This window comes from Peromyscus californicus, unplaced genomic scaffold (assembly GCF_007827085.1).
Source record: "Peromyscus californicus insignis strain IS unplaced genomic scaffold, ASM782708v3 Scaffold_5__1_contigs__length_169319896, whole genome shotgun sequence".
In the NCBI taxonomy this organism is placed as follows: Eukaryota; Metazoa; Chordata; class Mammalia; order Rodentia; family Cricetidae; genus Peromyscus; species Peromyscus californicus.
Genome location: NW_026294573.1, coordinates 27,351,998 through 27,494,003, shown reverse-complemented (window position 1 = coordinate 27,494,003; position 142,006 = coordinate 27,351,998). Strand labels below are relative to the sequence as shown.

The 142,006-nt window shown below is 48.6% G+C and overlaps 3 protein-coding genes and 1 non-coding gene across 8 annotated transcripts in view; 3 read left to right on the top strand and 1 right to left on the bottom strand.

Annotated features, from left to right (window-relative positions):
• Tmem35b (transmembrane protein 35B) overlaps window positions 1-7,098 on the top strand; it is a 13,376-nt gene extending 6,278 nt beyond the window's left edge. Inside the window, exons 4-5 of the mRNA XM_052715043.1 lie at window positions 73-622; window positions 2,347-7,098. The gene's annotated coding sequence lies outside the window, so the exon portion shown is untranslated. The remainder of the gene's footprint in view (window positions 1-72; window positions 623-2,346) is intronic.
• A 28,914-nt stretch (window positions 7,099-36,012) lies between these two features.
• On the bottom strand, window positions 36,013-36,098 carry LOC128098067 (small nucleolar RNA SNORA3/SNORA45 family). The gene has a single exon (XR_008214099.1). It is a non-coding gene; the product is annotated as a small nucleolar RNA SNORA3/SNORA45 family (small nucleolar RNA).
• An 8,064-nt stretch (window positions 36,099-44,162) lies between these two features.
• Window positions 44,163-111,597, top strand: Dlgap3 (DLG associated protein 3). Of its 5 annotated transcripts, none has more exons than XM_052718770.1 (12): window positions 44,163-44,286; window positions 69,241-69,323; window positions 70,733-71,893; window positions 75,771-75,976; window positions 76,219-76,291; window positions 89,841-90,054; window positions 90,282-90,595; window positions 90,957-91,042; window positions 108,146-108,630; window positions 109,602-109,693; window positions 110,037-110,180; window positions 110,716-111,597. In XM_052718770.1, exons 3-12 carry the CDS (start codon window positions 70,784-70,786, stop codon window positions 110,932-110,934), a joined length of 2,943 nt encoding a protein of 980 aa, XP_052574730.1. In that variant the 5' UTR covers window positions 44,163-44,286; window positions 69,241-69,323; window positions 70,733-70,783; the 3' UTR covers window positions 110,935-111,597. The 5 variants fall into 5 exon arrangements, with proteins under 5 accessions (XP_052574730.1, XP_052574731.1, XP_052574727.1 ...); XM_052718771.1 differs by lacking the exon at window positions 44,163-44,286 and adding an exon at window positions 45,083-45,205 and having other exon boundaries at window positions 110,070-110,180; XM_052718767.1 differs by lacking the exon at window positions 44,163-44,286 and adding an exon at window positions 45,085-45,205.
• A 7,207-nt stretch (window positions 111,598-118,804) lies between these two features.
• Smim12 (small integral membrane protein 12) lies at window positions 118,805-122,555 on the top strand. Its single transcript, XM_052717943.1, has 2 exons — window positions 118,805-118,936; window positions 121,642-122,555. Exon 2 carries the CDS (start codon window positions 121,647-121,649, stop codon window positions 121,923-121,925), a length of 279 nt encoding a protein of 92 aa, XP_052573903.1. The 5' UTR covers window positions 118,805-118,936; window positions 121,642-121,646; the 3' UTR covers window positions 121,926-122,555.
• Window positions 122,556-142,006: the final 19,451 nt, after the last annotated feature.

Sequence of the window (142,006 nt, the reverse complement as noted above, 5' to 3'; positions counted from 1 at the left end):
CTCAGGCCTGATTGAGTGCAGAACTCAGAACTCAGGTTTTTTTTTTTTTTTTTTTTTTTTTTTTTTTTCCAGTGCTTCAGCTGCCAAGATGAAAATTTACAGGCACAAGACCTGGGATGACCTACCCAGCGTGATCAACTCTTCCTTACTTTCCAGAACCAGCAGTGTGCATGTAGAGCCCATGAAAGCGGATACACCAGGAGCTCCAGCCTCATGCATTACCTGACCTTCCAGGATACCCAGCCTGTCTCCAGCCAGGACGTCGAGTAAAACCTCTTGCAGCTGGCATTGAGGGATCCTGTTTTCCAAGGCGGGTTAGTAATTATGGACTCCAAAGCATGGCTGTGGGGCTGGCCCAGCACCTGTGGGAGAGGCAGGGGGTGCTGGAAGAATGGATAAGCCACCTGGTGTCGAGAAGCAGTTTGATTGACAGCAGCTGAAGCATCTTAAGCCCCAGCAGTGCCTTGAGGAGCCCAGGGAGCCAAGCTCCAGGAAGCCATAGCAGAAGTGTAAGAGCTCAGCACAACTTCCAGCCATTTGGCCTCCTCTCGTCCCCAGAAGACACTCCCAGATCCTGGGGTCCTGGCAGTGCCCCTACAAACCCAGCATGCAGCTACCACATGTGAGTCCTTGTCTGGCTAGCTGTTGGGCCCGTCCTGTACGTCACATTGTGGGACTGACTTGGGAGAGTCTGGTGTATGTGAGTGAGGGGATCTGGCTCAGCTTCAGGTTCCTAAAGCCAGGATCCCAGAGCAAGCTGGAGCAACGAGAACAGTGGCAAAAAGGAATAATACGGCACGATAGCGAGAGGTTTGGGGCGGGGGCTGGGGGTGGGGGACTTCTAGGGACCAGAGCCACGGCAGATAGGCTCAAAGGCAGACATGCAGATTTTGATACTAAAAGAGATTGAGTTCAGGAGCTGAGAGGATATGTATGTGTCAGAAACAGCAAGAGGACCTTGGCTTGTGTGCACACCCCTTAGGGAGAGGGTGAGGCTCCACCTAGATATTTTTGTGCTGTGTGTGGAGTGCTTGTGTGGGTGTGTGCATTTATCTGTGTATTGCCTCGAAGGGACAGAGGGTGAGGTATGAAATCTCTTCCCAGTGTCAGCCACAAGACTCAGAGTTTTACTTGTTCTCTCCTCAAATATCCCCATGGGGTAGTTAAACCTCCATTTTACAGCAGCAAAGACAGTCACTGCCAGGCTGAGAAATTAGCCCAGGACCTCACAGCAAATAAATGTGTGTGATTCCCAGACCTGTGCCCTTCTTGCTTCTTATCCGAAGTTCTGAGTCTGACACAGAACTTCCTTGGAGGTCTGAAGGCTGTGAAGCCTTTTCAGTCCTCCCAAAGGTGCTTCAGGTAGCTCTGGAGCACACCCAGAGAAGATCTCACCAAAGCAGACCAAGGTCAGCGCGCATAGGCCTGTCCAGAGTCCCTACAGCACAGGACCATTCTTCCACCTCTGCCTTACCCCGTTGCCACTGATCTTCTGGGAAGGGTTGAAAGGCTTATATCAGAGTGGTCTTACATCACATGGCTGTGCCTCTACATGTCTGACCTGTAGTCTCCCTGTGAGGGACCTCCCTCCTCCCAGTCAGTCACCAAGGTTGGAACTAGCCACGTTCTCTGGGACTCCGGCCTCTTTCTCATTTCCCACAGCTTGTCACCAAGAACTCTGGAACCCACCCTGTCCTTCATGTCCTCAGCAGCAGGTGCCCTCTCTTAAGGATGGCCTTGCCTCCAGAGTTCTTTCCTAGAAAGGACAGAGGGAGAGGGTACTGACGTGGGAAGGGATGTGAGGGAGGACTTTTGGTAGCTAGGCCTCCTGTGACCTCTTCCTCAGTTTAAGGGATGTTGGTGTTGGCCGCTGCCCCTGGGATGAACTGGCTCACATTGGTCGGTGTTCCTCCATAGCTCAGTAGCCTGTGCTGCTTCGGCTCCACGGCAGATGTCCTGCAGATGCTCAGCCCACACGTGGTCAATCTATGGCTTCTTGGTGCTACTGGTTGGAGACCTGGGCCACCTCCACCTCCTCAGTCTCCTAGCTAGGAAAGCCCTGGCGTACTGCCTGCCACACCCTACTACCATTATCCTGCTAGGATTCAGGGTTGAAGGACATAGATTCCAACTCTTTGTTTTTGTTTGTTTGTCTTATTTTGTTGTTTTATTTTCATTTTTGGAAGACTGGGTTTTTCTACATAGCCCCGGCTGTCCTGGAACTCACTCTGTAGACCAGGCTGGTTTCGAACTCACAGAGATCCACCTGCCTCTGCCTCCCAAATGCTGGGGTTAAAGGTATGCACCACCATTCCCTGCTTAAATGTCAATTCTTAACATTTTCAGGTGAGTGAATGACATCTGGATATCATTAATTTAAAACTTAAGGACTCAGATATCCTGGTGTCTCGTAACTTCTCCTCAAGTATTCCGGGATTCTACAAGCTTGTCCTTTCCTGGTGCATTCCTGACGCAGAGTTAGGATTGCCTCCTCCCACTCTAGCAGGATGCCTGCAACTCTGCCATCACCTCCACTGTTCCAGGACTCCTGTGCCAGGACTTGGTGGAAATCAAGCTAGAGCTCCATCCTGCCATTAGCCGGACGGAGATTGGTGAGGCTAACTGCACTCCGTTTCAGCTGATCGGAGACTCTCAGTGCACATACCTGCCCGTGGCTCTGGCTATAATGCATTTCCTCCGTCTGTGCTTGGACAGCTGAGCCATCTGCTCTTAGTGGGGAAGGAAACCACTCTCTGCTCTTCGCCATGTTGCTGGAAGTCCTACAACAGAACTGTTTGAGTCCCAGGGAGTTCCACTTTAGCAGGCGAGAACAGCAAGCCCATGTTGCCAAAGTCTGTCAGCTCCTCCCGACTCCCTACACCCTCCTGGCCCTCTCACTGAGTTTGCCTCCTAGTGATAAAGTCAGTAAATTCCCTCTCCCCTTTTGATAAATTGCCCCGCGTTGGTCCCTTATTCCTTCTTTAACTTGTTTCTTTATGTTTTAAAAGTAACACATGTTCATGAAAGTAATTCAGAGCAACAGAGAAAAATGTAAAAAATACAGAGTGAAGGTCCCTCAGCGGTAGCCAGGGTTTGTAGTTTATGTGTGTGCATGCATCATTCCAGATGTTTGCCGTTTCGATCAAAGGCACAGGAGCAATTTTTATCAGAAAGCCACAAAGGGGATCGTGCCACAAGACTCTGTAATTTGCTTTCAGTTTATCTTGTGCCGCTCCCCATGTCTACACGGGCAGGGCTCGTTCTTTTTATCACGTTATCCATATTTTACTCAGTGGGCCCCCTAGATGGACATTTGTTTCCACGAGTTTATGCCACAAACAGTGCTGCGTGAATGCCCTTGCTCACAAACCTCTGCATGTTTGTGAATTTGTAGAGCGAATTCCTGGCAGTGAAATTGCTCCGTCACAGAGGATGTGTGTGCAGTTTAGTTGTTTAATAACATCTAAATATTATTAATATCTAATCTACTGTCTCCAAAAACAATGCACTCACAATCACAACCCCACCAACAGTAGGTGGCACTCCCTGCTTTGCCACGCCCTCACGAGCACGAGGTGATGTCACCTGTCTTCTCCAATCTGTACTTTTGTCCTGCTGTGCTAACTTTCTGTTCCTACATCAGATACCCGGGGCTGGAGATAGAACTGAGTGGTAGAGCACACTTGCCTAGGATGCACAAGGGTCTAGGTTCCACCCCTGGGACAGCAAACAAAACAAAAAGAAATAAACAAACATCTCAAGTATTCGAGATAATTGACTCACAAAGAGAAAACACTTAACTTCGTCCTGTGACTGATCTGGCTCCCTTGCACTTGGTGCTGTGGTCAGGCAGCGAGCGTTTATCATGGAGGAGGAGCATATCACGGAGTAAAATCACTCACTTCATGGCCAGGAAGCCAAACAGAAACAGGAAGACAGACATCAGGGGATCTTATGCTCCCCTTCAAGGGCATGTTGCCAACAACCTCAAGACCTTCCATCAGGCCCCATCTCTTAAAACTCACACAGACCCCATCTTCTGTGTGAGTCAGCTTCCCTTTCCTGGATCAAAATCCTTGAGTGACTCGACTTACAAATGGAAAGGTTTCTTTTGGCTCACAGTTTGGAGATTTTGGTCCATGGCTTGGTGGGCCTCTTGCTTGTGGATCTGTGGCAAGACAGCATGTAATGATGGGCAGGTCTATGGCAGGAAAAGCAGAGCTAGGGGAAACCCTTCCCCCATGCACAGTTCACAAGGGAGGATGGGGTGGAACCCCACGATCCTCTTTGAAGGGATCCCCGACATCATGAACCTCTGACTCGGCCCCACCTCTTACGGTTTCCATCATTTCCCAAGGGCACTATGCTGGAGCGCTCATCTTTAAAACGTGAGCCCTTGGGAGAGGTCTTAGATACAAACCACAGTCCCTCCCAGTGTTGCCACATGGGGCAGCAAACCTTCAACACAGGGCTGATCTAGTTTACTTTCCATTGCTGGGACAAATGCCATGACCAGAAGGAACTTAAGGAACAAAGAGTTTATTTCAGCTTACAGGTTAGAATCCATCGTCAAGGGATGGTTTCTAAAGCAGGGACATGGAGGAAGGCTGCTCAATGGCTCGAAGTCCTAGGCTCTTTCTGCTAGCTTTCTTTTATATTTTTAAGACTTATTTGATACATATGAGTGTTTTGCCTGCATGTACAACAACTGCGTGCCTGGTGCCCACAAAGCCCTTGGATTGCCAGGACCTAGAGTTAGAGATGATTGTGAGTCATACATGCTCTTAACTGCTTAGTCAACTCTCCATCCCTTTAAAAGAATTATTTGTGTGTGTGTGTGTGTGTGTGTGTGTGTGTGTGTGTGTACCATGTGTGTAGGAGCTTGAAGACATGAGAAGAGGGGATCAGATCCTGTGGAGTGACTGTGTGGGTGTCCTGAGAGAGCGATGAGCACATTTAGCTACTGAGCTATCTCTGCTGCCCTCTGCTGGCCATCTTGTATAGCCCAGGCCCACCTGCCTAGGGATAGTGCTGCCTACAGTGGGCAAGGCTCTCCACGCTAGATAGCAATGGACAAAATGCTCATAGAATTGTGCCTACAGGCCAATCTGATATTGGTAATTCCTCAACTGAGGTTCCTTCTTCCTAGGTGTGTCAAGTTAACCACCAAGATTAGCCATTGCTGGGGTCTTGGAGGGACATTTCAGGTCCAAACTGTAGCAGTGCCTCATTCTTCTACACAGATCTGAACACATCTGCCTCCCAGCTATGAACAGAGTTAACTGGCTTTCTGTTTTTGGATTTTCAAGACAGGGTTTCTGTGTGTATCCTTGGCTGTCCTGGAACTCACTCTGTAGACCAGGCTGGCATCGAACCACAGAGATCTGCCTGCCTCTGCCTCCCAAGTGCTGGGATTAAAGGTGTGTGCCCCCACTGCCCGGCGAGTTAACTTTTTATTTCTCTTTCCTTGAGGATGTCTCAGACTCTTTGATATATATTTGGAACCTGGTGAGTGGGAAGAGGAAAGATCTCATCTGTGCCCCTCACATCAGTCAACACTTAGCCCATCCTGCTTGTTGGGAGAATTAAATGAGAGTCCAAAAGCATACCACTAGACCAAATTAGTATCGTCAGTTCTCAACCCTTCCTTGGGAATCAAGCTGGCTCATGCCAGCATCTCAGCCCAAGGCCAAGAGACAGCTGAGGCCCCCAACATCCTGAATTCATTTGCTCACGCCCCGATGAATTGCTCAGCCCCACAGGCCACGCAAGGCTGGCTCTTTGAGAAATGACCTGGCATCCACACCAGGGCCAGCTGAATCTCCTGAGGCTGAATTCAATTCTGTCCGAATAAAAGATGATTCCCGTTGGCCTCATCCATCCCTGTGGTCTTGTACTCTCATGCTTTTGATGTAACATTTCCCCCAGCAATGTAGTCAGTTTCCGTTGGGAAATGTCCAAGTTACGCTTCTGTGTCTGGCCTGCGGAGGAAAAAGAACTTGAGAGTCAGTTGCCTCTGGGAGGTCAGACACAATGGAAAGAAATCCTCTGGCTAGAATTACCGTGTGTGTGGATCCCCTCCTCCCTCCAGGTCAGCTCAGGAAAGAGGGAATGGGATGGATACCCAGAGGCAAGCACCCGAGAGAGGATGACAGACTGGACCACGGTGCACTGTCAGTCCTTTGGGACTTAGTCCCCAGACTTTACCCAAACTTTCAAAAATTTGACCCAAGACCCTCCTTCGGTTAAAGGAGAAGAATGGAGTCAAAGTTGCTGTTTGATTTGAGGCTGGACACTCCTTCCCCCAGAATTCAGGGGAAAACTCACCTGCCCACATCTTCAGTAGCTGCCGGTTAGATCTCCTGCTCCTTTGAAGAGCCAGGAATGTTCAGTCCCTCCCTTTGCCTACCCAGGATGCTCTCCACCGTAGGAGTGGACATGGTGTGGATATAAGCTGCTCCTGGCATAGAGAGTGTTAGGCACCAAAGAAACCTGGAACAAGTGGCTGACTGAGGTGCCTATTAACCATATCAAAGTGGAGCTGGGTGTGGTGGCGCATGTTTTTAATCCCAGCACTCAGGAGGCAGAGGCAGGAGGATCTCTGCGTTTGAGGCCAGACTGGTTTACCAAGAGTGAGTTCCAGGACAGCCAGGGCTGCACAGAGAAACCCTGTCTCAGAAAACAAAAAAACAAACAAATAAGCAACAACAACAAAAAACCAAAGCCAAAACAAACCACAACAAACACATCAAAGCATTGTCCGGCTCTCTCAGCATTGCAAGTACCTGTCACAGAGTTCTGGCTCCTCTTCGCACTTCTCACACATACCGCACCCCCCCTGTTTCCTATCCTAAACCTCTCCAGACCCCGAGCTTTGCTTCTTTCCCCTCAGCTTCTGATTCCTATATAACCCAGCCATTTTGGCCGTCCGCTCGTTTGTTCCTCTCTGTCCCCTCTCTTGTCCCTCTCCTCTTCTTCTCCCCGCTCCCCCACAACCCCCATGACCTGGTCTGTTCTGCTGGCCATGTTCAGTCTGGACTCTTCCTGATGCCTCTGGCTGTTGTCTCCTATCTACAATAAAGACCTTCTCCTCAACCATCCCTAGGAGCAGCCATGTCCTCATTTCATTCAGAGAGAATGAGATCCTCCTGTCTACTGACCTGCTCTCCTTCAGCTCAACCACAGCCCAAGTGTCTGAAACCCAGCCCGACACTATTCCTTCTTTAAATAAAAAAAATTACGTCTGGGTAGGATGTGTGCGAGCAGGTGCCCACATCACAGCACACAGGCGGAGGTAAATCAAGTACTTTATCCACTGAGCCATCCTACCAGTCCCCAACACCACTCTTGCCCTTTGCCAGCACCTGCTTACATATGACCCCTTGGGCCTGTGTGCCAGTGAGGCATCCTCTGTGACCCTGCCTGCCCCTTTTTGAGTCTCGCCTCTCCAGCTCAGGTTCCACCTACTTCTTTGGCCTCTGTAGAGACCTGCTTGGTCGACTCCCTTTGTCATTAGGCCCCACAGCTCTCCCCTTGCAGCTTGTTCTATTTTATTTTATCGAGACAGGTCTCTCTATTATGTGGCCTTGGCCTTCCTGGAACTTTACCATATAGTGGCCTTGAAACTCCGGAGATCTGCTTGCCTCTGCATCCTGAGTTCTAGCATTAAAGGTGGGCGCTCGCGCGTGTGCTGCAGCTGATTTGTTGACACACCCATCTCCCTCTTTTCTGGCCTGAGGAATGGGAGTGTCTCCCCCTCTGAATCCTGCAAACCTGTAACTACAACTGTCCTTTACTGACCCCGAGGCCACCTCCTGGGACTACATCCCAGGCCTGGGGGTTATGACCTCCTATCCAGAACACTCGTTCCTAGCACTCACCCTAGCTGGCTGTCCTGTAGCATCTGTGTCCATCACCCAGTTCTAACAGGCTACTGTCGTTGAACCTTGCTTCCTTGTGGACAGTTCTTAGCAGATGCTTGGTTCTGGAATGTACCTGTGGCTGGGTGCTGCCCTCAGGTTAGTCCTTAGTGCTCATGGGCCCTTGGCGAGAGTACAAATGGAGGCTCACACCCTAGTGTGTAAGCACTTAAAAGCTATGAATTAAGCTGACACGTTGTTAGTTAAAATGTATGCCATATTCCTGCCTTGACAAATACACCTGAGTAATAACAAAATACAACAATATGGGTAAAGCTGTGGTTTTCAGGCTGAAAGACAGCAAATTATCAAAGATGACTGAATTCAATTTTACATGTTGCGTTTAAGCGTTGTATGTGGGTCACATGATAAATTATTATCACAGAAAGTATAACATATTTTAATTTCATTATGTAATTCACCATCATTCATAATGTGAGTTTTTTTTAAACCACTCTTTCAAGCCACATTTATATTCATACAAAAATGTCTCAGATCATTCTTTTAAATTTTAACAATGAACTCTTTATATATATATCAGCAAATGACAGTTAACTGCTAAATTGTTCAGATCTCTCTTTAATCAAGATTACACCTCAATCTATAGTCTCTATAGAAATCAGTTTGAGGGTTGGGGATGTTTAGTTGGTAGAGTGTGTGAAGCCACGGCTTCTATCCTGGGCACACACCAAATAAGCTTGGTGTGGCAGCATTTTCCTGTGATCTCAATGCTGGAGTGTTGGAAGCAGGAGGAACAGGAATTTGAAGTTGTTATCGGCTGGATTGTGAGTTTGAGGTCAATAGATAGAACCTTGTCTTTAAAAAGAAAAAATTAATATGAGATCATCTGCCTGTGAGTTTGCTGTTTCCCACTTTTTTGTCTTTTGAGACTAGGTCTCACCATGCAATCCTGGCTGGCCTTGAACTCACAGACATCTACTTGCTCCCGCTTCCCAAGTGCTAGGATTAATGGCCTGTGCTGCCAAGCCTGACCTACTTGTGAGTTTTACTCATTGTCATATAAATATTTTCCCTTTGTTCTAATTGCCTTATAGTTTATTAAAGTTACAATTTGGTTGTATATTCTTTTCTTTTAAAAATTTTTGGTGTGTACGTTTTCAAATATTCACCCATGAATACATCTTGGTGAGTTCAAGCACACACATGTGCCATGAAGCACATGTACAGGTCAGAGGGCAGCATCCAGCGTAGGTTCTCACCTTCCTCTTCATTTGAGACAGGGTCTGTTTGTTGTTTGTAGCTGCGTCTGTATGCCGAGCTCACTGGCTCCCAAGCTTCGGGCATCCAAACATTGGGAGAGGACTTGGTAGAATACTTGTCTAGCAAGGATAAAGGTCTGGGCTTGATCTCCAGCTGTGTGGTTGTGAGCCTTGCACTTTTGAGGTAGAGCCAGAAAGATCTGAAGTTTGTGGTCATCCTTGAGTGCATAGTTCATGGCCATCCTGGGCTACATGAGACCCTGTTTCAAATGAAAAAAAGAAAGCAATTGGGCTGGAGAAATAGCTCAGAGGTGAAGAGCACTGACTGCTCTTCCAGAGGTCCTGAGTTCAATTCCCAGCAAACACATGGTGGCTCACAACCATCTGTAATGAGATCTGGTGCCCTCTTCTGGCCTGTAGGCATATATGCTGTATACATAATAAATAAAAAAAATTTAAAAAAAAAGAGCCGGGCGATGGTGGCGCAGACTTTAATCCCAGCACTCGGGAGGCAGAGCCAGGCGGATCTTTGTGAGTTCGAGGCCAGCCTGGACTACCACGTGAGTTCCAGGAAAGGCGGAAAGCTACACAGAGAAACCCTGTCTCGAAAGACCAAAAAAAAAAAAAAGAAGAGAAAAGAAAAGAAAAAAGAAAACAAAAGGTAATACAAAACAGCCAAAACAACAAAAAGCAGGTGGAGATCTTCTGAAGCCGTTAGATGCTTAGACACAGTGGGATGAAATGAGGCCTGATGGAAAGACGGAATCGCCTCAAGATATCTGCCAGTCTGAAGCTGCAGTCAAAGGAGAGATGGGGAAAGCTCAAGTATTTTTGCTTTGTTTGGAGACAGGGTTTCTCTGTGTAGCCCTGGCTGTCCTGGATCTCGCTCTGTAGACCCACCTGCCTCTGCCTCCCGAGTGCTGGAATTCAAGGCGTGTGCCACCACTGCCGGCCACACTTGGCTTTCTTTATAGGTGCTGGGGATCTGAACTCAGGGCTTCTTGCTTGCAGAGCCAGCCCTGCATTGAGTGATCTCTTCAGTCCCTGAATGTCTTTTATATAGAGATGTGTATGGATTTTTAAATTTATTCTACAAGTGTTTATGCTATAGAACAGAGATCAGAGTCTCTAGGTGTAGGGAAATGGTGCTGATGATCAAGGGAATAAAGAGACAATATAAATGGACCTAGCAATGATGCTGTTATTGGAGTAATAAGACAGGGCTCTAAATAACTATAATTAATTTAAATGATCAAAGAAAATATGGACAAATGAATGAAAATAAATACTTTTAACAATGAATTCACAAAAGGGATTCAAATGACCTGAGAACTACAGAGAATGTAAGTTTGGCAGGATTCTTTTACAGCAGGGCAATAGGCAATAAATAGAATTAACTCTTTCATAATTTCTCCTAGTCCAAACCCTATGTATCGAAATTAGCAAGTGCGAGGATGCAGCTCAGTGACAGAGCACTTGCCTAGCATGTGCAAAGCCTGCAGTCAGTCCCCAGTGAGAGGAGGGGAGGAAGGAAGGGAGGGAGGAGGGAGGGAGGGAAGAGGGAGGAGGAAGGGAGGGGAGGGAGGGGAGGGAGGGAGAGAGGGAGGGAGGGAAGGAGAAAGAAAGAATGAGCAAATGAATCAATAAACTTTTCTGGGATAGAGACGCAGGTCCACACCCTGGCTCTTAGGAGCTGGAAGCAGGAGCATCAGAAGTTCAATGTCATCGTTGGTTACTTAAACAAAGGGTTTGAAGACTGGTGGGAGCCAGGCTGATCCAAGGCTTCCCCTGAGGCCCTGATGTATGGAGAAGGAACAAAGCTCCTTGTCCAAAGCCAGGAGCATACTTGACAGGGCCAGTAATGGCCTGGGGCCAGGGCCTTGGGGGAGCTGGGACTTCACATCTGTTAACCCAACTCCCCTCCCCAAAGGGCTGTCTATGGTTCTCAGTCTGTGACACATTTGAGATATCTGTGCTCCCTTGTTCAACACTGCTTGATTAGCTTCCTGCTGACCTTGTCCCTTTGTATGGTAGCTTTCTGCTGATCCTGTCCCGTTTCCCCTGAAAATTGTATATAAGATGCTGTACTTCTTGATAAACTTGCACGACCCATCAGCTTGTGCAAGCCCTCCTGGTCCTAAACTTTCCTGTCTTTACTTCTTAACCCCTGGTTCTCCTTCTCAGGTACCTGTCACTGCAGAAAAACCTGCTGGTTCAGGTCAGAGGACAGCCTGGGCTTCAAGAGACCCTGTCTCAAAAGACCAAAATAGGGCTGACAAGATGGCTCAGCAGGTAAAAGCACGTGCTATCAAGCCTGATGACCTGAGTTTGATCTCTGCGATCCACATAGTAAAAGGAAAGAACGGATTCCTCTAAGGTGTCCTCTGCCCTTGTGCATGTATGGGCGTGAGCACACACACACACACACACACACACACACACACACACACACACACACTCTCATTCTCTCTCTCTCACACACACAAATAATGTAAAAATAAAATTTAAAAACCAAAATAATAATAATAATAAATAATTTATAACAAATTAACTAACCTCTTGCTAGAGGCAAATCTATCAATCAGCAAACATGGATACTTTGTGTTTCATTATAAAAATTTATTTTATTTTTATTTATTTATTTATTTTTTAAAAAGATTTATTTATTATGTATACAGTGTTTTGTCTGCATGTATGACTGCAGGCCGGAAGAGGGCACCAGATCTTGTTACAGATGGTTGTAAGCCACCATGTGGTTGCTGGGACTTGAACTCAGAACCTCTGGAAGAACAGTCAGTGCTCTTAACCTCTGGGCCATCTCTCCAGCCCTATTTTTATTTTTTTAATTTTGTGTGCATTGGTGTTTTACCTGCATGTGTGTCTGTGTGAGGGTGTTGGATTCTGGAGTTACAGACAGTTGTGAACTGCCATGTGGGTGCTGGGAATTGAACCCAGGTTCTCTGGAAGAGCAGTCAGTGCTCTTAACCACTGAGCCATCTCTCCAGCCCTCATTATAAAAATTTTAAAATTGGCCGGGCGGTGGTGGTGCATGCCTTTAATCCCAGCACTCGGGAGGCAGAGTCAGGCGGATCTCTGTGAGTTCGAGGCCAGCCTGGGCTACCAAGTGAGTTCCAGGAAAGGCGCAAAGCTACACAGAGAAACCCTGTCTCGAAAAACCAAAAAAAAAAAAAAAAAAAAAAATTTAAAATTGTTTTTTAGAGATAGGGTCTCTCTATGTTGTCCTAGCTGCCCTGGAACTGACTGTGTAGACTGGGCTGGCCTCAGATTCACAGAGATCCTCCTGCTTCTGCCTCCCGAGTGCTGGGATTAAATGTATGTACTACCATGCTTGGTTTTATTATAAATTTTTACCTAAGGTATCTGGGAAGAAGGAATCATTAGTATTCAACACTGATAAAAACAAAAAAAAATTAAGTCTCAGGTATTTTACTAGCCTCAGCAACCAGCAGTCTGGGTGGTTAAATATCTTCCTCAGCTGTATGGTAGATTGCCAGTGTTCTGTCCTGGAGTGTTTGAGAAAAATCAGAGCTAGAATAGACTCCCTTAAAATTCAATTCAAAGAACAGTTGCTGTTTCATAGGTCAGGAGCAAGCCATGGCAGAAAAATAACTGTAAAACTTCAGCTAAGGAGAAAAAAAAATTATATATATATATATATATATATATATATATATATATATATATATATATATATCTCAATACGATTAGAAAAAAATACAAAGTCTAATATTCTATTTAGTTTTTTTTTTTTTTGGTTTAGATTGCCAAGTTCTTTTGGGAAATTAAATCATGGTAAAAGCCTGGAACACATATGGAAAAAAGTACATCATCCAGAAGTAAGAGACCTGGGGTGAAACTCACAGCTCCACCGTGTCCCCATGGAGCCCTTTAGAAAGCTTGCCCCATGACAAGTCCAGCTTTCTTAGCTGCAGGAGAGAGAGCATCCATCAGGCCTCTCAAATAGTGCGTGGGTGTATCAGGGCATCTACTGGGGAAACCCTGACAGCTGTGATGCGACTGATGTTTGAAGGTCAAATGCTCATTATCCTGAAGATCTGCTTTTAATTTTTAATCTCCTGGAAGATTTGTTACTACAGTGATGTAAGAATAAAATGCATGATGACAAGGTATAGAATATGACAGCTAAGCCCTGGTTACAGGCTCAAGACAGGCATGAGATTATACATCAGGATACTGACATGGGAATCTGGGTAGGGAAGATGTATTTACATTTATATATATATATTTTCCCCCAAGCGAAACAGAGACAATGGAATGTAACAAAAAGGAGAAACTAATTATCAGCACAAATGTCAGAAGTGGAGACGTTTGAGATTCTGCACTGTAATTTATCTTGTGCATTGTGAATTTTAACTAAAACAAAAGGCTGTGCTAAAAAAAAAAAAATATCTTCCTCAAGCCGCTTCAGGGGAATGGCCGTTCTGAAAAGCCTGTTGTCAACACACGATGAGACAGGTCCAAACAAACAGGACCACCAGATGATATTCTTCCCTAACAGGAGTGTCTGGATTTCCATGGGAAGAACAGAATATTTTTAAAAGGAGGGTCCAGGATATGTTGTTCGGTGGTAGAGTACTCTCTGAGCATGTACAAGACCCTGAATTTGATCCTCAACATGAAAAAAAAAGGGGGGGGGGATGCTGGAAAGATGACCCCTTCATCTCAGTACCTTGCAAGCACAGGGCCCTGAGTTGTTAGATCACCAGAACCCATGTTAAAAAGCCAGGTTTGACCGAGCAGTGGTAGCACACGCCTATAATCCCAGCACTCAGGAGGTAGAGGCCAGAGGATCTCTAATTTTGAGGCCAGCCTGGTCTGCAGAGTGAGTTCCAGGAAGGTTCCAAAGCTACACAGAGAAACCTGTCTCAAAAAAACCAAAAACCAAAACAAGACAAAAATACCCTCCAACTACTTGGGAGTTTTCTTTCCTCTTTCTGCTTCCTTTTCTCAGAAAGAAGAATTGTTCAGGATTTTTACTTCAAGCTGGGTTTTAGCTGAAATGTAGATATGCAAGAGTTAATAATTAGACTGATTTAGAACTAAGGAAATTAAAAGATTCTGAAGAGACATTTTAAAATCCAATTGGTGCCGGGTGGTGGTGGTGCATGCCTTTAATCCCAGCACTCGGGAGGCAGAGGCAGGTGGATCTCTGTGAGTTCAAGGCCAGCCTGGGCTACAGAGTGAGATCCAGGACAGGCACTAAAACTACACAGAAAAACCCTGTCTTGAAAAACAAACAAACAAAAATTCAGTTGGCAATAGAACTCACTAGGAAAAGTAATAAAAAAAGTTTGAAAAAAATATAGCTTAGATGCGTATGGTGACAGAGGCTGTCTATAACACTGGTACTCAGGAGACAGAGGTGGAAGAATCGTTGCAAGTTCAAGGCTAGTCTTGTCTACATAGTGAGACTCTTTCTCAAAAAGAACACACATCTTTTTAAAAATTAATTAATTAATTAATTTTTCTATTATCAGCTTGATACAGTATAAATTCTTATCTTAATAGTGAAATGTTTCATTGAGGCTTGCTCAGTAATTGAGTAAAACCAAAACTTACTATAAGCCACAGTCATCCTAGGGTCCCCCCTTCTATATGTAAGAACACACACCTTTACTCCTGGCACTTGGGAGGCAGAGGCAGGTGGATCTCTGTAAGTTTGAGAGTTCAAGGCCAGCCTGGTCTACAGCTAGTGTTCCAGGACAGCCAGGGCTACACAGAGAAACCCTGTCTCGAAAAATAACAAAATCACACAACAGCAACAACAACAATAATAAACAAACAATAAAACTTGACACAGGAGTCATTTGTCCTTTGGTCTTCCTTTATCAAAGTGCCCCCAACTTATTTAAGGCACTGAGATGGATGTCTGCTAACTCTCCATTGAGTTATTACAAGTGCTTTTCCATGTCACTGTAATTCAAGAAATCCACGGAGTCTGCATTTTATTTTGTTTTTTTTTTGAGACAGGGTTTCTCTGTGTAGCTTTGGTGCCTGTCCTGGATCTCGCTCTGTAGCCCAGGCTGGCCTTGAAATCACAGGGATCCGCCTGGCTCTGCCGACCGAGTGCTGGGGTTAAAGGCGAGTGCCACCACCGCCTGGCACGGAGTCTGCTTTAAGGGCAAAGGAATTTATTTGGGAAAGAAAACTCACAGGACAAAATAGAGGAATTTGTCATAGGATCCTGGAAGGGTGAGGCATGGTCCCGCGCTGTTCTTCTGCCTGGGATCTGCCTGGTCCGTCCCAAGCATCCAAAACCACGAGGAAGTGGAGAAGGGGCATCCCAGATCTTAAGGGTCCCCAGTGGCCACGCCCCAGGGACAGGTACTTCAAGGTCATAGGCAGGTATAGCAGTTGCCTGCTACCTCACTAGGGGCGGTGCTTCAGGGTCACAGCTGGAACAGCTACACCCTGCATCACTGGTTTTGAGAGTTTGGCTCTCATCATCTATCCCACAGCCAGACAGACCCAGAAGCCACCTGTAGGGACAGAAAAGGGGAACAGACCTCGAGTGAAGGTATAAAAAGCAAATGAAGGGCTGGAGAGATGGCTCAGAGGTTAAGAGCACTGACTGCTCTTCCAGAGGTCCTGAGTTCAACTCCCAGCAACCACATGGTAGCTCACCACCATCTGTAATGAGATCTGGTGCCCTCTTCTGGTCATACATGCTGTATACAAAATAAATAAATAAATCTTTAAAAAAAAAAAAAAAAAAAAAAAAGCAAATGAAGTCCTGAGTGCACGCGCATTGTCTGACATGGCCATGTCAAGGATCAAGGCTCCAGGTGACATATCCTTCCTCTTGTCCAAGTGGGAATATGGGAAGTGTCTTCGAGAACCATAGCTGTCCCCCACCCCCGAATGTTTACAGCCTGAGACTGCTCCTTCCAGAGCCCTCCTATCCACACTAGCCAACTCCTCCTCTGTTGTACATAATAAAGATGCTGAGGTGCTGACTGGGTTGTTGTGGGAGTAGGTGGGGCTCCATCAGAGCGTACACAGCCTGTCTGAGTCCAGCTTTTCTTCGCATGTGTCTGTTTGTCTGTCTTTTCATCATTCGCCCATAGCACCTAGTCAGGTTTCCAGGACCAAGCTGTGTGGGATGGGACAAAGGTGTAACAAAACTTCCTCTAAATTCAGAGAGAGAGAGAGAGAGAGAGAGAGAGAGAGAGAGAGAGAGAGAGAGAGAAGAGTAGATGAGGAGAAGAGAAAGAAGAAGCAAGCAGCAGCAGCAGCAGAGCACGGCTGTACAAGACTGTCATCTCAGCAACTGAGAGGCTGAGGCAGGAGGATCCAAAGTTTGAAGCCAGCCTGGGTTATGCTGCAAATTCTATTTCTTTCTTTCTTTTTTTAAAAAATGATTTATTTATTTTATGTGCACTGGCATTTTCCCTGCTTGTATGTCTGTGTCGGGGTATCGGGTCCCCTGGAACTGGGGTTACAGACAGTTATGAGCAGCCCTATGGGTGCTGGGAATTAAACCCAGGTTCTCTGGAAGAGCAGCCAGTGCTCTTAACCGCTGAGCCATCTCTCCAGCCTTGCAAATTCTATTTCAAAAAAATCAAAATAAAATAAAATAAATGCATACTGATTTCTCAGATAAACATAGAAATAATTATGAAAGAACATATAACAAAAAAGTTAGAAGTACAAAATGTAAGACTGTGTGGTTAATTCTGCCCAGTCCAACTCTCATCACAGAGGCATCATCTAGTAATTGATGGAAACAGATGCAGACCCACAGCCGAACATTAGGCGGAGTTCGGGAATCCTGCAGAAGAGGGGGAGAAAGGATTGTAAGATCAGAGAGGTCAAGGACATCATAAGAAAACTCACAGAATCAACTAACCTGGGCTCACAGGGACTCACAGAGACTGAACCTACAACCAGGGAGCCTGCATGGGACTGATCTAGGCCCTCTGCATGTATGTGACAGTTGATAGCTTGGTCCTCTTGTGGGAGTCCTAACAGTGGGAGCAGGGCCATCTCTGACTCTTTTACAGGCTTTTGGGACACTTTTCTCAAGCTGGGTTGCCTTTCCTAGCCTTAGTACATGGGAAGGTGCTTAGTCTTACTGAGACTTGATATGTCATGTTTTGTTAATATCCATGGGAAGTCTGCGCTTTCCAGAACAGACACAGAGGAGTGGGTTTGGGGGGGGGGCAGAAAGGAGAATGGGGTGGGGGAAGGACTGGGAGGAGGGGAGGGAGGGGAATTGTGGCTGGGATATTAAAAAAAAAAAGATTACCTAGTTAATTCAAATACTACCAAGTAATAGACATGAAAATGGGGAGGTGGTAGCACATGCCTTTAATCCCAGGACACTAGAGGCAGAGCAGGTGGATCTCTGTGAGTTTGAGGCCAGCCTGGTCTACAGAGTGAGTTCTAGGTCAGCCAAGGCCTTGTAGTGAGACTTTGTCTCAAAAAAAAATTGAGTAGGGGCTCCTAAAACAAAGGAATAGAAAGCAAAAGCAAGGGGAGCTAGAGAGATGTTCCAGTGGTTAAGTGCATTTGCTGCTCTTACAGAGGACTAAGTTCAGTTCACAGCACCCACATAGTGGCTCACAACCATCTAACTCCAGTTCCTGGGGTGCTGGTATCCTCTTCTAGTGCCTACTTCCACAAAGTACATTTACATAGATTTAGGCAAAACACTCATACACATAAAATAAAAATAAATAAATCTTTTTTTTTAAAGAAAACAAATAGCAAGATGGTAGATTTAAGCTAAAGTATACCAGCATTTAGAGCAAGGAAAAATGAACTCAACAGTCTAATTAAAGAGACAATGTTAGGGGCTGGTCAGATGGCTCAGTGGGGTAGAGGAATTTGCCACCAGGCCTGATAACCTGAGTTTGATACTTGGAACCCATGTGATGGAAGGAGAGAACTGATTGGAGCAAGCTGTTCTTTGTCATCCTCATGAACACTGTAGCATGTGCAAAACCTCTGCCTCTTCTGCTCTCTCTCTCACACACATATACTCTAAAAATAAATATTTTATTTTATTTTAATTAAAGAGGAGGAGGATGCAGAGATGGCTCAGAGGTTAAGAGCACTGGCAGCTCTTACAGAGGACCTGGGCTAGATTCCCAGCACCACATGGTGGCTCACAACCATGTGTAAGTCCAGTTCCAGGGAATCTGATGCCCACTTCTGGCTTCTGTGGGCACCAGGTACATGCATAGTACACAGACTATGTACATGCAGACAAAATACTCATACACATAAAAGTAAATAAATTTTTAAAAAATACTTTTTTTTCTTATTTTATGTCTATGAGTGTTTTGCTTGCATGTACCACATACACATGCCTGGTGCCCACAGAGGCCAGAAGAGGGCATTGGATCCCCTGGAATTGGAGTTATAGACATTTGTGAGCCATGATGTGGGTGCTGGGAATTGAACCCTCTGAAAGAGCAGCCAGTGCTTGTAACCACTGAGCCATCTCTCCAGCCCCTAAAAATAAATTAAAAAAAAAATAAAGAAAGATACAACATTGATCTGATCACATTTAAAAAAAACTACTTTTGTTTTCATCAATAATTAGTATATACCTTTCAACAATAACCTTGTCTGGAATTGGGTCATAATTCTGCAATTAAAACTTGCTAACTCAATAACTAGATTTAAACACAAAGTGCAACTGTTCACTGCCTGCAAGAAACTCACCTCACCAGAAAAGGATGGAAAATATTCTACACAAACAGAATCTGAATGGAAGCAAGAATAGCTGTGTTTGTATCTAACAAAAAAGGCTCAAGCCAAAATTAACCAGGAGAAACAAAGAAGGTCACTATGTATTGACATAGGGAACAATCCATCAAGAATATAAAACAATTATAAATACACATACAATATTGCCACACACAATTTCAAAAACTAAACACCACAAGGACATAAAGGAAGAGACAAACCCAACTCAAACAATGCTAGATGGTGACTACAATACACCTCTCTTACCAACAGACATTATCCGGAAAAGAAAAATAAAAGAATATCAGAGTCAGCTACACTGGCTGGACAGTGGTGCCACACACCTTTAATCCCAGCACTCGGGAGGCAGAGGCAGGGAAATCTCTGTGAATTTGAGTCCAGCCTGGTCTACACAGTGAGTTCCAGATCACCCAGAGCTGTTACACAGAGAAACCCTGTCTCGAAAAGCCAAAACAAAACAAAAAAACCCCACCACCAATAAAAATACAAACCAAACAATTAGACTCCAGATCAGAGGGACAAAATAGACATCTACAGAATATTCCATCCTTTATTAGCTCATAAAAGAATACAATTAAAAACTGACAGCATTTGTATGTCTTTCTAAAAAACATTCTAGATTCCATGTGTGAGAGGGAACATGTGATATGTGCCTTTCCAGGTCTGTCTTATTTCACTTATTATGGGGATCTGAAGTGCATCTTTTGCCTTGCAAACCACATACTAAATTTTTTTTAAAAATTTAAGATTTGTTTATTTATTTATTTGTGTGTGTGTGTGTGTGTGTGTGTGTGTGTGTGTGTGTGTGTGTGTGTCTGCCATGTGTGTGAGGATACCCCTGGAGGCTAGAAGAGGACATCCAGTACCCTAGAAGTGGAGTTACAGACAGAACTGTTACCCAGTTTGGGTGCTGGGAACCAAATCCAGGTCCTCTTGAGAAGCTTAGTCAGTACCCTTGACCACAGTGTCTTCCCACCCAAATGACTAAATTTCATTTTTCTTATAGGTGAGTAATACTCCACTTCATATATTTAACATATTTTCTTTGTTTATTCCTCTGTCAATGGGCATCTATGCTGATTCATGGCAGCTATTGTGAACAGTGCAGTGGTATACATATTGTAGAGGTATCTCTAGTGTATGTGGACTTTCATTCCTTCGGGTACATACCCAGGAGTGGTATAGCTGGATCATATGCTAAGTTTAGTTTATATCCTAAAGAATCCCCATATTGATTCCCATAGTGTCTGGAGTAATTTACAACTTGTCTTAGTTAGGGTTTCTATAGCTATGACAAAATATCATGACCAAAAAGTAAGTTGAGGAGGAAAGGGTTTATTTGGTTTACACTTCCACATTGCTATCCATTATCAAAGGAAGTCAGGACAGGAACTCAAACAGGGTGGGATCCTGGAGGCAGGAGCTGATGTAGAGGCTGTGGAGTAGTGCTGCTTATTGGCTTGCTCAGCCTACTTTCATATAGACCCCAGGACCACCAGCTTAGGGATGGCACCATCCACAATGGGCTGGGCCCGCCCCATTTATTACTAATTGAGAAATTAGAGCATTTTCTGATGACACTAGCTTGTGTCAAGTTGACACAAAACCAGCCAGCACACAACTCTACCAACAATGTATCATTGTCAGCATTTATCACTGTTCGTGATGATTGGTTCGTTGATGATTGCCATTCTGACTGGGGTGAATTGGAATCTTAGAGTAGTTTTCGTTTCTTCTTGTTTTCATATTTACTTCTTTATTTGTGTGTATGTGTGCTCTTGCACAGATGCCATGCTAGCTGTGTGCATGCCACAGTTCAACTTTCAGAAGTTGGTTCTTTCTACCCTCTGGGTCCCAGAACTCAGATTCAGGTTGGCAGGTTTGGATACAGGCATCTAAGATAATGTTTCATCCAAATTCACTACGTAGCCAAGGCTGGCCTTGCACTCATGATCTAGCCTCCACTTTCCTGGTCCTGTGGGAACCAATGTGCCACAATGTAGACATGTCTATACATATATGCACAGACAGTGAAACTGCAATTCAGTAAATTGTTTTAATTTAATTGAAAATTTAAAGTTATCTTTAGGAACAAAAATGTAGTTTTATATGTATTTATTTCTAAAGCTGCTTTTGGGTGAAATAAATATAACAGAAAGACATGGTTAGGCACAAATTCGGACTCAGGTTTTTCTGAGAGAAGTTAGGTGACTCCTCCTTCCTTTGGATTCATTTATAGTTAGGATTTATCCAGGGCTTGAAGAGAAGTTCTGAGCTCTTCTTTAGCCATAGATGTATCAGGGTAACGCCAGGGAAGGATTCCAGGAACCATTTAGGAGAACTCAGCTATGCCTGAAAGGATTGGGACTCATGGACCAACTCTATCAGTTCCCAGACAAAGAGAGGAGCATGGATTCTGGGTACAAAACACAGGGATGAGCCTGAGGCTAACTCCATTCTCACTCCTTCTGGCAGGTGTATATCCTGAGAGACTTGGGTTATGAGTTTGCATTGGATGAGTTGAAAGACAGGTCTGAAAACATCATGGGGCCTCTGTCAGCCTCTCTATGATTCCTTTCTTCCACTAAGCATCCATCAAGAGTCACTCTCTTATTTCCAAGGACTTTCTGCAGTGAAGTCTCCAAGTTCTGTGGCCTTCAGGCTATTGCTGAATTGCAGCTCCACCAGCATGTAGCGCAGCTGAGTTCTTGCTTCGCTGGTTCCTGGTGGTAGCAGCGATGATAACATCAGCAGGAATGGACTTTCAGCAGGAGGATGACTCTCCGGAATCATTAGGGCCTGAGGTTATGGAGTCCCTGCCCAGACGTCCATGGCAATGAGCAAAAGAACAATGTAACTAATGGATCAAGCAATTTCACTCTGGGACCTCTCCGACTGAGCATAGCACAGCAAAAGTGTCCTCTCCATTTCATAAGAGATAACTTTAATCTCAGGCATCAAACCAAAGCAGCAGCATTTCAAGTCCACTAACAATGGCATATGGCAACAATAGGAGGCAGCTGCCAGGGCTGAGCAGTTTCCCTTCCCTGAGCTACCGAGTCCTCAGCCTGCACATCTCTGGCTTGGCTAACGATGCCCTACACTCTCCCCATTTTTCTTGCTTGCAAAAATTCAGCGTCTCAAGTTTCTGAGATGTAGTCAAATTCAAGCGGATGACAGTTGGCTTCACTCATCAGTAACATCTGAGGTTTCCGGTTCACTTTAGAGATTTTATAAACTGTTTCTCAGAGTGAAGGTCTGTGGCTGGGCACAGCAGTACACACCTGTAACCCTAGCGCTTGAGAAGTGGAGGCAGGAGGATCGGGAGTGCGAGGCCATTATTAGCTATATATCAAGTCTAAGGACAGCCCAGGCTGCAAGAGGCCCTGCCTCAAACAATAATAACTACCACCACCACCAAAAGGAAGACTGAAGGTCCATGGTCAGAAAGTAAGAAAAACGGGACAAATGTGTTAGGACGGGCCTGTAATTCTACAATTAGGGAGGCTGAGGCAGGAGGATCTTTTCCAGTGTGAGGACAGCCAAGGTTACATAATGAGAACCCCGACTGAAGCAAAAACAAAAGCAAAGCAAGACAAATGATACAGAAGCAATGAAAATGGAGGATCTGGCCGGGCGGTGGTGGCGCACGCCTTTAATCCCAGCACTTGGGAGGCAGAGCCAGGCGGATCTCTGTAAGTTCGAGGCCAGCCTGGACTACCAAGTGAGTTCCAGGAAAGGCGCAAAGCTACACAGAGAAACCCTGTCTCGAAAAACCAAAAAAAAAAAAAGAAAATGGAGGATCTGTGGATAAATATAAATACAAATTATTGTGCAAAAGAATATGTTTGGTGGCTTTTTCCATATTACAACTATAACACACAATCACACACACACAATCACACACACACAATCACACACACACATGCACACTTCTGCTGTGGGAGGTTCTGTATGGCAAATGTGTTGCTGATTAGTCAATAAATAAAACACTGATTGGCCATTGGCTAGGCAGGAAGTGTAGGCGGGACAAGGAGGAGAATAAAGCTGGGAAGTGGAAGGCTGAGTCAGAGAGACACTGCCAGCCGCCATGATGACAAACAGCATGTGAAGATGCCGGTAAGCCACGAGCCATGTGGCAAGGTATAGATTAATGGAAATGGATTAATTTAAGCTGTAGGAACAGTTAGCAAGAAGCCTGCCACGGCCATACAGTTTGTAACCAATATAAGTCTCTGTGTTTACTTGGTTGGGTCTGACGGCTGTGGGACTGGCAGGTGATAGAGATCTGTCCTGACTGTGGGCCAGGCAGGAAAACTCTAGCTACACACTTCTACTCCCTTCTGAATTCCATTGCTGCTATATTAAGCCAGTTTTCAGGTTTTCAAAGTTCTTCCTCTTCCACCTCTTGTTAATTTTTATTTTTTTTTTTGAGACAGAGTTTCTCTACGTGACGCTGGAACTCGTTCTGTAGACCAGGCTGGCCTCAAACTCATAGAGAGCTGTCTGCCTCTGCCTCTGAGTGCTGTGATTAAAGGTTTGTAACACCATGCCTGCCTTCCATTCTTGAAAGACCCATTTATTCTCTAGCTTGGTTTTTGTGGCACAGGAGAGTTAAGCTATTTAGCTATACTCCGTAGTCACTCTGGATACTTTTTTTTTTTTTGAGACAGGGTCTCAGTCTGTAAACCAGCCTGGCCTCAAACTCACAGAGATCTGCCTCCCGAGTGCTGGGATTAAAGGCTTGTGCCACTGGTTATGTTTTTTAAAAAGCTTTCTTTCTTTCTTTCTTTCTTTCTTTCTTTCTTTCTTTCTTTCTTTCTTTCTTTCTTTCTTTCTTCCTTCCTTCCTTCCTTCCTTCCTTCCTTCCTTTCCTTCCTTCCTTCCTTCCTTCCTTCCTTCCTTCCTTCCTTCCTTCCTTCCTTCCTTCCCTCCCTCCCTCCCTCCCTCCCTCCCTCCCTTCCTTCCTTCCTTTCCTTTCTTTCTTTCTTTCCTGTGTATATGTGTGTATCTGCTGGTGTCAGCAGGGACCAGAAGAGGGCTTTAGATCATCTGACACTGGAATTACAGGCAGTTGTGAGGTGCCTGGCATGGGTGTTGGAATTTGAACTCAAATCTTCGGGAAGAACAAAAAGTGCTCTTAACTGCTGAGCTGACTTTCCAGCCCATAGAGACTTCTAAGTGACTCTTTCTGCCTTTGATTTTGCAGTTACAATGTTATCATGTTGAAGTGCAAACAGACATTAATAATAATTTTAAAAATTAAAAAATAATTGTTCTAATTTACACCTTTACCAGAAATATATACAAGATCCAGATTCACACTTTGTCTAACACTTAGAATTTTCAGATAAAAAAATTTTTGCCAGTCCAGGGCTAGAAATATGGCTTGTCAGTTCAGAGTGTTCCTTGCTCTTCCAGAGGACCAGAGTTCTGTTCTCCGCATCTATGTGGGGCAGCTCACAACTACCTGGAACTCCAGGGAATCAGATGCCCTCTTCTGGACTCTGCAGGTACCACACACATTGCAAAAACACACAGGTGCACATACATACAGGTAATGAAAAATACAAATACAATTTTTAAACTTTTATATCTCTCTAGTAGGTAAACAAGGTGCCCTGGCTCTGTCTTCATGGGCATGGGAACTCATCTTCATGTGTATCCATTCAAACATGCTGGCTGTAAGATTCCCACTATCTTTATTCATGCAATATATATATATATATATATATATTTACTTGGTTGCATTAAAATTGACTTTAATGAGCTCATGTAGAGGGATAAAAATACTTAATACCAATTGTTAGCTGGTTATATGTGTGGCAAATATCTCCTAATTTAAAGCTTGTGTTTTTCTTTCCTTCCTTTCTACCTTCCTTCCTTCCTTCCTTCCTTCCTTCCTTCCTTCCTTCCTTCCTTCCTTCCTTCTTTCTTTTTCTTTTTGTAGACAGGATTTCTCTGTGTAGCCCTGACTGTCTTGGAACTCACCATATAGACCAGGTGGCCCCAAACTCACAGAGATCCGCCTGCCTCTGCCTCCTGAGTGCTGGGATTAAAGGCGTGCACCACCACACCCCATGGTATTCCTTTCTTTAAGATGCTTTATGACTAGTTTTTAAATTTACATAGCCAAATGCATCATTTTTATTTTCCTAGATTTTGGTTTTTTTTGGGGGGAGTGCGTTTTCCATTAAAAGAAATCTGTAGCTAGAGTTTTCCTGCCTGGCCCACAGTCAGGACAAATCTCTCTCACCTGCCAGTCCCACAGCCGCTCAGACCCGACCAAGTAAACACAGAGACTTATATTGCTTACAAACTGTATGGCCGTGGCAGGCTTCTTGCTAACTGTTCCTACAGCTTAAATGAATCCATTTCTATAAATCTATACCTTGCCACATGGCTCATGGCTTACCGAAATCTTCACATGCTGCTGGTCATGGTGGCGGCTGACAGTGTCTCTGACTCAGCCTTCCACTTCCCAGCTTTATTCTCCTCCTTGTCCCGCCTACACTTCCTGCCTAGCCAATGGCCAATCAGTGATTTATTTATTGACCAATCAGCAACACATTTGACATACAGACCATCCCACAGCAGAAATCTTTCTAATCCAGGGTTGAAAAGACATTTAAGTAGTGTGGTGGCTTATACCTGTGGTCCATCTACAGGAGCTGAGCCAGGAGACTGCTTCAGCCTAGGAGTTCGAGGCTATCCTGAAAAGCAGAGAAAGATCTCAGTTCTCTCTCTCTCTCTCTCTCTCTCTCTCTCTCTCTCTCTCTCTCTCTCTCTTTCTCTCTGTCTCTGTGTATGCGTGTGTGTGTGTGTGTGTGTGTGTGTGTGTGTGTGTGTGTGTGTGTAAGTGTAATTGTATGGAGGCTAGAGCAATGTTGAATTCGGTTGTCTTCCTCTTCCTCAATTGCTCTCCCCCGCACTGGCCTTTTTTTTTTTTCCAAGACAGGGTTTCTCTGTGTGGTTTTGGTGCCTGTCCTGGAACTCACTCTGTAGACCAGGCTGGCCTCGAACTCAGAGATCAGCCTGCCTCTGCCCTCTGAGTGCTGGGATTAAAGGTGTGTGCGCCACCACCACCTGGCTTCCATCTTATTTTTTGAGACAGGGTCTCTCATTGAGTTTAGAACTCGCCAGGCAGTGGTGGCGCACACCTTTAATCCCAGCACTCGGGAGGCAGAGGCAGGTGCATCTCTGTGAGTTCGAGGCCAGCCTGGTCTCCAAAGCGAGTTCCAGGAAAGGCGCAAAGCTACACAGAGAAACCCTGTCTCGAAAAACAAAACAAAACAAAACAAAACAAAACAAAACAAATAGAACTCACTGATTTGCCTAGACTGGCCATTGGGCCCCAGGGAACTCGCTTGTGTCTGCCTGACCAGCACTGGGATTCCAGGTGCAGCACATCTGGTTCTCACAGGTGTTGGGGAGCGAACTCAGGACATCACGCTTGAGTGTCCAACACTTCACTGGCTGAACCATCTCCCCAGTCCCAAGGCCTCAATTCTTAAAAAAAAAAAAAATGACTTAACAGTTCTGTGACGGCTAGATTTGTGTCAACTTGCCACCAGCCACAGTCAATTTAGAAGAGGGAACTTCAGCTGAGAAAACGCCCCCATCAGATCAGCCTTTGGGTGCATCTTCTTGAGTGGTAATTGATGGGCCGGGGCCGGCTCAGTGTTAGCAGGTGCTGCCTCTAGGCAGGTGGTCCTGGGTTCTAGAAGAAAACAGCCTGAATAAGGCACGAGGGGCAAGCCAGTAAGCAGCACTCCTCCACGGCATCTGCATCAGCTCCTGGTTCCAGGTCTCTGCCCTGTCTGAGCTCCTGCCCTGACGTCTCTCAGCGATGAACTGTGATGTAGAACTGTGAGCTGAAAATACACCCTAGGCTCACCCCTCATTGCTTTGGGTCATGGTATTTTATCACCATAGAAACCCTAACTAAGACAGATGGTTAATGGTATGTGCCAACGTAACTAGGCCTCAGAGTGCCCAAATGTTTTGGTGGGCCAGTATTTCTGGGTGTGTCTATGAGAGTGTTTCTCATGAGGTTAACGTTTAAATCATAGATTGGAAGGTTGCTCTCCGCCTGTGGATGGTCTCATCCAATCTGTTGAAAGCTGAGTAGATGTGGAGGTCAGGGTACACGCCATTTCAGTGACTCCACATTGTAGAGAATGGTGAGTAGCTCTTAGGCTGTGCCTTGTACCGACTATTTATAAAGCATCGGTTTGCTCCATGTTAGGTATGAATGCTGAGGCAGACTCCACCTCTTTGTGCAAGTAACACGGAGCATCTGCCCAGCACAAACCATAAGGCACAGGTGGATACAGAATTGACTTACATAAATAAAATACTACCATCTATGAATTTACCAGATTAAACCAGGAACACACAGGCACATGGGCATGGAAAAACCATATAAAAACAAAAAATAAAAAAACAAAAAACAAAAAAACAAAACAGGCCTGTGAACTTGCCAAACATACTAGACCAACAAATGGTTTTTATACAAAAGGAGATTTATTATAAGTAGTGGCATATGGCACTACTCTGGCTTGTAACAATTTTGTGGTATGGTGGTATTTTATTTGTACTGAAATGTGATTTTAATTGTATGTTAATAAATAAAGTTGCCAGGGGGTCAGAGCTATTAGAGCCATAGCAAAAGCTGGGCGGTGGTGGTGCACACCTTTAATCCCAGCACTTGGTAGGCAGAGCTAGGTAGATCTCTGTGTGTTCAAGGATACAGCCAACAGACAGTGACGAGGCAGTCATGTGGTTGGTTTTACAACCAATGAGAAGGCAGGACAGAAAGTCTATATAAAGAGAAACAGACAGGAAGTAGCTCTCTTTTGGAGAGGTCTCTTGGCGGAAGAGGATAGTTGCAGCAGGCAGGTAAGGCTCTTAGTTCTGACCTCTTGGCTTTCGTCTTTGCATTGGCTCTGTGTTTCTTATTTAATGAGACGGTTGGTTACATCTACATTGTGGTGCATGTGTGTGTATTTGTGTGAACTGCAATGTGTAACTTGAGAATTAACATTAAGAATTAAGGTTGGGGGCCAGCAAAGTGGCTCAGTGGGTAGGTGGGAGTGCTTGCCATACAACTGGATGACCTGATTTCAATTCCTGGGACCCACACTGTAGAAGAAGAAAACTGACTCTCACAAGTTGTCTGTGACAATCCACACATCCACACACACAAATAAATAAATACATAAATGTATTTTTTTTTGGGGGGGTGGTTTCAAGACAGGATTTTTCTGCATAGCACTGGCTGTCCTGGAACTCACTCCAGGCTGGCCTCTGCTTCCCAAGTGCTGGGATTAAAGGTGTGTGCCAGCATCACCCGACCATAAATATAATTAAAAAAATAAAAACTAAGGTTAGCATGAAGGACCTGTGGTTGCCAGTGGTCTCAAGTATCAAGTGAACATGAATGATGAAATTCACTTGCTGAATCTGAGTCGATGAAATTGCATTTTCTGTTAGTCAATGACTTCTGACATTGCAGAAAGAGACAGGCATGTCTGCCTGTTTCTGGTGTAGCTTTCTCATGACAGTAAGAAAGAATTCTTTCCTCTCTGCTCGACTGCCTTGGAGTAGGGACTTTGTCTCTTGGTTTGGGTCTCAGTTCGGAAAGAGGTCATTAGCTCTCCTGGCCTCCAGCTAGCCTACCTTAGACCCTCCGGCTTCTAGCTTCCATAATCATGAGAGCCAACCACTTATAATAAATCTATCTTCTTCCTCTCCCTCTCCGGTCTGTTTCTCTGCAGAACCCAGATTAATGTAACTTCTATTAATAGCTTCATACTTGCCATTTAATTCATTAATCCAGTCCAAGTGAAGTTGAGTTGCACATGATGTGTGTGAAGTTGGGATTCAATTAATTATTTTTCCAAATCAGTAGTCATTTTTCTCCTTGTTCTTCTTATCTGCTATGCCCTCTCTGTCGATCCAATTTCCATATATAAATCTGTTTATGATCTCTAGTCTATTGTAGTAACCGATTTGTCTCTCCAAGCTGGTCTTTGTATGGGTTTGTGCCTGTGGCTCCAGTACCAGCAGAGACCAGAAGAGGGCATCAGGTCTCTTGGAGCTTTAGTTATAGGTGGTTGTGAGTCCCTGGACACATGCTAGGAACTGAGCTTTGGTCCTCTGGTCCATCTTCTCTCCAGCCCCATACACCGTACACAGGGTCTTTATGCTGTATGTTCTTCATAAGTTCTGATATGTGATAGGGAACAGCATATCTCTTTGGCTTTACTAAAAAGTGTTAGTAATTAATAAGATTTCCCAATCTCCCCATTTGAAGACTTTAAGACCATTTCAAATTAATGGCATCTTGGATCATTGAAAAAAAAAAATGCTCTTTTCAGATCTAGTACAAAATGAATTGAGTCAGGCGGTGGTGGTGCATGTCTTTAATCTCAGCACTCAGGAGGCAGAGCCAGGCGGATCTCTGTGAGTTCAAGGCCAGCCTGGTCTACAGAGCGAGATCCAGGAAAGGCGCAAAGCTACACAGAGAAACTCTGTCTTGAAAAACCAAAACCAAAACTAAAAAACAAAAAACCAACAAAATGAATTGAAATACTTTCTTATATTCTAAGGCAAAGAAAGCTCCAAATACCTTGACATCTGTGGAGGACCCAGAAACCAACTTAAAGAGGCCACCTTCAAACAAACAAACAAATAAACAAACAAACAAACAAACGAACAATAATATGTACCAAGCCATTTCTTTTGGGCCACCAACCTGCTCCCAAATCATGACACAGAGACTTAATATTAGTTATGAATGCTTGGCCTAGCTTAGGCTCACTTCTGACTAGCTCTTTTAACTTAATTTAACCTATATTATCTCCTTTTTGCCTCAGGGCTTTTTACCTTTCTTCTGTATATCTTACTTTCACTGGTTCTCATGTCTGTCTGGCGGGTGGCTGCTTGGCTGGCCCTGGGCATGGCTCTCTCTTTCTCCTCATTCTCCCCTTTCTTCTTCTCCTCCTATTTATTTTCTCTGCCTGCAGCCCTGCCTATCCTTTCTCTGCCTAGCTCTTGGCCATTCAGCTCTTTATCAGACCAATCAAGTGCCTTAGGGAGGCAAGGTGAAACAAATGCAACACATCTTTTTGTTTGTTTGTTTTTGTTTTGGTTTTTCCAGACAGGGTTTCTCTTTGTAGGTTTGTGCCTTTCCTGGAACTCACTATGTAGCCCAGGCTGGCCTTGAACTCACAGAGATCCACCTGGCTCTGCCTCCCAAGTGCTGGGATTAAAGGCATGCGCTGCCACCGCCGCCACCACCTGGTTTGCAACACATCTTTATATAATTAAACACACATCCTTACACTGTTAAACAAATGCAGCATAAACAAATGTAACACACCTTTACACAGTTAAAGTAATATTCTACAACATTTCCCCATTTTTGTCTAAATAAAAAGGAAGGATTTTAACTTTAACATAGTAAAGCTATACACAACAATTATCAAGTAGGGATTATATTCACAATATCCAGTCCATTTGTATTTGGCAAATTCAGAGAAAATACTCCATTATCTATTCTATCTTGATGAGTCCAAAGTTTTGTACCTAATTTACCTTCTATCATAACTAGAGAAAACCGTAACTATAACTATCTAGACTTCAACTCTATCAATGATCCCAGAAGGATATAATGTTACCTGAGCAAACAGGAAGTGCAGTGCAAGCCACTTCCAAAATGACAGAAACAGCTGGCTGCCTGGACAGTCACCCAAAGTTCCTCTGCAACGTTGGGCATCCAATCTTTGGCCTATGGGCCTGGAATATCTGGGGACCTTTCTGTGAAGCAGGGATTTTGAAGGACTATCTGCCTTGTTTTGGCGAAGTTCAACGGTCTTTAAACTTTGTGTCTTGCTTGTCCAGTCTGTAGAGGATACTGTCAGCAGTCAAGGCAAAAGCAGTTTCTTGCCTTAATGGCTAGCTTTGCCACAACGAAAGCAAACTCCATATGGAGTTTCTTCAATGCCCATCATCTTCTCTGAAGTAAATTGGTGTTGCCAGGAACAGATGTGTCTCACTGTCCTGTAAAGCCTTAGGTTTTAAAATGTCATATTCTGTAGGTCTTTGAAGCATTTGAAAACCACCTATCTATCTAAATATATCTATTTAACCTTGAAAATACACCTAACACGAATACATGTTTGATTATGATAGATAACTAACTACTCACCTGCATTTCTTAATTATATATTACATTTTTAAATGAACTGCATAAGCACAATACCCCCAAACAAGAGTAGAAATATACATACAGTATAACAAAAATAACTTTAAATTTGTATCAATATACCAAAATCCATATCAATATTTGAGGTTAATAGTTGTCTTTTTATCCTATATTCCTATATACCCACTGAATGAAGACAAACATCCACAACCCACTAAATGACCAAAAACCATCCATCCTACCCCTTGGGAATATGGGTGTTGTGTTCTCTAGACTTCTTCCTGTTGTTTGGGGATGATGGCATCTTGGAGGAACCTGAGAAAATTGAGATAATGGTCAAGTCCTGGGAAAACTAGTCATAATATTTGTGCCCAGTCTCTGTGCAATGGGAAAGTGCAAGGCTTATCTGCAGTCCTGACAAGAATAGTCTGAGAGGTTGGACCATCTCATCCAGCAGCCTTGAAGCTGTTCTGGATGCAGAACTCTGAAGAAACTGCAACAGAGGCACTGTGAGAAGCTGGATCACCCAGGCACCCATTTTCATTTGTATCTGGTCCCCTTGCTCTGAAAACATACAAACTTTCAAAGGTAACATACAAATCTGCATTAACACCAGTATGGACTGTGCATTGTACACAAGCCAGTCAAAGATGATTTTTTTTTGTCTTATATTTGAGCAGGTAGAATGTACATCACCTGTCTTGTAGTCTTTCTAGGTTTATTTCTTTATGTCTGTAGCCAGGATTTTCAGGATGTCTTCCCTGATCAAACCTGATCTCCATTAACCTTGAATGAATCCACAGCCTTTCTTGTGTCCTACGGAAACAAAAGCATACCACTTCCCCAATGCAATACATTTTTATTTACTTCCACTTTAAAGTTAAGGCATTCTTAAAGTATCTAGGCTGGCTTAATTTACCAGTCCCTCTTACAGTCCCATGTCTCTCAGCAGCTGCCATTGGCTAATCAGCATTCACAAAATTCAAAGTCAACATAACAACATACAGGATCTAGACTCCTTGTGTATTTCCCATCTCTATGTGGCTTATTTTTTTTGTTATTTATAAACTATTTACTTTGTTCTATGACTATCTATACCAATTTTCTTTTCTTTCTTAAACCTACACACATTTTTTTTTTTTCGAGACAGGGTTTCTCTGTGTAGTTTTGGTGCCTGTTCTGGATTTTGTTCTGTAGACCTGGCTGGCCTCAAACTCACAGAGATCTGTCTTGCTCTGCTTTCAGAGTGCTGGGATTAAAGGACTGTGCCACCACCGCCCAGCTACCTACACACATTTTAAAACACATTGTAACCTGTTTAGAGGCTTTTTTTTTTCAATCTAAACTTGCTTTACTGTGTATCTCTAGCCTTTTCTGTTTGCATGAACAAAACCTTAAACTGCTAAGCTACTGCTGGGTCCTCTGCCTGGGCTTTGGTGGCTGGCTCTGCCCTCTCCTTGGGTCTGTGAGCCCCTAGCTTTAAGTTGTAGGCCAGTCCAGAGGTGTGTTTGACCAGGGACTGCATTCAACCACCCCCAGCTCTAGAACATTGGTGCCCTGCACTGTGCACATGTTTTTACTTAGCTTTTTGTTTCTACTTAGTGTACCATTATGGCAGAGCCTCTTAAAGGAATTATATTCCCCCTCTTTTTTTCAGATTTCTCAAGCCCTATGTGGAAATTCGGGCCCCACATTGGGCCCAAATATACTAAGTTTTTTTCTTTTGGGCTACTAACCAGCTCCCAAATCATGACATGGAGACTTATTATTAGCTATGAATGCTTGGCCTAGCTTAAGCTCACTTCTAGCTTGCTCTTTTAACTTACATTAACCTGTTTCTTTTTATCTACCTTTTGCCTCAGGACTTTTTATCTTTCTTCCTTCTGTATATTTTACTTTCACTGGTTCTCATGTCTGTCTGTCTGGTGGCTGCTTGGCTGGCCCTGGGCATGGCCCTCTCTTTCTCTTCATTCTCTTCTTTCTTCTTGTCCTTCTTCTTTCTCAAGCCTCAATTTTTTTCTCCTACCTATTCTTTCTCTGCCTAGCTATTGGCCACTCAGCTCTTTATTAGACCAATCCGGTGCCTTAGGGAGGCAAGGTGAAACAAATGCAACACATCTTTACACAGTTAAAGTAAAATTCCACAGCATAAACAAATGTAACACATCTTTGCCTAGTTAAAGAAATACTCCACAACACTTTCTTATATTATAAGGCAAAGAAAGCCCTAAATACCCTGACATCTGTGGAGGACCCAGAAGCCAACTTAGAGGCCACCTTTACGAACAAACAAATAAACAAAAAATCTAGGCATGGTGGCATACACCTTTAATCCCAGTACTCGGGAGGCAGAGGCAGGCAGATCTCTGAGTTCCAGCCATGTCTACAAAGTAAGTTCCAGGACAGCCAGGGCTCTGTGACATAGAGAAACCCTGCCTCAAAAAAACAAATCAAAGAGGGGGGCCCTTTGGCCCCTTTGGGAAAAGAGCACATAGGCCAAATTGAAGGTGAAAGTGAAGATACTCTCTCTCGTGTAAGTATGGCAATCAGCAAGAGGTTCTCGGGCAGCTACCCCCTCTCCAGCCTGATCATAGTGTCACATGTCACAGACAGCACGTGAGCAAATCAATCAGTGGTCAGAAGAGTCTTCAGAAATAGCGATGTTTGTTTTGGAGATTTACAGAATTGAAGCACATCTCATGTCTGAGTTGTTAGGATCAGAGAGGTGTATCTTCTAGCCCACTCCCTGTAACAGGGATTCCACCAGCCTGTGGCTACCCTTAAGCTGGGTGTGGTGGCACATCCCTTTAATCCCAGTGCTCGGGAGGTAGAGGGAAGTATGCCTGTTCTACAGAGTGAGTTCCAGGACAGCTAGGGCTACACAGGGAAACCCTGTCTCAAAAGACCAAAAGCCAAACCACTCTTACGTCAGCTCTCTGGCAAGGCAGACACCATGACAAGAGGCTCCCATCTTCTCGTCTAGCTGACTTTGTTAATTAACTTGCCTTACTTGCCTTAGTTTAATTGGCCTGTTTTGTGATGAGCAGCTGGATTTCCATCCAGTGTCTGAAGATAGTTTCAATAGACTGAAATATGCCAAATTTTTGTCTATTTGGCTTTAGAGATGACTCAGAGGTTAAGAGCGCTTGCTGTTGTAGAGTTTGGTTCTTAGCACCCATGTTAGGCAATTTACAATTGCCTGTAACTCCAGCTCAAGAGGATATAATATCCTCTTCTGGACTGATCAGGGACCCACATTCACATATCCACACATAATAAAAATAAAATAAATATAAAGAAAAATATTTTTTTTTTTTAAAGATGGAGGGCACTGGAGTGATGCCTCAGTAGTTAAGAGCACTTCCTGCTCTTGCGGAGGACTGGAGACTGTGTTTCAGCACCTATGTCAGGTGACTCACAATTGTCTGTAACTCCATGTCTTGGTTACTTTCCTAGTGTTGTGAAGAGACACCATGATTAATGCAACTTATGGGAGAAACAGTGTTCCAGAAGGTTAGGGTTCATGACCATCATGGCGGAGAACATGGCAGCTTGACAGGCAGACAGGGTGATACACTTCCTCCAACAAGGTCACGCCTCCTAATTCTTCCCAAACAGTTCTACTGACTGGGAACCAAGCACTCTGATTTATGAGCCATTCTCATTCAAACCAGCACACTCCAGCTTCAGGAAATCCAATGCCCTCTTCTCCTGGCTTCTGGCACACATCCACACAGAGACAACACAACCACATTAATAAAAATAAAAACAAGCTGGGCGGTAGTGGTACACGCCTTTAATCCCAGCACTCGGGAGGCAGAGCCAGGCGAATCTCTGTGAGTTCGAGGCCAGCCTGGTCTACAGAGTGAGATCCAGGACAGGCACCAAAACTACACAGAGAAACCCTGTCTCGAAAAAACCAAAACATGAAAAATAAAAACAATAAAAAAATAAAAACAAGGCTTTAAGAATAATAAGATAAAATAAAACATGTCAAATATATTAATTATGATACTAAGTAGCCTTTATCAGTCACCTTTGGCACACACTAGAGAACCAAGGTTTTTTTTTTCCGTTTTTTGAGACAGGGTTTCTGTGTAGACCTGGTTGTCCTGGAACTCACTCTGTAGACCAGGATGGCCTTGAATTTACAGAGATCCACCTGCCTCTGCCTCTGGAGAGCTGGGATTAAAGGTGTGCAACACTATCACCTGGCTGTAGCATGCTTTTTGTATCTTTGCTTTTTTTTTTTTTTTTGAGATTGTCTCACTTACCAGCCCAAGGTGGCCTGCAACTGTCTATGTAGTCCAGGTTGACCTCAAGATCCTGTTACTCCCTCATGCCTCCGCCTTCCCAGTGCTGGGAGTACAGCAATGAGGCACCAGGCCTGGTCTGTGGTAATATTTTCACAAGTGTTCTCTCTTTTTAAAATTTTTATTGCTGCATGATTTTTCAAATTTCATTCTATCTCATAATTTAGTACTTTTTTTTTTTTTCCGTTGAAGGACATTTTTGTTGTTTCTAGTTTGGGTTTCTGATGGCCCATCTCCTTGTCAATTTGACTGCATCTGTAATCAACAAAAACCCAAAAATGCTGGGCATGCCTGTGAGGGATTTTCTTGGAAAATGTTAGCATTTAATTAACCTCCCTGGGTGGCTTCAGGCCAGCAGGACACAGGCACCTCCAACACCCTTTATCTTCTCTTCAGCTCTTCTGCTGAAACATGTGGCTTTCACGATGACAGGCTGCTTAGGGAGCTGTCCCTTCCCCAGAAGTTTGTAGTAGCCCTAGGTGAAGACAAAAAGATTCTTAATACACTACAATGGCCTCATAGAGATCCACCAACACATTTCCATAATGCTGGAATTAAAACATGCATTAGCATGCGTGGCCCCTGGTAGGACATGTTTCTGATCTGGGCACTAACAGGGACACTGAAGACCCCTACCAGTGAATCAAGACCAGCAGATTCTCTTCGAGAACTCTAGTACAGGTATTTTCTTTTCTTTTCCTTTCCTTTTTCTTTTCTTTTCTTTCCTTTCCTTTTCTTTCTTTCTTTTTGAAATTTTTTAAAAGATTGAATGTAATTTCTTTATTGAATCCCTGGGAATCCCACATCATGCACCCTAATTCTGCTCACCTCCCAGTCCCTCTACATCCTCCCTTCACCCCTGCAGCATCTCCTAAAAGAAAATTAAAAAAAAAAAAATCAAACCAAACCAAAACAAGCAAGCAAACAAAACCAAAATCAAACCAAAACAACAACAACAACGACACCCCTCTTTGCTCCTCCATCTTTCCCACCTCTCCGACTGTGAGGGATTTTCTTAATCCAATTGTTTGATGCTGGAAAGACCCACGCTGAATTTGGGCTACACCTTGTGGCAGCCAAATAAAGGGTCATGGGAGAAGGAAGCTTTGATTTTTGCCTGCTTGTTCGTATTCTCACTGGCAAATCCGTCTGTTCTTTTGCGGCAGCATCCCTCCACCACTGTTAGGAACAATGGCTTGGGGCTTCTGACATATGCTGAAGACCAACAACTCTGCAGGAATCCTCCATGCCTTCAGTGCCAGTTTGAATAGGCTGAGACATCAAGCCTCGCAGACTGAATGACGACCATATCCTCAGTCTCTCCAGTGTGAGGGAGCCCTTGGTGGACTACCTATACTTCAACCTCTAAAGCCAATGTAATAAATCCCCCTTTAATATATGGACATATTTCTCATTTTAATGTATGTTATTAACACAGGGGCCATTGTGAAATAAGTTGCTGTGGACATTTTTTTAAGATGGGGTCTCTCTGTGTAGCCCTGACTGTCCTGGAAGTCACTCTGTAGACCAGGCTGGCCTTGACTTACAGAGATCCTCCTGCCTCTGCCTCCTGAGTGCTGGGATTAAAGGTGTGAGTCATCACTCCTTTCTTCCAGTTGGCTGCAACCCGGGACTGCTCCCCTCTAGGGAACGCCTACCTGATTACCTAACCTGCCTCCTGGTTGGGGCTGTAGATAATAAACACACTGATATTCTGGGCTGCTGCTGGTGCATCCCCATCACAGCCCACAGCCCACCCATTCACAGCTTGTGTTTGTGTCTGTTACTACTTCATTTCTTCATCCCCTCTTCCACCCCCCACCTCCCAGTTAGGTCAATCTCTAATCTGGGCAGTCTCGAGAAGACAAGGTCTTAGGTATGTCAGGCTGGCCTTGAAGTCCCTATGACCTCACAGATGACCTTGAACTTCCAGTTCTCCTCCCTCCATCTTCCAAGTACTGATATTACAGATGTGAGCCTCTGTACCAGTTTGTGGGGTGCTGGGGATTGACCCCAAGGCTTCATGCATGCTAGGCAAACACTCTCCTAGCAAGCTACATCCCCAGCCTGACTTGCTGTTTCCACTGGTTGTATTAGTTAGAGCTCTCCAGAGAAACAGAACTAGCTGTGTAGATATACAGGGGTAGGTCTATCAGAAGGATGCATTGCCACAGCTGTGGAAGCTTTGAGATTTCCCGACACGCTCTCTGAGACTGGGAAGCAAGGAAAGGTGATGTACGTTGGAACTATTGGGACAAACCTCAGTCTGAGCCCCAGGATCCAAAGGCAATAGAAGATGGATGTCTCAAGTCAAGAAAAAAGAAAGATGACATCTCTTCCACCTTTTTGCTCCTACTGGACTCTCAGTGAATTGGATCATGCCTGCCAACATAGATAAGAGTAGATCTTACCCAGATTGCTAATGTCTTTTGGAAATAAACTTATAGACCTTCTCAGAAATAACATTCATGTGTTTTGTTGTTGTTGTTTACCAGTTAGCTGCATATCCCTTAATTTGGTCAAGTTGACACATGAAATTAACCCTCACTACAGTTCTTTTGCATGATGCCATATTTCTTTCTTTCTTTCTTTTTTTTCTGTGTAGTTTTATTAAACTGCCTGGAGCACCACCACCCGGGAATCATTTTTAGCTAACGTCTGCATTGAGTTTTTTCTAGTTCCTCTACATAAGAGTGAGCTAGATTGTGATGTTACGATTCTCAGGAAGTGATTATTTCTCTCACACTCATTGCCTTTTGTAAATTTAAGTTTAAGACACATGTTTTTCTTGAAGTTTTCTTCATGTGACGAGGAAGTGAGTTCCTTCAATTCCTGTACATTCCAACTACAGCCCTTCGGACTCTTACGTTTATTTGTAAGAGTTATTTGACCCCTCTGGGCAGACTCTCAGTTTTGCTATTTTGTCATCCTCTCCCCACCTCTCCCCCCTCCCCCACCCCCAGCTGAGGACCGAACCCAGGACCTTGTGCTTGCTAGGCAAGTACTCTATTACTGAACTAAATCCCCAACCCCCAGACTCTGGGTTTTATCTTCATTCTCTTGTGCCTCAAAAGATCATGGACACTGATTAAATTTCATCTTTCAGCAAATATTCCTGTGTTGATTATTTCTTGCTTGGCTGCTGTGGTATAGTGCACCAACCCAAAACTCAGTAAGTGAAGTTGGTAAGCCTTTGCTCTTGCTTGTGAGTTCCTCCTGACCCCGTGGTTCCTCCTACTCCTGTGGACTTATTGATGTGCTTGCAGTACCCAGTGGCTCAATCAGCATCTCCACTGCTCCTGGCAGTGACCACACATTTGGAAGTCAGTTTGGCTATAGGTTGATCTATCACGGTCTTGGCTGGAACAGTTAATGTGGAGCTTAGAATGATAACTATGCCCAATGGGCTCATGTATTTGAATACCCGGTTCCCAGTGGGTTGGTGTTGTTTGAGGAAGGAACTTTAGAGCTTTATTGGAGGAGGCACATCACTGTGGGAGGGCTCGGAGAGTTTACAGCCTTGTCCCATTTCCGGTTAGATCTCTGCTTCATGTTGACAGCTGAAGATCTAACCTCTCAGCCTCCTGCTCCAATCACCCGTTGCCATGCCTCTTCCGTGGACTCCCCCTCTCGAGCTGTAATCCAAGACAGACTCTTTCTTCTGTAAGTTGCTTTTAGCTCGTGGTGTTTTATCACAGCAACAGAAAAGTAACCGATGCAGTGGGACGGCACGGCTCTCTGTCATCTTGCCGCTCGTTCTCCAGTGCGCTATCTCAGGCCTGTGGAGGCTGAAGACCAAGAGAAAGAGTTGAGTTCCACACTGCAGACTGCCAAGGCTGGTTAAAAGTCCCAGACCCGCCCAGGTGAAAGGGAAGAGAAAGCAGAGTCTGTGTCTTGGTCAGAGAGTTTAAAGTCACATAGCAAAAAATGTCACTCAGAGACAGTGGAAGAATTGGCCATCCTCTTTTTATCAACTTAAAGTACTTCATTGAGGGAGATAAATGGAGGAGGTAAGGTTTGTTGACAGTTTACAGTGCGGGGCTCAACAAATACCCAGAATCTAGGTTTTCCTATTTCTCTGTTCTTCCTGGGCTACTTTCCATTTAAAAGATTCTGGAGGCCGAAAGTCTACCAATTCACAGTCACCAAGGTTTTCTGTTAACCAAGACATCCGGTGGAAAACACACCGTCTTCCTCAGATCCCTCTGGAAGATGGACATGTGCTTTGCATCTCCCAGCCGCTGATCTCTTTCTCCGTGGATTCATTATTCAAGCGTTTCCTTATCTTCCAATCAAGAGCACCTCAGTGCCCAAAATATTTTAGAGTGTTGTGCAGTGCTCAGTTATATGGGAGAGGTTGAAGCCAGAGTCACTGAAGAAGTCCATGATCAGGTCAACTACTGTGTGTCAAGAACTGGCTGTTCTACAGAACACAAATTCTTGGGTACCCAGCTCAGCCAGCATCAGATGACACCCTTTTTGCAACAGATCTAACTAGACCTTAGTGCTAAAGTTGGCTTCATGCTCCATTCTTTTTCGGTTCTGCCTTCATTTATATTTGGGACTTAGTTTTCTTGCTAGCACATTGATATATTTAAGAATATTTTTAAAAACCAGGTGTTGCTGTGGAATAGCCCTTCTGTACACTGTGTGAATACATGTCACTATGTTGGTTTAATAAACAAGCTGACTGGCCAGCAGCTGAACAGGATAAAGTTAGGTGGGAAAGCCACACTGGGAATGATGGGATGAGGAAGGGCAGAGGCAGAGAGTCGCCAGCAGATGCAGAGTGAGCAAGATGGGCACACCGTACTGAGGAAAGCCCGTGGCAAAGCATAGCAAAATATATGAGTTAATTTAAGTGCAAGAGTTAGCTAGGAACAAGCCTGAGCTATTGCCTGAGCACTTGTAATTAATATTGAGTCTCTGTGTTCATTATTTGGGGAGTGGCCACGGCACAGGGGAACACCACCTACAAGGTGTGGTGGTACACACTTTAATCCCAGCACCTGGGAAGCAGAGGCAGGCAGATCTCTGTGAGTTCAAGGCCAGCCTGATCTACAGAGCAAGTTCCAGGACAGCCAGGGCTGTTACACAGAGAAACCCTTTCTTGAAAAAAACCAAAAGAAAAAAAAAAGAATATTAAAAAAAAACTTACTTATAATTTTACTTGTTTTTATGTCTTCTTTGTTTAAATAAGACAGGATCTCATGTATCCCAGGATGGTCCCAAACTCACTTTTTAGCCACGGAAGACCTTGAACTTCTGATCTTACCTCTACTCCCCAGGTTTGGGGATTGCAGGTGTTCACCACCATGCCTAGTTTTATGTGTTGCCTTTAAAGATCAAACTCAGGGCCTCATGCATGCTAAGCAAGCACCATACCACCTGAGACACAGCCACCCACCCTTTACCTATGGCTTTCAAGGTTTCTTTGCTTTTATTTTATGTATATGAGTATTTGTCTGCATGTATATATGTGTTGAGCCCTCAGAGGCCAGAAGAGGGCATCAGATCCCTTGCAACTGGTGGTTGAGAGCCACCATGTGGGTGCCAGGAACTGAATCCTGGTCATCTGCAAGAGCAGCAAGTGGTCTTAATAGCAATCTCCCCTGCCCCCAAGATTTTTAAAATTTCTCTTTATTTATGTGTATGTATGAGTGTCAGTGTGTGCGTACACACATGCACATGGGAGGACAGAAGAGAGTATGAATCCCCTGGAGTTGGGGTTACAGGTGTTTGTGAGCCACCCAGTGTGGATTCTGGGAACAGAACTTCAGTCTGCAAGAACAGCAAGAGCTCTTAATAACTGAGCCATCTTTCTAGCCATATACCTACAATTTTAAATCATTTATCATATTTTCTTTTTTCTTTCTGCCTTTTTTTTTTTTGAGACAGGGTTCCTCTATCTGTTTAGCCTTCTCCTCCTATTTATTTTCTCTGCCTGCCAGCCCTGCCTATCCTTTCTCTGCCTAGCTATTGGCCATTCAGCTCTTTATCAGACCAATCAAGTGCCTTAGGGAGGCAAGGTGAAACAAATGCAACACATCTTTTTGTTTGTTTGTTTGTTTGTTTGTTTTTGTTTTGTTTTTTCCAGACAGGGTTTCTCTTTGTAGCTTTGTGCCTTTCCTGGAACTCACTATGTAGCCCAGGCTGGCCTTAAACTCACCGAGATCCACCTGCCTCTGCCTTCCAAGTGCTGGGATTAAAGGCATGTGCCACCACCACCTGACTCATTTATCATATTTTCAATGGAAGGGTCAACCAAGGAATTAAGGTACCTCATCTGCTATCCTACTTGATGGATTTTTTCCCTTTAGATGCTTTGACATGGTATGTGTACCAGGATGGCTTTGAAATAATGAACCTAAGCTGGGTGGTGGTAGTACATGCCTTAAATCCCAGAACTTGGGAGGTAGAGCAGGGGGATCTTTGTGAGTTTGAGGTCAGCCTGGTCTACAGAGTGAGTTCCAGGACAGCCAGGGCTACACAGAGAAACCCTGTCTCAAAAAACAAACAAACAAAGAAGTGAGAAAGAAATAATGAACCTCCTTCCTCAGTTTGGAGGGCTGAGATAACATGTGACAACAAGCCTTGCTTGATTGACAGTTGGCTAGATGTCTTTACACACGTTTCTACCTGAAACTCTCCCAGTCTTTATGGGTCTACTCAAATGCTTTCTTTATGCATTCTTGTCTGCCTTTCTTCACCTAGACAGAGCTGGCTATTGCATATAGACTTTAAAATTTCATTAATTTATGTGTGGGTGTTTTGTCTGTACGCATGTCTGTGTACCACATGTGTGCAGTACCCCTAGAAGCCAGAAGAGGGCATCAATCCTTTGGTACTGTGTTTTCCGACTGTTGTGAGCCACTGTGTGGGTGCTGGGAATTGAATCTGGGTGGCCTGGAAGAGTAGCCAACGCTCTTAACTGCAGAGCCATCTCTTCAGGCCCTGCTTCCTGACTTTGAAATACTTTTGTGTCCCTCTCTGCTAGGCATGGAATTTCTAATTTAGGAGTCATAATTTACAGAGTGTGAAGCCCTTTGTTAAAAATTATTTAAATTTTCAAGGTGGTCTGGGAAGATAGCTCAGTTGGTTAAATGCTTGCTTTACATGTGGACCCGAGTTTGGTCCCCAGAACCCATGTTGAAAAACAAAACAAAACAAACAAAATAAAAATCTAATAACAAAACTAGCCATGGTGGTGGGTGCTTGTAATTCCAAGTATGACGTGGCAGAAGCAGGTGGATCCCTCGGGTTCACTGGCCGGCCAGCCAAACCCACTTGTTGACCGCCAGGCCAGTGAGAGACACTTCTCCCTCAAAAAAAAAGCACACCCATACACACGTTCTCACACACTCAATTTGAAGACAGTGACAACAGAGTAAGAGTGAGGTCCTTTTGTGTGTGGAGCTCCGAATGACTCCAGTTCCCAGGACGCTGGCTTGGAGACTCATTATCACTGGTTTAAAGAGCCACTGTCCTCACTGATCACTGGAGATGGGTGTTCTCTATCTGCAGTAAACCTATCTGATTAACCAGTAAGTTCCAGGACAGTAGCAAGGTGCCAGATGTAGTTAGTAAATAGCTGTTGAATGAACACATGAAAACTCCATCATGTTCTTAATATTTTATTTTTGTTTGAAAAAATTTAAACTTTAACAATGTATTTAGTGTGTACGAGGGCGGGAGACAGTGCACACAGGTGCCACCATGTGGAGGTCAGGGGACAACTTGGGAAAGTCATTCTCTCCTACCAGGTGGGTCTTGGGGATCCAACTCAAGTCATCAGACACCTTTACCTGCTGAGCCATCTCACCAGCCCCTAGAGCGTCGATTTTAAAACACAGTTCTTTGACAACAGCTTTACCAGAAAAGAAGAGAAACTGTATCCTAAATGTCCCTGTTCATCCTAAGATGCCTTCGGGTTTACAAAATACGTCTTGGAACTGACAGAGCATGGAGGTACCTTTTAGCATCCGACATGATGGCTGTTCTTATGCTCCACGGGAAATGAGACATTTCTCTCAGTTCTACAAAGTGTTCCTGGACCAACTTTCTTTCTTACTTTCCCTGACATCTGCTCTTGGCTGAATGAACGCCGGGCATGAATTATCTGCAGTCTCAGCACACGATTGAAGGGACAATGAAGTGGCCTCGTGGGCGGCAAGAGAGCTGGCCAGTCTGTTCGCCTGCCACTCGACTACTCGGTTTCCCACGGGAGAAGGGCTCTCCAGGCCCCTTTATGTCATTTATGTAGTGTGGCACCTTAAAGCATCTCCCTGGGGAATGGGTGTGGGCTTGGCTCCAGATTCTTGCTCGTTAGGGCCGGCGACTTCTACTTTTCGTGCCTCAGTTTGCCCGGTTACTCACGGAGGAAAGCCAGTGACCCCCCAAGAGATACAAGGAGAGAGGAGTCAGTTGCTGGGGGACATGGACTCAAAACAGCTCCCAAGGTCTGTCTCTAGGGTGGTGGACTGTCTCTCACGCCTCCCAAGCCCACACCTTAAGTTTTCAGTACCAGACGAGGCGGAGGGTATAGATCGCCCTCTACCCCAACTTAGAGCTCCCTGGGCAGCGTGCCCTCGCACCCACCGGGAGAGTCGGGATCCAGAGCCCGCCCTTCCCCCACCTCCTCAGCCCCTCCTCCTGCGGCTTCCCCACGCGGCCCCCTCCCCCCCATTACAGCATCGCTCTGGGCGCCAAGACGGATTCCAGCCAGGGACTGCTGCAGTCAGCTCGCCGCGCTTCTGCAGCCTTGTGTCTTGGTTTCCGCAGCTTCGCGCTGTGCTCCGGACAGTCCCCTTTCCCTCCTCTGCCCCACCCCCGCCATGGCACAGCCCCTGGCTCGGGGCCCAGAGGTGGGCGGGCACAGTGGGTACGGGTGGGGCCCCCAGCTCAGACGGCAGGTATAGCGGGGTTCTCCCGGCACACTGGGGATTGCCTCCACTGGCCGACTGTGGGTGAGGGACGCCTGTCAGTGACTCGGAGGCCGGGCACAGCGCCCCGCCCTGGCAGGGGTGGGGCAAAAGGGCTGGGGTGGGGTTCGGGGACGGGGGGGGGGGGGGGACTCCTAGAGCCCAGGCCAAGAGCCGAAGTCGGGGAGCATACCCGGGAAACTAAGGACAGTAGCCTAAGAGGACGTGCTTGGGAGGGGGAGGCGGTGTGTGACATTCAGGGTGTGACTGCCTCGGTGAGGCTGTGTGTCTCCCTAGCCACCCGCGCTCTGGGCTTGGGTACCCGTGCCCAGGTCTGCTGTGCGCGGCCGTGACACCGAATGTGCTGGTTCCTGGGTCCTCGGTGCACGCCGACCCGGGAGCCCTCCTTCGCACCCCGGAGCTGGGCCTCCCCGGCGCTGTCGCTCAGCGACGCGGGCGCTCCTCCGGGACCGCGGCGGGCGCCCGCCGGCTGCGACCTCGGTCCTCGCGGGGCCGCTGCGGGGGCGGGGAGCGCGGGCCCCCTCCCTGTCGCGGGCTCCTGGCTCGGCCGCCCTGCGCGGGGGCGGGGGGCGGGGGCGGGGGCGGAGCGCGCGGGCGGGATCCCCCCGCCTCCCCGTCCTGGTCCCCGGGAAATCCAGCCTCCGTGGCTTGGCCGCCTCCGGCTCCCGCTCCCGCGGCCGCTCAGCGCTCGCTCGGGGCTCCGCAGCCCGCGCGGCCCCACAGCCAGGGGCTCCGCAGTGCCGGGTCCCGGAGCCCGCACTCGCGCCCGCAGCCGCAGCGCAGCGCCCCCGGCCCGGGCCGCCGGCACCATGTAACCCCGGCCGGAGCCCGACCGGGCCAGGTAAGCAGCCGGGAGGGGTGGGGACCGGGCCGCGCTTGCCGCGCCCTCTGCAGCGCCCCCCAGGCTCGGCCCGGCTGCAGCCCCGGCGCCGCCCACGCCCGGGGCTCCCGCGGCCTGGGCTCGGGCCCCGCGATGGGGGGAGGGGCTGGGCCTCGGCGGCCGCCCCCGACCTCACCCTGGGCCTGGAGGCCGGCGTGCCTGACCCCAGGGACCGGTTGGGGACCACGCGCTCCGCAGACGCGCTGTCCCGGCCGGGGCCGCGGGAGGCCGGCCAGCGCCCGCCCAGCCCTCGCCCGCCTGGAATGGAAGCTTGGATCTGGGAGGGAGGTTGACTGTGGGGGGTGGGAAAGTGGCGGTGTTGGGGAGACCCAGAGAGAAGTTTCCTCTGCAGGTGTGTGAGCGTGCTTGTGTCTGTGGTGAGGGTGTCGCCGTGCGGGTCTGTGGGTGAGTGAGTGTAATGCAGTGAGCGTGCAGGGTGTTACCGTCCATGAATCTGTCGACATATGTGTGGATGAGTGTGTGTGTGTGCTGTTACTGTGTGGCTGTGTATGTAGGTGTCTGAGTGTGTATGAATGGACGTGCATGTGCGACTATCTCTGAATGGGTCTGGGTATGTTGTACTGGGTGACTGTGTGGGAATATATCCAAGCAGGGTTCACCCACACCTGGGCTTTGCCCCGCCCCCATTCCTGGTGGGACATAGCATGGGAAGATCATACTTTTCCGAGGTCAGATGGCTCCCTCCCTCCAAGGTCTCCTTAGATTTAGACAAGAGCTCCTGGGGCACCTTCTGGTGTCTTTTCCCCATGCTGGGTCCCTGCTGGGAGTGAGCCTAAGGCTGTGTACCTGTGTGTGGGCATAGTTTTTTTTGGGGTGGGGGTGGGCGGTGCTAGGGGCTTGTATCATTTCAGTAATGTTTGGCCAAAGGCCCTTTAGAGTCAGACTCTGAGGAAGCCAGGAGAAAGATCTGCCTTGCTAACCACTGGAGCAGGTGGCTTTCTCCTAGAGTTCCAAGCTCCAAATTTCTAAGTTCTGGGTCACTGGCTTAGCTCACGGTTCCAGGTGGGTCTGTACTTAGCTCCTTGAAGTAGTAATATAACGGTGCACCTGTGTCGGTCTAAGACTTTTGAAAATGCCCCTCTCGTCTCTTGTTTCTCGAACTGCCTTGGAAGCAGGCCCGGCTGTGTCAGGTTAGCCATATGAAACCAACAGTATTCAACTGTTTTTTTTATTTTCTAACCTGTAAAAACAGCCATCCCACATGGTTCAAACTAGTACGATGCCAATTTACAGAAGAGAACGTCGAGGCTTGGGAGGTGAATTGCATTTCTTGTAGTCACACATTGCCAGTCTTCCACTGTCTGGTCCAGTGAAGTCTCATCCAAGTCTTCCGTTGACCCTGGGAACCCAGCTAGGCCAAGGTTAGAGTAGCACTTTGTAGTGTGTTTTCTGTGACACTGGCTCACTGCCCTCCACTTCTGTCCACTGTTTCCTGAGTGTGGGGTCTACTTCTGTACCCAGCTGTCAGTGCCTAAAAGAGAGAGATGAGGGAGAGGGGAGGAGGGAGGGGAGGGAGAGCTTCGTGAGTTGGCAGTGAATCAGGGTCTAAAAAGAGAGCTGGGAGGGCTATGGTGGCAGGTGTTTCTAAAAGGAACGTGAACATAGGATGAACAGCCTCAGATGCAGCCCCCACACTCCCCCCCCACTGCCCCCCTGATCTGGCAGGCAGTGCCCACTGCATTTTGTGCCAGGGGGCTCACATCCAAGGAATGAGCTTGCATGAAACTATAGAATGATAGCCAGAGGAAGGGCCTGACAGTTGACTTGATTCTCCAATCTCTTAATTAGAAATCGGGGAATCTGAAAGAGAGGAGACCTACTCAAGGTCACTCAGTGAACCTGTGGATTCCTAGGCTAGTGTTCCCCCAGGTCATTTCCTAACCGTCACATTCTATCCTGGAACTCCCCACCCCCTTAAGAGCTGAGTGTGGAAGTGGGTAGAGGAAAGGAAGACTCAGTACGTCTAAGGCTGTCAATCCGTCAACCTGGGACTCTTCTCAGAACAGAGGAGCCTACAGGTATTCCTGGGGATGGGGATGCCTGGCAGACCCGCCATAGAGGAAGGCCATGGCCTTGTCTTAGTTCCCCCTGGCTAGGGGCTGGCACTGCTCTAGCCCCAACTTCAGACCTCCTTTCAGTGCCTGCTTTCAGCATCTGCTTGGCATATAACATCTCTTCCAGCTGATGTTGGCGCCTCAGCGGGCTGGGCCCATTTTTCTTCACCCCACACAGTTTCTGATGCATTTGGCCTCTAGCTGGGCTGACTTTTTTTTTTTTTTTTTTTTTTGTTAACCTTATTGGGTTTCTGATGGGTAGAGAAACTTCTGAGTTTTGTCTCATTTAGAAAAATATACGGCTACCCGAACCCTTTCTGACCGAGGCTTCTAGGAGTTTAGACCAAATGGTAAACATATTTGCCCTCGTTTTCATGGTGAGGGGACTGCCTTTCAACAAGGGGCTTTATGTTTGGTTTGGTTTTAGGTGGCTGAAATGAAGCGGGGGGAGGGGTATAATCACGAAGCTTTTCTTGAGACAAGCTTCCAAAGACTTTCCCAGTGCCTACCCATTCCCGTGGTCAAGAAGCCTTCCCAGATTCTGATTTCAGTCGCACTTGGGGGAGTCAAATGCTTTGTTTCTCAGTGGGAGGTTGGAAGAACATCTGTGTACCCTCCACTCTGCAAGCATCATGTCTCAATTCCCTCTTTATCCACCCCCCCTTCAGTCTGAAGGCTGCTGGCTCAGCGGGGCCTCCTGCCGTCTGGGGAGTCTGGGTTTGAGCTGGGGTGAGGCTGTGGCACCATCGTTATGGTAACGAGCTGCCAGCTCATCGTTGCTAATAACTTGTCGGGCCCCTGGGCTCAGTGCAGCATCCGTTCCCTGCAGCCCTTCTTCCCATGTTACAGACAGAAAAAGTGAGGCTTATGAAGGAGGGGCCTGGGAAGAGGAGAGTCTGAGGTTGGGTGGCCTTTTCCTTGAGTCTCTGGCTGGGGAACCATGGGGAAAGGGGTGAGGCTGCCTGGAGAGGAGTTCTAAATGTGGTTGCCCAGGCTTGATTTCTTGGGTGGTTAATGTGTGACTAGACTCATGCTTGCGTAAACTTGTACATGCTAGCTGACATGTTCATGTGCATATATATAACAGCCCACAGGCAAGCATGTTCCAAGCGTCAGAGCACACTTGTGTATGAATACTGCTTCTCCCATCTGCACATAAGGCACCCAAGAAATCTGGGTTTGTGGGGGTGTCCAGGTATGTGGGTGGGGATCTGATCTTTTTCTGATGCAGCTTCAAAGTATCTTGTTAACAAAGGGACAGAATGGTCCCAGGGTTCTTCTTCCTTCCAGTCCAGAGCTCAGAACGGGAGTGGACTGGGGGTGGTGGGGGGACCCAAGCCCTCAGCTCTAGAAGGCTTCTGCCTCTGTGCCCTTTGAGCTCAGGTAGCCCCTGCCCCCACTCTCTCTTCTTTCCCATCCTCTCCTCTTCCTGTGTGTAAATATTAAAGAGCTGAGCCCGCAGGGCTGATGTAGACATGGGGAGAGAATGAAATTAAAAAGGATTCCCTCACCCCCATCCCAACACCTCCGCCCCACAGTCCCCCGCTCCAGCTTCTTCCCCTCACTCAGTGCTTCCACATACCTCTCCTCCCCCCAGTCCAGATGGGAGCTGGCTCCTGCAGAAAGGGGGTTCAGAACAGGGTGTGGGGAGCTACTTCTCTCTGCCTCCTCCCAGCACATCTGCCTACAGGGCCGGGAGCCCCCACGTGAGTATTGATTTTGTTTTGGGGTGGTGGTTAAGAAGGAAAGTGCTTTCTGGAACCAGCTGTGAGTGGGGCTCAGGTCTGAAAGGAGGTGGGTGGGGTCCTCTCTCTAGGCTTCTTGAGGGAAGCTCCAGGTCTGAATTTCTCTTCTCTTTTAGACCTCCAGGGAAGTGGGGGGGGTTGTCAGGTGTGCCAGTGCACAGGAGCAAAGGGTGGGAGCTTATGGTGAGAGGGTCTCCTTGGGTAAAGCTTCTCCCTTGCTTTCTGGGTTTCTAGAAACCCAGCTAGTGGCTGTAGGAGCTGTCCTCAGTGCTGACTGAGACTCGGCGGAGATGCGCTCCTTTGGAGCTGTCCCGGGTGCTGAAAAAGGCTTGGGTCACACTGACGGAGAGGTGCCTGGGCAGTGCTGAGGGTTCACTAGAAAAATTCTCCCAGGTGACCCATTTTGCAAGGGCAGAGTCCCTGGACAGAAATATATATTCTGAGGTTATTCTTAGGAATTTAGGCCTCACAGTTGTTAGTGGCATTTGGTAAAAGGACTTTCTTTTCTCTATTTGAGTTTACCTTCCTCTTCCCAAAACCATCGTACTGTTAGTGTGGGGCTAGGAAGGGGCGATGGATGCAGTTGTGGCCGTGAGCTTTCTTCTTCTGAGATCATCACAGTGTAACAAGCTTATTGACTCTGCCCAAGTCTTTCTCCTTTGGGGCCCCAGAAGTTCAGACTCGAGACATTCAAGAGTTTGAGTCTGGCAGGGTAGACCTCAGTGGATGGGGCTTGGGATATAGAGTCGGGATCATTGACTGGCTACTTGGTGCCAACCTGCTAACCACAACTTCAGATTTGAGAACAGGAACCCTAAAATATTCTACAAGCCTGCTTGTGCTCTGCCCATCCCCAGCCCTAGCTCGAAGCATCGTTTGGGAGAGACTTTTGTTGGGGAGGAAGATTTCGCAGCAAAGGATTCAAGGGAGTGGGTGGGGTTGTTCAGTGCCATGGAGAAGAGAAGGAGGAGGCTACTGGAGACAGGGCAGCAGGGAAAAAGGAAGATCTGGGGGAGTAAAAAGTATTCAGATGAAAGGATGGGGTCTGGGTTTCAATACTCGGCTCCTCTGGATAGCTTTCCCCTAGTGACCTGCGGTCAGGGTCATGTGCAGTGTCTGGGTTTAAGGGGGTACAGCAGGGAGTCATTTCTCCAGGTCCCTTCCCTTGTCATCCCAGGGGGATGAGAGCCAAATGTCAGGACATGCAGATGAGGCTGTGGGGGAACAACAGGCAGGAGGGGTTGATGGCAGCTCACCTCCCATCCCCAAGAGCACAATCAAATATTCAAATGGGATCCTGATGGGGAGGGGCAGGGAAAGGCTTCCAGATGACTCTGGGCAGACATTGGGTGTGGCAGGAAGTTCAGGACAAGGGAGAGATTTCCAGAGGTCTCACACAGAACCAGTCTCTCCTTCCCCGCATAGGACTTCTGGTTAACAAGGGGCCCTTCACCCATCATGTTTTTGATGTTACCCATCAAGATGATTCCTCCTTCTTGAGCTGCTTGAGAGGAGCTGAGTTTTCCTTTGCTTGTGGGTGCTGGGAGGTGGTGGGTGTGGGTGTGGGTGCCTGTTTGGGGAGGGGAGGTGTTTGTGCTCCACTCGGCTCCCTTGGTTACATAACAGCTTTGATAAGACTTTACTTTGGATCTGCTGCCACTGCCTGAAGCAGTCACCCCTCCACCCCCTCGTGGAATGCTCGGTGTCCACCCCCTTCTCCCTGGCCCCTTAGAGAGTCCTGCTGTTCATGATCCAGTGTTCTAGCAGTTGCTTTTCTGCCAGGAGCTGTCTGCAGCTTGCCTTCCTGTCCCTGAGTGGCTCCTGTTGTGAAATACTTGCTTTTATTATTTTGGGTCCGGGTCATCCCCTTTACATTTCTGAGCTTCCTGGTCTACCCTCTTCCTTGTCAAGGCCCTCAGGCTGCCTTGGGGAACTAAACATCATAGAGCTGTCCTGTAGGGAAGAAGAGGGCTGTCCCAGGAGTCTTCAGGACACAAACTATTCATTTATTGTTCCTTCTCTGCTTTCAGTATCTTCAATATGTTTGGAAGTAGAGAAATATCCCCAGAAGTGCTAGGAAGGATCATCTTTTCACTTCTCCTACAATTAAGGGAGTGTGTATGTGGTGGTCGGCTGCCTCTTGGATGGGCAGAGTTGTTATATCAACTTTATCCTCACCCAACTTGTCTGAGCAGCTACTGTTTTTTTCTAGGCACAGGACAAGGGAATTTCAGAGCCTTTCTCTAAAATGCCTTTTCCTGAGTGAGGTGGGAATGGGATGTGATCAGGAGCAGGGTGTACCATGTGGCTAACAGGAGCTACTTTGCCAATGGAAAGATGAGAGGCTTGCAAGTTGCACATGTAAGTTTGTGATGTTACTAGCATGATGGGTTTCTCTGTGGATAGGGTAGAAGCCTGTGGAGGATCTGCCTATCCTATGAGTGGGTCTGTGATGGCGTAGATACACATTTGTGTATATGCATGTGAGCACTTAATATGTGAGTGTATGTATGACTTTGTATACATCCATTTATATATGTGACTGTAAAGGCAGCTAAACTAGCAGATGGGTGTGTGATATGCTCACCCAGGGATACAGATGTGTGACCATGTGTATGTGAACATGGATGTGAGCTGTATGTATACTTATGTATAAATGTATATATGCACTGGGTGGTGGTAGCACACGCCTTTAATCCCAGCACTCGGGAGGCAGAGCCAGGTGGATCTCTGTGAGTTTGAGGCCAGTCTGGTCTACAGAGCGAGATCCAGGACAGGCACCAAAAAACTACACAGAGAAACCCTGTCTCAAAAACCACCCCCCAAAAATGTGTATGTGCATGTTCATGTACTTAATGATTTAGGATCATATGAATAAATGTGCATAAAGTTGATTCATAGAGAGGGAGACAGATATTGAATTTGACTCAACATTGGCTCTGTCCAAAAGTTATTTTCCCGCTAGCTTGAACTTGGTCCACTCTGATGTCTGTGGCCCTTCTCCAGAAAGCAGGTCTCTCAAATTCTCACGTCCTAGGAAGCAGGACCATTCATATGGAGGCAGTTTGCAGAGGGAAAGCTTGAAGACAGCTGTGAAAGAGATCTGATCCTGATGTTGACCATATGCTTGATGTTTAGGAGTGTACGTGGGGAAGTGCGAGAGGAGAAACATCAACACTACTCCAGAGGTTTCATGAATTAAGAGCAAGTTGGGTGTGAATAGAGGAAGCAGGCAGGGGATATTAAGGAGACCCAGTATGTGTTTGTATATATGTGTGTACATATTGTGCCCATATGGGTCATGTGGCAATGTATGTATTGCTTATCTATGGTACTATATGCACATTTAACATAAGTGTGCTTCCTCATATGCATTTAACTGTGGTGATATATTGTGTACCCTAATAAAGCTTGCCTAGCCGGGTGGTAGTGGTGCACACCTTTAATCCCAGCACTCAGAAGGCAGAGCCAGGCAGATCTCTGTGAGTCCGAGGCCAGCCTGGTCTACTGAGCGAGATCTAGGAAAGGCGCAAAGCTACACAGTGAAACCCTGTCTTGGAAAAACCAAAAAAAAAAAAAAAAAAAAAGCTTGCCTGAAGATCAGAACAAGCCACTAGATTAAACACAGAGGCCAGGCAGTGGTGGCACACACTTTTAATCCTAGAACTTGGGAGGCAGAGATCTGTCTGGATCTCTGTGAGTTCAAAGCCACCCTGGACTACATGAGGTTGACTCAGTCTAGGAGAGAAACAGAGCCAGGCAGTGATGGCATGCACCTTTAATCCTAGTACTTGGGAATCTCACGCCTTTAATCCCAGCACTTGAGATCTCATGCCTTTGCTTGGGAAACACACATGCCTTTAATCCCAAGAAGTGATGGCTGGGCAGAGAAAGGTATATAAGGCGTGAGGAGACAGGGACCAGAGGCTTTTCAGGCTGAGGAGCCCTAGAGGTAAGAGGTGGCTGTGGCTTGTTCCTTTGTCTCTCTGATCTTTCAGCAATTACCCCAGTATCTGGCACCGGGATTTTTATTATAAGACCTTTAGAAATTTGAGCAACATCTGACAATAAAACTCTAGGTATATACAGGCAGACATGCCCATAAATGTTAATATGCACACGTATGTGAACAGTGTATATGAACTATCCCAGTATATGGTAGCAGTCGCCTGATGCCAACTTGCAGCCATAAACTCCTGCATATCACTCACTTGTTTTTTGTGTTTTGAGACAGAGTCTCACTCTGTAGTTCAGGATGGCACAGAACTCAGTATGAAGCCCACGATGGCCTCAGAGTCACAGCAATCTTCCTGTCTCAGCCTGCTGAGTGTCGAGATTACAGGTATGAGCCACCGTTCCTGGCTCAGCCAAGGCTGGCGTTAGTTTCCCAACAGTCCTTGTTCCGTCCCACGTGCCTCCCCCGGGGCATGCAGTCACTCGGCCAATGCCTGTGTTACGCTGACACTATTCCACAGACTGTCCTTGACAACTCAAGCTGATCCTCAACTTCAAGTGACCTGCAGTCTAAAGAGGAAATTGGAGGCACATGAGCACAGTGGGTACCATGAACCTGAGGAGGAAGTTAGGTCAGCTCTGGAGTGGGAGGGAAGAGTTTGGCAAGGACTAAAAGAAGGTGGGGTGCTTGAGCTAAAGCTTAAAAGGGGAGCAAGCATTTGACGTGTGAGCAACTGAGGGAAAAGGTGTTACAGGGCAAGAAATATCCAACTGGCTGGTGGGGTTGCTCAGTGGGTAAAGACACTTGCCACCAAGCCTGATGGGTTCAACCTCCAGGACCTACATGGTGGGAGGAAAGACCTGCCTCCCTTAGGTCCTCTGCCCTCTACATGCACACCGTGCACACAAGTGAATAAATAAATAAGTACATAATCAATAAGCATATAAATTATAAAAAAAGAAATGCCCAGCTGGTTTCCTACCCCCACCCTTGCTCCATTCAGGAGCTGGAATAAGATAAGGCCATACACATTTTTTCACCCTCTCCCTTCTTTTGTCCCGGTCTCCCCCCACCCCCTTCCGAGACAGGGTCTCAAATCAAGCTGGCCTCAGACTCACTAAGTAGCAGAGAATGACCTTGAACTTGCGACCCTCTGGCCTCTTCCTCCTCAGTGCTGGGGTCACAGGCACACACCACCGTAATAGAGTCTACGTACTGTTGGGGATCAAGCCCGGGACTTGGTGCATGCTAGACAAGCTCTCCACTGCCTGCTCTCCATCTCCCTGGGAGTGACATCTGGAGTGCCTAGTGGTCAGGGCCTGAGTGTTGTGTGTCAAATCATCACGCATCGCCTCCCTGGCCCCAAAGGTCTTCCTTTCCAACCCACCAAGAAGTTGGAAAATCCCTCCTTGAGGCTTGATGCTCTCCGTTCCCCTCAGCCCAAGATGCTCTTTTTTAGACGCTCATGACACTCCCTCCCTCACTTCCTTCGAATCTTGGCTCAAACGTCTCTTTTCTGCAGAGGCCTCCCTCCCCAGCAGTCTAACTGAAATAGCCTCTTGCCACGCTACCCCCTCACCCCGGTTTATCCATATTTTAAATTTTCACTCGCCACCACCAATTACCTCACGCGTTGGTATCCTGCCTCACTTTCCTCACCGGACCATGAACTTCCTGAGAATGGGAGCTGCATCTGCTTTGCTCACGCTGCCCGACTGTGTCGGGAGGAGTGTCTGGTTCCGAGTAGGGCGCTCGGTTTATTTGTCACACATTATAAAGGGATCACACTCGATGCCCATAGGATGACCAGATCAAGGTGTGAGGTAGGGAGACCAGTTGGGATGCTGGTGTGATAGCTTTGGTGAGAATTAGGAGGAGGGTGGACTGATGTAGAGCCCTCACCAGGGAGGAGGAGGAAAAGAGACATAGTGTACACACGTATGTACACACATACGCACACACACATGTGCATGCATTTATTTTAGCCAATCATACCTGCTCCCTTTGGGGAAGACTAAGGAGGGAAATAGAAGCCTGTGTGTGTGTGTGTGTGTGTGTGTGTGTGTGTGTGTGTGTGTGTGTGTGTGTATGTGTTGTGTGTTGTGTGTGCTGTGTGTATGTCACGACTAATATCCCATGAGAAGCTGGACACCCTCCAGCTAACCCTGACTGCCATTCTCCCTTCCTTTTGGATCTTGGCACTACCAACCCACACACGCCCACCTCTGCCAGCCAGGCTGCAGAGGGCTGCTAAGCGGGGCCTCTGTGGTTCCATTGCGTCAGTGACGCAAAGCTCCTGCCTTAGGGAACAGGCTAGATGGCAAGCAGGACCCTGAACAACAGGAAGGACTGTAGCAAGGCAGAGCCACAGACACAGCCTTGGAGACAGAGAAAGAGAAGGGCGGTGGGGGCTGCCGGCTGGGGAGCTTAGGCAGATCTCAGACTTCCCGCAATCAGATGTGATAGCCTCCCTGACCAGCCCACCCCCTTCTCCTGGTGGGGTGGATACCTTAACCAAAGATACTTGGAGCTGTTGGTCCCCGGAGCTGTGATGTGAAGTCAGGTCCAGTTCTATAGGATGGTCTGGGGCTTGGCAGTATGGGAGCAACTTCTCTTTGTGTCTTGACAGATGATTTCCCCCTCTCTCAAGAGGCCCAGAGGCTTTGAGTTTATATTGTAGAATGGGGATCTAAAGTCAGACTTCGGGTAGGACTGGTGGGCCGCTAGCAAGAAAGGTTCAAGGCACTGTCTGTGATCCATGCTGGTGAGAACTAGAGAAAGAAATGGGGGTGGTGGGTCACCCTCCCCCTGACCTCTGGGGAAAGGGTGGTATTCAAGGCTAAAGAGCTTTTTTAGTGTGCCCCCTCCCCCCCAGACCTCTATAGCTAGGGCTGGGTTGCTTTGGAATAGAGAGGCTGGTACTAGAACCCATTCTAGGTTGTGGGGTGGAGGGGACCCCTCTGCTGCTCTCCTCTCTTTTTGGGGCTAGGGCCTGGGTGCTGCAGCCTCTCCCTTCCCACCTGGGCTGTGAGCTTGGGGGTTGGGCCGAAACAGCCGCCAGAGCCGCCCACCTGCCCGCGGTGTCATGGCAACGACTCTGCCCACGTGGACGAAGAGGAAAGGGAGGAGAAGAGAGGAGGAGAGGAGTCGCGACCAACGTGAAGATGGGAGGGGGCTTCTCAGGGTCCCTTATGCTAGGGTCCCCACACTTCAGCTTGGACCGGTCCTAACTCCGTTCTCCCCAGAGACCCCAAGGGAGGGTGTGGCTGTGTTTCAGTCCTGGCTACAGAATGTGCTTGTCCTTGAGTGGCCTGAGTAAGGGATGACCTTGGCCTCTTACACGTGGACCTTGGCTGGGGTTCTGGGGACATGGAGTTTTTGCACATGCACGCTTCTCCATGTTCCCCCAATACAAGTCGGGGGGTGGTGCCTGGGGCTGAGGGGATGAGAGCCCGACCTACTTCTCCATTTTCTCACTATTTTTCAAAAGGAAAATGACCCACTTTTCAACCAATAGGACTGGGGCCTGTTCCCAGGCTGATTCCCTGAGCCCCCCTGCCCAGGCCTCTACCCCATCCCTCAGCCTCTTTGCCACGTGCTGAACCCACTTCTAGGGGAAGCAGGTGCACTTATGTGGAGGGGTTCTTCGTTGCCATCTGTACTAGGCTTAGGGAAGATCTCGTTCTGACCGGGGGTAGGGGTGGGCCAAGGCTGGTCTGAGAGAAATCAGCCACTTTGGGCAGACGCCCTTGACTGCCACAGCCCTTGGCATTTTGAGTGTCCCCTCTCCTTGCCCCTGACAGTCCCAGGATGCACCCCCCCCATTTCACAGAGTGGCAGGGAGGATTCTGTGGATGGTGGTGGGGGGGGGCTGTGCCCTTACCCAGTTTGTCTTAGTACTTGGTGGTAGCCTGGCTTCCTGAGCTGCTCGTTTCCAAATGGAAAGGGGAAGCCTTTTCTGTTTGTCTACTCGTGTGTCTGCCACAGTTCTTCCAAGAGACCCCCTCAAGAAGGGTTCTGCCTGAGCCTTGCTTCTAAGCACCTCCCCCCCTCTAGGATATTGGTCTGGGCCTCAGAGCCCCCTCCCTCCCTCAACTATATTGGCCTGGGCTGGCTTGGGGGGGTGATTAGGGATTTAATTATTTAGTTTCTCTAGCTCAGTAGATTAATTCCATCCATCACAGGCAGGCCGAGCCTTCTCCCCCTCTTTGGGCTGCCTGGCCAACCCCAGAGGAAGGGAGCATCATTGCTCACCTGGGCCTAGTATCGGCTCTGGGAACAATGGATAAAGTTCTTATTGGGGGAGGAGTTGGTGTATGACATCGATCGGATGTGGGTGCCTGTGAGATATGAACACATAGAGCTGTCATAGGGAGATAAGTGTGTGTACTTGTGTGTCAGTGCATCTCTGCAGCTTGTGTGCACCCAGACATCAGTGTCTTTTGGCGGATAGTGTAGATGCAGATGAACCCTTGTGGGAACAGGGTCTTTAGACACTAAATGCCCAGGACTTTGTGTGAGCATAAGGGCTGTGTGGATGTCTACATGGCTGTGGCACTTAACATCTGGATGAATATTATGAGGTAAAAGGCGAGTGGACAGTTTGAGGTGCTTGTGTGACTATGTGTGAGGGAGAAACGGAAAAGGTGGAGCTTTCCTAGGTGAGAGCTGAGCCAGACCTACAGGGGGTGTGTCTGCTGACCTTATCAGAGGACTTGACTCAGAAAGATATTTTTGATACATACCTTTTCAGTCTGGATTCAGTCTCCTGAGAGTGTCAGCTCCATATTCTCCCATCTGTGTTACCTCAAGCAGTTTTCTTTACATTGTAAGCCTCAGTTTCCTCATCTGTGAGATGGGAGAGATGATGGTACCTACCAGGGTCAGCTGTGATGACTGTGTGAGATCAGAGAGATAATGGTACCTACCATGGACAGATATGATGGCTGTGTGATATGGGAGAGGTGATGGTACCTACCATGGGCAGCTCTGATGGCTGTGTGACATGGGAGAGGTGATGGTACCTACCATGGGCAGCTGTGATGACTGTGTGAGATCGGAGAGGTGATGGTACCTACCATGGGCAGCTCTGATGACTATGTGAGAAGATGCTTTTCTCCTATACTATTTAACACAGTGCTTCTGCGGTTACAGCATTCGAAGAGCTGAACTGGGCATGAGTGGGGGTGCACTCCTGTAATCCCAGTACTTGGGATGCTGAGGTAGAGGGATCATAAATTGATGAGTTGGAGCCCTACCTGGGCTATACATTGAGTTCCAGACCGCCCTAAGCTGTGTATAGTTAGATGTCTCAAAAAACAAAGCTGGGGCTGGAGAGATGGCCTCATGGTTAAGAGCACTTGCCGCTCCTGCAGAAGACTGGGATTGGATTCCCAGCACCCACACCAGATGGCTCACAACTGCTTGTAACTCCAGTGCCCTCTTTTGTCCTCTGTGAGCACGCACTTAGGTGGTGCATGTGCTGACAAGCAGTTTTGCACACATACACATAGGTAAACGTGAATGAATGAATGAATAAATAAGTAATTTTTAAAGTAGCTGGGCATAGTGGTACACAGCATTGGAGAAGCAGAGGTGGACAGATTATTGGGATATGTGTGTGTGTGTGTGATGGTGCTGGGGATCGGACGTGAGCCCTGTGGATCCTAGACAAATGTTTTACCACTGTTCCACCTCCCAGCCTAGCTGGTTGTGATTTTGGGTTTTTGAGGTCAGCCTGGTCTGCATAAGTTCCAGGCTAGCCAGAGCTGCATAGTGAGACTCTTGTCTTTTAAAATTAAAAACAACAACAAAATCTGGGTGTGGTGGCACACACCTTTAATCCCAGCACTCAGGAGGCATAGGCATGTCTCTTTCTCTCTGTGAGTTCAAGGCCAACCTGGTCTACATAGAGATTTCCAGGACAGCCAAGGATACATAGAGGGAACCCGCCTCAAAAAAAAAAAAAAAAAAAGGTATAGCTCAGTCTGATCCTGGGTTCCATCTCTACCACCATGTAGAATACACCTGTAATTCCAGTAGTCAGGAGGCAGAGGCAGGAGACTCAGAACTTTTAAAGTTATCCTCAGCCAGAGCTGGGCATGGTGGCAACATACCTTTAAACCCCAGCAGTCAGGAGGCAGAGGCAGGTGGATCTCTGTGAGTTTAAGACAAGCTCAGCCTGGCCTACATAGTGAATTCCAGACTAGCCAGAACTACGAAGTGAGACAAAAAGAAAAACAAAAAGAAAACTACTACTCTTGACGATGACGATGATGACGACTAAGAATTAAAAAGCTATTCTCAGCTACAAAGCAAGTTCAAGGCCAGCTTGGGCTACAGACCATAGACTTCTGAGTTGATAGGTGCCTGGGATTTTCTGTTCCGGGCCAGACTCTGCCTGCATGCCTCCCTGGGCAGGACCCAAGCTCGGCCTGCTCTGGCAACCTGGCCCAGTTGCAGGGTCCTTTCTCTCTTGTCCCAGTGCATCAGCGGCTGGTTGCTCCTTCTTGATGACTCAGTCACCGAAGCAGAACTGAACTCATTGAGAATCTACTGTATGCTTTGCTTGGCCATGTAGAAGTGAATCTCTGACCCTGGCCTCTCAGGTGTTCCAAGCTTGCACCACGCATTTCTCCTACTGTGCAGAATAAGGGGTATGGGACAGATGAGGAGGTAGTGATTGCTGTCTTGGGCTTCACGGGGAGACCCCCTCTCAGTAAATACTTCACATAGGGTAACTAATGGAATGCTTGCCTGGCCTGTGCAGAGCTCTGAGTTGGCTCTTCAGCACTGCATAAGCTGAGTGTGGCGGCACATGCCTAGAACCCCAGTTCTTGGGTGGTAGAGACAGCATGGTCATCCTCAGTTACATAGTGAGTCTGAGGCTAGCCTGGGCTACTTATCTCAGAAGCAACCGCAACAATATATATGCATCAAGGGTTCAGTTGACAGGACAGGTGGATGGCTGTTACTGTTTCTGCTGCTTCTCGCCCTGCACACTTACCTGCTGTGTTCCCCGCCCCTCCCCTTCCCATTCTGTTCTCGGATCCTCTAAGAAGTCTGGGGGTTCAGAGGAGAACTGGGCTTAGGCATTCCTGCAGCTGGGGTGGGGTCAGAAGTCTTCAGGCAGAGCTGAAGGGCAGGAGAGTCCACCCAGGAATCAGCCAACAAAAGGCCCTTCAAAGGGTCCAACCTTGTGCTTGATTCTCCTGTGACACCGACCCAGAAGGCGAGGCTGGGCCTTTGTGCTAGACATCCCTGTGCCAGTTATATAGAGGGCGTGGGAGGAACGGTAGGCCAACCCTAAGTTGTAGATTCCATGGCAGGGAATACGTGACCGGTTGGCTAGGTTGGAAGTAGAAAAGGCCATGGACTTGGCCTGGCACAGAATCACGTGTCCCTTGGACCCCTGTTGGGACGTGGCTCCTGCCTCTCATTCTCTGGTGTCTGTCTTGGAGGCCAGAGCAAGTCACACACAAATGAAAGAAGGTGCTGTGGTGTTCATGCTAGAATAGACATGAGAATGGAGACCCACGCACCTTGTCTTGGATTGATCCATTAGTTACTTGTTGTACAACGTAAGGGGCAGATACCATTGTCCCCATTTTACAGATGAGAACACTGATACCCAGGCAGAGGAAACAAGCTGTTTATGGTTCAGCTGAGGTAGCATAAGTGCAGGTAGATAGCTGCCTTTGTCTTTCCAGTTCCCAGTTTGAGGTTGTTAAGCTTTTTCTTCTCAATCTCTGGAGTGGGAAGAGAAACTGCCATTGATGGCGCAGAGGGCTCTGGAGGCCTGTGAACCAGAGGGCTCTAATTCCCTCGGGTCCCACCATTTTGGGGCACCAGGGCTGCTCTGCTGTGTTCTGCATGCTCGAGATGTGGGAGGTCTCCAAAAGCTTCCTAGGCGAGCAAATTCCTGGATATACAAAATGAAAGAGTTTCCACAGTACCCATTTCTGATCCACCAGGCATGGCTGCAGTCTCTGCCCAAGGCTGTCTGAGAAATCCTCTCTAAGAGGCCCTGGGTTTAGTTCTCACACATTTAAATGGCTTTCCCTTCATCTCTAGCCAGCCCTTGGCAGTGCCCAGGACATCTTACCTGCATTACTTTAATCCTGTGACATCACAGACCCGGGGGAGAGACTGTTCTTGCTCCCGTTTGAACACGGGGGTGGGGGTGGGGGGGGGGCTTGTGAGAGAGGAAGGCAATTCCTTAAGGCCCTTGTGATTTAACTGGTGCACCTGGTCTATGAACCTGGATGGTTCAGCTCAAAACTTAGAAAAGACACTCTCTGTCACCAGCCACCCCTGGAGAGAGCCTCAGGGGAGTTCTGGTCCTGGGATGACTCCTCTCAGCAGGAGGAGACTCCCAAACTGGGGATCTTGGACCCTTGAGGCGTGGGAGTGGGGTGGGGGTGGACATGACTGAGAACAGATGGGCTGGAAGTTGCTGGCCATGAGGGGTAAGGTTGGTCAGTGTGGCTGTATCTCAGAGGGCTTTTGGAAGTCCTGGAGGAGGGAGAGGAAGCTCACACTTCATTGGTAGGGTTTCTTGGCTCCATGGCCCCAGCTAGAGAAGGAGCTGGGGTCCAATAAGTTTTAGTGACAGGATCTACTCAGGGCTGGTAGTGGACGCTGAGCCTCCTCACAGGCTCGTCTGTCTCTGCGGCATCGCGAGGGCCACCTTCTCCTTTTTTCTCCACCACTCCCTTCCCTCTGCAGAGGAGCACATCTGGGTAATATAAGCAGACAGGAAGAGCAGAGCTGTGTTTAGGGGCAGAATTTTGAATACTGATCTTTCTGAGCTCTCCAAAGCCCTTGGAAGGAAAGGTGTGGAGGTCCTTTCTGAGGCTTCTGTGCACAGAAGAGTGGGCAAAGGCAGCATGGAAACCATTCATTCACATCTGCTAGTACCAGGCATTCTAGATCACAGACTCCTGCAGCAATGAGACCAGCCTAGACATGGCCCCTTTGGAAGGGGTGCTTTACCACTGGAAGGCATAGCATAAAAATGTAATGGCTGAAGAAAGTCATTTCAAACATCCATAAGTGCTATGGGGCAGCAGAACAGGGTGATGTAGAACGAACCAGGGGAGGATAAGGCTGGACTGTAGTTAGAGTGAGTGGTCAGGGAAGGCCTGTCTGAACTGAGCCCTGAAGATGAGACAGAGGAAGCCATGGGAATATCTGGGGCAGAGTGTTCCGGCAACAAGAACATCAAGTGCAGAGCCCCCTGAGGTGGGATTTTCAAAGAGATTATAGGTGGTATGGGTTATTCACAGGCTTGCATGAGCCTGTCTGATGGGTCAGGAGATGCATTTAGACTTGGCCCTGCTGAAATGTCTTGAGTGTTTTGGAAGAGTAAGCCCATTTTCTGCAGCCTTCTTGCCCCGAGCTCCCAGGAAGAGTTTATTAAATAAAGTAACGAAGGGAAGGGATTATGTCTGCAAGCTTCTCTCCTTCCATTCTCTTCCTCCACCTCCATTTCCTGTGGCAGGGAAGGTAGGAGAGGTATTTTCCTTGGAGTCTTGAGGGCCGGGGTTGGGCCATGGGGCTGGACTGAGGGAAGCCAGGGACCAGGGCGCCCACCTAGCAACGGAGATAGTGTCAAAGGTATCAGAGCCCAAGTAAAGTCAGATTGGTCAAGGGGGCTCAGATCGCGAAGGTGAGGGGGTGGGAGGAGTCCAGGGGCCAAGATAATAATTGGGGGACTTGAGTTGTGGGCCAGGGGTTCTGGGTGCTTTACTGGTTCCGCCATTCCCAGTGGACGTGCCGCCCCAGCCATCTTAGCTGCTGTCGGGTGGGAGAGGGCTCTCAACAGGGAAACAGGTACAAACAAGTAACACAGGGGAAGAGGGTGGTTAGGTAAAACCTGGAGGCAGAGCTCTCAACAGCACACGTGGTTCAGTCACAGGCATGGAAGAACCCAGGCTCCCAGCAACAAAACAAACCCTCGGCCTCACCTGCTGGGAAATCTGTTATGTGAACCCGGCAGGGGGGTGACCTCATGGGCCCCGCCCCCGTGGGAATGGATAACACTGGCCCCCTGTTAAGGAGCTCCAGCCTCCATTTACTGCTCTCTGGACCATCCTGTCTAGCTGTAGGGCTCCCAGCAGCTTCCCGAGGAAGCAGTGAATCAGCTAATATTTAATTTTGGAAGTCTCCATCTTCACCTAAGGCATCACTTGTGCCGGTCTCTGAGATACTGGTCTTTCTTGAGCACATCTGGATCCCTCCCTGGTCCCCAGATGTCAACCACTGTCAACCACTCGTCTCTTCACCAGCAGAGTACCGCTGGCCTCAGATGGTTGTCTCAGAGAGCGTGAATGACCTGCTCAAGGTCACACTGTAAACCGGTGAAGCCAGGGAGAAAAGTAAAGCCCCACAGAGTGATGGACACTTGTTTGGAATATCTACTGTGTTAGCCGCAGTGCTGAGGAGTTGATGTGGTTTATTGTTAACCACATCATCAGCGCTTTCACGATGCCCCCATTTTAGAGATGAGAAAATGGTGTCAGAGCAGTACATCACTGGCCCCTGTACACACAGCTAGTGCGTAGAAAGGGATTTGAACGTAGCTAATGAGATGGCAGGCCCCGTACCAATGACTGCTTTGATCTTGGGGTGGGGGTGGGGGGGTGGCGCATCTGGGAGTCAACCTAGGTTTCAAGAAAGGAGTATGGAGTGCTTTGGCTGGGCAGGGCCCTGGGGCAGAGGAGGAAGTACCCTGACTTCTGTAGCCAGCACCTTTCTGTCTTCCATTTTCCATTCTTTTTCTGGAAGGTAATTGCTTGGGGCAGTGACAGCCTCCTGGCGAGTCACACAGCTGGCATCCCAGTGAGATTTGTAACAACAACCTCGCCAGCCTGGCAGCCCCCAGCAAGTTCCGGTTTAAGAAACTAATTGCTGGATTGTGTGGTTGGTGCTAAATTGGGTAATTTCTTGGTGACGGCATCTGTGCCACATCTTCCATTCCCGGATAGATTTGAGGTCTGTCCACAGAAGGACCCGTCGCACACAGCACCTTCCCAGACCCCCTCACTTTCCACTTCCCAGCCAGCCACAGGTAACTGAGGAAGTGGCTGCCTCCCGGGGCCCACAGGCTCACCGGCTGGGCAGCTGTCTGTGTCATGGGATGAGAAAGGTGACTTGATGCGGAGAAAGCGAGGCTGGGGATGTAGCTCAGTTGGTAAAGGTGTTTGCCTAGCCAAAGCCCCATGGTTTGGTCCCCAGCACTGCATAAACCCGAGTTCAGGCATGCCTCAATCCCAGGACTCAGAGGTAGAGGCAAGATGATCACAGATTCAAGGTTGACACATCGTGAGTTAGAGACCAGAGAGACAGGGAGAGATGGAACCAACTTCAGGAAGTTTCCTTTGTTCTCTTTATTTGACCTTGAACTTAGTATACAGTTACACACCCCACATAGGGAAAATGTCAAATGAGGCTCTCATTAGTGCTGTGGTATGTATGAAATCATTTTATTTGTTTGATTGCTTAGTACCTGTTACTTTCAAATGACATTTCATCTTCTCTGGGCTAATAGCATGCTGGGCAGTAGCCAAGCCATCAGGCTGTGGAGTTGGGCAGTGTGGGCTTTGCTCTCAGCTCTCAGTGTGATCTTGGGTAGGTCCAAGCCTCAGTTTCTCTGTCGTTAGATGGAAGTGTGTAGAGGAATGATAGACTAGTTTGGGGAATCAAATCAAATGCTTTAAGTGAAAGGACCTTGTTCTTTTCAGGCCCACATTCACTCCACAAATACCTACTACCTGTCAGGCATTGTGCCTAGGGGCTTGGGGGATGCACTGAGGATGGTCAGAATTCCTGCATGGAATTCAGTCTATCGGGAGGGACAGGCAGTCACAAAATCACACAGATTTAAAATGGTAACTAGATAAGAGCAGGGTACAGGATGCCTTGAGAGCAAACAGCAGGGGGATCTGACCTAGTCAGGGAGGCCAGAGAAAGCTTCCCTGAAGACGCAACAACTGGGCTGAGATCTGAAGGGCACACAGAAGTCAGCGAGGCAGAGGTGGGTGGGGAAAAGCTTTCTGGACAGGGAGTAGGCCCCATGATGTGAGGGATCATGGAACAGAAAAAAGGCTGGCTTGGCTGAAGCAGAGTGAGCAAGTGAGGGGGAGCATGAGGGGAGAGGATGCTGGGAAAGCAGGAAGGGACAGGTGTGCAGGCCCGGTTGGCCAGGTTAAGGTGCTCCTCCAGGGACACCGGTGAAGAGGCAGAGAAGTGACACCACCCATCACACCTGCTTCTCCAAGTGATAATTTGGGTTACCGGAACAGGGAGATCAGTTAGGAGCCTCCTGCATATGTCCCAGCAGAAGGTGATGTTTGAGGTGCAGCTGGGTTTGGTAGCACTGCTTTTTGCTGCAAATGCAGAAAATCTGGCCAATGGTGGTTTACAATAGTTAGTTCCTTATCATATATAGGCCTGGAGAAAGGCAACGGCTTGTGGTGGTTCGGTGGCCTGATGGTGTCAGGACTAACATCTCTGCGATTATCTAAGCCTTTCTCCCACAGTGAGCTAGATAGCCTAGATCTGGCCATCATTGTCTTGTTCCAGCTGGGAAGCAGGGGAGGAAGGATGGCACCAGCAAGCGCCACCCCTTGTCACAGAGGCAGACTTTTTCCCAGGAACCTCATATTTTCGTGATGGCCTGGCCTCCTCACAAGGGGGACTGGGAAGGGAGAAGGGGTTTGAGAATCAGTCTTTGCTATCAGCCAACAGTGATTGGTGGGTATGGAACTAAGTGGGCACGGCTATTTTTAGGACACAGAATCCATAGGAAGTGGTGATGGATTGGATGATGAGGCCCCTCCTCACTCGCTTTTCCTTCCCATCCATTGTATTTAGTAATGAGGTGGGGCCTGAGGGGGAAGGCATGGATCTGAAGAACAGTACACAGGAGAAAGCCAGTTCATAATTCAATCTCTCCTTTGAAACTGGGTGTGGTGGCACATGAATGCATTCCCAGCACTCTAGAGGTAGAGGCAGGAGGATCAGAAATTCAAGGTCATTTTTGACTGTGTAGGGAATTTAGAGCTGGCTTGGGCTGCATGAGATTAAATTTTCTTTTTCTTTAGGAAATGCAGAATGGAAAATCCCCTTTCTTCGGTAACAGTATTTAGCTGTATTATTTGCTGTTTGTATGTGAAGGTTCTAGACACCCAAATAAAGGTTTCTGGTGGTTTTCTTGAACACTTGTAATCCCAACACTCAAGAGGATGAGGAAGGAGGGCCTCCATGCTTGGGCTATGTAGTGAGATCCTGTCTCAATAAAAAAAGAAAGAGAAAAAAGTATGGGCTGGAGAGGTGACTCAGTGGTTAAGAGCCTGTAGTGCACTGGCAGGGGACCCAGGTTCAGGTCCTAGCACCGTGTGAGGTGGCTCACAACCACAACCACAACCACAACCACAACCACAGCCACCTGTAACTCCAGCCCTAGGAGGCTGACAGGCCTCTGGCCTCCATGACCATCAGTCTTCACATTTGAATACCCCACACAGACACACAGCATATACATAATTGAAAATAACACATTTTTACAAATTGAAAGCAATCATCAAATAAAGGTGTTATGTTAGAGATTACATTGTGTAATCTTTGGGGGTTTAAAATTTAAATAATTAATTAATTTTGTGTGTGTGTGTGTGTATGTGTGTTCATGGGGGTGTGCACAAATGTTACGAGGCCCATGTGGAGGTCAAAGGTCAACGGCTGGGAATCTATTTTCTCCTTCCCCTTTGTGGGCTCTGGGGACCCAACTCAGATCGTCAGGCTTGGCTGCAAGTGCTTTTCTACCCGTTGAGCCAGCTCGCCGGTCCCGATCTTCCAGAGTTGTAAAATGGTCTCACATGCATGGTGTCACTTGGTGTTCACTAAAGTCCTGCATGATGTACCAACAGGCGCTATTAGGCTCAGAAGACACTGCCGTTTATCTGATACCGTAGACCTGGTCCTGGGGGCTGAGAGTTTTATTCCTAGACAGTTCTTTCCAGGAGGGCATGAGTGCTCTGTGTCTGCCTGGAGAGGAGTGATTGTCCAGACTAGAGCTAAGGGAACTTGGATTGGTGAGAATGAGGAGCAAGTTTGGGAAGAATTTGATGACAAGCTAGATGGGGTGGCTCACACCTGTAATCTCAGTAGTTGGTGGGTAGACACAGCAAGATTAGGAGTTCAAGGTCATCCTTGGCTACAGAAGGAGTCCTGGGCCAGCCTGGGATATGTGAAACCTTTCTCAAAAAGTGAGACAGAGAGGGCTGGAGAGACGACTCAGTGGTTAAGAACATTTGCTAGGATCTGGGTTTGTTTCCCACATCCACATGGTGGCTCACAGTGGCCCGTAACTCCAGTTCCAGGGGATTTGGCTCCTTCTTCTGACCTTGGCAGGCACCAGGCACACGGGTGATGCATATACATGCATGATGCAAAACACTCATACCCATAAATAAATCTTAAGAAAAATAACCAAAACTAAACTAAAGCAAAACAAAACAGTTTGATGGCAGCCCAGCAGCTTGGTGGCAGCTGGTGTGGGAAGCTGGAGGAAGGGACACCTGTGAACACCCACTGTTGGGACGTTCAGTGAGGTTCCAGTTTGATATGACCATAGACAAGGTGAACGGGGTGGTTTGAGGTTCAGCCAAAGTGGCCTTTGTGCTGTGAGGCCCGGGTCTATGTCCTTCTTGGGGCAGCAAAAGGAATATGCCGTAGACAAAAGTCCAGGCTAGTCAAAGCTTCATCCCAGGGGGGAGATGCTTCTGAATGGCTTTCTACAAGAGCTCAAGCCGTCTTGGTCTGAACTCCCCCTGTTATCCTAGCAAAAGGACAACAAAGGAGAATTGCCAAGCCAGGCTCTTGATATCAGTAAGGTCACCCCCCGTGTCCCTCTAGGCAAGATGACGAATAGCTCCTTTGGTTCCGGCCCTGGAGCTGGGAGCTGCACATGTCTGAACCTTTCCTCTATAGAAGATTCCTACCAACTTCTACAATCTTCTTCATTGTGTCACATTCCTCAGGGCCAGGAAGTTCTTCCTGATGTCTGATTGTGTCTCTCTCACTGTTATTAATCATGCCCACAAAGCTAGCTTTTCCTTCTGACATCCCCGTGTCTAATAATGGCTTCATTAGTTCTTCCAGTCACGGCTGCTGCAAACTTCAGAGTCATCCTCCCCTCTGACTCTCTCTCTCTCTCTCTCTTCCAGTATTTGCTAAACCCTAACCGCTTTCTGGAACTTTCCCAGACCACCCCTCAGAATTTGATATTTGCATTCTTTGTCTACCTTGTACCCACCATTTTCTCCACTGGGAATTATCCCACACCCAACCTTTGCCTAACCCATATTGTACTTCAAATACCTCTTTCTCCAAGGAGGCTTCCTTGATTTTTCTCTTCTGAATCTGGTCTAGTTGTTAATCCAAGATAGCCTAGCATTTTGTCCTCTCTCTCTGGCATAGCCATTTCCTCATCCACTCAGTGGAACACTCACTTAGGACAGGCTCAAGTCAGAGATGACCCAGACCTATTTTTCACCTTACTGGAGACCTTGGTAGTTGGGGGAGATGGAGACTGAGCAAACAATTTCAATGCAGCCTGCTTGCTGCTGCCTGGGGGTACCCGGAGTGTCATAAAAGCCCAAATGAGAGGCATAACCCAGAATAAAGAGTACAGAAAGTCTCCATGGGAAGGTGAGGCTTCATATGAGTAAGTGTTTGCCGGGAGGAGGGCTTGAGGGTAGATGAGAGGCCATTCAAAGAGGAAGGAACAGCTTGTGCCAGAGTATAGGAACCATAATTCTGTCCGGTGAGACTTCAGACCCTTTAAGGACAGGGGCCACACTTAAATGACCTCAGTACACTTCTCATTCAGTCTGCCTTGCAGTAGGCGCTCTACAAATGTCCGTGGAATGCAGCCATCTTTAAGGGCAACGAAAACGCTGTAGCTGAGCACCATAGACAGATCACACAGACACCTGCAGTTGGAGGTAGTCCAACCTGTGAGTGCATTTGCATATATTTGCATAATGAAGCCAACTTCATTTCCCTGAGGGTCTGAAGCCTCTGCATCATGGGGGATCCAACCAGTCCTGGTTTGGGGGGTTGGGAAAGAAAATTGTCAGGCCAGGGACCTGTCCTGAGGACTCCGGGAGGAATCTCATTCCTCCTCTGCTGACTATTCACTTCTTTCTTACCTGTCAGGAGCCAGTGGTCCTGCGCCTGCTGAAGTTACGATTCTGCCTGGTGGTGGGGCTCCTGACGGCAAGGATGGGACACCCCGGATGGTGAGTATTAGGGAGATGGAGGTTATATTCAGAGTCTCAAACCCAAACACTCGATTCGAAGTGACTCAGCCCCTTTACTGGCTTTTCCATCTCCCCATTCTGAGTTCCATTTTCTCATGGTAAGTGTGGATAACGTCTACATGACAAGATTTTTTCCGTCGGCTTAGAGACCGCAAGGTGTGTGCGGTAGCCGGCGCATCACTAGTGTTAGGGAAATAGGAGGAGATGAGCTGCCGGCAGGGTCTGGAAGAAACCAGAAGCAGAGTGGGTGCAGGGAATCGGTGTGGGAAGGAGGGGAGATTGAGTCTTAGGAGGTGCTGCTGTCTGGAATCTCTGAGACTGCCATCTCCCAGTCAGCAGATGGCCCAGGAGCTGGTCTGGGGTGGGGGAGGGCTCCGTCTGCCAGATCCTCTGTCCCTGTCCCCCCTGCTGTCAACTCCTCCTGCCATAGCTCCTGTCCTGGCAGCTCCTGGAGTCCTGATTGGAGGCAACTCTTGCTGAGAGCTGACCTCTCTTGTCCTGTAGCCTTGGCAAGCCTGGGATGGGGGCCAGAGATCTTGGTTCCACAATGGCTTCTCCACTGGCTGCTGGCCTCACCGACCCCCTGTTCCTGGGAGGAAGAAGTCCTGAGTTCCAATCTCAGTCTGGTGTCACATGTGGTCTGGTCTAGCCAGCATTCCTTCTCTGTGGTCTTTCCTCCCTCCACGACGCCCTCCGTGGGGAGGGAGTGTGGCAAAGGGTAATAGGCAAGGGGAGGGCAGGGGTCGACTCCAGTGGGGAGCATCTGGAAGCCAGCAAAGGTAGGAGGAACCTCTGGCATCCCTGAGGAGAGGGGAGCCTGTAGTCAGATTCGAGGAAGTAGATGTGGAAGGAAGTGGGGGTGTGTGTTAATGGAGTGGCGTGGGGATGTGGACTTGAAGTTAGTGTTCCTTTCCTTCGTGGTGCTGGGTGCTCTGGCTCCAAGGCCTGGCGTTGGCAGCAGTGGGATGTGGGCTAGGGTTGAGGCAGAGGGATGGCTGTGGATCAATTTGCTCCAGCTTAGCTTGTTAAAAGCCAGTTCACCTAATGACTGGTTTCTTTGAATATGTTGTATGTCTGCTTGGGTCTCCTTTTGTTTTTGATAATCTAAGGATATTTAAAAGCCCATTTGGCTGAAAGCATTTCCTCTAGTGAATAAGTATTTATCAAATTTGCAGCATTGATGAATGATGGGATTATTTTGTGCCCTTGTGTCTTTGTCTATTATGACTGTTTTAAGGACTTTTCAGTCCATGTGTGGAAAGATAGTATAATTAATCACAATAAATTGGTATGTACAACCAAGGGATGCCACGGTGCCTAGTGAAAGATGATTTTAGGTGAAGTGGCCTGTTGTTCAGTCCAAATCCCTTTTCTCCCTCTTTTCTCAGGAGGTTCCTGGGGCCTGGCCCCCAACAATATGAAGAGCCTTTGCTGAGGCCATGAGGGGTTACCATGGCGACCGAGGCAGCCATCCCCGCCCAGCCCGCTTTGCTGACCAGCAGCATATGGACGTGGGCCCAGCTTCCAGGGCCCCGTACCTGCTGGGCTCCAGGGAGGCCTTCTCCACCGAGCCCCGCTTCTGTGCCCCAAGAGCTGGCCTGGGACACCTTTCTCCAGAAGGGCCCCTGAGCCTGAGTGAGGGTCCATCATCAGTAGGCCCTGAGGGAGGCCCAGGGGGGGTGGGGGCTGGGGGAGGCAGCAGTACCTTCCCCAGGATGTACCCCGGCCAGGGCCCCTTCGACACCTGTGAAGACTGTGTGGGCCACCCACAGGGCAAGGGTGCCACCCGCCTGCCTCCCACACTCCTGGATCAGTTTGAAAAGCAGTTGCCAGTTCAGCAAGATGGCTTCCACACACTCCCATACCAGCGAGGTCCAGCAGGGCCTGGGCCTGGGCCTGGATCTGGCCCGGCCCCTGAGGCTCGCAGCGAGAGTCCTAGCCGCATCCGGCACCTGGTTCACTCTGTGCAGAAGCTCTTTGCCAAGTCCCACTCTCTGGAGGCACCTGGGAAGCGAGACTATAATGGGCCCAAGGCCGAGGGAAGAGGCGGCTCTGGGGGAGACAGCTACCCTGGCCCAGGCTCTGGAGGCCCTCCCACCTCCCACCACCCCCACCACCACCACCACCACCACCACCACCACCACCAGTCTCGGCATGGCAAACGGAGCAAGAGCAAGGACCGCAAGGGGGATGGGCGACACCAGACCAAGGCCACAGGCTGGTGGAGCTCTGATGACAATTTGGACAGTGACAGTGGCTTTCTGGGGGGTGGGAGGCCCCCTGGAGAGCCCGGTGGTCCCTTCTGCCTGGAAGCTCCGGATGGGTCCTACCGAGACTTGAGCTTCAAGGGGCGTTCGGGCGGGTCGGATGGCCGCTGCCTTGCCTGCACTGGCATGTCCATGTCACTGGACGGACAGTCAGTCAAGCGAAGTGCCTGGCACACCATGATGGTCAGCCAGGGCCGGGATGGATACCCAGGGGCCGGGCCAGGAAAGGGGCTCCTGGGTCCAGAGACCAAGGCCAAAGCCAGGACTTATCACTATCTGCAGGTGAGACTTTGTGGGGTGGGGAACCATGTTCTGAGTCCTCACCAGTCTGGTCCACTGGGGAACAGTGGACATGGTGGGGTGGCATCCAGCTATCCCTGGATTGGAGGTCTTGAAGGCAGGAGGCTCTGCTTCTGGGATACCTTGAGTCCGATTTGGGCGTTCACTTTACTCATTTGTACAATGAATAGACCCCTCTAATTTGACCATGCATGCCAATGCCAGGAAGACTTCTTGACCTTCCAGTTTGGACAGGATGCACTGAACTCTGTCTTCTGGGGTTGAGGGCAGTGTGAGGTTAAGGGAAGGCAGTGGATGGGACAGTGTGGTATTACCTATAGCACTACCTTGGAGCTTGGAGTTTAGCAGTTGGAGAGATGTTCTTCCAGCCCCAAGCCTTTCCCTAGACCTTTTATACTTAAATCCAGTTGGTCCAGTTATGGGAATATGAAGATCAGTTTCCAGAACATGCGTCTACTTGGGTTTGTCATTCTGGGCTGTGGTGTGGTGGGGCAGTCCAGGAAATTATGGAGGAACCCGGAGGCATGCATTTTGGGGGTTTTCCAAGGCTAGTGACATCCTGAGGTTTGAGTGATTCCAGGCAGGGCTTCTTAAGAGTGGATGGTAGCGTGATGGCTGTAGAGATCTCTCGTGCTGTCCCATGTGACCTTGTGGTCCTTTTGCCCAGGCTGGGAGCTCTGACCCCTTCCCGGGGCTCTCATTCCCACTTCAGCCTGCCCGTACTCCTGTCATTTTAGGAGGACAAATCAATACAAGTCTTGGCGATCTAGCAGATGTAGGGCTATCTCCAGAGTCCACATGTCTCCTAGGTTGTTAATCCACATCCATTCATTCAGTGAACATGTCCTTGATAAACAGTGATCAGGACCCCTGCCGCCGAGGACTCACAGTTTCTAGGGACTAGACCAGGAAGCAGATGGTAACACAGAGGAGGCTCCTCGCTCACCTGTGGGTGGTGGCTAGGGGTGGCTCGGGGGAAAGCTCCTGTGAGGAATGTCTCCTGAGTCTCTGTGGAGGAGCTGGAGTTAGTCAAGTGCAGACTGAAGGTGCCCCAGGAAGATGCTACAGCGTGTTGGAAGGTATGGAGAGGTGAGCTTGCATGAGCCTTTGGGGTGACATTGGCCTTGCATGTCAGTTATACACATGTTAGTACTCTCCTGGGGGATCTCATGAAGGCCCAAGAGAGCAGATAGGCCTATAGCAAAACTAGGACTAGACGTCTGAGATTTGAGATGTGTAGGTTAGCTTCAGATTTCTCCCTCCCTGGGTGGGCAGGTAATCTAGGTTGAGAACTGAAACGCTCAGGGAGGAAGCACTCACCCCTCCTCCCCTGTAAGCAGACCTGGCCACCATTTTGCTGCTCCCTGCTGCTTCTCCGGGGCTGTCCTGACCTCCCTGGGGGCTTCCTTTTTAACATGCACCTCACAGTGTCCTGCAGAGGAGCAGAGAGCTCTGCAGTGGCTGTGGAGTGGGAGCCCTGCAGTGTGGCCGCGCGTGCCCTGGCCATCCCATTTGCTGGCCCCCTGCCACGCCTCTCCATAGAGGATGGGGGTGGGGATGGTTCTCAGAGCCTGGGGTTCCAGCGCATCGTAACAGGATGGGGTTTGGGTGGGGGCCTGAGTCCATTTGTGGGTGAACCAAAGGCTGCAAAGACCTTCCAAGACAGCCTAGTGCTTCCCTGGTACAGAAGCCGGGGAGGTTGGCTTTATGTGACCTGGTGTCTTCATTGGGATATTCCCCTCTCCCCCTCTCTTTTGAGATAGGGTCTCATGTAGCCCAGGGTGGCCTCCAACTAACTGCGTAGCCCAGGTTGTCTCCATCTGCCTCCACCTCCCAAGTGCAGTAATACATCACCACAGCCAGCTTCCCACGCCTTTAATGGAGCCCGATTTCTCTCCCTGGACACCAGTGAGCCTGTGAGCCTTTTCTTGCCCCTCAGAGCATCACTCACTTCCTCTCTGTTTCCATCTTCCTTCCAATGGAGCTCTGGCCCCTCACTGAACCTGCTTCCTTAGGAGGGTGTCTCCCTGTCCCTTCATTAGCTTCACCCCTCTCGTGAGTGCCCCTTCCTCAGCCTCACTCCTTCTTGGAGCCTCCATACTTGCTCTGTTTAACCTCTCCCTCCCAGCATGTGCTGTAAATCCTTCTCCCCTTAGATCTCATTCTTCACACCGTGGTGACCATCACGGACTCCAACCCATGCTGGCTTGGTCCCTCCTCTACTAAGGCTCCTCAGCCCCTTCCTCCCCCTACTGCCCCTGTAGTTAAAGCTGATCTTGACTGGCTTTCTTGAAAATGCACCCACAGCTCCTTTTACCCTGAAACATTTCTCCAAATCCTCACCCCCTGCCACTTCCTGCCATCCCTTTCCGTAGAGCATAGATTCCTCACTTCCTTTCACTTTTCATCCCAGTCGGATGTTCACATCCTGCCCTTGGTAGTGCCCTGGGTGCTGGTCACCAGTGGTCTCAGGGCGCAGTCCCCAGAGGAGCCTTCAGTGCCTAGAATAGTAGCCACCATTTACTGAGTGGTCCCGTGGGCTAGGCACTCCGTTGCCTCTTTATCTTTCCCACCAACTGTTCTGATGTAGGTATAAGTACTTTTACCAATTTATAGACCAGGAAACTGATGCTTGGAGCTTAATTAGCCTTGCTCTCATTCACCTAGCTAGCAAGCGACAGGGCCAACATTTGCCCTGGGTCTCCTAACTCCAGAGCACAAGTTACTAACCTTGGAGAGCACTGTGGCATTTGACATAATTGACTCCCTTTCTTCTCGAAATGTCTCGTTTCTGTGACATGGCATTCTCCTGACTCCCTCCTACCCCTCTGCCCACTCCTTCTCAGGTGACTTCACAGTCCCCTTTCCTTTCTCTGCAGTCCTTTTGAAAATGCCAGTGGGTCTATCCTCAGTCCCTTCCCCCTGGGGTGTCTCCTTCACTCCTGGGCATCTGGTTGCCCCCGGCCCCCCGATTTCTGCATGTCTCCCCTCCAGCCCATCTCCACCAGTAAACCCAAGAGTAAGCATAACAAACACCTCAGTTCTAGCCTAAACTCGGGTACTCAACATTGAACCTGTCACCCCTTCCCAAATGGATTTGTTTGGAGTTCTGGGCTCAGTGAAGGACAGTACTCCCACCCCCGGGTCCTTAGCCATGCCAGTCATCTTGGACTCCTCTCAGCTCCTCTTGCCCCCCCCCCCCCCGCCCCCAATCAGACTCCGTGATGCTCCTTAACACCTCTCATCTCCATCTCCTCCTCTTCCCCTTGGTCTCATTGTCTTAATTTAGGCCGCATCATCCCTTGCCTGCAGAACAGCCTCAGCCTCCTAATTAGCTTCCCTCCTGCCACTTGAGCTGCTGCCTGGGCCCTGATCTTCTGACCATCTAGCCTCGGTCTAGACTGTGGAAAGTGACGACGCTCTCCCTGCCTAATACCCTCTGTGATTCTTTGAGAGCTGGGAGAGAGCCAGAGGATGGGGGAGTGGAAGCATGTTGAAAGGATGAAGAGGATGGGCGAAAGCTGACAGGTCAGGTGATGCTGGACATATGGGGATATGATTGAGAGACCACCTCAGGCCTCTGGTCTTCAGTGTCTTGGCGTCATCTGAGATGTCACCCAGAGGCTCTTCAGCTGACCTTTTATTGAGTGGCTAAAGGTCTCTGGAGGATGATGCAGCAACTCCCACAAGGGAGAGGAACACCCCAAGACATCCCCTCTAGGTCCTTTGTGCATTCTCTTCAGTGTGGCTTGCTCCCCAGCAGGGCAGAGCGCCTCCCACTGGCAGTGGGAGGAAGAACACCTTCTCCTCCACGCCGAAGGATGACGAGTCTGAGAGATAGAGGCTCTTGTCCTTGCAGGTGCCGCAAGATGACTGGGGGGGTTACCCCACGGGTGGCAAGGATGGGGAGATCCCCTGCCGCAGGATGCGGAGCGGCAGCTACATCAAAGCCATGGGGGATGAGGAGAGTGGAGACTCAGACGGTAGCCCCAAGACATCTCCCAAAGCACTTGCCCGACGCTTTGCCTCCCGCCGCTCTTCCAGCGTGGACACAGCCAGGATCAAGTAAGGAGGGTGGTGTGTGTGGGGGGTGTCGGGGATGATTCGGAGTTCCTGCAGGGACAGTCCTACTCTCTGACTTAGCGTTTCTTTTGTGGTGGGAGGGGAAGAGACCTGGGGAGTTTCTTTGTGTGTGTGTATGGGGAGGGTTATGAGGTACAGAACCTAGCCGGAGGCCCTAATATTATCATGCCCACTCTCCCCCTCCTAGCACACCCCCATTCTGACTGGACATTTGCCCTTTTCAGCTGCTGTGTTCCACCCCGGATCCATCCCCGGAGTTCCATCCCTGGCTACAGCCGTTCCCTCACAACTGGACAGGTAGGGAGTGGCCCTGTATACCCGGAGGGAAGGGTAAGAAAGGGAAGCTCTGGGCTCTTTCTACGCTGTCATGCCAGTCTATCCGTGGAGAGAAAGCAAGCCTGGTTCTGGGCAAGCCCTGAAGCCTGCCTGTGACTTCAGAGCTTCTTGGGCTGGGAAACCCCGAGAACCCACCAAGTGTGCTCCAAGTGTGAGCATGTGCGGAAGGACAGCATCATTTCTCTGCGACTCTCCAGTCCTCCTCAGGCCTGACTGCACCCGACTCATAAGTGAGAGGTACAGAAAAGGCAGAGGCAGATTTGAAGTCTCCCAGGCTATCTGGGCCTGAGTTCTGCTGCCATGACCCCCACTCCCGTGGACTACATTCCCTTTCAACACCTCTGTTTCCTCATCTTTGAAAGGATAAGGGTAAGCCAGAAATGACGGCACATGCCCAGCAGTCTGTGAAGGGAAGGTGGGCAAGGTCGTACGTAGTTCAAGGCCAACCTTGGCTACATAGTGAGACTCTGATCTCAGAGAAACAAAACCAGAGGACAGTGTTAGTGTTAGATAACTCTTAGGGGATTTGTGGGGTTCAGTAGAAAACAACAGTCAAATACAAGGTACTGACCCCAGACCGATGTTTTATAAAATTGAGTTCTAATGCTGGAGTTCCAATGTAGCTCAGTTAGCAAAGTGCTTGCCTTGCATTCACGAAATCCTGGGTTCGATCCCGTTGAGGCACACATCTGTCTCAGCAGACACATCAAGAGTTCAAGGCCATCCTCAGTTACTTAGCAAGTTGGAGGCCACTCTGGGGTACAGGAAACCCTATCTCAAAGAGAATAAAGTGATTTCTATACCTGAGTCTCGGCCTGCCTTTCCATTAAATGGAGGCAGTGGTAGTTTATATTCGAATGTAGGGGATAGAGGGTTGAATAGAGGCTGAACTACTTACTAACTGAGTGACCTGGGGCAAGTTACATGACTTTTGAGCCCCTTCCTTCCCTTTTTAAAAATAGGCATCATAATAGCATTCTTGGCACATAGCCAGTGCTCAATAAAGGTTAGCTATTTTTACTGTTTGCTGGGGGGTGCGGGGAGAGCAATGCAAAAAGCCACGCAGAAGACCGTCCATCGGCTCCTATTGTGAGCCTCTGCAGTCTCTCAGAACCCCTTCCTTTGTTCCATTTCCTGAATCGGATTCTGATTTGGCACAGCTGTCTCTCTGCATCAAGCCAGCCTCTGTCCCTGGTGCCACTAGTTAATGCCCAGTCTTCATGTTCCTTGACCATCGGTGACGTCTGACATAGTGGATGACCCTTCTTCCTGGAACACTTTTCTCTGGTGGCTCTTCGGACACCACACCCCCTCCGCCTCCCCCGACTGTAATTCTTATCTGTGTCTCAGGATGTCACCACTGGAGTTTTCCGGGGCTCTGTCCCTGCTCTGCTTTGTACACCCACTCCGTAGGTGATCTCATCCAGGCTTGTAGCTTTGAATATTACTGGGAGCCTCTTGACTGCAGCCCAAAGCCTCCCTGAGATGCCAGACGTGTACGTGGAGCTGTGTATTGGAACACACTTGGATGGCTGGTGCAGACCCCCCCCATTCTCCTCCCCCCAGATCTCTGCTCCACCCACTGCCATCTCCTTTTCAGATAATGGCAGTTTTATTTTTCTAGGACGTATGGTCCGAAAACCCAAAGTCAGTCTTTTTTGGTCTTCCTTCCCTTCCTCCCTCCCTCCCTCCGTCCGTCCGTCCGTCCCTCCCTCCCTCCCTTCTGGAGCTGTGATTGAACCCAGTACCTTACTCATGTTGAGCACACACTCCATCACAGAGCTATACCCTCAGTCCATGAAGTCAGACTGTTCTCTCTGCTGTACACGCCCTGTCCTTTGGTCCTTCAGCCAGTCCTGTCCATGGTATTTCCAGGCTCCATTCACCCTTCACCAACTGCACTGCATTCCCCATGGGCTTGGTCGGGGCTGTTGCACTGCCTTCTTGTTGGTCTTCTGTGTTTGTCCTGACTCCGACTCATTCTCTGTCAGTATAGCCAGAAGAGTTCTTTAAAAATATAACTCCAGCTGTTTGCCTTTCTGCTCAGAGGATGGCCACCCAGGGCTTTATTGGGGTTTACAAAGCCTTGTCTGAGCTGGCCAGTGTTACCTTCTGTTCATCTCTTAGCTCTGTTCCCTTCCCCTCCTTCCCCACACTGCCCCCGCCTGCTCCCCAGACATGGAAGCGAGACTCCAGCCTCAGGACTTTAGCGTTTGTTCCTGCCTGGATGTCTCCTTCCCAGACTCTCCTGTGGACCACTCTTCACGGTCTTTTTTTTTTTTTTTTTTTTCAGCTCTTTTTCCAACTGTTCTGAAATTTGAATCTAAACCTTCCAAACATTTCCTATTCCTCGCCTTCCTCCTCCCTCTCTCTTCCTCCCACTTTACATTATCTAACAGTGTATATACTTGGCATATTTCTCCTGGAGGTGTGACTTAGAGTCTTTGCTTTACAGAAGAGGAGAGCGAGGCTCAAAGCGCCAGAGATGCTGTCCTGTTATCCCTAATGATGCTTTTTCCTCCCGAGTGGATTTTTCTCTTTAGTATCTGCCTTGAACATCTTTTTCCATCTTTGGCTTTAAAGTGTTTTGTCCCATATGTTTCAGGTATGTCTTTTTAAATAGTTTCTGACTAGATTTGTCCTTACATCCATTTGATAATTGCCTGAGAGTTTTGTACATTTATATTTATTGTGGTTGCTGATACGCTTGGATTTATTTCTGTCATCTTACTTTGCAAGGCTTCCATTTATCCTGCCTGGGTAAGGGAGTGCATGCTGGGGCGCACGTGTGGAGGTCGGCTGGCAACATGGAGGAAGAATGGGTTCTCTTCTTCTTCCATCGTGTGGATCCTAGAGGTTGAACTTAGGTTGTCAAGCTTGGCGGCAAGGCCTTCACCCGATGAGCCGTCTTGCCTGGTTCTGGCCAGCGTTTTAATGATGCTTTTCTTCCTTCCTTTATGTCTGTCTGTCAGTCTGTCTTTCATCCTTGTTGTGATAGGGTCTCACTGTGTAGCCCAGGCTGGCCTATAACTTGCTATGTAGCCCAGGCTGGCTTTGAACTTGTGACCACCCTCCTGCCTCAGCCTCCTGAGGGCTGATGACAGGTTTCTATCCCCACACCCAGCAGAGCTGGTGCTTTTCTGCTCCTTTGCTGCCGTCTTTGGATTGACTGAGCTTGCTTTTTTCCTCTCTCTGCCAGATCCCACGCTGGCTTGACAGTTACATATTCCGTTTTAATCTTTATGGTTACTCCTGTAATTTTAATGTGCATACTTGACTTAGTCTGAAGCCGACAAGGTTTCCCACTCTCGCTCTGAATAATGCAAAGTCCTTCGGGTGCTTTAATTTTGATGACCTCCTCCTTTTCTTTTTTAAGCCATAGGAATTCATTTGGGGACAGGAGAGAGTGCCTCTAGATCAGTGATGGAATACTTGCCCAGCCTAAATGAGGCCCCGGGTCCTCTCCCCAATGCCCACACGAAAACATTATTTTCCTGACATTCTAGATGCTGGAAATGGAGTGTTAAGATGTCAGCCATGGTGCTTTCCTCTGTTGAGGGACTTGTGTTCGGATTTTGTTCGAAGAAAAGGCATTTGAGTGTTGTGGTTATTATTGTTACATTTATTCACTTATTATCTGTTTATGTGCATTTGCCTGCGTGTGTGCTGCGTACGGCACACATGTGGAGGCCAGAGGACAGCTTGGGAGAGTCCGTTCTCTCTTTCTACCACGTGGGTTCTGAGGGCGTCAGACTCGGTGGTGGCAGTCACCTTTACCCGCTGTACCACCTCACATCGTGCAGGCTCGCTCTCTCTCTCCTTTAGTACTAGGGCCGTACACGTGCTGGGGACGTGCTGTGCTGTTGCATTATATCCCAGAATTCTTTTGTTTTTACTTTTTTATTGTATTTTTATTTTAGTGTGTGTGTCCGTCCGTCCATCCGTGTGTGTGTGTGTGTGTGTGTGTGTGTGTGTGTCCTTCAGTGTGTGCGTGTGGAGGTCAGAGAACAGCTTGTGGGAGTCAGACCTTCCTGTCATGTGGATTCCAGAGATTGAACTCGAGTTGTCAGGCGTGGTGACAGGCGTGGTGACAGGCTCCTTCACCTGCTCAGCCATCGCCAGCCACCAGAAGGCTTTTCACTTTTTTTTTTTAAAGAAATGATTTTTGTTATTGTTGTTGTTTGTTTGTTTTTGAGACAGTTTCTCTATGTAGGTTTGACTGTCCCGGAACTCACTCTGTAGATCAGGCTGGCCTTGAACTCACAGAGATCCACCTGCCTCTGCCTCCCGGAGTGCTGGGATTAAAGGCGTGTGACACCACCGTCTTTCTAAGTAGGTCTTGAAGTCACTCTACTCCTCCCCCAGTCTCTTGAGCAGCTGGTTTGACCGTCCTGCACCGCCAGCACCCCCTCCCCCAATAACTCACATTAAATTTAATGGAGGTATATTTCATGGAATTTTCTTTTTTTTTCCCAAAGTTTTTGTTTTATTATAAAATGGAAAGCTTTGCCTAGGCCAAGATCACAACAAAATTAATGTCTCTTGCATTTTACTTTAGGCATATGATCCATTTTGAGGGTGTTTTTGCGGGGAGGGCATGTGACATTTGATTTTCATTTTTTGAGGCTCTACATGAGGGTCTCAGGCTGGTTTTAAGTTCAGTATGTAGCTGAGAATGATCCTGAACTTCTGAACTTCCTGCTTCCACCTCCTGAGTGCTGGGGTGACAGGCCTGCATTGTACCACTATGCTTGGTTCTATGCAGCCCTGTGGATCGAGCCCTGGGCTTCACGCATGCTTGGAAGGCACTCTGCCGACTGAGCGCACTCCAGTCTTTATTAGTTTTTACACTACTTTTTTTCTAGTTTTTCGAGACAGGGTTTCTTCGTGTAACAGCCCTGGCTGTCCTGGAACTCACTCCGTAAACTAGGCTGGCCTCGAACTCAGAGATCTGCCTGCCTCTGCCTTCCGAGTACTGGGATTGAAGGCATGTGCCACCATCGCCTGGCTGTTTTTGCACTATTACTCCTGTTATCTACGCCCCTGTCGTCGGCCCTTTTCCATGTCATTCTTGCTTCCTGTGTGAATTCCTTCCTCCCAAAGTGTATTCTTTAGTTTTTCCAGTGACCGTTGGTAGCAAGCTCTGACTGATCGATGTAATTTAGCTTATTAGGGGACATCCAAATCAGTGTTCGTCTCTCTCATTGTCTGATATTAAGAAGTCTGCTGCAACACGGCTGTCTTTGTGCGTAATTCCCATTTTTCTCTGGTTGCTGTTGAGATTTTGTTCAGACTTTGGTGTCTGCACTTTTACCGTGTTGGTCGCGCGTGTTTGTGGGTACACCTCCTAAATCTGAGGATTTGTGCCTTTCATGGATTTTGGAAGATCCCCTTTCCTCCCTCTTACTATTTGCCAGTACAATCCTACCCCCTAACCTCCACCTCAACCTAGTAACTGACAATCGAACCTATTGTCGTGCACACATTGGGCAAATACTCTTCCATGGAGCTATACCCTCAGGCCTCTCTCTCTCTCCCTCCCTCCCTCCTTCCCTCCCTCCCTCTTGGTTCAGTGGTGGTATGTACCTTTAAATCCCAGCACCAGGGATGGAGGAAGGCTCTCCTCGGAGGTCAGCCTGTTCTACACAGCAAGTTCAAGGCCAGCTAGGGCTACATAGTGAGACCTTGTCTGAACAAAAATTCTCTTCTTTTTGAGACGAAGAATTTTGAATTTGTTCAAGGCTGACCTTGAACTCATTCTGTAGCCCAGGTGGGTCCTGAATTTATGGTCCCTCTGCCCCAGCTTCCTGAGCGGCTGGAGTTCTAAGGCTGTGCCGCCATGCCTGCCTGGTTTATGAGGTGATGGAGGTTGAACCCAGGTCGTCTTGGGGGATTAAGCAAGCACTCTACAATTGAGCTACATTGAGGCCTTTGACCACGACTCCTTCAGTTTGTTTTTGTCTCCCCTTCCCCTTCTCTTTCTCTTCCCTCTCCTCCTCCTCCTCCTCTTTCGGGTCTCCCATCACATGTGTGTCGATGTGCTTGCTGTTGCCCTGTGCGTCTCCAGGGCTTGCTCACTCTAGTCTGTAGTTTTTTCCTCTCTGGACTGGATAGTCTGATTGGTTTGTCTTCAGATTTGCTGATCGTGTCTAATAACTAAACCTCTCCGTGGAACTTTCCATTTCAGTTGTTGTACTTTTCAGCTCTTGAATGCATATTTGTTTCTTTTCTTTTTTTTTTTTTTTTTTTTTTTTTGGTTTTTCGAGACAGGGTTTCTCGGTGTAGCTTTGCGCCTTTCCTGGATCTCGCTCTGTAGACCAGGCTGGCCTCGAACTCACAAAGATCCGCCTGCCTCTGCCTCCCGAGTGCTGGGATTAAAGGCGTGCGCCACCACCGCCCAGCTCTTTTCTTAATTTGTACAAATTCATTGCGTGTGTGATGTCCATATGTATGTGTGGTGTGTATTTTGATGCACACACATGCTACAGTGCCCATATGCAGGCCAGAGGGGAGCTTTATGGAGCTGGTTCTCTCCTTTCACCTTTCTGTGGGTTCCAGGGTTGGAAGGAGGGTAGCCAGACCTGCTTGGCAAGTGCCTTCACCTCCTGAGCCATCTCACTGGCCCCCCATTTCTTTTTTAAAAACAAATTAATAATAGTAAGGGCCAGCGAGATGGCTTAGCACTTAACGGAGCATATTGCTCTTGCAGAGGACCCAAGTTTGGTTCTCAGAGCCTACATCTTGCTGTAATTACAGTGTGCTAGGGGATCCAATGCTTTCTTCTGGCCTCTGACACCACCTGAATGCACATTTACATGTAATTTCATCATCATCATCATCATAATCATCATCATCATCATCATCATCATAAACAGGCTGGATGTAGTGATGCATGCCTACAGTTCTGGAAAGCCAACACAGGGTAATGTGTCCGGTGTCAGCCTGAGCTACATAGTGAGTTTAAGGCTAGCCTGGGAACTCCCAGGAGACCCTGGAGTCTAAACTCCTCCTCCTCCTCCTTTCCATTTGCGTATTGTGACTTCTGTCCATGAAATCATTGTCATGCTTGCCTTTCAGTCTTTAAACATGGCTTCCTTTAGCTCTTTGAATATGATTATAATAACTACTTTGTTGTTTGGGTGTGATAAACCCGACCATTTATACTTTCTTCTTTATTTGCATGACATAATATTTTGTTGAATACGGAGCATTTTAGGTAATATAGTGTGACAATTCTGGGCTCTTCCCAAAGATTGCTGTTGCTTTGTTTATTTGTGTTAATTCCTGGAGTAAACCTGTGAAATCTGCTTCTCCTGTAACACGCAGCCTCTGATGTCTTCACTTTTTTTTTTTTCTTTTGCTTTTTAAGCCTTGTTTCCTAGAGATTGCTCTGGTGTCTGCATAGCTTTGTTTTGGCCAAAGATTGGGTAGAAGTTGTCCTTGAAACCCTTAAGCCAGTGAGGTTTCCTCTTTCAGTCTGTGTTTGTTTTTAAGCCTTTTCCGGCTTCACTCATCATCAGGGGCTCTCGTGTTTCCTGTGCACATGTGTGCAGATTTCACTGCTGGGGTACACTGGGGTGGGGGACCTGTGATGGTGTACAGGTTCTCAGACTCTTCTCTGTCGCACCCCCAGAATTCTCTGTAAAAGATCAGACCAGGACCAGTGAGATGGTTTAAGCCATGCCTAAGTAAATCCCCGGGGCCCACATAAAGATGGAAAAAGAACATTGACGACGTGGTTGACCTCTGACCCCCACACCTGTGCCGTGGCACCAATGTGCATACACATTATGTGCATACAGCAGACAAATTTTGAAAATAGCAGTCTTGTCAGCCGGTCTGTTGCTAGCCCCACAGCCTAGCATTGCTGCGGCCTTCCTGCTCATGGCACTGTGGCACCACTGTCCCTGATAATGCTCCAAGGTCAGGGGGCCTCTGGCAGTGGCCACAGAGCAGCCATTTTGACAGCACAGCGCCGGGAGTGCGGCAGCCCTGAGAGCTGGGGCCTTGGCGAGTGGCAGCAGGACCGGAGCCCTACCTTCTCACCCGAAGCTCGGTGACTTTTCACGATCCATCCGTACCCTCTTGAGTGACTTTGATCTGCCTTCAGAGTGACACAATGGTTGTTCCTGACAGCTGTGTCCGTCTTTAGAGCTGTCTGGGGAGTAGGGTTTGTTGTTCTTATTCTGTTTTGTCTGAAGTCATGAGGAAGTCGGGGGAATTCCCAGCCAATGTCATCTCTTAAAACATTGCCTTCCCCACAGTCCCAGAGACTCCATCTGGCGCTCCCGTGAGTTGTATCTGGGACCTTCGCTGCATGCCTCTCAGCCTTCCCTGCATGCCTCTCAGCCTTCCCTGCATGCCTCTCAGCCTTCTGTTCCCGTTCCCTGTCTCTTTGCCACCCTCTGCTTGGTATTGTCACCTTATTAAAATTTCTTCTATTGTTTTCTGTGGACTATTAACTTATAAATTGGGCTTTAAATTTCACTGAGTTTTTTAAAAAAGAAATTTCTTGGAGTTCTTTTTCAAATCTTTAGTATACACGCCCCCTAGCCAACTTTTTGTTCTTGCCTTTATTTATTTATTTGTTTATTTATTTTACATACCTACAACAGTTTCCTCTCTCGCTCTCCTCCTGTTCCCTCCCCCCACCTACTTTCTACCCGCCCCCCCCCCCCATACAATCTTCAGAAAGGGCAAAGCCTCCCATGGGAGTCAACAAAGCATGGTATATCAGGTTGAGGCAGGACCAGTTATCTATGTTTTTTCTAATGCTGTTTTTTTTTTTTTTTTTTTTTTTTTTTTTTTTTGCTGTGGATTTTTTGTTGTTGTTATTTATTTGTTTTTTTGAGACAGGGTCTCATGTAGCTCAGGCTGGTGTAGAACAGAACTGTAGTGGAGGATGACCTTGAACTCTTGATCCTCCGGCCTCCACCTCTGAGATGCTGGGACTACAAGCATTCACCACCATGCCACCTAGTTTTATCATTTAAATTAGAAACTATTAAACATAGTTTAATGCTGGGTGCAATGTATCCCCAGTATTTAGGAGAATGAGGCAGGAAGATTGTTTGAGCCAAGCCTTTTGGGCCTATCCTAAGCAAAATAGAGAGACTTGTCTTAAAACAACAACATTATTTATCCATTGTGGTGAGCACATTTTGGAGGTAGACATAGGAGGATTAGGAATTCAAGGCCAATGTTGACTCCATTGTGAGTTCAAAGCCTGACTGGGCTACACGAGACCCTTTTCAACAACAACAAACAAGGAACTCCAAACCAAAACAACAACAACAACAACAAAACAACCTCAAAACAAAACCAGCCAGCCAGCCAACCAAACAAACAAAAAACTAACCACAAAGCACAATGTGGTTTAAAAGAGATTTTATTATAGCTAAAGTACCGTTAGTTGCTCTAACAGAATGTCTAGGTTCTGGCATTACTTAAAATTCAATAACAATTTAGTTCTTTTTTTATATCATAGTTTGAGTTAGTTATTCACTGCTACGTAATAAATCGCCCAAATACCGAGCCTTAAAAACAACATAGTTTGAATCTACTGGTTTGTATAGGCCGGAGTGCGGCTCAGCCCAGTGCACCTGCACATGGTGTCTCACAAGGTTGCCTCACAGTCTGGCTGGAGGAGGACTCGCTTCCATGCTCACCCATCCCACGTGGCTGTTGAGAAGACTCGGCTTCTCCATGGCAATTGGGCAGCAATACAAGTTTTACCTCCTTCGTAGCAATGGTAGAGAAGGAGGGTGGGGAGCAGAGAGATGGAAACTAAAATGGAAGCCACTCTGTCTGCTACATTTTATTCATTAGAAGTAGACCACTGTCTGGGTGGTGGTGGCGGCAGCGCATGCCTTTAATCCCAGCACTCGGGAGGCAGAGGCAGGCGGATCTCTGTGAGTTCCAGGCCATCTTAGTCTACAGAGAGAGTCCCAGGACAGCCAAGACTGTTACATAGAGAAACCTTGTCTTGGAAAACAAAACAAAACAAAAAACCAAACAAACAAAAAAAGTGGACAACTGAGTTTAGTCCACATTCCAGAGGAAGTACATGCCGTGAAGGGTGCTATTAGAGATATCCTACATGTAGACAAGGTTACCTCCTCTTCATTGTGGCTTCTTCTTGATAAGGCCAAAGCAGCTTCAGTGAGGCATGATCTCCTGGGATACATTCTGTGGTTCTTTCTGTTACAATAGTCCTGATCTGAGACTGCTTGATGTTAATTTTTAATCTGGGCCATGTAAGCCCATGCACAGACAGTCCTGAGTCTGGAGGAAGGCAGGTTTGTGTGTACAGCAAGCTGATGTACACACACTCCTGAGTCTGGAGGAAGGCAGGTTTGTGTGTACAGCAAGCTGATGTACACACACTCCTGAGTCTGGAGGAAGGCAGGTTTGTGTGTATAGCTTCTTAGAGGATTTGCCTTCTTTCCTCTTCCTGGCATCTCAGCTACAGACTGGCTTCCTTGTCATGAGCCTATGGTGATGATTGATAGTATTTTTTTTCTAGTCTACATTATCATCAAAGGTTTATGAAGGTTCTAATTTCTGCTTCTCATTTGGGCGTCCCACAGGCCCAAAGCCTCACTCTGGCACCAGAATGGGTGTTAAAACTTAAACCTTTGGTTGCTGAGACCAGTAGCCCCTGCCTCCAACCTTCCGCCTCCACCAGGCTCTTTGCAGCATTGGCACACACAGTTCATATTCTGATTTTCCAGGCTCCTCTTTGCATTTGTCCCCTGGGGACTGATCTTGCTTTCTTGTGAGCTCAGCTATGCATATAAAACAGTGCTGGTTATGTTTCATCCAGTGTTGCGGACTGCTTTGAAATGGGAGGTGTTTCCAAAGGTTAGCTAAAACAAATAACATCAGGTGTCCAGGATATTGCCTGGCCCCCAGCTGGACCCACCGACTCTAGCATGGACAGTTTCCAATTAGACCCAGACAGAGTATTTTCTCTCTGTGTCTTGTGTGCTTGGAAACAGCTGGTGACTCTGACTCAGGCTGAAGTCAGGCTGAGGACCTTATTTCCCAAGAGGACTCCTTTTAACTCTTCTGCAAGTGGGTTATTGGAGAAGTCAGGTGGAAGTCCATGTAGGGGTAACAGGGGTATTCACAGTAAAATGTTATCATTTGATAATCATAAATAGTACAGGTCATCTCGTGGACCATGTTCCTCAGAGTCTATGTGTCCCTGTGGTTTCCTTGGACCTGATTTTTGTTGGGATCAAGTCACCTCCTGGCCAATCAATCCTATTGGAAGATGGGGACTACTTACTTTCCCTCTAACTATTTCGTCTGTCTGCTTTGGATGGAGTTCATTCTGAGTATATCTGTGGGTGGAATTTTAAGGGCCTTGGAACCCCTGGGACAGAGAAGCCTCTCATTCTGAGTGGTCTTGTCAACATTATCCAAGACACTCTTGCTGCTGCTCATAATAGTAGCCAATGTTTATTGAGCATCTACTGTGTGCCTCGTGCTTTACACACAGAAGAGGCTAGAGGTAAATGCAGGGCATTGAAGTTTCAGAGATTCCTTCCATCTCAGAGGCCCCAAAAACTCAAGCCCAGAATACTCAGAACACTAGAGTTAGCTCAGCTCTCCTATGCTCCGGGCATAGGTTGGGTAGTTTCAGTGGGGAGGGCCTCAAGTCCAGGAATGGCAGTTAGTTTAGCTCCCGCATTTCAGGAGGTACCCTGGCATCTGATGTCTTTGATGCCATGGAGAGGAGGACTGAACCAGGTACAGGAATCATAGGGGAGCTGCTGCTGGGGACATAACTGCTACAGGATCTAGAAGCTGCACAGTGTTTGGACTTCTGCACACTGGTAATGAAGTTGCTTTGGGAAAGGCCACAGGAAGAAGTCCAAAGAGTTCTGCGTTATTCCTTGGGACTACACGAGAGTCTCTGAGTATCTCCAGCAGTTTTGGTTCTAAGTATCCAGGCACCAAAGCAGAGAGTGGCATCTCTAGCTTGAGGGCAGGTTCCACAACCCAGGATATTCTGATGACCAGTCACCTTTACAGGGAACTCACGAAATAAGGTGTTGCAATTCAGTTTTACTGCCTGCCAGATGTGCGCCCTTGGACAGTTTGTCTGCTTCTTTGAGCCTTCATCTGCCTGTTGGTAGATGGTGCTGGAGGTGCCTGCTGTAGTCAAGGCAGAGAGTCTAGAGGAATCTCAGATCACTGAGGAGGCCGGGTCAGGGAAATACCGATCTGCATTTTCTCCAGGGACCATGCTCCTCTTTCAGGTTTATGACTACAGATCACTGTGGTGACACGAATTTTTCCAGGGAGGTATCACAAAATGCACTCACTGTTATAGTTCCCCTGGACTGTTTTTGAGAACCTTGTCCATGACTCTGTCCAGTGGCCTCTGCACAGCCATCAGCAAGGGGTTTGCTCTTGGGCTCAGGAACGGCAGTGTTGTAGTTCTTATGAGCAACTGGCCTGTGCGTACCAGGTAGCGCTGGGACATCCCCGTGCCACTGAGGGGTCATACTGTGCCAGTGTCTGCTCCAAATGCCTTAGGTGTCTCTATCAGTCCTCTCAGTAGCCCCAAGCTAGTGCCGTTAGTGCTCCCATTGGACAGGTGGGCAAACTGAAGCCCCCAGATCTTTATATTCCCAAGCTACACTTCTAGGAAGTGGCAGCTCTTGAGTCTACATTGTGGCCCGTGCAGGAATCTCCAGGCTTGGGCTGAATGGCAGCCCACAGTCAAGTTCATATCCATGCAGAGTGATGTTTGGGATTTGTACCTGTGCTGTGTTATAGGCGTAGCCATGAACGTGAGGACAGGGCGGTGGTCGTTGGATTAAATGAGAACCATAGTTAGTAGGTGTGTGTAGCAGGGCGAGGCTTAGGAGACTTGTAGGTTGGTAACTTGGCTCTGTTACCCATCAGTTCCCAACCTGTCAGTTCCCAACCTAACTTTTGGCAAAGGTCTCTTTACTATTGCTTTTAATCAGTTCGTAGCCAAGCATGGTGATGAACATATGTGATCCCAACACTGGAGAGACTAAGGCAGGAGAATTGCTCTGAGTTTCTGATGCCAGCCTGGGTGACAATGAGCTTGGTCTCAGAAAAACAACACACAAACAAAGCTAAAACAAAGTCATAGTAAAAAGTGTTTACTCCAGCAGACTGCTCTGTGCCCAGAAGCTGTCCAGGAGGGCAGATATTAGTTCCTGGTTCCCTCTGCCAGGATCAAGTGAGGGATGGGACTAGGTGGAGGGGCAAATGTGGAGGTCTGGAGTCTGGTGTACAGCATCCCTGAAGGGAGGTGTAGGTTGGCGATTGTGTGTCTAAAGGAAGAATGAACCAGAGTGGCCCCAAGGTAGGCCTGGGGAACCTCCTGCCCTCAAATGGAGGAGAGTTGTGCAGAGCCATGGCCTCTGTGACCTAGGTGTTCTTAGCAAAGCAAAGCAAAGCTCATAGTTGACCCCATCCTATCCCATCATCTCAATAAAAGTCCTCCTGGTCCCCTCCCCAGCTCAGCGAGGAGTTTAACCAGCAGCTGGAGGCCGTGTGCGGGTCCGTGTTTGGGGAGCTTGAGTCCCAGGCCGTGGACGCCCTGGACCTGCCCGGCTGTTTCCGTATGCGGAGCCACAGCTACCTCCGGGCCATCCAGGCCGGCTGCTCTCAAGATGACGACTGCCTACCCCTCCTTGCTGCCCCTGCCTCTGTCTCAGGGAGGCCCGGCTCCTGTAAGTATGTCTTCTCTTTGCCTGGGCCGCCAATTGCATAGATCGCTTCTCTCTCCGGTTCGGATTAGACGGGAAGTTCTCTCTCCGGGTCGGATTAGACGGGAAGTTCTCTCTCCGGGTCGGATTAGACGGGAAGTGGTCCTTGGCCATAGGGTCCTTTGTACCACATGGGTGTGGCAGTGTGGGGACGATGGGCAACCATCTCCATCCTGCATCCCTGTTTGCAGCCTTCAACTTCAGAAAGGCCCCGCCCCCCATCCCGACGGGAAGCCAGGCCCCACCCCGCATCTCCATCACCGCCCAGAGCAGCACCGACTCTGCCCATGAGAGCTTCACTGCAGCAGAGGGCCCAGCCCGGCGCTGTAGCTCCGCGGACGGGCTGGACGGCCCGGCCATGGGCGCACGCACCCTCGAGTTGGCACCGGTGCCACCCCGGGCCAGCCCCAAGCCCCCCACACTCATCATTAAGACTATCCCTGGCCGGGAGGAGCTGCGGAGCCTAGCACGGCAGCGGAAGTGGCGGCCGTCCATTGGGGTGCAGGTATGGTTGGCAGTAATAGCTATCCAAGGTTCTGGCCCTGTGTAGTTGGGAACAGATGGAGGGAGACTGAACGGGACTTCTGCATATACAGACCTTTAAACAAACAAGCAAACAACTTTTCCCGAGCTGCAAGTAGACCGGTCTTGGTCACGGATGGATGAGACTGCCTCTAAACAGTCCGTCGTCCTTTCCCTGGTACCCTGGGCCGAGTGCTGAGCGGTGCCCAGTGGCTTCCGTCCTGATGCTTCCACTCTCTTTTGTTTGGGAATCGCCAGCTAGCTTGGTGCACAGCCACTTGTGGCCATCCTAGTCCTATGTGGCTAGCCACAGCCACTGACAGACGCCTCCACCCTGACTCCAGGTGGAGACGATCTCGGACTCGGACACCGAAAACAGGAGCCGAAGAGAGTTCCACTCCATTGGCGTTCAGGTGGAAGAGGACAAGAGGTGGGTCACAGTGTGGGTCTCTCAGGTATCCTTGGGGGTTGGGGATGAAGGGAAGCCAGGCCTGGGGAAAGTGTCATGTCTTTGCTAGCCTACTGTCCTTGCACAACCTGTCTTCCTGGAGGTGACATGCGTGTGTGTGTGTGTGTGTGTGTGTGTACTTCCATGTAGAGGACAGAGGTCAGTTTTAGGTTTTGCCCCCCCCCCCTTTATTAATTAAAGAAAAATGTGTGTGTGTGGCGGGCAGGGTGGGGGGCGTGGTACCAATGTTGAAGATTTTCACCTTCCATAATGATTTGTGGGAATCAAACTAAGGTTATGAGGCTTTTGTGGCAAGCACTTTTGCCCACTAAGACATCTCACCTTGTTTTCTTGAGACAAGGTTTCCCAATGGCCTGGTGCTCACCAATTAGGCTAGGCTGGCTGGCTGGCCACCGAGTCCCAGGAATCCTCCTGCCTCTGTCTTCCCAGTGCTGGGACGACAAGCGCATGCCACCATACCTGACTTTTTTCACATGGGTTCTGAGGGTAAAACTGAGGCCCTGATGCTAACATGAGAAGCGCTTTACCGCCGAGCTATGTCCCCCATGCCTTTTTCCTGGGGAGCCAGAGTAGCTATGTGTTGTTCATGATGGGGTTGCCACGGTAGCCATCAACTCTACACAGAGTGCTTGAACTCCTGCCAGAGCAGGCGATGAGAGGCTGCGGGACAGATGCAGTGGTCAGGGGAAGGGAAGGGGCGGTGGGGGGTGGGTTATAGGTAGGTGCCCAGCAGGCCTCCAGCCATTGTCCTTTAACGGGGATAACAGGATTCTGCCAGTCCCTTGTTACATCCTGCGGTGTACAAGTGTATGAGCTCAAAAGAAACAAACAAACAGGAAGATTGCCTCTCGCGGGTCCCTGGCAGTTATAGCAGCTCCTCCTCACTTGGCTCGCACAGGCATTTAACCAGCGGGGGGTACCTATTATGTGCCCGAATCGCTGGTGAATCAGAGACACTAGAATTGCCAGCAGCCACTATTCTGGCATTAGGTGGCCTCAGAAACATTGCCTCCTTAATTTCCAGCTGAAGAATTAACATTGTGAGCTCTGGAGGGAGTCCTGGAAAGAGTCCTCTCTGCTCTGGGAAGCCTGTAGGGAGACACTTTCACTAATGGCCAGGTGGCAGTGCCACGGTGGCCCTATGTGTCCTCTAGGCTGCTATGACACCAGGCTGGCGAGCCCGAGTATGGTGGCAGGGAACCTTCTTGGCAAAGGGCTCTGAGGGCTTTCATGGCAATCGAGGTCATTAAGGCCATATCCATGGTGGGAACGACATGAGAGCCTTCGTAGACCCCCTGATAGCTGTTCCCAGACACCTTGTCGGCCTTTCCAACCCTCCCAGGGTTATTACAGTCTCTGGGAACCCCTGGATTGGCCTTGTCTGAGTGCCTGGTCAAGTCTTGGGGTTCCTCGGGAGTCACTGTTTCTGCCCACTCCTACTGCTGTAGCTCCATGAAGCACCATATGCTCCTGGAATGTTAGGGTGACAAAAAGCTGCCCCATTGCCTGGCCTATTCTGGCAGCTGCTGTCCTCCAAACCCTTAATAGGCCATGAAAATTACAGAACAGTGGCATTGAGTGGCAAAGTCCATTTGCAAACCACGAGAGAAGTCAGAGTCCTGCGTGGATACAGCTCTGTGCTCCCACCCTCCTTCCTGACTTCCACGCCTTTCCTAAACCAACCCACAAGTCTTCATTGGTTCCCTGGAAGGCTTTTTGACTCCTCATTCAGATAGGTTGCTACTGGAGAGTGGTCCTTCATTCCTTCAAAGAAGCTGGAGTCCGGCGAATGGTGCAGCAGGCCTTTGATGAGCACATCGCCACCCAGCCATTCACCGATGGTGTCAGTCAGCCGATAATTACTGAGCATTTGGTGTGTGGCAGCTCGTGGGCTGTGCATCAAATGCTCTGGAAACTGTCACAGATAAGACTTTTGCCTCATAGAACTTACGGGCTAGAGGGAAATCAAGACAGGGTATACATAATCCACAATGAAAAACAGTATTCTGTGTAACGGTATAATCCATAAAAGAAGGGGTAAAGTGAACTTAGTTCAAGTAGACAAGTGAGGGGCACACTGGGGTGATGTTGGGGGCGAGCATTTGGGGGAGAGGGGATAGCGTGCTGGGAGTGGAAAGACTTGGGCATGTGTTGGGAACTGGGGGAAGGGTCATGTGGCCAGTGTGGAGGGAGTGGGCAGTGCTGGGAGCTGGAGAATGCCGGGGCCAGGTTGTGCAGGACATAGGCTAAAAGAACTGGGCTCTAATTATACGTAATGAGTAGCTATTAAAAGGTCAAAGGAACAGCGTGACACGCTTTAATTTATGTTTACAAAAGAGCATTAAGTACTGAATGGAGACTTTCTTCTTTTTTTAAAGATCGGGTCTCACACATCCCTAACTGGCCTAGAGCTCACTTATGTAGCTGAGGCCGACCCCAAGCTCCTGATCCTCCTGCCTCCAGTTCCCAAATTCGGGAATGACAGGGGTGTGCCACCATGTCACGCCTGGCAGTAGATGGAGAATGCGTTTGAGGGAAGAAATAGTAGAAATGAGACTGATCAGGGTGGTTTTCATGATGCAGGAGGGTGGTGGGTGGCGTTTTGAACTCTGCTGGCTGTTACATCAGGCCTTTCTCCTATGGTATTTATAACTGGCCACTGCTAGTGCACGCGAGCTGTTCAGTTTTGGGATATTGATTTTGTATTCAGCAGTCTTGCTGGTCCCTTATCAAGTCTCAGGTTGTCTGATAATCGTGATGGATTTTCTATATAGTTAATCAATTTCTTCAAGTTAGGATATTTTTTTCAAATCTGTGTTTTAAATGTTATTTTTTTTCTTTGCTGGATGTGATGATGAATGCCTGTAACCCCAGCACTTCGGAGGCAGAGGCAAGCAGATCCTACCTTTGTGAGTTCAAGGCCAGTCTAACCTACATAGTGAGTTCCAGATCAGGCAGGGGTATATAGTAAGACATTGGTTAAATTTTTTTTTCTTATGATAATGTATTGAATTATATACTGTGTTGAGTGGTAGTGGGCTCATCCCATTCCTGATTTATGTGTGTGTGCGCGCACACGTGCGTGCATACACAGACACTTGCATGTATACAATCAGAGGATAACTTGCAAGAACTGGTTCTCTTCTTCCATGTTGTGGGTCCCAGAGATCAAATGTCAGGCTCAACAGGAAGAGCCTTCATCTGCTGAGCCATCTTACTGGGCCTGAGGTACACTTTATTTATTTTTTTATGTGTCTGGGTGTTTTGCCTGCTTGTGTATCTGCACACCAAAGGCATGCAGGACCCCTGGAGGCCAGAAGAGGGCATCGGATCCCTAGAACTGTAGTTACAAATGGTGCTAAGAGTCAAACCTAGGTCCGGTGGAAGAGCAGCTAGTGCTCTTAATCACTGATCTATCTCTCTAGCCCCCAGGATAGACTTCTAATGATGACATTTGTAACAAATTTTGATGGGTACCATTTTTGTCCCTTTAGGAATTCTCTTTTATTCCTACTCTCTTAAGGGTTTTAAAAAATGAAAACCCTTGGGCTAGAGAGATGGCTCAGGAGTTAAGAGCCCTTGCTGTTTTTGCAGAGGACCCCGGTTCTGTTCTCTGCACTCATGTGGCAGCTCTCCACTGTCTGTAACTCCAGTTTAATGCCCTCTTCTCCCTGTGGGGGCACCAGGCACGTTCAAGTGAACACTCACAAACACGCAATAAAGTACATAATTACTGAAAGAAGGAAAGAAAGCCAGTTGGTGGTGCACACCTTTAATCCCAGCACTCAGGAGCTGAGGCAGGTGGATCTCTGAGTTTGAGGCCAGCCTGGTCTACATAGTGAGTTCCAGGACAGCCAGGGCTGTTACACAGAGAAACCCTGTCTAGGGAAAAAAAGAAAAAAGGAAGGAAGGAAGGAAGAAGGAAGGAAAGAAAGAGACAGAAAACCCTTTATTCCCCTCCTCCTTTTTCTTCTGGTGCTGGCACGAAAACCTGAGGCCTTTGCACAAGCCAGGCAAGGCTCTACCACTGAACTACATCCTTACCTTTATTTTTTTAAACATAAGATCCAGCTTGAATTTGATTGAATGTTGGGAGTCTACTGAAATGATCTTAGACTTCCTTTTTCCGTGTGGAATGTGATATAATATATGAATGAATTTTCCATGTTGGTCTAGTCTTTCAGACTTGGGATAACCTCTGCTTGATTTTATTGTGTGCTTAGATTAAATTAGGCTTTAACGGGGTTTCAATATTGTCATAAACAAGTACACTTATTACTTTAAAAAAAAACCCAGCTAGCCTTGACATAGGCAATGCAGTGTCAGGACCCTAGGGTCCTTCTCATTTGTTGCTCTTCTACCTTCATGTATTACTTCATATTAAAAGAAATTGAAGTTCAAAAATTGTCCTTATCACATCTATACTCTTAGCAGTTGGAAGAAGGGTGGGAGGATGATGATACTGTCTTCTTTTATAAGAGACTTCCTGAAAATTGGAACACTTTCACTTATACTGTATTTGTTGTAACTGCATCACATGGAGTCACCTAGCTGCAAGGGAGGCTGTGAAGTATCGTCTGTAACCCAGGAAGCAGTGTGCAAGACATGAAGCACACAGCTAACAATCAGGGCTTTTTTGGCTAATCACAAAACCAAAAATGGATATATGGAACCTTAGCAGTTTTTCTTCTTTTTCTTCCTTCCTTCCTCCCTCCCTCCCTCCCTCCCTCCCTCCCTCCCTCCCCCTCTCTCCCTCTCTCTCTCTCTTTCTTTCTTTCTCCCCCACCCCCACCCCAGGCAGAGTTTCTCTGTGTAACAGCCCTGGCTGTTTTAGAACTCGCTCTGTAGACCAGGCTGGCCTTGAAATCAGAGATATCTGCCTGCCTGTGACTCCCTGAGTGATAAGGTTAAAGGAGTGTACCACCATTCTCGGCTGCCTTAGCAGTTTTAAAAATAAGTCTTCCTGTGTTAGTTTTTTTTTTTTTTTTTTTTTTTTTTTTTTCGAGACAGGGTTTCTCTGTGTAGCTTTGCGCCTTTTCTGGGACTCACTTGGTAGCCCAGGCTGGCCTCGAACTCACAGAGATCCGCCTGGCTCTGCCTCCCGAGTGCTGGGATTAAAGGCATGCGCCACCACCGCCCGGCGTGTTAGTTTTTATATAATTACATTTTTGAATAGTTATTGCTTGAAGATTTTAATGTGTTCATAAGTAATATTGACCCACAATTTTTTTTTTTTGTCGGAGCTGAGGACCGAACCCAGGGCCTTGCGCTTGCTAGGCAAGCGCTCTACCACTGAGATAAATCCCCAGCCCCCATGATTTTTTTAGATATGATATCTTGTAGCCCAGGTTGGCCTTGAACTCTGATCTTCTTGCCTCTGTCTCTCAAGCGCTAGGATTACAGGTGCATGCCACTATGCTTGTGCCATAATTTTGTTTCAGTTGTTATTCAGTTTAGATATGATGCTCATGCTAGACTTTTTTTTTATTATTTTAATTTTACATTCACTGGTGTTTTGCCTGCATGTGTGTCTGTGTGAGGGTGTCAGAAGCCATAGAACTGGAGTTACAGACAATTGTGAGCCACCATGTGGTTGCTGGGAATTGAACCTGGGTCCTCTGAAAGAGCAGCCAGTGTTCTTAATCCCTGAGCCATCTCTGCAGCCTTCATGCTAGACTTCTAACATGAGTCTGATAGCTTTCTCTCTCTCTCTCTCTCTCTCTCTCTCTCTCTCTCTCTCTCTGTTCTTAGAAACAGTCTTATAAAGCAGAGGTGACCATTTCCCTAAGAGTTAGCAAAGGTTGCCTATAAAACTTTCTAGTCTAGTGCCTTTGGGGGAGGGAAGAAGTTTATAAGTTATCTTTAGTTTATTTAGTGGCTATTAATCTATTCTGGCTTTATTCTATTTTTCTTCTTGAGTCAGTATTTTTAAACCATTATAAAAACGGACAATTTACAAAATGTGTGGCACAAAATAACCCTTCCTCTTGCTATTATAATGTTGTAGATGTTCATTCTTTCTCTATGTGGTTTTTATTTTTTATTTTTACATTCCTAATACTATGTTGTCTTAGTCACTGTTCTATTGCCGAGAAGAGACACCACAACCAAAGCAATTTATAAAGGAAGGCATTTAATTGTGGGCTTGCTTACAGTTTCAGAGGCGGGTTAGGGTATGAGCATCATGGAAGGGAGCATGGTGACAGGCAGTCCGGCAGGCTGGCCAGCCTGCATGGTACTGGAACAGTAGCTGAGAGCTTTACATCTTGATCCAAAGGCAGCAGGCAGAGAGAGAGAGACAGAGGGGGTTGGAACCCATGGGACTGGAGTTAGAGGTGGTTGTAAACTGCCCCTTGGGTGCTAGGAATTGAATCTGGGTCCTCTGGAAGAGCAGCCAGTGCCCTTCAACACTGAGCCATATTTCTAGGCCAATTTCTTAGATTGTTAAGACATTCTCCATCATGCATACATACATATAATAGATGAATATATGTGTGTGTGATGTATCTCATATATAATTAGACTTATAAATTATAATTCCCAAATGTTTATCTTCCATTTTCTTGTTATGTTTAATTCACAAGTTCAGGCAGAGAGGTGTATGAAAATATCTCACATAGGCTGGGCATGGTAGCAATCAGGAAGCAAGGCCATACAGATTTCCTTGAGTCGGAGGCCAGCTTGGTTCACATAGCCAAATCTAGACCATCCAGGGCTACATAGTGTGACCCTGTCTCAAAAAAAAAAAAAAGAAAGAAAAACAGATTCATAAAAGTACTCCAGGAATTTGAAGCCATCCTAGAAAAACAACAAGACCTTGTATTTAAAAAGAAAGGGACAAAAAGGCAGAGGCAGGTGGATTTCTGTGAGTTTGAGGCCAGCCTCATCTTCATAGCAAGTTCCAGGCCATCCAGGGTTACATAGTGAGACACTGTCTCAACATAAAATCGATAGCACGAATCCTCAATTTCTTCTAGGAACACAATTAGTCAGTAGTTCCCTATAAACATAAATAAGAGCCTTGGAATACTTTATTTCATGGAGCTTTTTTTTTTTTTTTTGGAGGGTGGCCATTCTGAGGCAGGGTTAGCCTCAAGCACACGGCGATACTCCTGCCTCAGTCTCCCATCTGCTGGGATTATAGGTATGTTTACCACGTTGTCTTCATTCCCTCTTCCTAGCCTGCCTGTAGGCTTGAGTAGCGTTTTGATTATAGCTCTTCAGAGGGCTGGGCTAAATCAGCCCCTGTGTCTGTGTGGTCTGATGGTGCAGGTTCACAAGCACACCTAAATGACTTGTGTGTGCGTCTGTCACTGCCCACTCCTTCCTTGGGTACTCCGTTTCCTCCTCACTGGGGGACTGCTGGAGCTTTAGATCCACTTGGAAATGAATATCTCAGCTTGAAGTTTCTGTGTTTCCCTGGTAGAACACACTGGAACATGTATGGATCTCCATACAAAACATCTTTCATGTTCTCATTTCCCAGCATCCTCCTTCCAGGCTGCCTTCCTGAAACACTAGCATGGGATTTTTTTTTTTTTTTTCAGTCTACGTTTACAAACAAAGCTGACCTCTTTGGCTGTTGGCTTTGTGCGGGATCTCCCTCTAGCTCCCCATGGTGTATAGATTTGGGGGTCTCTGCTCTCTCCCTTTCTCAGCCTTCCCTCCTAGCCTTCAGCATATGTCTGGCCTGACCCTCCTGTGGCTTTCTTGGCTTGGCAGTCCTCTCACTACTCACGTTTGAAGACTGCATTTTGTTTCTGGAACCTGAAGCTGTCTTCTATTTCCAAGCCTGGCATCGGAGCCGAAACACCTTTCTGATTTTATTTTCTCCAGCTCTTCTAGGTGTTTGGGTGTGGGTGGGTGCTTCCTACCTTCTTCTTCAGTATCGATCAGTCATTTCCATGAGGCTGAGAGCAGCCGCCACAGGGAAAAGGGGATCCAGTGAAGGAGCAGTTTGAAGGAAAAGGGAAGCTGGGGCAAGGCAGACGGACAGGGAGTGTGGTGTGAGCGCTGAGGTCTTGATGGTGAGCGTGTTGGAGGAGAGACAGTGAAGAACTGAGTCTCTGGGACAGGTGATCGCACTGGGCATTCAGAGTGTGACAGGTGGGGACAGGGCAGATCTGGCCCATCTCTCTGGCCAGCCTTCCTTGCTTGTCTGCCGAAGGCATCCTTTGTTGTACACCTGCACAGCTCCTGCCAGCCCTTCTGTCCCTGGCACGTTAATTCTGACTCACCACACACCATGCCCCAACTGGTACCTAGAGGTGAGCCATGGAGTCGAGTAGCCCTGCTCGGCAGACTTCCAGGCCTCCCTCTACCCACTGCCACCCATTTTTCTGGATTCTTATCTTTTTTGCTTCCTAGTCTGTACTTTGGTTTTAAAAACTGCTGGGCAGCGCCAGGGAGAGGGGTGCTTGCTATTATCAAATCTCACAACCCGAGTCCAATCCTTGGAACCCATGATGGAAAGAGAAAGCCAACTCCTGCAAGTTGTCCTGTGACCTCCATATTTGCACTGTGACATACATGCATGCATATACTAAATAAATAAGCAAATAAATGTAGAACTAACATCATCCGTTGGTACACTCCCTGATGGCTTCTTGGGTGGAGTTCAGATATATTGCCTCTCCTTTCTGAAGCTTGTCTGTGGATGCTTCCAAGTTGCCCATCATTGGGACCAATCTCTCAGTTCCATCTCCTCTGACCCTCTCCATTTGCTTACCAGGTTACTGGATCCCTGTTATACTTGTCAAGTACTGTGTAGGTACCATGCTACCAAGATGAGCAGAATCAGATGAACCCCTGCCATTTGAAGCTTAGCCGCAGGATCATCGAGACTCCCACAGAAAACAGAGTTAGAAGTTCCTACTGCACTTGTCTTCCCAGCCCCAGATGCCTGGACCACAGTCAAAGAGTACAGCATGTGCAGAAAAGCTATTCCTGGGACTTAGGGGACCAAAGAAAAGGTGATCTTGTTGCTGTTATTCTTGCTATGTTGAAATAGGGTCTCATGTAGCCCAGGCTGACCTCAAAATTCTGTATCCCAGCACCGGGGAGGCAGAGACAGGCGGATCTCTTCTAATTCAAGACTGGTCTATCATTGTACCTTGCCTCTGTGAACCACACCCCCCCCCCCCCCCCCCCGTTACACTCTCTTGTTCTTCCTCCAGCTGTCCCTTTCCTCCCTTCAAACTGTCCCCACTCTGATTTAATGTCCTATTTGTCCATATGTATGTGTAAATCTATACATGTGCATATTTAAATCATGTTCCATAGGTGAGAGAATTTGAGGTATTTATCTTTTATCTCTACCACCCTCTCTGTTCTCGTCTTTCTCCCTTTAAACCCCTTTCCCCCGGCATAGTCCCTCTTCTACTTTTATCACACACACGGGGACACACACACACACACACACACACACACACGGACACGGACACGGACACACACACACACACACACCCCTAGATTCTGCACCTGAGAAGAACGGGCTATTTCTTGAGTCTGACTTACTTTGCTTTAACACGATGGTGTCCACTTCCTGTGATGTCAGAATTTCACCTTCTTCATGGCTGCCTGGAGAGGCTCTTCACTGACCCTTGAGACCTCTGAGTCTGCCTTGCTGGACCCTGGCTTGAAGTCTTGGCTGCTCTCTTAGAGAGGAGCTTCTCCAGAGATTGGTGCACTGACGTGTTCCTCCCCCTCCCCACTGCCCACTCCTCTCCCACCCCCGCCACCCTGCTGCCAAACTCTCCTGGCAAAACCCTTGCCAGTTGGTGGGTACTGAATGTTCCTTGGATACGCTATCTCTTGGGGTAACACAATTTCTGCCCAGAGAGCCACAAAAGGGCCAACTCCCTGAAGTCGCCATGATAACGACTTCCAGGATTACCAGGAACTCAATCATTGTTAGCCGAAAGAACTGGTGTGGGGGCGGGGGGAGGGAGGGGGGGGAAGAGGCCTCCACAGGCTAGTTAAAGGGCCCAGAGAGGAACTATGACGCATTGTTTTACATGAGTGGTAAATCACAACAGAGGCCGTTTCCTACCTGGTGCTTACCGCTGGTGAAGACCACAGTAACGGCTACCAAGTCCAAAACCAAAGAGGGACCTAAGTCCTGGGCTTCAAGACCTTGAAGATTCATGTTATTTTAGGATTAGGTTTGGATGTGAGTTATAGAAAACCCATGAATGACAGTGACTTAAATATGGCAGAAGTTGCTTTCTTGCTTGCTTGGGTGTCCAAAGGGTTGGTTGGTGTCCTACAGACTCAGAACCCAGGCTGCATTCTCCACAGGGTATCTATATCGTGTTCCAAAATAGTTGTTTGAGGTCTAGTCATGGAGTCTATATCCTTCCTTTTTTTTTTTTTAAAGCATTTGTGTGTGTGTGTGTGTGTGTGTGTGTGTGTGTGTGTCTAGGTTAGAGAGGACAGCTTGTGGGAGTGGGCTCTTCCTTCCACTTACATGGCAGTCAGAGATTGGCCTCCTGCGGTTAGGCTTGGTGCGGTACCTTTACTAAGTCATCTCACTGGCCTACTTTTAATAACACTTCCACTACTATGGCTTTGTGCACGCTAGGCAAGTTCTCTCCCACTGAACTACATGCCCGGCCCAACACTTCCTTTCCAAGAACACTTTCTAGAAGTTGTAACAGTTCTGCTTGCATCCCACGGGCTAGAACTTTGCCGCCTAGCTCTACTAGTTATAAGGGAGATTGGGAAGTGAATTATTATCCAAAGTGGCCACCTGTCCAGCTTAAAATCATGGGGTTCTGTTACTGAGGAAGAAAGGGAGAATAGATGTTGGGGATAATTGACACTCCCCACCACCCTGCAGCCAACCAACCAATCGGCCACCCAGCCAACAGTGATGTTTGAGGAACTGCTCTCTTTAGTGAAAGAGACGGATATGCAAATAACGGACTCCAGTGCCATGTGATGGGAGGATAAAGGAGGTTTTGTTCCGAGTGCTGCGGGAGAACAGATGGAAATGATCAACAGCAATCAGAATAATTAATGACTACAATGGCCGAGCTGGGGCCGCGCTGCTACGCTGGGCTATTGTGTGCGGCCAGCTCCTTTTCTCGGTGGCGGGCGAGAGCCACAAACTTTCCTACTTCTCCACAATAGCTCACACAATGGCAGGCCAGGTGCTGGCCCTTCTTCCCATACATTATCTCCCAGCTCTGGGGCTGGTACTGCCGTCCTCCTCACTTAAAAGATGACAGAACAGGCACGAGCCATCCAGCTGGCTTTGGAGCCAGGCAGTCTGGCGCTAGAGAACCCAGATTTAACTCCTCTACTCTGCTGACACCCCAAAACAGCGCATTCTCCTTCCTCCCTCCGACCCCCACAAATCTCCAGCAGGTAGCCTCCTCATGCACTTCATTGTGATGACTGAGGCCGTCTTCCGGGACCTCGGTTTACTTCCACACCAGCTCCTAGCTTGCTTGTTATCTCTTCTCTCTCCTCAGATTATCAGCCCGCCTCAGCAGTCAGACAGCTGATTGCTGTACTATCCCTAAGGATGGGGAGGCCTGGGGTTGGCATGAAATGACTTGAGGTGGCCTCTGCCTGGATTGGGTCACTGTTCCGTCTCAGGAAATCACTTTGCCTGTTAAGGGTATCTTTTCTCATCTGTGAGAAGGGATGATGCTGTCACCCTGATGCTAGGGACATTAAGTCATGTTAGGTGATTAACTTAGCATATACTAAGTGCTCAGAAAGTGTTAACCGTTATCCCATGCCCCACTGGGACTGTTTCCCTGTCTTCGATTTCTCTTTACACATGTGTTTGTTACCCATCCCTGCCGTGACGAGTGTGGTAAATACATGTTTATTATCTTACATTTCCGGGGCTCAGAAGTTGTTCCTAGATTTACCTGGGCTAACAGCAAAGTGGTGGCAAGACTATGTCCCTTCTGGAAGTACGAGGAAGAATCTATCTTGTTACCTTTTCCTGTTTATTCTCCTTTTTATTTTTGTGATGCTGGGGATGAAACCCAGAACCCAGGACCTTGTGCATGCTAGGCAAGTAGTTTTCCTCCGCCTCCTTTCTGGGCTCCCTCTCTTATTAATAAGGACCCATGTGATTAAGTTGTACACATCTGGCGTGGTACTCTTTTCTCATTGCTGTTATAAAATTCCTAGCAGAAGCACCTTAAGAAAGGAAGGCTTTATTTTCTCTGTGGTTAGGGGACGTGGTCCTGCTAGGTGGTGGTGGTACATGCCTTTAATCCCAGCACTCGGGAGGCAGAGGCAGGAGGATCTCTTGAGTTTGAAGCCAGCCTGGTCTACAGAGTGAGTTCCAGGGTAGCCAAGGGTGTTTTGAAACCCTGTCTCAAAACACCAAAAAAAAAAAAAAAAAAAAAAAAAAAGAAAAAGAAAAAAAAAAAAGACATGGTCCTTTATGCCTGAGTATGAGGCAGTTGGTCATATTGCATCCAAGGTCAGGAAGCTGAGAGCTAAGTGCCCAGCATGAGAAGATGCTCAGCAGGCTTTTTGCTCCTGTTCGGATTGCTTAGGGTAGCTCTGTTCCCCTCACTGGAACATCTCCAGAGCTGCCCTCATGGACACACCCAGGGGTGTGCTTCCTGAGCGATTCAGAAACCCAGCCAGGCTGACTATTAAGATGAACCATCAAATCTGGATAATCCAGGATAGTCATCTCATCTCGGGATCCTGAACTTGGCCAAGACCACAGAGTCCCCTTTGCCATGGGAGGTGGCGTACCTCCAGGTTCCAGGGATCAAGAAATCCTTTGGGCACCATTATCTCACATGTCCCCCTCAGATTCTCCCCTCCCCCCAGGATATGGCTACCTAGAGCCACCCCAAAACCAACCTCTCTTCTTCCCATGGGCATCCCCCTTACTCCTGCTTGCTTCTCAGACGCCATCTTTGATGAGGTTGTTTTAACTGGTTTCCCCCACCTCCTGACGGCGCATGCAGTCTGCACCTGCTCTTGCTGTGGTCAGCAGGGACAGAGCCTCGGCCAGCCTTTCATTCTCAACCAGCTGCTAACTCTCGTTGGCTGTTTAGACTTCCTTGAGGTCTTCCTCTCCTCTGTCTGCCTCTACACACTCCTCCTGGCTTAATGTTTTCTTTTAATCTTAAAATTATATTTATATCTGCTAGGCAGTGGTGGTGCACAGCTTTAATCTCAGCACTCAGGAGGCAGAGGCAGGCGGATCTCTGTGAGTTCAAGGCAAGCCTGGTCTACAGAGGGAGTTCCAGAATAGCCAGGGCTACACAGAGAGACCCTGTCTCGAAAAAAAAATCACGTCTATCTCTGTGTGCATTTGTGTTTGTGTGTGTGCTTGCACATATATATGCACGTGCATGTCCACCTGTGTGCACCATGGCACATGCGTGGCTGTCAGAGGACAACTGAAGGAGTTGATTCTCTCCGGGCACTGTGTGGGCCCTAGGGCTTGAACTCGGGCTACAATCCTTGGCAGCAAGGGCTTTTACCATCTCAGTCTCTCTCCTCCTGGCTCCCACTCCCCGTCCTCTCTGGTTCCGTTCTCTCTCTGTGTTGCACTGTCCCCACCTACCTGTGAAGTGTCCAGCTCTGCCCAGGGTCTTGGACCTTTGACCCAGTGCTCTTTCTTACTGTGATCTTGTCCCACATGAACAGCTAGTTCACAAGGATGGCTGACTCCTGCCCACCCTGTGCAAACATGACTGTTGGCTGGAGCGATAGTGAGGACCATGCTTCACCGAGCCCAGCAGCTCCCCAGCTCCCTCAGCCTTCCTTGGGGTTTATGCATTGAGAGAGTTCTCCGAGGAAAGGACTTAGAACACGAAGCCTGGGGCACTTTCCTGTTTCTGTCTGAGGTGGTGTGGAATCCTCTCAGGTCTTCCCAGAGGTCAGATGAAGGCATCAGGCCAGTGGAGCGGAAGGGCAGAGTGTGTTTAATGGGGAGGGACACCCTAAGCCATAGTGTGTTTCATGGGGAGGCAATTTCAAGGAGGAAAACTTTGCTTTGGGTCACAGTTTGAAAGAGTGCAGGCTGACATTGGGCAGCAGGATGTCCATGTGGCCCATTCACTTATTGGCAGATTGAGAAGCAGAAAGGCCAGGCCTGTGTCAGAAATAGAAAGGTCCTCAAGGCTCACTCTGCAGTGACCCACTCTGGCTAGTTAGGTCACAGGTCTCAGAGGTTCCACAACCTCCCAAACCTTGTCAACAGCTGGGGGCCGGTGTTGTTCAAACAGGTAAGCCTGTGGGGTCTTTTAAGACTCAAAACTCTTACAACAGGGAAAAGGGTTGGGATGGTACCTCTTCAGAAATGTAGTTGCTGGAGAAGCCTACTGTGACCGTGACCTCTGGTGTTTGCAATCGCTAGAGCTTGGAAGGGGCCACGGACCAACTGTAGCTCAAAGGCACAAATATTCATAGGGGACCGAGGTGTGTCCTGAGAGTATAGTTAGACACACGTGGCTGTCACCAGAAAGAGAGACTAATTAATCAAAACAGTGGAGTTGCTTTAAATGCAGGAAGACTGCTGAGGAGGCCAAGAACTGAGGAGTGATCTTGGGGGCGGACAGGGGACTCCCAGGGGCTTGAGCAGAGGATAGACAGGGAGCGAGAGTGAAAACAGCCATCTCAGGCAGGGGAGCAGCATGCTCAGAGGTTGGGAGTCAGAGGATAATCTATTTAGGGATCAAAGAGGATGTAGAGAGGAGGAGGCTGAAGATGCGGGCACGTCCAGAGAATAGGGGCTTCAGGTCAGTGCTGAATGGAAGTTTGAGCTGTCTCTTGCTGGCCGTGGGGAGTCATGGAAAGGGTTTTGGGCTGGGGAGTGATTTAGAAGAGCTTATCTTTTGGAGGACTACTCCAGTCTTGGGGTAGACTGGGCAGTAATTGCTGGGTCCCAGATTTTAACAGACACAAGATATAATTTTCGACAGAGGAAATAAATACCTTGGGAATATTGTCCCATTCCTGTGGTTTTATATGTATGCATATGTATATTGATTATGTATATGTACTTATATATAATACAAATTTAATCAGACTATTTGTTGTTATTTTAGATAGGGTCTCACTATGTAGCCCTGGCTGGCCTGGAACTCACAGAGATCTGCCTGCTTCTGCCTCCTGAGTGCTGGGATTAAAGGTGTGCTTCACCACCACCCGGGGCTATTTGACTGTATTTTACATGCACCTCACACATATTAGATGGTCTGGATGGAGAACTTCCCTAAGGCACACACTGACAAAGGTAGCATTAAGACTCAGGTGAGCTTCCTGGTCCAGGGCTTTCCCTTCCTCCTTACTATACTGAGTGCAGAGGTATCTGAAAGGGGACCAGGCCAGTAGTCAAGGTGAATGGTGCCCAGGGCAGATACCAAGGTGAAGGCCATGTGGGAGCCAATGAAAGTATGTTCTCTCTCCTTTCTCTGGGTGGGGGTGGGGACATGGGGTTCGTTGGAGACTGCACATGAGTGCATCTCTCTTTCCTGAGTCCTGCAGCATCCTTCTGGGCCTGGTTTCTATGGCAACAGGCTCCCAGCAGGCAGCCTGCCAGCTGGAAGGAAGCAGGCAGGCAGGCTTGGAGAGAAGGCCTGGGCCACAGGAGGAAGGTTGAAGTTGGGGGGAAGGAGCATTGGGAGGGTGGCTAGGAGAGTCTCCTGGGAAGCTGGACAGGACCCTGGAGATGTCTCATGAGACCTCCTTGCCTTTTAACTGTGTGGAGGTGGAGGTAGTGAGGACCCAGGGTCCTTTCCTTTGAGGTTCTTGAATTCCCAGACTACTTCAACTTCTGTTCATCTTTGACAACCCGCACCACACAAACACACACACACACACACACACACACACACACACACACACACACACACACACACAACCAGCCTGACTCCTGCTTCTTATTGTCTGGCCCCAGCCTCATGCTTCATAGTGCCCATTGACTTCTTTACAGAAAAGAGCCCCTACTCTGAACTCCGAGTGGGAAAAATGAACAAGGCCAATTGACTTTCTGTTTTGCATAGAATTTGCATATAATTAACTCAAAGACAAGAAATTTCCAGGCCCTGTGTTGTCATTCCTGCCAACAGCTTAATTCAGCTCCACTGGCTCTGGCAGACTGTCTGGCCAGGCTCTGGGCTGAGCCATCCGGGACCCCAGGGCTGAAGACTTCCCTGCTGTATTCCCCCTCCAGGCCAAGCTGCTCCCAGGCATTTCTTCCGTTAGCTGGTGCGGCCCTGGGTCCAAATCCTGGTTCTGGCACTCTGAAGCTGGATGACCTGGGACATCTTTGGGCCCCATTTACTCACTTCTCTGTAGGCCTAGGACATGCTGGATAGCCACTGTAAACATGCAGAGACGTATCTTTTCTAGAAATACTGAAGTGCAAGCTGGGTGTGGTGACTCAACCCCTAGAATACTAGTCCTGAGGAAGTGGAGGCAGGCAGCTCACTAGAATACTAGTCCTGAGGAAGTGGAGGCAGGCAGCTCACTAGAATACTAGTCCTGAGGAAGTGGAGGCAGGCAGCTCACTAGAATACTAGTCCTGAGGAAGTGGAGGCAGGCAGCTCACTAGAATACTAGTCCTGAGGAAGTGGAGGCAGGCAGCTCACTATGTGTGTGCAGCTGGGGGACCCATGGTGAGTTCCAGGTCAACCTGGGTACAGAGTGAGACCTTGTCTCAAAACAACAAACCACAAAGAAAAGTAACAAAATGCTTCTGCATTCCTAGTTCAAGAGCTACCACAGTCAGGAGCCCCACAGCTGGCTTCTGCTAGGTCAGTCTCTTTACACGGTATGTTCCAGCGTCTCTTCTGGTCATAGATACAGGTAGTTAAATATTTCGACTGTCACTGCTGTTCAGTGGAAGTGCAATAGGTAAGTATATTCGGTACCTACCAGCTGCGAGGGCCGATTGATTTTTGAGTGTGTGCATCAGTGGCCAGAGTTTTGTATTGTAGGTCCCTCATCTTCCTTTTTTTTTTTTTTTTTTTTTTTTGCTTGGAGTTGGGATGAGGGTGGGGATGAGGGTGGTGACCTGGGGTGACCTGAGCAGGAGCAGAGAGGACAGGCATCTCCCTCCCACAGGCGGGCGAGGTTCAAGCGCTCCAACAGCGTGACAGCCGGTGTGCAGGCAGACCTGGAGCTGGAGGGCTTGGCCGGCCTGGCCACTGTGGCTACAGAAGACAAGGCCCTGCAGTTCGGACGTTCCTTCCAGAGGCACGCCTCTGAGCCCCAGCCCGGGCCCCGGGCCCCCACCTACTCAGTCTTCCGCACGGTCCACACGCAGGGCCAGTGGGCCTACCGCGAGGGCTACCCACTGCCGTATGAGCCGCCGGCCACTGATGGGTCGCCTGGCCCTACCCCTATCCCCGCCCCCGGCCCCGGGTCCGGCCGCCGAGATTCCTGGATGGAGCGCGGTTCACGCAGCCTCCCCGACTCAGGCCGCACGTCCCCCTGCCCACGGGACGGCGAATGGTTCATCAAGATGCTGCGGGCAGAGGTAGAGAAACTGGAACACTGGTGCCAGCAGATGGAGCGTGAGGCAGAGGACTATGAGCTGCCCGAGGAGAGTGAGTCCACTGCCACCCACGCGGGGGAGAGGGGCGCTGGCATCCTGTGCGTGGGTGCCCGGGCATGGGGTATCGTGGTGGGGGTCCCAACTGCAGCACACCAGCAGGCCCCTCCCTTCAGGCTTGGGCTTGCCTCCTCTTTGGTCCTTCAGTAGTGGAGCTTGAGGTTCCTACTGGCAACAGGGCATGATGGGAGGGGCGCCCGGAAAGGGACATCTTTAGAGACTGGGGGTGGGGTGGGGTGGGTCATGACCAGGCCAAAGGAGGTGGCTACCAGGCTAAGTCACTAACTCCGTGAAGAACAATCTGTTCAGATCTGGACAAGTATACGGTTCCAGTGTGAGCTTGGTGGTGAGGCTGGGACCCACATGCCATCCTGATTGGAGCTGTTCAGAAGGGCTCTCCCAGAGGATGCTGGGATTTCTCAGTGAAAGATGTAGGGTTTTAACATTGTTGGAGGAGGCAGCTCAAGCGAGAACAGGTCCGAGGAGGAAATGGGAGGTCCGCATGGCAGACAGCCCTGTGACAGAGGGTATGCCCGTCCCCATGAGTGCAGTCCGAGGGGAGCCAGTGTCAGATTCCCGAGATGAATTAACAGTTCCTAACCAATCAAGGACGCATGTACTGATTAGTGACAGAATCTGGCCAGTGAATGATCATTGAGCTTGTGCTCCGGCCAAGGCTGGGAGGCGAGATTAGGGACCCAGGTGGGAGGAAGGCTATTCTCAGAGGGACCAGCACCTGGTAAACACAGGCTGTGTGGAGGAAGGAGCTTCATTGAGGAGGAGGAGGAAGTCTTGGTGTGGTTGGAAGTTTGATGGTAGGATGGGGGAGGGGCTGGAGGAGAGAGATGGATAGCTAGTACAGTAACCAGAGGTGAGCATCTCAACGGGTTCACTTCCGGGCGGGGGGGGGCTGGGGAAAGAGGGACCTCATCCCGCCACCTTCTTGAGCCCCCTTCTGTCCTGCAGTCCTGGAGAAGATTCGCAGTGCGGTGGGCAGTACCCAGCTTCTCTTGTCTCAGAAGGTCCAGCAGTTCTTCAGACTGTGTCAGCAAAGCTTGGTAAGTGTTGAGGGCAGAGCGAGGGGTGTGGATCTGGCAGATGACCCAGTGTGACTGAGGAGTGGGACCAGGTCTGGGTCCCTGGAGGGGTGGATTGCGTGTGTCCCAGAGAAGCCAAAAGGTCAGACGTGTCTTGTTTGGAGTGTTGTGCCTCAAGGTGGAGCCCAGCGTTTCTGCCCAGGTAGGAGAGACCTGGGCTTTCTCTTGTCCCTGTCCCCCATCCCTCAGCCCATTCCCCTAGGCTGAGCTTCCTAGCCGTGAGACTGAGTGTGGCTTCCCCTGAGCCTGCATGGGGTCGGACCTCCCTGACTGGCTGCCTCCCCTGTGTGTCCCACCACGGCAGGACCCCACTGCGTTCCCTGTGCCCACCTTCCAGGACCTGGCGGGTTTCTGGGACCTCCTGCAGCTCTCCATTGAGGATGTGACCCTCAAGTTCCTGGAGCTACAACAACTCAAGGCCAACAGCTGGAAACTCCTGGAGCCTAAGGTGTGTTTGTGGGTCCCCTCAGGCCAAGAAGCCACAGCACCAAGAACAGCTTTAGATAAGACAGCCACTGTTCACGCCACAGCTGCCTCAGCCACCTCTGGTCAGCTGCAGTGTGGGGAGTAAAAGTAGATTTTTTTTTTTAAAGGCGATTTTCAGCCTTCTACTTGCTAGATTTACGTCTTAGGTGGGTGTCAGAGGTGAGACTCCAGGCAGGCCCCTGGAGCCCTGGCAACGTTCCCCCCACCCCCCCAGGCTGCACGTGGGTGCTAGCTGTTGAGAACGGTTCCACCAGGGGGCGCTCGACCCCCGCCATCATTTGGAGACCGGTACTGGGGCTTTGACCTTGTGGGAACACGTGCACCTGCAGCCTCGGGTCCCCGGGCCAGCCCTAGGCGCGGTCCCGTTTCGATCCACGCGAGTTCAGTCCCTCGGGGTGGGGGGGGGAACTGGGCTGGGCTGGGGGTGTGGGGCGCGAATCGGGCTGCCGCAGCGGTCCGCGCCGCCCAGCTCAGCCGCGCGCACGCTCTCCGGACAGGAGGAGAAGAAGGTCCCTCCGCCGATACCAAAGAAGCCCTCGCGGGGGCGAGGCGTGCCGGTGAAGGAGCGCTCCCTGGACTCCGTGGACCGGCAGCGGCAGGAAGCGCGCAAGCGGCTCCTGGCGGCCAAGCGCGCCGCCTCGTTCCGCCACAGTTCGGCTACCGAGAGCGCGGACAGCATCGAGATCTACATCCCCGAGGCCCAGACCAGGCTGTGACCCGCCCGGGCCGCCCAACCTGGCCCGGGCCCGCGGTTTTCTACCCGTACTGTACACCCAGCGTCGAGGTCACTGTGAACGCGGGCTGCTCCGTGCGCCCGCCCTGCCGGCACCGCACGCCCCGGCTCCTGCCCGCCGCACTTTCGTGGGTTTTTTACCTTCCTGATCCCACGCAAAGGCGCCCGGGCTAGGCTGGGGGCCGTGCCTCTCCGCCCAGCGCCCCTCACTTGGAACTCCCATCTTCCTGGTCCGACGCTTTGTCCCCACCCTTCCCCCTCCCTCCATGGGCACCATCTCTGCCATTATTTTACACCCCACCCCCCCACGGGCCAGGCCGGGCCGGGTCCCCCATCTGGGCTCTGCGTCCCCCCCACACCCCGCGGGGCTGGGCTTCGTGGGGATCAAGCTTCGTGGCTTTTTATGAAGAATCCCGAACCCCGCCTAGGAGCCCGCCCCACCTTCCCAGGGCTCCATCCTCAGCCCTCCGCCCACAGGGCCCAGGGACCACAGTGGCTGGACCAACCCAGGACCAGGGCGCCTGGGCCTCTCCCCTTTCCCACATCTGGGGAGGGGAGACAGGGGCTTCCCCTCACCACACCTGTGGCTGTTCCCACATCCCCTTTGACTATCCCAGGAAAAATAAAACCGCAGAACTGCACCGGAGCCAGCTCTCTCCAGAAGAGACCACCTCTGTGGGGGGCTTGAATAAGGTGCGGGGTGGGGGAGAGGAAGAGAGAGGGCCAGGAGCTTGAGCACTCTTGATTTGGGGTTTGCCTGAGCCCTTTCTGGGAAGGGAGAAGGGGGATTCTGGCGGTCACAGTAAGGACCTGTGCCTTCCTGGAGGGATCCTGCTGGTGTGTAAAGGGGAGGGAAGGAACCCGTTCGTCCCTCATTCAATCCAGGGCCCTTTGCCTCCTAGAACCTCCAGAAAGGGAAGCCCTGCGTTCAGTACTTGACACACGGCACATGCACAACGGTGGTGGTGGTGGTGGTGGTGGTGGTGGTGGTGGTGGTGGTGGTGGTGGTGGTGGTGGTGGTGGTGAGGTTATTATAAATCAGTGAATGCACACACGCGTTCCATGGAGGACAAGTACTCTTTTCTTGCTCCAGTCCAATCCAGTCAACTGCAGCAAACTCCAGATTCGCGCTGCCATTTTCTCTGATGCCTCCTGTAGGTGGACACTTTGCAGGAGGGGTCATAAAGGAGGGAACTTTACTGAGAAACTAACTTCAAGTTAGGAGGCGTGGCTAGTATTTCCTAAATGCCTCCGGAGTGTCCGCCAAGGGATGAGTGCTTCATGGATAGAGGGCTGACGCTCAAGGACGCTTGAGTGGGCTCTCCAGAATGACAAAGCCACAAGTAGTGGACCAGCCGGGTCTCATGCCGAATCATGAGATTCAGAGATGCACGGTATTCCCAATTGGGAAGGAACGTGACGACAGCCCCACTAAAGAAGCCCCCTTTTTTTTTTTTTTTGGTTTTTCGAGACAGGGTTTCTCTGTGTAGTTTTGCGCCTTTCCTGGGACTCACTTGGTAGCCCAGGCTGGCCTCGAACTCACAGAGATCCGCCTGGCTCTGCCTCCCGAGTGCTGGGATTAAAGGCGTGCGCCACCACCGCCCGGCAGAAGCCCCTTTTATTGTCTCATGGGGCTGTTGTTTTGAGCCACACTGGACCAACCAATTCTTACTCTTTTGTTCACCAAATGCTTGTCACTGGCAGACACCATGGGGGTAGCCCTGCGCCCTGTTCTTTTTAAAATTTGTGTGTGTGTGTGTGTGTGTGTGTGTGTGTGTGTGTGTGAGAGAGAGAGAGAGAGAGAGAGAGAGAGAGAGAGAGAGAGAGAGAGAGAGAGAGAGAGAGAGAGAGAGAGGAGACAGAGACAGAGACGGGAGAGAGAACGTAAGCTAGCGGTTGATGGTGTGTGCCTTTGGTCATTCCCTGCCTTGGTTTTGATCCAGGCTTGCTGAATCTGGAGCTTACCTATTCTGCTCTAATGGCTGGCTGTCAACCTCCAGGGCTTTTTTGGTCTTTACCACCCAGTACTGAGATTACAGGCATCCACTTCAACGCTAGGCTTTTTTTTTTTTTTTTATGTGTGGGTTCTGGGGATCCAAACTTTGGATCCCTATCTTTACATATCAATCACTTTATCTACTGTCCTTACCCACTTTACCCAGTCCTTAGTTTCTGGGTTTTTTTTTTTTTTTAATTTAAATTTAAAGTGTATGAGTGTTTGCCAGTATGTATGTGTGTGTGCCGTATGTGTGCCTCCGAGTCCAGATGAGAGTTCAGACCCTTTGGAAATGGAGTTTGGATAGTTGTGAGCTGCCATGTGGCTGCTGGGAATTGAACCTGGGTCCTCTGGAGGAGCAGCCAGTGCTTTTGCCTGCTGAGTGGTCTCTCCACCCCTTCCAAATGGCTTTAAACAGGTGTTGCAGGTGATTCAGACACACAGCCAGGTGTGTGGGAAGACGTGGACTGGAGCTATTTTCTGTTGGCTTTCCAAATGGGGGCTGGGTAACCTTACTTCTCTTGAGAGTGGTTTTTTTTTTCTACCCTAAATTGGGATGTGAGTGAGTTTTGAATGATCAGAGCAATCCTGTGTAGCAGGTATTGTGGTTTTCAGATGAGGAGACAAGCTTGGGAGCTTAAACTCCTTACTCCCAATCCTGAAGCCAGGAAGATGTAGAGTCTGCATTATATGGGACTACACTACACTGTGTTCAGAGGGATCTTTGCCCTTACTTAGAAATGGGGCTAGGTTTCCTGAAGTCATGTAGTAGATGGGAGTAGACACAAGGAAACATGTCAATACTAATAAGTCTAGTCATCCTGCTGTGAGCGTATGCTTAAAATGTCCCTAGGAGCCAGGTGTGGTGGCACACACCTCTAGTCTCAGCACTTGGGAGGAAAAGGCAGGCAGGTCTCTATGAGTTTGAGGCCAGCTTGGTCTACTTAGCAATCTCCAGGACAGAACTACATAGAGAGACCTTCTCTCAAAGCCACAAAATCAAACAAAATATCCTCAGGGGTTGAGAATGTGAGACAGTCTCTTGGTGTTGGTCCAGTGGCCTAGGTTGTTACTCTGTGCCCCAGAGGGACAAGAAAGAGGTGATCCTTGTGTACAAGTTGTAATTTTTTTTTTAACTCTTTGGGGTCCCACCACCCAGCTCCCAAATAAATCACACACAGGCTTATTCTTTCTTAGAAATGCTTGGCCTTAATTTGGCTTATTTCTAGTCAGCTTTTCTTAAATTAACCCATCTACCTTTTGCCTCTGAGCTTTTATCCTTCTCTATTTCTGTATACCTTTCTTACTTCTTTCTCTGTGGCTGTGTGGCTGTGTAGCTGAGTGGCTGGTCCCCTGAGTCCTCCTCGCCTCCATTTCTAATTTCTTCATTCCCTCTTCCCAGATTTCTCCTCCTGTTTATTCTGTTTGCCAGCCCCGCCTATCCTTTCTCTTGCCTCGCTATTGGCTGTTCAGCTCTTCATTAGACCAAGCAGGTGTTTTAGACAGGCAAAGTAACACAGCTTCACAGGGTTAAACAAATGCAACATGAAAGAATGCAACACATCTTTGCATCATTAAAGATGTTCCACAGCATAAACTAATGTAGCACATCTCCAACTAATATTCTACAACAATTGGCTCTCAGCCTGATCATAGCCAGGCACAGGAGCAGAAAAGCTATAGTTTGAAGAGGGACCTGCTCTCAGAGATGCTGAGTACATACCAGATACAGGTCCAACAGAAGGCTGATGCTGGGTATTGTATAATGAACTTAGTTCTGGAGGTTGGGAGGTCTCATTTCAAGATGGCAAAAAAAAAAAAAAAAAAAAAAAGCCAGGTGTGATGTTGCATACCTGTCATCCCAGCATTTGGGAAGTGGGGGCAGGAGGATCAGAAGTTTGAGATCATCTGTAGTTACATAGTGAGTTTGAAGCTATTCTGGTATATATGAGACTCTTTTTTTAAAGACAGGGTCTCACTATATAGACCAGGCTGACCTTGAACTTGCAGTGGTCCCACTCATCTGCCTCCCCTAGTGGTGGGATTAAAGGCATGCATGCCACCTTGCCCAGCGAGACTGCCTTAAACAAAGCAAAATAAAAAATACAAAAACAAAATGCCTAAAGCGGGGTGTACCTGTTACCCCACCTACTTGGAAGTCTGGACAGGTGGACCATTTGAGCCTTACTCGGGGCCAGCCTAGCTAACATATCATTTCCTGTCTCAACAATAAATAACTGGGTGGGCTGCAGGATTGATTCAGTGGTTAAGGGGACTTGTTGCTCTTGGAGAGAATTGGGATTCGATTCCCAGCATCCACGTGGCAGCTCACAACTCTCTGTTCCAGGGAGGTTGATGCCCTCTTCTGACTTCCTTAGGCACCAGGTGCACATACAGCCATGCAGGCAAAAGACTCACACATAAAATAACAAATATAAAAAAATCACCACCACAAATACAATAAAGTAATAATAATAATAATAACTGAATGTGATGAGGCATAGTTATAATTCCAGCACTTTAGAGGCTGAGACAAGAAGATTGTAGTGAGTTCAAGGCCATTTTAGGCCACATAGCAAGACTGACTCAAAAGGGGTCTGAAGAGATGGCTCAGCTGTTAAGAGCACTGGCTGCTCTTTTAGAGGAACCAAGTTAGGTTCCCAACACCCACATGACCACTCATAACTGGAGCTCCAGGTCCAGGGGACCTGGCACCCTCTTCTGACCTCCTTAGGCACCAGGCATGCATGTGGTACACTCATGTGCATGTAGGCAAAACACCCATAATTTTCAATAAAATTAAAAAACAAAAACAAAATTGTCTCAAAAGAAGCAACAAACACAAACAGATACCAGCATACATCTGTCACTCCAGCTGGAGGCTGGAGCATCAGAAGTTCAAGGCCATCCTGGATTGTATGAGATCCACCTATTCTCAGAACAAACAACAAACCAGCATGCATTTGGTGGCGAAGACCTTCTTGCTGAATCCACATACGCCCCCTTTCTAGAAAGCAAGAGGAAGAAAAGGGTGTGAGGGAGACAAACAAAACACCCTTTTGCAATCTCACCTATTGACTTGGAGTCCTTGTGGCCTAGTCACTTATCAAAGATGCTCAGACCTCTTTGCATGGTTACAATCGTAATTAGACTTCAATGTATTTTTTTTTTCAGCAGGAACAAACAACTGCGATTAGATTTCAATGTAACTTTCAGCAGGGACAAATGTCCATCTGAAGCACAGGGAGTTCGGGAAAGCTTGGGAACTGTCTTGCAGGATGCCTTGGAATTTTGCAAAGGAGAAATGGAAAAGGAGGCCACTCCCTCAGGCCAAGGGACCAGCGTGGGCAGAGGCTTGCAAGGATGACTGTGTTGGGAATGACTGGAAAAGCAAGCTATAGCAAGATGACAGATCAAGACAGGGTTGGATGACTTGGCCAAAAGGGATCCATGGGCTAACCCAGAGATTCCAGTGTTTTATTTAAGTTTTTCAATGATCCTTTGGCCAAAGGAATAGACACAGAGTGGAGGGGTGGTGGGAGGGTGAGGAGCTGCTAATATGGTCCAGGTAAGAGGTAATGGTGTTGATTTTGAGGGGTAGTTAGGAAACATAATACTGTAGGCTGGATTTGGGGAGTGATGGAAAGAGCAAACTTGAAGATATTACACAGATTTTTCTGTTAATGAGCAAGGAATGCCCCGAGTGAACACGGCAGGAAGATTCATGAATCCAGGGAGTACTTAACATGTCAAGAAGCACTACCAACACTTATCTGGAGATGCCAAGAACTATGGTGCTTTCTGCACACTGAGATGGTTTAAAACAGCAACCCCAGAGGATGTCTTAAAGTTTTCTTTTAATTGCTTTTATTTATGTGAGTGTGTGAGGGGGAGTCACATGCCACATTCCACAACTCTGTGGGGAGGGCAGAGGACGACTTTCAGGAGTTGATCTTCTCCTTCTGCCACGTGGCTCCTGAGGATTAAACTCAGGCCATCAGCTTAGTGGCAAATACCTTTATCTGCTGAGCCATCTGGCCAGCCCAAGGGTATCTTCTTAGTGTCTTTTAAAAAAAAATACAAATTGGGCTATAGAGGTGTCTCAGTGGTTAGAGAACATAGCACTTTAGCAGATGATCCAAGTTGGGTTCCCAGCACCCATGTCTGACAGCTCACAACCTCCTGTATCCTCAGCTCCAGGGGGATGATACCCTCTTCTGACCTCTACAGGTGCCTGTGCTCATGTGCACGTCCCACCCCCCCCATATACACACACACAATTAAAATCCTTTTTTAAAGATTGTATCTTTTTTTCAGATTAGCAGGCCACAGAGTCAGGATTTAAATCCCCGACTAATTTCAAAGTTAGGGATTGTTTTTTAATTTTTATTTTTTAGACAGCGTCTCAGCATGTAGTTCTGGGTGATCTGGAAGTACTAAGTAGACCAGGCTGGCTTCAAACTCACAGAGATCCACCTGCTTCTGCCTCTGGAGTGCTAGAACTAAAGGCGTGCACGACTATGCCCAGCTTCCCCCTACCCCTGTTGACATAGACTCTTGGTATATAGCCAAGGTTGACCTTGAGCCTCGTGACCTCCCAAGTGCTGTGATTTCATCTGAAGTTGGGGCTCTGTGCTTCCTCAGGTCTGCTGGAGGGAGCTTCTATTCATTGTTACGATACAGCTTGAGGCTCTGTCCTTCCAGGGAGTGCCCACTGACTTCTTTGCAGGGCTGATGGTGCCCTCTGTCATGGCATTTCTTAGATTGCTGACATTTTTGTGGGCTTACCTGCTTCCTCTTCAGGCAGAAAACTCTCCCCAGGGCAGTCTATTTTATATCTCCAGTGTCTAGCATGTAGAATGGCCGACTAAACACCAGCCTGCGTGCTAGACAATTCTGACCTCGTCTCTTCTCTTCCTTTTCAGTGCACAAGTAATCAAGTTCTGCTAATTACCGTTGCTAATTTCTGGCAGCTTCTTTCTCCCCATCTTCACTGTCAAGACTTAGCTTTGGGCTCTTTGATCTAAAATGGGAAGGACCTGTAAGGACAGTGCAGTGTAGAAACTTCCTACGAAAGCACCCATGACCTTGAAAAATGACTCACAGCTGACTTGTTAAGGGAAAGTGAGTAGACCATTCCAGATAGATGAAAGAACATGGAAAGGCACAGGCTCAGAAACATGATTTTTTAAAGCATGTATTACTAATAAGGAGACTTGTCAGGTTGAGATCGGTGCCGGGAGGTTGGGAAGGCAAGACCATGTTGCGGCACTAAAGAGCGTGGGCATGAGGCTTTTCCTGTATGTGATAAATTATATGTCTGTTCAGGGAGAGTGGAAACATGGAGGAGAGCGGATGCTTGTATCAGAGGGTCTTCTACAAATGCTTCACTATCTTTCAGCTATTTGTAGACACACCATAGCTACCATCTCTTTCCCTGATTTCGGTGTGCCTGGCACAGTACTTTACATACGTGATATTATCTAACCCTCACAACATCCTTGTGAATATGGGTGGTATTAACGCTATGCAGAAGAAATGAGGCTCAGATTAATTAATAACGTTCCTAAAGACACACAGCCTGAAAGCACAGACCGGAAGAGGTTTTAAAGCACTAGATTATCCTTTCTGGAGGTCAGGGCTTGGGTTTTCTGTTTCGACCTAGGTCTCAGAAGATGCCTAATGAACTTCAGTTCGATCAATGAATGCGTGACTTTTCACTTTTCTCCGCTAGAAAAGCACGAGGCAACGTCGCTTTGGGGAGCCTCCAAGCCGCCAGGGGGCGCGACATTCACCTCCGTTCATCCCAAGAGAGAGGCGGATGCCTGGCTTCCTTCCTCTTGTCGCTTGACCGGAGCTCAGCCAATCGCCGCTCTCCGGGAGCGCCCGGACGCCAGTGGGCGGGGCCTCGGGCGACGCCCCACGGGCCCCTGGGAGCAGTAGCGGGCGCAGCGCGGGGCCGGTCCGGGGCGTGCCGGCTGGGCCGCAGGTGAGTTCCTAGGGCCGAGGGAGCTTCTCTTCCCTGGATCGCCCGCCACGACTCGCACGGGGACGGCTCCTGGCCATGTCCCCCTAGTCGAGGGAGGCATAGTCTCCGTGGCCGTCCCGGCTCCGGCCAGCTCTAGTGTGGGCTGCAGTCAGAACTTGTCCGCCTCCGGCACCTGCAGGCCAGAGGGTGACGAGGCCACGCGTGTGGTGTAACGGGACAGGGGACTGGGAGCTGATGACCCTGACCTCTGGCGCTCTCATCCCCAGACCTGACTGGGGGTAGCTGTCAAGGCTGGTTCTTCCACCTTCTTGGAACCTCTTCTGACTGTTCTCGAATCTGGAGTGTAGTTTCCGGTGGGACCAGCACAAGGACAGTTTCCGGGCGGCCCAGTTGACCTGTACCTGGACTCTTTGGCAGGCTCCCCTGCATGCTGGGCTGGAAATAGGCGTCAGCATTTGCGAGACGCTCCTGCTACTTACGTTTTGATCCCCTAGGGATGACTTCACGAAGTGTAGCTGCTTGTGATGGTATTCCTGCTCCTTTGTGATTGTGGCTGGAAGACTGCTTTAAGTCTTACGTTAGCGACTTGTTTATGCTGCCTGTGGTTCAGTCGATCAACAACTTTCTTTGGGGCTCTTTGCCAGGCAGGTTAGCAGGGGTGGGTGGGAAGAGACATAGCGCATAGGACGATGCGGACATCCTTGGTCCTTAACCTCCTGGAGCTTCAAGGTGTTTTGAGAGATGTAGACAAGTAGGGTAAGCTCACACAATGCCTATCACAGAGAAAATGGTTGTGCTGGATACGTGGATGACTGGGATACAAACAGGGCCATATAGAACTTGTGCTTTATATGTAGGAGAATAATAGTTGTAGACTGGTACTTAAGACAAATTGGAACATTGAATGGAGAGTCGCTATTTAGGAATACTATGAAGAACTTGCACCTGTAGTCATAAGCACTTGGGAAGTGGAAACAGGAGGATCAGCAGTTAGAAGTCATCCTCAACTACACTGAGGGTTTGAGACCAGGCTGGGTGACATGAGAACCTGTCTTAAAAATAAAAACTTAAAAAGGCAGAAAATAGAATGTAGAAGTATTGGATTTGGTGTTCTTTGGGGGCTTCCCTCTTTCTTAATGTGTACAGTGTAGGATTTTGAAAATCTCTTAGTATAACCTTAGAACGCACAAGAAAGGAAGTATTTCAATGTAATGAAAAGCTAAGCTAAGGAGGAGCTGCAGGAAGCACTGCCTACATCTGTGGTTTGAACAGACACCATACACACACATCTGCCCAGGCTTGGCCTCAAAACCAGTGGGCCTGCCGCTTGTAGTGATTTTGGCAAGCTAGCATAGTGTCTTTGAGCCACTGTGGCCTTAGCCAGGAATCTGGGCAAGTAATTCCTACATCATAGAGGTATTGTGAAGGCTAGGTGATGACCAGGGGGCTACTGTGGAGTACAGGGCATGGTGTCAGGTCGAAGGACCAGGAAGAGAAGCCTGAGTCTGCTGCAGTTCGGTCCACGTGTAGTCTCAGGCCCTCAAGACGCTCCAGTCTCTCCAAAGAGAATCAGAACCAAAGGGAGACAGGGAGAGCCATGGAATCCTCCATGAGGTTTGGATGTCTCACCCAAGAGCAGAGAGACAGCAGTGTTGGAGAAGGAAGCACAAGTGTCGTAATGCTGGTGACTAAGGAGTGACTTTGAGGATGAGAGATCATCCGATGTGTGAAGTGCTTAGCTCAAGGCCCAGCTTGGAATTAGTGCTCAGTCGATGGTGGCTAGCATCATTAGCTCATTGCCAATGGCCTTTTATGATTGTAACAGTAATTAAATAATGGTATAAATAGTCATTTAATAGTGGTAATCATTTGTGACTAAGTGGCTATTTGAATGAGTGGGTTTGTATATTACTTTGGCATTTCATTGCAGAAGGCCCTGGGGGCAGCTCCACAATTTTTGTTATTTTTATTTTACAGTGTTTTCCACAGGGACTTTTCAAGTGTTAGGATTCTAGGGCATCTGGAATACTGTATTCACTTGCGATATTTTCAGGAGCTTTCTGTGCAAGTGTGAGGATGTGAGTGTGCTTGACAATAGTGTATTTTAAGGGTGTTTTGACCAGGATTTGTTAACTACAGGTTACTGTCATTGTTAGAAAAGCCAAGTCCAGAATAGGCTTAAAACCCTTATCTATCTTTAGTCCAGGGTAGTTAGGTAATGGATCATAGTTTTGAGCTGTTTACATAAGTCCCTTGTACTTTACCCAAAGAAAAGGAACTGCTCATTATCAAAGAGTCAGAATTCAGAGTGTGTGTGCATATGAAGTTTCACAGAGCAGAGAAAAGACTTCTTTTCCCTTCCTGAAATGTTGAAAGACTGAAGGAGGGGATCTGAGGTCACACCAGGTTTGAAGCTCCATTAGGTGACACTCAGAGGTTCCTCGTGGGGAACTCCTGCATACAAGAGTGCAGCATAGTTCGTGGAGGTTTTACCTCCTTCCTTCACCGTCCAATCTTTCACAACTTCTTAGAGTATTTCAGGACCCAGCTGTTGCACAAAGCACAGCGGCTGCTTGCTGCTCTGTGGGGTGGCTGTTCAATGATTAGTGCCAGGCTGTGAGGTAAGTAGAGCGCCCAATGGGCCGTCTACCCCTGCTGGGGCGGGGGATGCTCGTTTCTCCCTAGTGCTCTCTTCTCCTCTGCAGATGTCATGTGGCCTGTGCTTTGGACCGTGGTGCGGACCTATGCTCCCTATGTCACCTTTCCTGTGGCCTTCGTGGTCGGGGCTGTGGGCTACCACCTGGAATGGTTCATCAGGGGAAAGGACCCTCAGCCCGTGGAGGAGGAAAAGAGCATCTTGGAACGTCGAGAGGACCGAAAGCTAGATGAGCTGCTAGGCAAGGACCACACTCAGGTGGTGAGCCTTAAGGACAAACTGGAATTTGCCCCCAAAGCAGTCCTGAACAGAAACCGTCCAGAGAAGAATTAATGGAGGGCCCAGGTCCCTGTGGTCCACAGGGCTGTGATGTGCCCTGCCGCCATGTCAACCCAGCTTCAGAACATACATCTGATTTGCTTTGCTGCTCACTCCGGCCCCTTCTGCACCCCACAGCCACACACACACTGGTTGGCCCTTTATGGCTGTGCAGCTGCAGCAGTAGGGGCCGACCAAGAGGAAGACTGCGAAGAGGAAGACTGCGTCTGCTGAATGGGCTGTCTGACAACAGTGCAGGCTTCTGATTTTACCTGGGAGCTCCAGCTCAGGGGGATGAACACTGCTCTCGGGCTCCCTGGGGAGGGGCGTGGCCTCAACTGGGAATGGTTGGGGTTTGTTGTTGCCATTAGGAGGGACAACCTCCATGTCTAGTTCTAGTTTTTGCACTGGAAAGAATCAGAAATCTCCCTGGCTCCCTTGATGGGTTTTTCCTATTCTCTGGCACATGTGTCCCTTTATCGGCTCAGGAGTAGATTCTCAGGGGAAGGAAAGCATGTTTCTGCTGTGGGGAGCTCAGGCTGTTTACCTTGGGGCAGAAGGGGTGTACACCTGGAGATAATCACTGTCTTCCACCCTTCCTCACTGTGTAGTGAGAACCTCAATTAAAGTGGCGCCTGAGACACATTGATGGAGTTCTGTCTTCTGGATGGGGTCTGGGTTCTCTTAGAATTCCTGCAGGCATTGTGGGTATGACATCAGTAGTGTCTGTGGACTTCCAAGACTAAGCACAGCTGGAAGCTATGTGTTACTGAGTGCTAGCTGAGACTCCTGGAGGCACAAGTTCCCAAGAGTCTTTTGATCATGGTTGCAGGAGGCTGCAGCGTCTCCAGAGTCTGAATTGGTAGCACACGCACTCAGAGATATTTGCACATTAAAGAGATTGGGCAGGAATGAGAAAAGGTCGCCACACATTCCCAGGGCTCCAGTGCAGATGCTGGCCACACTTTGTTGCCTCCACTGCCGTCTGTGTGGGTTTTTAAAATTTGCTTTGTTTTGAAACAGGGTCATTATGTAAGCATGGCTAGCCTAGAACTCATTCCGGAGATCAGGATAGCCTCAAACTCACAGAAATCTGCTTGCCTGTGCCTCTCAAGAGCTGGGATGGAAGGCGTGTGCCACCCCACCTAGCTTTCTGTGTAAGTCTTAAAGAGTTCATGGCTATACTTCTTATTTTTACAGATTGTTATTTTTCATCTTACCATGTGGTGGTTGGCATTGTTTGGGAGAGTGGAGGTTGCTGAGATGGAACTCGGAGCCTCACACATGCTAGACAATCACTGAGCTACATTCTCGGCCCTCCTTTTTTCAATTTTTTATATGAGACAGCCCTATTAGCTTGCCAGAATGTTCTTGACTTCTTAGCCCTCCTGCCTTGCCTCAGCCCCATGAGTAGCTGGGATTATAGGCTTGCACTACTAAGATGGACTTCATCATTGCTTGCTTGCTTTTTTCTAATAGTTTTTTTTTTAATTATTTTGTCAAGCAGTGGTGGCATACGCCTTTAATCCTGATACTCAGGGAGGCAGAAGCAGGCAGATCTCTGTGAGTTCAAGGCCAGCCTGGTCTGCAGATTGAGTTCCAGGACAGCCAGTGCTATACAGAGAAACCTTGTCTTGAAAAACAGAATTATTTGATCATTTTATTATGTGTGTGGGTGTTTTGGCTGTGTGTAAATCTACACCATGTGCAAGCCTGGTGTCCCATAGAGGCCAGAAGAAAGTGTCAGACCCCTTGAAACTGGAGTTGTGGATGGATGTGAGCTGCTGTGTAGGTGCTGGGACTCAAACTCGGGTCCTCTGGAAGAGTAGCTGGTGCTCTTAACCACTGAGCCCTCTTTCCAGCCCGTGTTTCTAAACTTTGTGTGTATATGTGTGTGTGTGTGTGTGTGTGTGTGTGTGTGTGTGTGTGCACATCACAGTGCACCTGTGGAGTTTGGAAGACAACTTTTGGGAATTGGTTCTCTCCTACCATGTGGGCCCCGGGGACTAAATGCAGGTCATTAAGGTTGGCAAGTAGGTACCTGTACATGCTGTCCCATTTTTTTTCAAGCCCTTATCATTGTTTTTGTTTGTTTGTCTTAATATTTGCTTGTGTGTGTGCATATAATGTGCTGGTGCCCACTGAAGCCAGAAGAGGGTTCCAGGCCCCCTGGGGCAAGAGTCACAGATGATTGTGAGCCATCTGATTCTGGGTGCTGAGAACCGAACTCAGGTTCTCTGGAAGACATGGCGCTTAACCACTGAGCCATCTCTCCAGTCCCCTTCATCACTGTTTTTAGTAGCTGTGCAGTTATGGACCCATCAAGTGAAGCTAGAGCAAAAGCTGATTCTAAAGTTCCCCTATTGCTGGATATGGGTATTGTTCTTGTTCACGAGTTTAAATCCTGCAGTGACTGTCTAAGGTTTCCCCTGCATTTTGGAGTCAATGGTAGGAACATTCAACTTGGTTGAAGTGGGTCTCCATGCATAATACATCTTTCCAAAAGGACTGTAGTGTATGTTACCACTCAGGATATTACTGGGAGGATGTAGAGAGTGAGAGCAGAGGGCTGGAAGAAGCAGGTGGTTAACCCAAGTGAGCAAAGAAAGCATAGTGAGCATTGATTTGATTAAGCATGAATCTGTCGCTAAATGAGGAAGGTGCCTCAGCTGCCTATCTTAGGAGCCAGAGGTCTGTTGGATGGTATCAGGTGGAGAAACCAGTATGGAGTGGGTATCCTGGGAAGAGGGACAAGTGGTGGCCTGGAAGAGAGCAAATGCAGTCAGTAGCTCCCCTCTGTGCCTAAGAGGATTGAGTTGTGGCTCGAACATGTCTGATAGGGAGTTTTGGGAGCAATTGTGTACCACCCAAGGAAGGATGAAAAGATTGGTTCTGAAAGCATCAGCTAAGCTCAGCTTTGGCCAGCTCTGGCTAGGCCAGTGATGTGCCTCATTAATAGCTTGGTGCTGCCACTCTGTGGCTGTTCTGAGTATTGCCTGGTCTGTGACTGCCCGGCTGGGCAAAACTTGAGTCAATGTTGATGCCTGCAGGGGGCAGTCAAGTGACAAATGAGTGACTGGGCTGGCCAGGCTGGAGACTGGAAACCACAGGTTTGTCAGTAGGGGGCAGTAAAGATCTAGCTTTCCACATGTGCTCACGCACGGGCACCAGGTTTTCTATATCTCCTCCCCAGAAGATGCTAGAAATTGAATGGAGTTTTCCTTATTATTTCTGTCTGTAGAACCTATTTTATAAATAATGACAACTCATTAAAGAAAATATGGGGCTGGACATTCAGTTCAGTTGGTAGAGTGCCTGAGTACCCATGTATGAAGTCCTGGGTTCTGTCTTTGGCACCATATAAACAGGGCAATGGTGGGGGATAGGCCTGTGGTCCCAGCACTTGGGAAGTAGAGGCAGACAGATCAGAAGTCCGGGGTCAGGCTAGTGAGATGCTCAGTGGGTAAAGGCTCTCGAGGTGCAATTTGGTGACCAGGATTCAATGCCAGGAACACCCACAACGGTGGACAGGAAGAACCAACTCCACAAACTTGTTCTCTGACATCCCCTATGTCGTGCTGTGGCATGTACTCACAATGCACGCACACGCGCACGCGCACACACACACACGCACACACACACACACACACACACAAATAGTAAAAAAAATATTTAAAAGTCCAAGGCTTGTCTACACAGCAAGTTCAAGGCCTGGAATACATGAGATGCTGTTTCACAGCAACAAAAATAACCAAAAATTAAAAGTGAGGGCCAGCAAAATGGCTCAGTGGGAGAAGGAACTTGCCACCAAGCCTGATGACCTGGGCCTGATTTTTGAAGCCCATGTGTTAGAAGGAAGGGGACCAGCTTCCACAAGTTGTCCTCTGGTTTCCACATGCGGAATGTGGCAAGTGTGTATACACACACAATAAAAAGTATAATTAAAATATTAACAAAAACCAAGCTTGCCAATTCGTGACCTCTCAAAATGCTCTCCTTGGGGTGGGGGTGTGGTTCATGTGGTCCAGAAGGTGCCAAAGCTAACACGACACGGAAGAAAGTTGCCTCCCCTAAGATCTAAGGGGCATGCATTTTTACTATCCCCAGAATTGGATTCCTGTGAAAACACGTTTGGAGCCAGGTGGGGCAGAGAAGCTGAGGCAGGAGGATGGAAAGCCTTGGCCACATAACTAGTTTGAGTCTAGCCTGATTACATGTGAGACCTGTGTCAAAAATCAAAGCAAATCACCATCCCACAAAGAAAAAAAAAAACCACCAAGTGCCTGAGTGTGTACAGTTCAGTACAGCCTGGGTAAAACACTGAAGGGTGGAAAGAAAGCCACAAACAACAAAAAGGTTTTCCCATAGATGGTTCTAGATTTTTCAGGTATTTTAGAATAACCCTGTCCCCATGGGTACACCTCCTACCCATGCCTGGCCGAGGAAGACCTATCTTTGGAAATCCAAGTGTTCCCTTCTTCCAGCTTTACTTTGTGCCTACTTTTAAATAATTTCATTTCCTGGGGCGTGTCCTTGCTGAATTTCTGTCTCCAGTGAGTCTATTAATATTCTCAGCTAGACCTTCCTTTCCCACGGGCTGGCTGAGGTCTCTGACCGCTGTAATGGTGGAAAGACGGTACCTGCCCTCTTGCCTCTGTGCAGGTGACGGTTTTAAGTAGCAGGGCTTCTCTGCATGCAGCCAAATACAGGTCAGGGTTGCTGGGATGAGCAAGGCATGGGCCAGCTTTCTTGGTGAATCATGTTTGCTGATTCACCTTGGAGACATGTGAATCGTGTCTTTTGATTGGCCCAACAGTCAGGGTTCATTGAGATACGTTACAAATGGTGGTTCTTGGAACTCTTGGCTCACCACCCTTCCCTGGGTCTTTCCCCAGCCCTGTGATGACTTTGGAGCAGGGTGATTCCTGTCTGAGTGTAGCAGGACTGACTTCTGTCCCCTCAGGGGCTCGCCGGTGCTTTTCCACTCTCTGAACTCTTTCCTGAGTGTGTTGGCCGTGTTAGCACGAGTCGGCTGGGCAGCTGCCAGGACAAGCCTGCCAGGAAAACGTTTGACTTTGTCAGTTTCTCGGGGGACCCTGGGTTGACGAGACTGTTAGTGGACTGAGATGGGGGGAATTAGCATCACAGTGTCTGGTTTGGGAACCGGGCCGTCAGAGTGAAAAGGCTCGCAGTGTGTGTGCGTATACATGTGTGTACGGGTGCATGTGCACCTGCTTCCGTGTGTGGAGGCCAGAGGTCAACATCAGATAGCTTCCTCATTCACTCTCCACTTTATCTTTATGAGGTGGGGTTTCACAAGGAACCCAGGGCTGGACAGTTGAGCTAGACTTGCGGGCTGCAAGCCCCAGGGTTTACTTGACCTCTCCATCTCCTCAGCCCCAGTGGCCCTGTCTTGATTCATTCTCTCACTCTGGAGTGGTCCCTTAGTGCTCACTGAGTGCTCAGCTAGGTAGTGTAGCAGAGGGAAAATCAAGGGCCATCTGCAGACTTGGGCTTCGTCTTCTGCCTGAGCAACTACCTGAATGACCAAGTCACTGAGCCTTTCTGAACCTTGGTGTCTTTGCCTTTTAAAGGGGGAAGAGTTTTTGATAAGTAACATTAAATTTTCAGCATCTGAGCCAGTGGTTCTCAACCTTCCTAATGCTGGGACCCTTTAATAAATTCCTCATGTTGTGGTGACCCCCAACCATAAAATTATTTGCATTGCTACTTCATAGCTGTAATTTTGTTACTGTTATGAATCGTAATGTAAATATCTGATATGCAGGATATCTGATATGCGACCCCTGTGAAAAGGCCACCCGACCCCCAAAGGGGCTGCAACCCGCAGGCCGTTGCTCTAATAGCTGCATGTGGTCCTGGTGAGTGGGGAAGAGGATAGAACAGCCTTGGCTGAATGACGACAGAGGTCCCTAACAGGCCACCTGGCTGAGGACATCTTATTTTATAGACTCCAACTTGGCCTGAGGGATCAGGGATCTCAGGCTTTAGACCTATAGTGTGCAAAGCCAGAGCCAGGAAGTGAGGAGCCAGCAAGAGTTCACAGATCTGGAGAATGGGTGGAGCCTTAGACTTGAAGACAAGAGAACCAGGTGGCTTGTAGTTTGCCTTCCCATCTCCTGCTTTCCGCCTCCTCACCTGCACACTGGGGATGCTGTTTCTTGACCCCTGCCGGTAGTGCAGAAAAATGTGAAGAGCTTGTCCAAGCCAGTGCTAGCTGTAATGACCCAGGAAAGCCTCTCTTCTGTTTGAGTGGGATGGCGGCCAGTCTGAACAATTCGATGTAAATAAGTGGTCTTTGATTCCTCACTGTACCTAGCCTCTTCTAAAAGTGTTTGCTAAATAGATGTCGCTGATGGAAAGCAGCTACACAGTGAAGAATAATTAGCAATTGGGAGATCAGTTTTCATTCTGTGCCAATGGTGGCTCTCGTCTACCTAGAAACACTTTATTCATTATGAATTGCATTTGCTAACATTATTTGTTTTTAAAATCTTTTTTTTTTCAGAATACAGAGGTAAACCATGGCTTTCAAAAAATGTCAAATGGGTCCTCCAAATTATTGAGATATAAACAATCAAGGGCAGCTATTTGTGTGTGTGTGTGTGTGTGTGTGTGTGTGAGTCCAAAGGTGTTTGTGGTTTGTGGCCCCCTCTGCCCCTGTGCCTCGTGCTCAATTCTAGGCCCCACCCCACCCCTGGCCTGATCTTCCTATTTGCCTCTCAGCCTGAGCTGGTAGGTGCAGCTGGAGCAGTTTAGCCTAACACTGTCCCTTTGTGGCTTCTGGATGTGACATCCTCTGCAAGACTTGCGGTTGGGCCTCCTTAAACGAAGCTCTTCAAGCCCCCGGCACTGTCCCTGTGCACAGCCCTTCACTTCTTGCGTGCTCGCTGTTCAACCCCTTCGGGCCTGAAGCTATCTGGGCTAAAAGCTTTTGGGATGACGCATCTGGCATCCTCAATTTAGTCTCAGTCATGTTCTACCTCTTTTCGGTGGGTGTCACTGTCTTTGTGGCCATGTCCCTTGACATCGACAGCACCTCCACATCCCATTCTAGCGAGGCTCTGCCACTGAACCACTCTGTCCTTTTAAACAAGCTATGGTGGCTTATGCCTGTAATCCCCGCACTTTGGAAGCTGAGGCAGGATAATTGGGATGAGTTTGAGGAGCCTGGACTAGCTAGCCTGGGCTACAGTGTCAGATCCTGTCTCCAACAAAGGTGGAGATGTTCTTCCAGTTTGTTCCTTCCTCAGCTTCTTTGTTGAACAGCGTTAGCCTCCTCTGTGGCTTCAACCACCACAGTATCTACCTTGATGGCTCCTGGATGTGAATCTCTAGTTCTGAATATAACCCCCAACTCATGGAAAGGCATACCATGAGCGCTGTTCATCTCTGCCAGGCATACCATACGTCATGGCGGTTAAAAGTGTTGACTTCTGAGGCTGGGGTTGGAGCTTGCTTGGTAGAGCACTTGCCCAGAGCTGGGTTTGACACTGCATGAGACCAGTGGTGGTAGAGCCACGGGTAATCCCAGCATTCAGGAGGGGAGGCAGGAGGATCGTTTCAATGTTAGCCTTGGCTGCATTGGGAGTTTGCGGCTAGCTGAGTCTACATGAGACCCTGTCACAGAAGGAAAAACATGCATTGATTTGGTTGTGAACGATAACTCTGAGATTAGTTGTACGATTAAACTCTTCAAGCATCATCTGTAAATGGGGTTAATTAGTACTATTTCCAGAGCTGTGAGCACAGCATAATGTTTAGAAACACCCAGCGTAGGATTGGAGTACAGCCTTTCTTTCTCTCTCTCTTTCCTTCCTTTTTTCCTTCCTTCCTTCCTTCCTTCCTTCCTTTCTTTCTTTCTTTCTTCCTTTCTCTCTCTCTCTCCCTCCCTCCCTCCTCTCTCCCTCCCTCCCCCTTCCTTCCTTCCTTCCTTCCTTCCTTCCTTCCTTCCTTCCTTCCTTCCTTCCTTCCTTCCTTCCAGTACTGAGACTTGAGACTTGAATACATAGCCTCACATGCTGGGCTACCATACCACCACTGAACTATAACCCCAGATCTTCTTTTTTGTTGTTGTTGTTTTGTTTTTGGTTTTTTGAGACAGGATTTCTCTGCGTAGCTTTGGAGCCTGTCCTGGAACTCACTTTGTAGACCAGGCTGGCCTCGAACTCACAGAGATCTGCCTGCTTCTGCCTCCCAAGTGCTGGGATTAAAGGCATGTGCCACCACTGCCCAGTGGACCCCAGATCTTTTATATTTTTTATTTTAATTAAAATTGATTTAGTTTTATTATTGTTTTGTGTTGTCTTGATTTTTGAGACAATGTCTCACTATGTAGGCCTGGCTAGCCTGAGACTCCCTGTGTAGACTAGGCTGGCCTCAAATTCACAGAGATCTGCTTGCTTCTGCCTCCTTAATGTTGGAATTAAAAGTTGGCCTAAAACTTGTTATCCTCCTGTCCCTTCCCCTTCAGCATAACCAACCAGAGCGCAACACAACTAGCTACTTTCATGACTGTTGTGGGGAGGACACATCCATGGCATATTGCTCATGTGGAGGCCGGAGGAAAACTTTCAGCAGTCAGTTCTCTCCTTTCACCTTGACGTGGACTCCTGGAATTGAACTCGGGCTGCCAGGCTTACACAGCAAGCTCTCTAACCCACAGGGTCGTCTTCCTGACCATATTTTTATTTGGAGACAGGCTCTCACTAAATTGCCTACACTGGACTCAGCCTCGTTCTATAGCCCAGACAGGCCTTGAACCTGTGCCTCTCTTGCCTCAGCTTCCTGAGCAGCTGGGATTACAGGCATCCTGTTCTCATCTTGCTCACATCTGAGGTCATTTTCCCTGCGGCCTCCTTCATGGATTCCATCGCCAGCCTTTGGTGACCCTTTCCTGCATCTAGACCCCATCTACCCTGCCTTAGGCCCTCATCATGTTCTGCCTAACCAATCTGGCCTCAAACTCACAGAGCTCCTCCTGCCGCTGCCTCCCAAGTGCATGCATCTTGACCTGGCACCGCCTGGCACTCCTTAACCTTGTCATCCATCACTCCTGAACACGGAACCTGGCTCTTGCATTTCCTGCGGTGTTCTGCTTGTTGGAACCTCGGCGCCTTTGTGTGCACTGTGCTCTCTCAGTCAGGTCTCCCTGGCTCTTGCCTCCCTCCTTGCCTACCTGATGGACTCCTAGTTACACACAATTTAGCCGGTGGTCCCAAAGCCCACTTGTCCACCTGGAGATTGCCGGTCCCTCCCTGCCTGTCTGGCCCTGTGGTCAGTACTCGCTGGCAGTGTTTGTTACCAGGCCCTGTGACTGCCATGTTGCCTTAGATCCTTGAGGGCAGGGACCAAGTCTTCCCTCTGCCCTGGGAAGAATGTCTCATATATAGTCACCGTCAATAAATGCTGAATGAAGGGTTGGGGGGTGGGCTTGAGTGGTTCTGGGAGGGAGAGGAACTGGGTCTGAGTGTGGAGACAATGCTAGGGAACAGGGCCCACAGGCTGTGTGTTGAGGGGCCAGCAGCGTGGCATGAGGGCAGGAAAAGAGTGTTTTGCTGGCTGCAGTCTGTCTTCCCCAAGACAAACTGCTGGCTTAATTTTCCACGGGGAAGTGGGGCTTGGGCAGAGGGCTGTGTTTCCCCACCGGGTAGGACCTGGACCAGCCCAGCTCAGCCAGTGATGAATTTGACCCTGATGACTCTGCAGTGGGAACAATGTCCTCAGGAAAGCATTCAGGAAACCCTTCGTGTAGTGGTGATCAAAGCCCCACAGCAGCTCAGCAGGGTGGATGGGAAACTCCAAGGAATCCAGCGAGGACCTGGGTCGCAGCCCAGGGACCCACCTAATGCACTTGCCAGGTGGAGCTCATGGACTCGGCAGCTCCCAGCAGCCACTGGGCTCAGGAAGTCCTGCAAAGGCTTGGGGATCCCATGTGGAAAAGCCCATGGGAACTGGCCTGGAATGCCTCGAGTTTTCTTCCACCTTCCCCCTCTAGCTGAGACCCCAAGGGGTGGGGCAGGCTGGCAGGTGAGGCTGAGAAGCAGGGGGACTCTTGGCACAAAGGATAGACTTTCGTTTCCCTGTTTCACGGAGAAGCTGAAGTTAAGTCTGGTATGACAGTACACACCTGTAATACTAGCATGTGGGAGGTGGAGGCAGGGGGATCAGGAGCTCTCATCCAGTCTGGACTGCATGAGACTCCATCTTAGAAGAGAGAGAGAGAGAGAGAGAGAGAGAGAGAGAGAGAGAGAGAGAGAGAGAGAGATGTTGTGGTATTTTCTTTTTCACCAGGCACGTGGTGCAGTGGTAGAGTCGGCAGACAACACTCACCAAGTCCTGGTTTTGATCCACGGGACCAAAGAGAAATCAAACAGTAGAGACAACAAAACCCACTCGACAAGCCAAGCTGGCGTGGTGATTGTTGTGTTTCTCAAGAACCCTCCTTCCATTCACCCGGTCCCTGAAGAATTCCAGGAGAAGAGACAACGGGCACCGACTGGTTCTCCTCAAGCTAACAGAGGAACTGAGGCCTGGACGGGAAATGGCTCGCCCAAGATAAGGCGGGAATCTTGGCAGAGCCGACCCTGAGCCTCACCTCCTCCCCTTCCCAGCTTGCCTCTTGTCATCACAGCAGCCAAGGTCAGCTCTGGCCTGCAGAATGGTTGACACGGCAAGGGGACACCCCGAGTGCCTGCCGACTGCCACTGCCACAGCCCCTCGGCTGGCATCCCCCCCCCCCCCCGACTTAACCCCGCTGCAGGCTGTGGCCTGCTTTTCCTGCCTGTTTCGCTTTTGTTTCCCAGTCTGCAGACCAAAGATCAACTCTTGGGGTAGCTCTGGCCCTTTGATGCTCTCCGAGCTGTTTCCCGGCTTGTAGGCTGGGTGGGAGGTCATGGCCATTCCCACAGATGGAAGTCCTGTGTGTTTATCATTTTGTCAACTGATGACAGGGGACTGACTGTTCAGCTTGTTCTTGTCCCTAAAGCCCTGTCCTGGCTGCCTCTCATGTCATGTGACGTATACTGGGGCCTTGGTGGGCTCAAATCCCAGCCCTTCTCTTAAGCTTTCCAGAAAAAAAAGAAAAAGAAAAGAAAAGAAAAAAAATCAGCTCCTGAGTTAGAAGGCTTTCGCTCAAAGCCCAGAGCTACCACTTAGAGGTGTGTGCACTTGGGCCAGCAACTTCAAGTCTAACTATCTAAATCTGTGTGTCAAATGGGGGCACATGTCTACCTGACCTTACAGCAGAGTAATTCGAGCACTAAATGCACCAAGGCCCTTGGATCACATACTCATAGTGTAGTTACGATAAATTGGTTAACGAGATCGGCAGAACTTAGCAGCTTGTAGGCATACTTCAAGAAACAAAGATTTCTGGAAGGTGGGGTGGGAGGGACAGGAGGAGCCAAAGGGGCGTTGGCTAGTTTGTATGGTTCATGAAGCTGTAACCCAGTGTGGGGCTGAGCTGGGAGTATATGAATAGGAGGCTCCAACCCCTCTTTCTTGTGTTCCCCCAGACAAATCAGGAGAGTTTCCTTAGCTTGCCACGCTTTCATAACAAAACACGGTTAACCAAATGGTTTAAATAGCAGAAATTTGCTTTCTCAGTTTGGGGGCCTGGGAGTCCAAGATCAAGATTCTGGCAGCATCAGCCTCCCTCCTTGGCTATTTGCTTTAAGGATTTATTGATTTATTTTCTATTTATGTGTATGCGTGTGAATCTGCATGGTTGATGTGCACCATTATGTGTAGGAGTGCGTGGGAGAGGGTATCCAGTTCTCTGGAACTGGTTGTGAAGCGCCACGTGGGTGCTGTGGACCCAACCTGGGTCCCCTGCAAGAGCAGTAATTGTTCTTAGTGACTGAGCAATTCCTCCAGCCCCTTGTTTTGTTCTTGAGTCAAGATCTCGAGATGTAGCCTAGCTTAAGACCTCCTAGACGCTGGGGTTATAGGTATGAATCATCGGACATGGCTCCAATTCTTTTTTTTTTTTTTTTTTTTTTTTTGGTTTTTCAAGACAGGGTTTCTCTGTGTAGCTTTGCGCCTCTCCTGGAACTCACTCGGTAGCCCAGGCTGGCCTCGAACTCACAGAGATCCGCCTGGCTCTGCCTCCCGAGTGCTGGGATTAAAGGCGTGTGCCACCACCGCCCGGCTCCAATTCTTTTTATAATGACATCATATCACGATCTGGGCTTAGTAGCACAAACCTATAATCCCAGAACTTGAGAGGTGTCCGTATAAGGATTGGGGGTTCTGCTACATATCGAGTTCCTGGGAAACAAGAGGCCCTGGCTAAAAACAAGAAAAAAGGTCAACAAACAAACAGAGATGAACCCTACTGCCACAAGCCTGTAATCCAGTTAAGGCGAAGGCTGAGTCAGGTGGATCCTAAGTTCAAGGCCTACCTGGGCAACTAAGTGAGACCATCCCCTGCTCCAAAAAAAAAGAGCTTGGACAGATGGCCCAGTGGTTAAGAGTGCACACACTGTCTTTGCAGAGGACCTGAGTTTAGTTTCTTGTACGAACATCATGTGGCTCCCAAGTGCCTGTAACTCCTCTTCCAGGAGATCTGATGACACCTTCTGGGACACACACACACACACACACACACACACACACACACACACACACACACACAAAATAAGATCATTTTTCAAAAATAGTTTAATGGGGGGAGGCTGATGAGATGGCTCATTAGGTCAAAACGCCTGAGCTGGACCTGACCTTCTGGGTTCACTCCTTAGGACTCTGTGTAAGAATGTAATGTCAAGCCACGCCTTTAATCCCAGCACTCGGGAGGCAGAGCCAGGCGGATCTCTGTGAGTTCAAGGCCAGCCTGGTCTCCAAAGCGAGTTCCAGGAAAGGCGCAAAGCTACACAGAGAAACCCTGTCTTGAAAAACCAAAAAAAAAAAGAATGTAATGTCAAAATCTGCTGCGGCTCAGGCTCAGGCCACTCTGCTTTGCAGCAGTCTCCTCTTCCCCTTCACACAAACTGTCTGGCACCCTACTGAGACATTGTCTGTGAGTCTAACAGACTTCTTGGTGCCAGGGTCGCTTCTTACCTGGGAAGTGAGTTTACATCAAAAGGGATACTGGTGGTCACACATCCTGCTTCCCACCCCTTCCCTGCCTTCTTGCCTGGGAATCAGAGAGCCTGGCTGTAGGCTCTGGCTGTGAAATCTTCCTCATCCTCAGAAAGGCAGGAGAGCTCCCCACCTCTGCCACATGGACTGTGATTCCTCTCTCCAGAGTCTCTGCCATGCTGTCTCTGGTGCTGGGCCTAATTTTTCCTCAGATACCTGCCATGCACTTGCCCCTCTGTCTGTCTGTCCATGAAGTTGATGTTTCTAACACACCTCTGTAATCTGATCAGTGTCCAGCTTTAACACTCTTCACCAAAAATCTTTCAACATGGTGGGGAAAGAGCTGACTTGTGTAAGTTGTCTCCTGACCTCCATGCTCATTACACACACACACACACACACACACACACACACACACACTGGAAAAAAAAGTTGAGCGGGTATGGTGACACGGGCTTTTAATCCCAGCCCTCAAGTGGCAGAGGCAGGTGGATTACTATGAGTTCAAGATTGGCCTGGTCTACATAGTGATTTCTAGGCCAGCTCAGACTACAAAGTGAGACTGTCTCAAAATAGACAAACAAAGCAAAAAACAAACGAAAGGACTGTGACACAGTGGTAGATTACTCTTGTCTAGCAAACACCAGATTCTTGGTTTAATCACCTGTTCTTCAAAACAATAAAAACAACAAAAGACATCAGCTCCATTACATTAGGACACATTCTAACGGCCACCTTGTCATTCAATCACCATGGGTTCACTGCAGTCTAGAACTTCAACACAGCAGCTTTGGAGAGATTCAGTGAGCCCATGGCTAAGGACAGATGGCTGTATCTGAGGAATGCTCTGTACAGGAGACAGTCTTGCCTGACTCTGGTTCCTCCTGCCCAAAGAGACCTTAGGGTGGGCCGGAAGGCTCTGGAAGTTCATTATCCCTGTGTTCTCTGGGATGAAGGGACAGGCAACAGGCTTCAGGCACTGTCTCATCCTTCCCCTGGCCTTATCAGAATTTAGACGCCCTTCCGCTCGCTTCGAGGCTGGGACCACTGGCTTTCCCAGTTGGAGACAAAATGATTCTGTTAATTGTAGCTGAGCCCTGAACTCTCTGTACACTCTACCTGGTAGGATATGGTCTGTGGCAACAGCTGGGGAATCCAAACATCACTTCTATTATTTTTTCCAGATTTCCCTGTCTGGGTTGGTTGAGGCTGATATTCTAATAAAGACATGTGCCCCTTCAGCTAACATGTGTTCCGGTAAGAGCTGAGGTCAAGCCGCGAAGTGGTAGAGAGTCAGCCATGGATAGCCAATGACCACCTTGCCTTCCTTCCCTGTGGCTCCCCACTGTCCTTTCACACAGCCCTACTAGGTGGTCTCAAAGTCATGTCAGGGGCTTTTTTTTTTTTGGATAGGACATTGTCTTCCCCCAACTCTCTGTGTCTCCCTCTGGGATCAACAGCCCTGGCTCTCATGTGGCTTCTTGTCCCTGAAGATTCTGGAGGCAGCACTGGAGGAGCAAGAAGGATGGACGCTTCAGGTCAGCCACCCACTACCTTCTGCTTACCCAATGCCTGGAACCCAAGTCACAGAAGTTTCTTGCTTTTTGAGAAGGGATAGAGGACAGCCACTCTGTTCTATGGATCTTGTCCTTCTTGGGAAGTCGAGGCAGATGAATCCCAGAAAGAGGAACAGGGAACCTGTCCACTGGGCCTCTTCAGGCCACACTCTTCAAGTGTCTAGGCTGGACACTTCATATCTCTTTTGGTCATCTGGAGGGCCTTGCCTGGCCTTTACAAGGAAACCGAGGCTAAGAGGCTGAGTAACTACCTAAATAGCATAAGATGTCCCTCGGCAAAGCTGTCTGTCCCTTCCAACGTCACTGTGCCCTTTGTCTCTCTTCCCCTCGGACAGCAGAAGGTGAGAAGTTGGAGCCAGCCTGCTTGCTCCCCTCTGCCTCCATCCTGTCTCTAGAGATCTCTTTGTTCCCCCATTCCTGCCTAGACTCTAGGGGTTCTCAGGTCCCAGTGGCCTAGAGGAACGGAACGGATTGTCACCTTTTGACCTGTTCCCTTTCCCATACCAATCTTCCGAAGCCCGGCAGCTACAATGGCTTGAAGCTGATTCACGGCCTGCTTTGTTGAAAGTGGAGAACAGATAGGCTGCTGGTAGGTTGGAAATAGTCCTCTGCCCTTCTTTATGTCGAGAACATGGCGTGGTGGTCCTAAGCGTGGGTGTGATAAGAGGGGGGAGGTGATGGCCTCCTCATCCTCTGCATCTACACTTGCATCCCTGCACCAGGTAGGGTTGTGAGTCGTGGCTTGTACGACCAGCCTCTTGGCGATCCTTTGGCCTCAGTCTTCTGAGGTATGGACCACATGTCTCGCTACTTTGGCCTCAGGCTTAGAGGTATGGACCACATGTCTCGCTACTTTGGCCTCAGGCTTAGAGGTATGGACCACATGTCTTGCTACTTCACCAACCAATTGAATAGAAAATTCGCTGTCCAGCGCCCTGGCTTCACACATCGTCCATCTCCCTCTTGCCCCCTTTCTGCTGTTTGGTTCATGGTCTTTTGCCCCCTGACTAGCCTCTGCTGGGAGTTCAGGTGCAGTGGGGATGAAGTGACCTGGGAAAGGCTTTCCCCAGCCCATCTGGACCAGGAGATAAAGGAAGACTGCACTTGCCCAGTTTGGGCTCCTTGCCTTCATATTGCTTTTCACGACCTAGAGGAAGCTGAAAGAATGGCGATTATCCACTCCGGGAAGATAAGGTTGCATTGTGAATCCTTTGTGAGCCCAGGAAGGTTATCATTCAGAGCAGAGTGACCAGCTCTGACCAGGAAGTGTGTTGAGAGGGCCACGGCGTACTCGAGGAGTCCTGAGAAAGCCTTTCCCAGCAGCAGAAGGCCTGAGGTCCTGGAAAGATGGGGTGTGGCGGGTGAAACTGAGGAAGGCTGAGGTTGTGAAATCTTTAAAAATAGGTCGTTTTGTTCTGACTGGACTTGGGTGGGGGTTGGCCAAAGGCGGAGGAGCTGACTGGTCAGAGGCCAGCAGAAATTCACTCTCCAATCACAAGGCAATAAGACTGGTTGCAGCCTCGGAATACTGTAGGGACCTGGAGCAGGGGTAGAGGGAGCCCTGCCTCTGCCCCTGCCCCCCCCCCCCCCTCCACCACCACCCCGGTTGCCTGACTGTATTTTCGGAGACAGAGCAGGAAGTGGGCCTTCACAATGTCAGGATACAGGAAGCTATCGGACTATTGAAGGCCACTTCCTGTGAGCTGGTCATTCACATACATTTGTCACCGGCTATCAGGCCTTTCTGGGCCCTACCATTGTCTACAGGGCCTGCAAAGCCTGGGGGCCGCCATCGGAGGCCCTTGGACACAGAATGTACTATTGTGCTGAACTGGCAGCACCACACAGGGTGGGAAGGAAAACGGTGGGTAAGAAAGGGGACGCCGGCCTTGCATTGTCGTCCATCGCACAATGGGCAGGGGCTGGGGTCCTTTCTTCTTCGTGGGAGCCTGGACTTCAGGAAGAAGGGATGGCCACACAGGGGTCGGTCGGTCGGACTTCAAGTTTAGTACCAGATGGCTATAAAGTGCCCCAGGACTTCCTTAGACCTGGAGGCTTTCTTTGATGCTGGGGGGTTTTCTAGCCTTCGGCCAGGGGCCAGTGTGATGTAGAATAAGCATGGAGTCAAGAGACCCGGGTTTTCTGGTCATTCTCTGTCACTGTCCACTGTAACTTTGGGCAAGTCTCCTCACCCCTCTGAGCTTCAGTCGGGTCTAGTATGAGGAGAGTCTAGCTCTCGGGGCAGCTATTACTTAAGATAGTCTGCTGAGCTTCTATGGGGTTCCCGGTACTTATTAGATATCTAAGAAATGTTAGTGCCTCCCCACCCTCGTCTTCCCCCGCAGCTCTCTTCTGACCCCAGAGGTCCTCCAGGGAGCGAATCAGTGCGTGCAGACAGGCGTGCATGGCATTTTAAGGTCAGCCCAAACAAAGCATCTCTCTGCCTTCCTTTATGCCAAGAATATCAAATCAAGTGTTATCATCTGCACTAATTCGCTGAGCAGTAGCAGATAATTTTTCTTTGGCCAGGTGCCTTTTGCCTTATGTGTGAATCTGGGTGTGTGCAGTTTCTAGAAGATTTAATAGGACAGACCCAGCCCAGGAGGGGATGAGCCTAGGGAGCTATGTGGCAGCCAGGGGTTCTGTCCTGCTCAGCTCCGTAAGCCGTCAGTGCCAGGAAGAGACCACTTTCTGTTCCAGCTTCTGTGAGGCAGAAGGCTGTGTCCTTTGGAGTCAGACACTTGTGGTCAAATCTTAGCTTTGCTGAGAACAGCTGACGGGGCAAGTTGTTGACTTCTTTGGGTCTTGGTCCCTTTGCTTGTAGGATGGCACTTCCAAAACGTTGTTGTTTTTAGACAAAGTCTCACACTGTAGACCATGCTAGCCTGGAACTCATGATGCAGCCCATACTGACCTGGAACTGGTGGCAATCCTCCTGTTGCATGCTGGGGTTACAGTTGTGAGCCACCACATCCAGCACCTTTAAGGATTAATGATATTTTCTTCTCAGGCTTTCTGTGAGGTTGAAGTAAGGGAATGTGTGTCCCATCACCTGGCTGTGTTTCCCTTCCCTTCCCACATTCCTGTCGCTCAGCCCGACTCTGAGTAGAGAGCAGTTGTTGAAGGCCCCAGCACGTGAATGTTGCTAGGTTTGGGGTGGAGTCCTAGTTACTCCTGCTATGATGAAGCACCAGGACCGAAAGCAAGTTGGGGAGGAACGGGCTGCTTTGGCTTACACTTCTCCATCACAGCCCATCACTGGAAGTCAGGACAGGAACACAAGCAGGGGTGGAAGCTAGAGGCAGGAGCTGATGCAGAGGCCATGGAGGGGAGCTGCTTACTGTCTTGCTCCTCATGGCTTGCTCAGGCTGCTTTTTGATAGAACCCAGGACTGCCAACTCAAGGATGGCCCCACCCACAGTAGGCTGGGCCCTCCCCCATCAATCACTAATTAAGAAAATGCCCTCCAGGCTTGCCTACAGCCCAATCTTATGGAGGCATTTTCTCAATTGAGGTTCCCTCCTCTCAGATGACATTAGCTTTTGTCAAGGTGACATAAAGCTATGCTGTATAGATGGGACGGAGATTCAAGAGGACATCGAGACCCTTTAGGGACTAAGGAGTTTATTAGCAGAATCATTAATGCCATGAACAGACAGAGGGAAGAGCGTGGCAGGGCCTCAAGGAGACACCAGGCTCCAGTACCAGAAACAGACTACACGTGCAAGTCTCTGAGGGAATGGGAGCCTGCAGGGAAGGGCTGGAGTCTCCATACGTTCTTGAGGAAGGGGTTGGGCAGCTTCCCAGCTGAAGCCTACAGTCAGGCTCTCTGGTTCCCAGGCAAGAGTCAGGGAAAGGGGTGGAGAAACAGGATGTGGCACTCCCAGGTGAGATGTCTTGGCACCAGCAAGTCTAGGGGCTCACAGACAGTGTCCCAGTGGGGTACCTGTCAGTGTCTGTGAGAGAAGGCCCGTGCAGAGCTGGATTCTAGCACCATATTCTTACATTCCAGACTTCTGCTTGTGTATGAAAAAGAAATAGAAGATTTCCCAAGACAGGGGGGTAGAGGAGGAAAGCCAAGGGAGCAGAAGCTGACAGAGTCATCTAACTTCCTTTGAGCTGAAACTGGATGTCCTGGGATTAGGGTGGGGACTCCCCATGTAGAGACAGTAGTCAAGCATTGGTCTCTAGGGCAGAGGTGAGAATATTAATGAATCCAAGTGGCCTACCTTGGACAGGAGAGATGGCTTGATGCCTAAGAGCCATGGCTGCTCTTCCAGAGCACCTGGGTTCCATTTTTAGCACCCACATGGTGGCTCACAACTGTCACCAACCCCAGTTGCAGAGGAGTCAATATGCTCTTCTGGCCTGTGCAGGGACTGCATGCATGTAGTGCATGCAGGCAAAACAATATACTTAAAATAAATTAATTTAGAAAAGAGGGACCTTCCTATGGACATAAGAATCAAAACAGTTATTAGAGAAATAATTGCAAGCATAAATCAGGAAGTCCATGGAGAATTCCTGAGAGAAAGGGGTGGAGGCTGAGCAGAAGAGCTAATAATGGAATAGGCATGAGAAGGGAGAGTGCTGTTAAGATTTGAAGTTTAGCTTTTAGAGGCAGTTGTGGGGAAGGCAGAGAGAAAAGGTAGGTCTCACTAGGTTGCTATAGGTCTCCTTTAAGTCAATCCCAGTAAAAGGTTTTGAGTATTAGTTACCCAAATGTCATGCCGTATATTAAAAAGGCTGACATAGCCCAACATAATTTTGGCTCTGGCTCTGTGACTTCCTAACAGTGCAGCTTGATGAAGGTCCAGCACGGATGTGGCTTCTTTTCTGAAGGTTCAGTCTCTGGTCTATGGCAGCGCATGTGCCGGTGTAGCTCAGAACTTCCTCTGGAATCTGAGGAGGCTGAAATGTCAGGGAGGCAGATCCTCAAGGGACAGAAGAGGTTAATGAAAGCCACCAAGAAAGAGATTTCTGGGGGGCTGGAGAGATGACTCATCAGGTAAGAACATTTGCTATCCTTGTAGAGGACCCAGGCTCAGTTCCCAGCACCCACCTGGTGGCTCAAACCCATCTATAATCCCAGCTTCAGGGGATCTGATGCTCTCTTCTGACCTTCCAGATATACACCTAGTGCACAGACACATGTGTAGGCAAAATACTCACACATAAAATAAAAATAAATATTTTTAAAAGAAATTATTTTGGGGTTATATTATCTATCAGCCACATTATACTCCAGGCTTAATTACTTATTTTTGTTTTCTGTAATTGATATAACACAGATATAACAGAAATATTATGGTTAGTATTTAAATAATTAAAAACACTACTCTGAAAGAAGCAAAAATAGCAGGTGCAGGAGGCAGGTTCCTTAAACTGGAGGTGATTTGAATCTTCAGGTTCCCT

Coding starts and splice junctions, on each gene's coding strand:
- Dlgap3 (XM_052718770.1), top strand. CDS start 70,784: ATGAGGGGTTACCATGGCGACCGAGGCAGCCATCCCCGCCCAGCCCGC. Junction 91,043..108,145: donor CAGGTGGAAGAGGACAAGAG/GTGGGTCACAGT, acceptor TCCCTCCCACAG/GCGGGCGAGGTTCAAGCGCT. Junction 108,631..109,601: donor CTATGAGCTGCCCGAGGAGA/GTGAGTCCACTG, acceptor TCTGTCCTGCAG/TCCTGGAGAAGATTCGCAGT.
- Smim12 (XM_052717943.1), top strand. CDS start 121,647: ATGTGGCCTGTGCTTTGGACCGTGGTGCGGACCTATGCTCCCTATGTC.